The sequence below is a fragment of the Amborella trichopoda genome, chromosome 8 (genome assembly GCF_054954075.1).
Source record: "Amborella trichopoda isolate Santa Cruz 75 chromosome 8, AtrichopodaSantaCruz75HAP2 v2.0, whole genome shotgun sequence".
NCBI classification, from domain to species: domain Eukaryota; kingdom Viridiplantae; phylum Streptophyta; class Magnoliopsida; order Amborellales; family Amborellaceae; genus Amborella; species Amborella trichopoda.
The window spans coordinates 44,086,991-44,203,389 of NC_142343.1; the positions used below are offsets into that span (position 1 = coordinate 44,086,991).

Genomic DNA, 116,399 nt, shown 5'->3' on the forward strand with positions numbered 1-116,399 from the left:
CTGATCAAATTACCCCCCTCGTTTTTCAAGGGTATTTTAATCATTTTATAGTTTGAGAAATGTTTTTTAATTGTATGCCCTATTTTATAGTCACACATCTAAATTTTCATTATGATCCAATTTCTAGAAACAATATTACAATTTACATAGTGATATATATTTTGAACCATATGATAAAGATTCAATGGCTGGGATTCCACGTATATTATTATTCATTATAGCTATTAAGTGTTCAGAAGGTTTATTCTTATATATATGAAAAATACTACAAAACGCCTATAGGCGAAAATGAACAGTGATTTCGCCTATCCTCATCACTATCCAAACTTCATTCCACAGTCACAGTTGTCCGGTAGTATTTCAATTTTCATTTCTTTTTACTAATCAGAATGATCTGAAATTTGAAGCGCGTGTATATCTTAATGAGACGCACCTCATAAAAACATAAAAAAAATAATTTGAAAAATATAAATTGACCAAAATACCCCCATAATTTTTTGGGGGTATTTTGGTCTATTTATAAATATGAATTTTTTTTTTCATATTTCTATTCGGTGCGCCTCACTAAAATATACACAAGTTTTAATTTTTCAAGTTATTTGGATTTGTAGAAAAAAAATAAAAATAAAAATACCACTAAACAACTATGACCTTGCAATGAACTTTGGACGATGATGATGGTAGGCGAAATTACTGTTCATTTTTGCTTATAGGCGTTGGGAAGGCTTAGATATGAGTTTGTCTAGAGGTAACAACCCCTCAAAATATAAAGGTTCAAGTTAGAAGGGGTTGTGATGGGTATATTTATCAAAACAATCATTATTTTTTATTAAAAAATTATTTCAATAAATAACTTTACCATTAAACAAGGGCAATTTTGAAATTTTTATAAAAATACAATAGCATTTTAGAAGTTGATATCCTCAAACTTTATTTGTAGAGTGCCCTTGTCTTTTAGTTAAAATTTCAATTTTACCCCTTATGGAGATAACAAAAGTACCATTTGTCTTGCAGCAATATTACAAAATTGCCCTCACAAAAGTAACTTTTTTTTAAAAAAATAGACTACATAATTAATAAATCCACCTTTCGCAACTCTTTATATCTTGAACCTTTGTAATTTGAACGGTAGTGAAGTTTAGAATATATATATATATATATATATATATATGTGTTTGTGTGTGTGTGTGTATGTGTATGTGTGTGCACTTAATAAAAATATACAAAAAAAAATTCATGAAAAAACAAATTGATCAAAATACCCCTAAAATTTTTTGGGGGTATTTTGATCAATTTATTTCATATAAAATGGGATTTTGATATTTTTTTATAGATTTGATTATTTTTTATGAACACAAGTTCCAAATTTCAGATCGTTTCGATTTGTAGCAAAAAAATGAAAAATGAAACACTATCGGACAATCGCGGTCGTGCGATGAACTTTGGACGGTGATGAGGGTAGGCAAAATCACTGTTTATTTTTCGCCTATAGGCATTTTGTAATATCTTCATATATATATATATATATATGTAATGTTGCAACCTTAAAATGTAGGATTACATATGCACCTCAAAAATCCATTGAAAAAGGTTATTTTAATATTAAAAAAACTTCTAAATTGATCATCTCAACACCAAAATGTAAAAAAAGAAGAAGGATTTTGAGTCCTATAAATAGTGCATCCTGCAATACATTATGTAAACCATTCAGTTTCAATATTTTCATATGTGTATAGATCTACTTGATTTTAACTATTTTTAGACTTTAAAATTTTATAATTAGATATAAGAATAGATTTTGAGATAATCCTATAAATTTTTTCACCAAAATTACATGTTATTATAAAATTTGGAGGTGCGCCTTAATTGGGTTGTTTAAGGTTGCAACCTTATAGAAACCTCACCCATATATATATATATATATATATATATATATATATATATATATATATATATATATATATATATATATATATATATATATATATATATATATACTATTTACTTTTTGTACAAGAATGTCATAATCATTCATGTCTATTAGATTTCAAAATAGGTGATCTTAAGAGTGCCATTAGGAATTAGGCACAAGGTTTCAAAAATAAAAATAAAAACTCAGACTTTGTGATTCACCCCAAGCCATTCAATTTGACATTAATGAGTGAGAATAGTTATGACTTCCTTGTACAAAAAGTATATGGTTATGAACACATAATAACTATAGATGATTATTCTACATCCACAACACTAAAAAATAGGGTAATTATCACAAATATACCTATATTTTAGCTTAATTGAAAAAAAAAAACCCAACCATCAAAAACCTTGTCTACACGATTTTTCTTCATTTTCAGGTGTTTTTGGATGAAAATGACCCTCACGGTAGTTGTTTTGACCGTAATTCATATTAAGTTTTACGAAAATTAAAATACCATAATAACTTGAATTAGTATTACAGTACTTTAAATACCGTAATAGATAATTTTTTCTTTACGGTATTTCCATTTTATACGATAGTATATCATGTTTCCATTTTATATAGTACTTTAATTACTGTAATATTTAACTTTGTTTTATACGGTACTTTTAATCTCATGTACCATCCTTATCTCTGTTTCATCCCCAGCCGCCCCTAAACTTTATCTCTTTCTTTCACGCCACTTTTTTCTCTTCTTTCTCTCTCAAATCTCTCCCTCTCACTCGTAAAACCCCTCTCTCTCTCCCAAGTATCATCAATCTCTCATCTCCCTCATTGGTCGAGAGGGAAGCCACACATGGTGTTTAGTTACGGTATAAAGAATGTTGTAAAGAAAATATTATTATTTTAATTACCGTAATACTACTTAAAGTTATTACGGCATTTTAATTACTGTAAAATTTAATATGAATTAATTACCATAAAACTTAATACGAATTACGGTAAAACGACTACCGTGAATGTCATTTTCGTCCAAAAAAAACCCGAAAATGAAAAAAAATGATGTAGACGATGTTTTTGAAAGTTGTGGTTTTTTTTCCAATTAAGCTAAAATATAAGTATATTTGCGGTAATTACCCTAAAAACTAATAGGTGAATTCGTAGAGGGGTGTGACCGAAGTTTTGGAAAATGTGTTCGATTTAGAAGACAAAAATCGATACCCATTTTCTAGTCCCCTCTGTTTTTTTTGACAGGACATTTTCTCGTCCCCTAGAGAGAGAGTGGGGAATTGTTTCTGAAAGTAATGGTGGTTCAGTACAGGGAACAAACAAAATTGAGAGAAAGAGCGAGAAAAATTGCATGTTCGTGTGAGAGAGAAAGAGATGCATACCGCAATTGGTGTAAAGGTAATGTAGAGAGAGAGAGAGAGAAGTGACCGGTCACAATCTCTGAAAGGGGCTTGGCATCGGGAGAGAGCTTCTGCGTCAGTTGTGGAATGGAATGTGAAGGGGAAGAGAGAGCTTCATGTTCGCCAAATGTTAACATGAGATCTAACAAACGCTCCTCGTCTTACGTACATGCACAAAAACGCCTTCTTCTCCCAAACAAACCCCTCAGTTCCACTTAGGCGGCCTTTGGATTAGAAATCAAGCAGCAACCATGGGAATACCGATAGAAGGCCATGGTGTTTCCTTTTCTTTATGGCCAGGCCTTGGTCTTTGGGCAGCCGTAATTCACCAATTTGGATTGATTTTTGTAATGTTTGATCCGGGTCATCGATCTGTTTTTTAAATCATTGGTTTACAATGATTCATTTAATGTAACAACTGCAATTTTATGGATTTTCGACAGGCGAGCAGGTCTAGCTCAAATTCATATTTTTGGGCCCAGAACAGGCATTGGCCCAACTACATCAATTTGCGTTGGAGTTGGACTTGGTGGGCTAGTGGCATCCATCCCTGTATACTGTCACCTTGGATTTAAAAGTTTACATGTCTATCAACTCGACTATGGAGATTATAAAAAAAAATGAAATTTAAACAATTAAAAAATTTCTATATTGCACTTGTCTTTTTGAACCATTCATTTCTATTCTTCAAAGATCGTGAGCCAAACGGAATTTCCAAAAATCAACGATGTTTTAGGGTCATAATTCCCTTAAAACCTTGGGTGACTGGGTGGTAGGTTAACTCACCGCAAATCTTTTCCTCTAGTAATGTGAATGCCAATAAGTGCAATACATCACACCGTCATTATCGTCAAAGCTTTTTTCAATTATTTGGGTTTGATTACACGTATCCTAATATTTCATTTTGCTCTATTATGAGTAATATATCAAACAATATGCTCTAAAAAATGGACGGTGATATTATTCTTTTCTCCTGCCATTTTAAAAAATTATTGGAGAATGCATAGTATGCATGCTTACGATCTATAGCAGTACATCTAACTTGGAATTGAGATGGTTTAATACACTCTCATGGATGAGTTGAGGGGTTTCTATGCCATTCCAACAAATGTTTGGGCCTTCAATTTAGCTACATTAATTGGCTAAAAATTATGTGGGGGCTGGTGAAATACGAGGATCACCCTTGATCTCACCCATTATAGCGACGCGCGTACTGAAAATCCGAATGGTGTCTAATAAGGGGTGAGCATGCTATGTTATTGTAGGAGCATGGTGTACATCTACTCTTCATTTAGAAGACCTTGGAGGGATTTTTTTCAATCTGAATTTATGGGAAGTACTCACTAGATGATTATTCTAAAAAAAAAACAAATAATTAAATTTTAAGTTTTCTAACACTTAGATCTCACCTCTAAAAATTGGACAGTCTCTAGTTAATCTTAAATATTATTATTTTTTATTGGATCTATAGGTTGAAGAGGTTGTATTCCCAAAATTTGAGGTCCTAAAATTAATCCTAGATAGGGTTTTACCCTAGGGAGTACATTATATCCCCAATAACACACAATATCTTTTGGCAATAATAAAACTACTTACCTGTAATACAACGTTACTATTATTCCCATCCATCAAATTTAGAAGTGGGAGTTGGAGATGTACTGTTGATCAAACTCAAAGTCTAGAAAGAATTTTCTTGAACTTTTCGGCCTCTCAAAGCTCATGGCTAAGAGCAATTGTGACTTTCTTGTACCAAGATACATGGTATTATAAAATACAGTCCTTTAAAAATTCATGACTAGCCCGCCCTTGGCCAAGCCTTGTATTTTTTTATTATGTTTGTTTTCTTTAATTTTAATTTGTCTTGGCTCAATCTGAACCATATCATGGCTGGGGTGGCGACCTATCTAAAGGTTAAGGCTAGACCTAAGCCAGAACCTTTTTTAGCCAGTCCAAACCATGTTAGTCTTGGTTAAGGCTGGCCCTTTGAGGACTTGGGCTGGTCCAAACTGCCCTATATTGGGTTTGGAACCTTGAACTAGTAACGCTAGTATTATAATTTTTATAATCTAGCCACTTCAATTATTTGAGCTAAACGACATAAATATAAATTTAAATAGCATATGCTTGCTCTAAATTCCAAGCCCAAAATATTTTTTGCATAAAATATCACACTCTAACTATAGAACTTAGGCCAAATGTATTTTTTATCAACTTAAATCACAAAAAATGTCCCCACTTGTTCCGAGTCCTAAACCGAGAACTAGAATGTTTTATATATTATATGTTTAGAATGTAGCTAGGGAGCTGACTGGTGGGCCAAAATCAATTACTCATTTTTTCCAGGTTACAAACTTGGAACAAGGCAAATTTGAGTATTTATTAAAAAAATTACGTAGTAACCCAATAAGTGAAACAATTTTTTAGAAATAGTCATTTTGTTAGTAAATTTGTTGATTTAACAACCTATTGGTTTTCGTTTAAAAAACAACCTACTGATTCTAATTTTCTGAGATGGCACTTTAGTGGCATTTTCCCAAAAACCAATACAAATAAAAAACTACCATGACTACAAATGTTAGAAAATAAATAAAAAAATCATGCATATTTGAGACTTTGTACCACCCACCCTTTTGCTAAGAAAGCAAGAGGATTCTCATTTGCCACAAGACTTCTAGACTCTAAACATTCAAATTGGAGCCCACATTCAAATAGTGCCGAGAAATGTAGTTTGATTTACTGGAAATCTTTGTGATCGCTTTAAATATATTTTCATATTTAATTATAAAATTTAAATCTTTAAAAATAGTGTAGATCCAGCAAATCTACGAAAACTTGAAAATCTTGAAAATTGATGGTCTAAAATGCATTGCAAGATGTACTATTTCCAAAATCCGAAGCTTAGTATTGTTGCACAAAGTTTTTCAACTTTCATTTCAGATCTTCGAGGTTTGATATTGGTTTTTGTTGTTTTGTTTTCTCACTAACATCAATTTTGGAGGTATGAAGTTGATGTCAATGACATTTTGTTAGAAATTGTTGGTTTTTGTTTTAAATATCCAGTTCGGACATCAACTTTAGACCTTCAAGGTCTAAAGTTGATGTTTGAGATCTTTGGCTTTTAATGCACATCATTTTCAGATCTTCAAGTTCAAAGTGAGGGCAATTTTGGATAACAAAATATTATGATGGCAAAATAAAGCTTTCAAATATAAATTTTATAAGGGAAATTTATCAAAATAATCATAAGATACGAACTATTTAATATTTTACCTATGTTTTTTATTTTATTTTAAAAATATATCAAAAGATGCATGATCATGATATGGAATAGTTGCAAATGGGTAAAATACTAGTCGTTTATATCTCATAGGTCGTTTAATAAATTTATTCTTTATAATGACAGTAATTCAGGGGATTATCAACAATGAAAAAGAGTATATAAGTCTATAGAGTTCAGAAATTCATAAATAAAACTAACAAAAAAGCATAGGCTGACGTTCGTATAAGATATCTAGCTTATTAACTTTATGATTGCTTGAAGTCCACGTTCAACCCTGATTATAAAATTCCTAATTCTAAAAACATTGCATATCAGCAAATCAATAAACACTTGAAAATCTAAGAAATAGACGGTCTAAATAGCTCGTTACAATATATACTAATTTAGAACTTGAAATTATTTTTTACTTTTTATCACTAGGTCGAGATGATCATTAGGAAGTTTTTTCGACTCTATAACACTATTTTCTACTGATTTTTTGAAATTCAATTAGAAGGTTGCAACCTTATATAAACTTTTGCTAAAAAGAATATGTGTAGCTTCTTAAAGCCTACATTTTATGAATATAAAGTAAATTCTTGTTCGGAAAGCACTTTGGGCAACAAAAATCTCTATGATAATATAAATGATAATATAAATCTTGCGGATCAGTGAATGCTTATTTTTATGGTGAAATGGTAGGTGAGCTTGAAATAATTTTTTTTTTTTTACAACGATAATGGTAAAGCTCGAGATCATTGATTTGAAGGCTTTCGGATGCCAAGCTGCAATTTTTTTTGGGTGCGGTTTGAAGTGAGGTTTTAATGCTATTTTCCAAAACAAAATGGGTGGAGATCCCACGTGTGCTCCATATATTTAACTCTTGCATTAGTCTCGTGGAGAAAATAGATAGATGGATAGCCTCATCAAATCGCAGGCTTTCTTTCCCCTCTCTCTCTAAAATTGCATATCGTGATAAACACACTCACTCTCTCTCTCTCTCTCTCTCTCTAAAGAAGCAACAGGATGATAGAACAACCTGCTGAGAGGAATTCGTGAGGAGATAGAGAGGGAGAGGGAGAGGGAGAGGGAGAGCTCATAAACCATGGCTACCCACTGTATTCCTAATACCCACGCTACTAAATTTCCATTACTGTTACTGTTTTCTTCAACAAAGAGTCCTATGCTTTGTTCTAAGTCAGCTCAACTGAGATGCTTGCGAATTTACAGTTCCATTAACAAGAGAAGTTTGAGGGGTTCTTTGGCCAGTCACGAGAGTAATTTCTCTCTGCAAAGGTCTGTTCAGCAGTTTTGTCGTGTAAGTATTATTAGCACCATTTTTTATTTTTATTTTTTGCAGTTTGGGTTTCTTCAATATGCTTATATTTATGTTTTTTTCCCCTTTATTTCGGGGTGATTATTACCTTGGTGGGTTTCCATTTTATCATCTTCTGGTGATTAAGTAATTCCAAGGATTGATTTTTTTTTTCGCCACATCCCCTTAATGGGTTTATGCCCATCTTTTTTTTTTTTTTTGACCAAATTAAGATGCATTTCGCACCCTTTTCCATTGAATTTCGATCCGAATTTGGCTAAAAGGGAAAAAGAGGAAATCAGCTGACATTTCTATTAAAAAATTCGATTGTTTGGATATTCTGAAATCTGAACCAATATTATTGTTATTTATTAGGACTGAAGTGAGTTTTACATGAGAAATTCCAGTTCCTATCTTTTAGAAAAAAAACTACATGCAGATTAACTGTTATTTTACTCTTCTATGATTCTGTTATGTAGAAGCTTGGCTTTATATCATTAATGATTTAGTAATCTGATGATTTTAATGGTCATTTCTTTGCTGCTAGCCCCAAGTTTTTTTTAATTGTTATTAGTTTTCATTGATAAATAAAAAATTAAAAACCACATACCAATTGTATCTTTTGAGAAGTATAATTTTTTTTTTTTTTGAAGTTCTTTTGAGAAGTATAATTACCTAAGAATCTGTGGTTATATGTATATGCCAGGGCAGCATAAGAGTTAGGCAAACAAGCAACTGTGTCAATGAGTACTAACCGGTGTTTTAAAACAAGGGCTCGGTTCGGAACTCACTGTCTTAGACATGTACTGTAGAACCTAAGATTGAAGAAATATTGTAAGACTTTAACAAGGAGTCCAAAAAGAGTGCAATTTCAATATCTTGGGTTGATAAATCAATGAAAATGGAGAGATTGATGAAGATGGCCCACATAGAATTAGAGTTGAATGGGCAAAGTGGAGATGTGCAACTGGAGTTTTATGTGATTGCCGCATATCATTGACGTTAAAGGGGAAGATCTATAGGACATCTATGAGACCAGCTTTGCTTTATGGGGCGGAATATTGAACTGTCACGAAACAACCCATAGTTTGAGCATAGTTGAGATGAGGATGTTGAGATCAATGTGTGGCAAGACAAGAAGGGATAAAATTCGCAATGAATACATTCGGGAGACTTAGGTGTGGCTTCAATAGGCAACAAGAAGAGAGAAAATAGACTTAGGTGGGTTAGCCATGTGCATCGCAGACTTAGTAGAACTCCTGTTAAGCGGTGAAGTTGGTTCAAGTTGAAGGCTCAAAAAAGGCAAAGGTTAGGCCAAAAGGACACGGTTGGAAGTAGTGAGAAATGATTTGGGGACTTATAGCCTCATTGAAGGTATAGCCCTTGATAGAGTAGAATGATAGACTACGATTCGTATAGCAGAGCCTAAATAGTGAGGAAAAGGATCTGATGATGATGATCCTTTCATTCTTCCTCCTATCTAGTTATCTGCTTACTCAAATGCCGAAAATATTAATTAGCAAGTAGATGAATAGAACAAAGTCTGAAGTTTGACTGTGTGCAATTTATATATGTGGGATGTAGATTGTGGCCAATAAAAGTGAAAAAGTTACCACATTGCTAATGACAAAACATGCATCTTTGAGTAAATAGCTGCTAGAGATGCCATTGTCTTCAAAAATATAAAACTAGATTTGAAAGTTAGCATTGGCCATTTATTTCCTAATATTAACCATATGTTTATGTTCTTTGGCACATCTCAAAGCTTTGGGTTGTTTAACTTATGCATCTCTTTTCTAGCATGATTTTTCCATTCTTGGTTCTTTATGGCAAGATCTACAACTCACTTTTTTTTTTTTCCTGCTGCTTTTTGGGCCATTTTATAGGATGTGAAGATTACCTACTTAATGGATGACATCGCTAATAGAAGTTCCTATCTATTTGTACTGGGTATGAGGTCCCAGACTATTTGTTCCCCATCAGTCACCATGGAGAACCCAAGTGGGTTTTTTTAATATAGCAATTTCTGATGGATCCTAGGTTTTTCGTACTTTAGTTGGTCTTGAATGAGCTTACTCTAGTGTTCATCTTTGTGGTTCAAATTAGTAATGAGTCATAACTTAATTTAATAGGTAGAGAGGAGGTATAGTTTTACATGGTGACATTTTCAGTTGAGGTACCAAACCGACGATACATAGCTTAATTGCTCACTAATGTTAGTAGTGACTATCACTAAAGAAAAAACAACTAATGGCAAATGGTGCCAGAGGTATGGAATTTGGTTTATTGAACTTAACAAGTAATACATATCATGCAAATGACTTTTCTGAATGTGTGTTTTACATTTCCCATTGAATTTATCGGAAGAGAATCCTTCTGAACAATGCTGTCATCGAAATTGTATTCTAAGAAATTCAGCCATCTCCTGTACTGTTTTGCCCTCTTTGTCCTTGCTATCCTCCCCTGGGATTTTATCCATTATCCATGCTCACTAATGTTAGTAGTGACTATCACTAAAGAAAAAACAACTAATGGCAAATGGTGCCAGAGGTATGGAATTTGGTTTATTGAACAAGTAATACATATCATGCAAATGACATTTCTGAATGTGTGTTTTACATTTCCCATTGAATTTATCGGAAGAGAATCCTTCTGAACAATGCTGTCATCGAAATTGCATTCTAAGAAATTCAGCCATCTCCTGTACTGTTTTGCCCTCTTTGTCCTTGCTATCCTCCCCTGGGATTTTATCCATTATCCATTCTTCCAAAATAGTAGTCACCCTAAAATTTGTTTTCTTGATTTGGAAAATTGGTTGCTCCAGCCGGTTTTATTCTACCAAATGTGATACTTGTTGCTAATTTATATTTATTATACTTGGTTGCTGTGGAGGAAGGCAGATATTTGGAGGAAGGCACATATTTGGAGGAAAGAGAAAGCCACCTTATTTATTTCCAAAGATCAACGACGGTAATTAGCAGCCACTCAGTTTCTCAGAATTCCAGATCAAAATGCTATACTTTTTCTATATTTAGACACTTATTTTGTCCTTACACAGCATGCCAGTTTAATTGGTAATGCCAGCTTGATCTGCACACTTGAAAGAATTTAAATATGATCTTAAAGCACTTATTAATACCCTACTTTAAGAGAAATACTTGGAAGGATTTTATTTTTTCAATTGCAACACCCACTAATCCCTCACACTAGGAGGACTGCCCTGAACTATTTTGAAATCATGCGAGTTTTTCGTGTCATATTTTGGTGGAAGTGACTAAAATTCCCTGAAGGCAAATAGAGGATTGGCAAAAAACCAGGGGTAGTTTTCTTGCACCACCTTTTATCTGAACTCAAAAGAGTTTGAGGTTTTACCAATTCCCTGTCAATGTTGTTGTTGTTAGAAGGTTAAACTTAAAAAAATTTCAAGCGCTTTTGGCCCAAAAGATTGAATCCTTGTAGATTTCCTTTTCTTCCTTGGGTAGTGACCTGGATTCAACCTTCCATTAAGCTAGGTGACTGAAACCCACGGAGAGAGATAGAGAGAGCTAGTAGTAGCATTTGCGTTTTATTTGATGATTATGAAATTTCCTTTGCATTGCAGATTTGATATGGGGATTGCCTTTGGACAGTGACTTAAAAAATCTTAATATTTCATACCCATCGATATGTGCTCTGTCCTCTGGCATAACAGCTTGGTTGTGTGGTGTTCAAGTTGCACATGCGGCAGAAGGAGAGTCTATGAATATGGTTTATGAGATTGGGGAGCTCTTTGAACTTGGTATTCAACTATCTTACTTGCTGTTCCTCTTAGGATTCCTTGGACTTGGAAGTTTCTTCGTTGTCAGACAAATCTTAGTTCGCAGAGAGCTTGACCTCTCTGCTAAGGAGCTACAGGTACTTGTGTCCTCTCTCTCTCTCTCTCTCATGCACACAAACATTAGGCAGCTATCTACTTGCCCGACTATCACAATGAAAGAGTGAAATGATCAATTTTCTTCTTCAATCCTTCCAGAAAAATGATATTCTATGACCTCAATGAGACATGTCCTCTATGCAATAGGCTTATCTGTTTAGTTGCTTCTCCTTTCACTTTTCAATTTGTTTTGCTTGACTTATGCATTCCTTCTTCCTATTCTCAACTCCCTTTCAAATTGTACGCATTTTCATGTTATTCTTTTTGTGTGAATTGCATCATTGCTTGTAGTGGGTGCCTATTCACTTCTAATTGTATACATTTTTCTTTTTTTATTTTTGGTAGTGGGTGCGTATTCACTTCTCAATATGTGCGTTGGGGGTTGCCCAGCAGGTGGGGGGTGGGGGGTGGGAGGGAGGGATGGATGGGGAGAGTGAATAATGTTTTTTTCATCAATTGCTTATGTTTTCTTTGCGAGGTGACTTGTGTGCGTGCATTGTGTGCATATTCTTTTTCTTTCTTTTTTTTTTTTTGTTTTTTTTGGGATGGGGGGGGGGGGGGGAGAAGGGGTTTGGGGGTGACAGAGTGTGTGTGTTTTCCACGTTCATGTATATGTATTATGTGTAAGGTTAATACAATATTTATTCTCTTCTTTTTCTTTTGCACACGCACTTGCACTAAGGATTTGGTTGCCCTGGGATGGATTGTTACACCCCATTTTTGGGGGGCCTTAGGGGCATTTGTTTGGACCCAAATTTTGCACATGGACTCTATTGGACGCAGTGAACAGGATCATGAAAACTTTCAGGAAAAAACCCCAAAAATGGTTTTTTTTAAGACAGAGGAAATGCAGTGAATTATGTGCCTTCCATTTTAGAAAAGAAAAAATAATTTGTTTGATCCTAAATTTAATCGATTGTCTCATCATCACCAGATGAACAATTCTTACTTTTTAAGAAACACAGATATTGAGTTTCCTGGATTTGACCATTAAAAAATGGACAATTTGTGTTCACTTTCGTGCAGGATACTTTTAGGCACTTCTAGTGTGTGAATTATTTTTTCTCTTAAGCTTGGTCACTAGGATGAGTAGGGTATATCCAAAAAATTTGGTGTCTAAGGACCCCACTAGGGTTTTGAACTAGTGCGGACATTGTAGCGGTCTGCCTTTGGTTGGACCAAATCCTTTTCCTGCACACACACATGTGTACAGATATATCCATAAATTTTTGAGCATGCATGCTCACAAGCACGAGCATGCGTGTGCATGCACACATTCAGAGAGAGAGAGAAAGAGAGAGAGAGTCTTGTATGTATGTGCATGTACCTCTCATTATGAGAGAGAGAGAGAGAGAGTCTTGTATGTATGTGCATATACCTCTCATTATGAGAGAGAGAGAGAGAGAGTCTTGTATGTATGTGCATGTACCTCTCATTATGAGAGAGAGAGAGAGAGAGTCTTGTATGTATGTGCATATACCTCTCATTATGAGAGAGAGAGAGAGTCTTGTATGTATGTGCATATACCTCTCATTACGAGAGAGAGCGAGAGAGAGAGAGAGAGAGTCTTGTATGTATGTGCATATACCTCTCATTATGTTTCCAATATCTTGCTTTTCTTGGTTAACATGGTGTTGGTACAAGGATATCCCAGTTTATTGAAAAATTTGAAAATACTCACTCCTTGTTTGGGTATTTCAGGAGCAAGTAAGAAGTGGAGATGCAAGTGCCACTGAGTACTTTGAGCTTGGTGCGGTGATGTTGAGGAGGAAGTTCTATCCTGCTGCTACCAAATATTTACAACTGGCAATTGGGAAATGGGATGGGGACCAGCAGGATCTTGCGCAGGTAATTTTCCCAATATTCATATTATCATTTTCCACTTTGAGTCTTAATGTTTAATGTTTTTGAATGGTTATGTTTTTGAAATTCTTGTATTATTTTTCTTGTCTTCAAACGTTTGAAAGATAGATCACTTTTCTTTTCTTTCTTTTTTTTTTTTGGGTCAAATGCGTGATTCTCTGGCAAGGCACATGGGCACAACTACTTTTGTGTTCCATTGTAATAAACAATATGATCTCTCTCTCTCTCTCTCTCTCTCTCTCTCACGCACACACAAAGCAAAAGAAGAAACAATTTATTTGAATTAGCCTTTTCATGTGAATCTGAACAGTCAGCTTTAAGGCCCCTTTTTGACTTTTTCTGTTTCTTTTAGTGGGTGGAAACTCTCTTTCAAGCTGTAAAGCATATTAATATCATGTTAGGAATTTGAGAACATAAATTTTTTTAAGGTTTCATTATAGGTACAAATGGTTAAAGTTACTCTTGTACATTTTATGAATGTGAGTGCAAATGTTTTGTTGATGGTTGGATGTGTCTTACTGTTTAACTGATGAATGTAAATGGTCCTTTTGCCTTTTTTATTTGGGATGAGTAAGCAAGTGTTTAGGCCCAAGACCATAATGACACCCATCACAATAATGTTATGACACTTATTTCCATTTATTTCTTTCTTTCAAAAGAAGGAATCATCTCCCTATAGCATTGAATTAGTTTTTTTCACTGATTCTTGGTTAAATTTTAACCAAAGAAATTTGATAAAACAAAGCGTGCCGGTCAACCCTGTGCGCCCAGGGTGGAACACACACACACATACATACCATATTGGGTCAGGTATATGCTTGACCTGACCCGGTGACCTGGACCCAGATTTGAATCGACTCAGGTATGTTTTTGCTGGACCCAGGATTTGGACCCTAGTCTGATGGTCAACCCGACCCGACCTGATTATCTAATGAATATGAAAATAGGAAAAAAAAAATTACCATTAAAAAAATCAATGATTTCTTGAAACCATGATTGTTTGGATCATGGGTCAGGTGCACAATGCCCTCGGTGTGAGCTATGTGAGAGATGGGAAGCTGGACAAAGGCATCGTTGAATTCGAGAAGGCAGTGAAGCTTCAACCTGGTTATGTCACAGCCTGGAATAACCTGGGAGATGCCTACGAAAAAAGGAAGGATTTGAGGGCAGCCTTAAAATCATATGAAGAAGCCCTCCTCTTTGATCCCAACAACAAGGTGGCAAGGCCACGACGTGATGCTCTAAGGGACAGGGTCAAGCTTTACAAGGGAGTGCCTTTAAAATCAGAGGAGCGGTAATCTCTCTTTCTTGTTTTTGTTCCTGAGATCTTCTCTCTCTTGTTTTTTGTTCTTCAGATCAATGTTGTTTTTGGTTCTTAATGAAATAAAATTTTTTGTTATATTTTTATTTTCTCCAACAGTTAGTGTACGACTCTTAATAAAGCAGAATGGTAGATCAGAATTCATATTGTTGATTCCAATTAGTTGAAAAAAAGCTTAACGATGGTGATTTCTTGTTAACTTTTTTATCTTTGGTTGATTCAACCAACCATGTGGAAAACATTCTTTATTGAAGAGAGAGAGAGAGAGAGAGAGAGAGAGAGATCATTTTCCTACTAGATGAAATGCATAGAAGCACTTACAAATTTTAGAATAAAAAAATTAGAGGGATTGATATTGGAGGTTATACTAATTAAAATGATGCATACATAATAATTTATTATGTTTAAAGTAGAAGAGTATTATTGAAGTTTGTCAAATGCTACAAAGAGGATTATTGAAGTATGTCAAATGTTGCAGAGTATTGTGTCAAAATATTGTTACAAATAATTCTACCGTAAATCTGGAGATATTGCAAGTTGTATCCCAATGAGCAATTGGACTTTATACTGTGAGACTTATTATTTTCGTATATATAAGTCATAATCAACCCTAGATATGAACTCAAGCTCCTTAGAAGTTATGTATTGATAAGGCTAGAAGTTTTTCTTTGAGATTTTGTGCAGGGGAATGATACAATCCCAGCGATCTGATTTCATCTCTGATGGCCAATTGTGATCGTTATTATTTGATAAAAGGAAACGAGTCTTATGGTATGGGATGTTAAGTATTCTTTAGGGGTGGCAATGGTCCCAGACCCGACTCAGGACCCAATGGGAAGACTCGATTTAGGTTTGGGTACTGATCCAAAAATTGGACCTGGCTGGTCGGGTTCGGGTCCAAATCTTGGACCCAAACATTATTCAGGTCCGGGTCCAAAGCTTGGACCCAAACAATATTCGGATTCGGGTCCCATATTATATTTTTGGGTTTCAATTTGTGAAATATATTTAAATATAGAAGAGATTACAAAACTCCTATGGGAGAAAATGAACAGTATTTTCGTCCATAGGTTCGGGGCCATCCGATTTTTTGGACGGTGTAGATTAAAAATTGTCATCGACATAGCATTTTTTTGGCGGTCCATCATAGATACAGCATGTCCATGACATGATTTTTTTCACGTAAAATTGACGTAAAAAATATACGGGGACCACCACGTCTCCCATAAGTCCGTGGCGGTTTTCAGGCAAAACCATGTTCGTGACGAGGGTGAAACACTGTAGCAATTCGTCTAGGCGTTTTTAAGATTTTTTTTTTAAATATATTTAAAAATATAAATATTTTGATTTTTGGGTTGGGTCTTATCACTGTAGCAATTCGCTACTTTGGGGACTGAAAATCATAGAGGAGACTAGTATGGGAAATATAATAGAGATTGAAGGGGACTCAACGGATGCTATTAAATAGTATAATACGGAGCAGAAAGTACCATGGAATTTGAAGACCGTTTGGTTTGAAGTAAGAGCTACGTGTGCAGGATCAACATCGACTGTTTGTCATATTTATAAAGACTAACTATAACTTGCAATTAATCCTTTATAGGAAAATGGTTTAATACGGCTGCAACTATATCAAAATGGTTTAATACGGCTGCAACTATATTAAAATGAGTAAAGCTTCACTTTACAATTCACTAAGAATTGTAGTTTTAGTGTCGACAAACCTTCAAAACGATCATCTTGGCATGGGCATTATGGTTGTGATAAAAATTTAAGATTTCAAGCCTTAAAAATAGTGTAGATTGTAATATATTATCTAGACCATCTATTTTACCCTAAAAATGAGTATTCACGGAACCATAAAGATCTGTATTATGTTTTTAGCTTTAAATTTCATGGTTGATGCTGGAAATTGATTTTAGAACCGTCAAGGAGATTTTTGATGCCCAAAGTGAGTTTTGGATGAAGATTTAACGTGAGGTTTTACTTTGTTTTTATATAACCTAGGCCTTATAGGAACCGCATCCTAATTTATAAGGAAAGAGGTTAAAATAATGAATGGGGCTTTATAGAAAGAAAGTAAAGTTGCACCTCAAATTTCACTAAAGATTGTAGTTCGACATAGGAAAATCTTCAAATTGATCATTTCGACCTTCACTATTATGGATATGGAAAAAAAAAAAAAAAATCAAATAATATATATTTTAACAACTTATCTAGACCATCCATTTTTCAAATGTCCATAGATCTACGAGAACTGAAGTGTCATGTGGTGAGGCTTTTCATTTTTTCATAAAGCTTGGACCTGATAGCAAATGAAGAGAGAAAAAGCTGGTATCCGAAATAGGGAGGTGCTATTTTTGTTTACAAATAGAGAGAGGAATCAAAAGCTAATGCGACTATTGAGGCTTGTGGTTCAAAAGACATTATTTGTTTCCATGATGTATAGTAGCTTTTGTCCAATTCTTTTTGTACTTCAAATGTGGAACTATTAAAGAAAATTAGGTGTTCGACATTCAAGAGAGAGAGGGGGAAAGAGTGTGTGTAGTTAACAATGTTAGAAAGTGCGACTCGGACCGAGTAATCGGTCCTGGCCCGAGCCGATTACTCACGGCCGATTAGTGCTGGGTACTGTACCAACAAAACAAAGGTTAAAAAATATAAAAAAATTTCAAAAATACAGGACATGTATGTTTAAAGTAAGATTAAGCAAAACAGGTCAAAATGATGTTAAAAAAGTGGTAATAAAATATATTATTAACAACTCAACTCATAACTGAGGGTATTTTTGAAATATTTTATAAATATGGGAAATTGAAAAGATAAGTATTTACAATTTCTAATCTTTGTCCAAAACACACACACACATATATATATATATATATATATATAGAAAAAATTTATATAGAGTCAAGGCTCTAAACAATCAAATTAGAGCCCACCTCAAAATAGAAGAGGTTGTTTTGATGCCCAAATATCGTCAAATTGATTATCTCGACATCAAGAAGCATGGACATGAGAAAAAAAAATAGATTTCAAGTTTTGGAAATAGTGCATCTTGTGTCACATTTTTAGACGGTCAATTTTCAAGTTTTTTTAGATCAGCTCGATCTACACTTTTTTAGAGTTTTAAATTTATAACTAAAGATGAAAATATATTTTAAGGTTATCACAAAGATTTTCATAATTGAAACCACATTTCTGGACACTAGTTGAAGGTAGGTTCTAATTTGATTGTTTAGAGCCGCGGCTCTATACAAACGGCACCATTAAAAAAAGCCATATCCTAAATGAGTTTCAAGATTATTACTTTTTATAAACTCCCTAGAGTTGGACACCCCACTGGGACTCGGCAAGGCCACCGGAGGGCAAGTAACTCAGCGGAGCAGAGTAGTTTCTACTCGGCCGGCCGATTTTTCATTCACTGGTTATTGATGAGCGAGGAATCTGGAAGCAATTTTTCATTGTCGTTGTGGAAAATTTGTGGAATTGAAGAGAGAGAGAGAGTGTGTGTAGTGGCCACAATGAGTCAAGGAATGTACTCGGAAAAGTCCCCCTAAATTGCCTATATATATATATCCAACCATTACATAGCATTTTATTTTCAAGAAGTTAGGAATCCAGTAACATCAAACACCCCACTTTGATAGTGCTCTCCATGTCCAAACGCGGGGTTGACGCCTCCCAAGTCTTCCCTCTAATTGGCTTCACACCTTCCTTATCTCTCTCTCGCTCTCTAGATTTATAGGGCCTTTCTTTACTTTTTTTTTTTTTGTTTTTTTCTCCTTCTCAAAAGATACTATGAAGACTTCCTTCTCCCTTTCTCTCTCTAGACTTATGATTGCTAAATATGCCTAGATCTCTATATATATTTGTGCCTCGGATACTCTCTTTAGATGGAGACTTTCAACTCTCTCCTTTATGTTTTGAGTTGAGAAATTCTCCAAAGAAGTGTAAGGGGAGTAAAGTTTCTTTCATTAGGAATCACAAATCCCTTATTCATGTGGTTTTTTATGGGAAAAATATCTTCTTACACCCTCTTTTTAAATTTTATTTTTTTTAATATTGAAAAATAAGAGAGAGGTTTGGGAATTAATACGCGAAGAGAGAGAAAAAGGGGTTTAAAAATGAATACAAAAAAAATATATTTTAAACTTTTGTTTGGCCTAAAAAGATGAAGTAACTTTGGTTTAGGGGTTTAGAAGAAATAATACATATGATCTCTAGACTGTATGATATATTTTGAAACTTTAGGTCTGTTGATAAACGAAATTTAAGAGGGTGTATAGAGATATTATCAGATATTAAAAAAAAAAGATATTTTTTTGAAAAATATTCTTTTAAAATTAAAAAAATGAGAGGTTTGGAGAGAAATACGGGAAGAGAGAGAAAGTTTTTTGAAAGGAATAGAAGAAATGATGTCTTTTGAACTTTTGTTTGGGCTAAAAAGATGGGTTAAGTTGATCTACGCGATTAGAAAATATAATACATGGAATCTTGATGCCGCAAGATATGTTTTGGAATCTTATGTCTGTTGAGAAATGTAACTTAAAAAAAGATTGAAAGCGATATTTTCCCTATTTGAAGAATCAAATTTTTCCATTTGATAGTTTTTTAATATAGAGAAATTTTTTTTTGACACGGGTCCAAACCCTTTAGAAAATATCAAAGAGCCAAAAGACACCAATTAACACCAGAGGGTTTATTTTTTTCTATTTTCATCTCATTTGGGTAACAAGTCCAAAAATATTTTTTAAAAATACCTAAAATGACCTTTCCAAAGTAAAAAAAAAGAAAGGAAAATGGTTTGGTAGGGCTACAAACTTACTAAAATAAATAAAACCTCATCTCAGAGCTTATCAAAAATTATAATTCAAGTGTTGAAAAACATTTAAATCGATCATCTCAGCTTGAATATTACAGTTATAAAAAAATTAGGATTTCAAATCTAAAGATAGAGTATATTGCAACAAATCATCAAGAACTTCATTTCCCCTAAAAACAAGTGTTAATAAATATGCAAGATCTATATCATTTTGTGAGCCATCATGAAGATTTTCGATGCCCAAAATACTTTTCAAATGGGGATTTGAGGTGAGAGTTTATTTTATTTCATAAAACCTAAGCTCTATAGAAGCTTCATCCAAAAAGAAAACCCCCTAATGAAATGGTGATGGTAAATTCTCTACTATTTTCTTGTAAGAGGGCTAGTTCCCTTCGCTATGGCTGGCTGGCCCAGCTCAACCAAGTTGGCTCATCGTATAACTAGGGGCGCAGAGCTTCGAGGCCATGATTGGGCCTGCCCAGCCCAGCATTCTGTTTTTTATTTTTATTATTTTTATTCTTTCTAATCCAACCCAGATTTTTTTTAGCCCAATCTAAACTGGGCAGACCTGAGCCAACCCTAAAACTAAAGCTGTTGCGGACTAGGGTAAGGGCTGGCCCTAATTGCCAGCCTTAAATGGCAATTTCCTCTAATTTAATTAGAATGGTGGGACCGCGGTTCACCAATGTGTTGTGATATATGTGGATGCTTGCTGTAAAAGATCCCACAGACGTCACTTTCAGTTTCTCGCAATCTTTTGCATACGTCACCATGGTTGACAAACAATGTCTCCAAACCGACGGTCCTGATTGAGGACCGATCCAAATAGATCCTTGGAGAGAAATCTGAACCGTCGCAGGTCACATGGCATGTTGTGGCCTAAATTAAATGTTGAAGAGGAAGGAAGTTCATTCATAAGATAAGAGGGAAATGATCATCAACACCGTCCATCTTATGCTTTAGGAAGTTCGTTTTGATTTTTCAAAGATCATTAACCTGTATTATTTTTGGAGCTTTAAATCCAGGGATGTATTTGTAGTGATTTTAGATGTTTTTCAGGTCTCAAATCTCTTAAAAGGGTGCTATAGAGCCCATTCTCTAAACAATCAAAATGAAGAATACCTTCAAATAGTATCGAGAAATGTGATTTCAATATTAAATATCTTTGTGATAGCTTTAAAATATATTTTCATATTTAATTAAAAAACATAAGCTTCAAAAATAATGTAGATCAAACAGATCTATAAAAATTTGAAAATTTTTAAAATTGACATCCAAAAAATCATTACAAGATGTACTATTTCCAAAACTTGAAATCCGCTTTTTTCTTGTATCTATGCATCTTCAATTTGAGGATATTTAGGCACCAAAATAACCTCTTTTAGTGAAGCGTTTAAGGTGGGTTCTAATTTGTTTGTTTAGAGCCTTGGCTCTGTATAAGCTTTTTCCCTCTTAAAAATGGGTGAGGTTTGGGTCAACCTTAAACAATCATGATAAGGTGCACCTCACAATCTTGTTAAAAGATGTATTTTTTATGCCAAAATTCTCTTCATGGCCTAAAAATCCATGTTTCACCTCTATTATGAAATTGAAAGTTAAAAAAATGGTTCAGATCTAGTAGATCTATGAACACTTGAAAATCATAAAAATGAACGGTCCAAATAATGTGTTACAAGATATACTATTTCTATGACTTAAATTTTGGTTTTTCTTTCATAGTCAATCATATGGAGTCAAGATGATCAATTGGAGAATTTTTTGGTGACAAAACAGCATTCTTCAATGGGTTTTTGAGGTGCATCTTACTTCTACAATATAAGGTTGATACCTTGTATACGATACCAAGTCATGAATAAGGTTGATAGTTTGACTATGTCTTTTCACCATGTTTATAGGTAGGCTAATTCTCTTCCTCACGATCTTGCCAAAAAGGAGGCCTTGCTTCTATTTTAATTTGAGATGATGTAAATCTTTTGTAATCCCTCTTTTAGGAATACAATTTTGATAACATTTGTCAAAAAAAAAAAAGAAAATGTTGACACCTTGTAGAAATTTTTTCTTTGAGAATTGGGATGGACACATGAGTTACTAGATTCATCAAAGAGAAAGGTACGTTAACATTATACTATTGACGTAAGGCGCATCTAAAAAATCCTCTAGAAGAGAGCATTCAATTTGACCTCGAGATGTGTGGATGGAAAAAAAAAAAAGATTTTCAAATTCTAAAAATAATACATATTGTAACTAGTTATCTAGACCATCTATATTTAAGATTTTCAAGTGTTATATATCTACTTGATCTCTGTATTATTTTTAAAATTTTAAATTTCATAACTAGAGATAAAATAGATTGGAAAGTCATCATAAGATTTTCGACATTAGAACTACATCTTCAAATAAATTTTAGAAATGCGCCTTACTTCTATGGTATAAGGAGGGAGCCTTATACAAACTTCACCCTTCCATTTTTGAAAGACCCTTGTGATGACTTGAAAATCTATTTCTGTCATTGATTACAAATGTGAAGTACATAATACATATTTGGGAACCTTTGAAACAGACGGTCTAAAACAACACGTTACAAATAAATGCCAATTTCAGGGCTCTATGTCCACTTCTTCTTGGATCTATGATTCTCAAGGTCAAGATAATCGATTTGCAAATTTTGTGACCTAGACAATGCATTTTTGTGAAATTATTGGAGCAATTTCGGAAATGGGATTGAAGTCATGGAAGTAGCATCACCTAAGCCTCAACTACTGGTTTAAGTTTCATCCTCACTAACGCATTTGAAAACCACCCAACTATTTGTAAAATGAGTGGGGGCTTGTATTCCCATTCATCTACCCAAAAAAAATGAGGGGCAATTCCTGAAGCTAAATTATTGGAAAATATAATTCCCCATTAAGTGATGTTTTATAATGTAGTGTTGCTTGCCTGATTGCATTTGAACAGCTCACATGCAATATTCTCTAAGAAAACAATAATAGCAAAACAATTAAGATAACATTGACAAAGGAAATAAATGCGAAATAAATAGGAAAAATCTTAAATATTGGACTTTCCCCACCTCTCTTTCTCTCTAATCTCCTCCGGTTAGAAAATAAATAATACAAAAAGAAAAAAAAAAGAAGAAGGATGATTAGAATAACCTTGTTATCTGGCGATAAGTGATGTGAGGGATGTTGTTAGTGCTTCTTTCCCCATTCCCTTACGTCAGCCATGTTGGTTAGCCTCTCTCTCTAGGCCGGTTAAGCGCCTCTTGGGAGAGAGAGAAACTCTTTTTATCTCTCTCTACATGATCATAAAAAAGAAAAGTTTTCTATGTTATCTCTACAACACAAAAGTTCTATCTTCTCCCTATCATCCAGCTATCTATTTTTTATCTAGAGAGCCACTCATCCTTTGATCTTAGATCCGATGTCTTAAAGTATTTTATTTTTATTTTTTTTAATACAATTTTTCTGAATATGAAATTTGGTGCATGTCATTTTTTCATTGGAACGCACCTATAAAAAATATTAAAAATAAATTTTTTTATAAAAATAATGACCAAAATACCCCTTGGAAATTTCAAGGGTATTTTGGTCATTTTATTTTATTGAAAATATTTTTTTTATATTTTTCATTAGTGCAAGTTTAATAGAGGAATGAACGTCCGAAATTTGATATCAAATTAGTTTATAGAAAAAAAAAATTAAAAATAAAACAGTGTAGAGACGTGACATTGTGACTGGGACAATCTCAACCCTCTATTAAAAAATGGACGGTTGGATAAGGGGAAGGATATAACTTCTATATTGTAGGGGAAATATAAAAAGCTTTCCCATCACAAAAGGATACGGTTTACATGCACAAAAGGATACGGTTTACATGCGGCCAGCTCGCATATTGTAGAAATGCAATCTTGGTAATAAAATTTTAGAGAATATATAATATTTAATATAGAGATCATGAATATGAAAAATAAAAAAAAATTAAAAACTGAAAATTATAATTAGGTCTGCCTTAGTTTGATTATCTAGAGCCCTCGCACTTGAATAAACTTTTTCAATAGTCTTTTGTATGCTACGTAGGAGTACAATGTATACAAATAATTATTTAGGAGTATGTTTTTTCGGAACTAATTTATATAAGCTTGTGACTTTATACTATAGAATTAAGGTACACATAAAAAATCATGTAGAAAATAATGTTTTGAAGTTGGAAAATTTTTCCATTGGTCATCTCAACTTCAAATATGTATGTATATAAAGAAAAAAAGAATTTCAAGTCCTAAAAATAATGTATCTTGTAACAAATTATCTTGAATATATATTTTTCAAGATTTTCAAGAATTTATAGATAAGATCCATCTACACCTGTTGTAAAATTTAAAATTCATGATCAAGGTTGAACATGGATTTTCAAGCACTATTGTAAGGTTTTAAACACTATAACTACATCTTCTAACAAAATTTAAAGGTGTGTGTTACTTACATGAAATCGTGTGGGCACTTCATACAAACTTCACTATTTTTTTTGTATGAAATTTTGACATTAGCTTCATAATCATTAGATGATTACCTTAGGATTTGGATTTTGAGTTCTTCAACACTTAAATCTTGCCCTCCAAAAATCAAAATCAATTTGAGACATCATTCATAGAAAATACCATCCCAAATCATGTTATGTTGAGGTTAGTCGTGATGTGAAGGTTTTCAACCTTTGGGGGTCCATAAATACTTCTAAATTGAGTTCTTCCTGAGGGAGTAATGGACAATATGGTCCCGTGAGAGCATAGACCAAAAATACCCTATGGAGTAAAATAAAACCTTTTCACAAATCGGCATCTTTCTATTTTTTCCCATCTTATGATTTTGCTACTAACAATGTAAATGAAGAAAGATACTAACTTCACTGTGTGCATATTCTTTACAAAAAGGTGAAACTATTACAAATATACCATGTCATTTTCTACCCATTTTTGTACATTTATTGTGACAGTAATACACATTTTTGTGCATTTATTGTGGAGAGAGATTTGTAACTCATCATTAGAGAGGGTTTTGATGCCGGAAAACTTGTTCTGACCCTAAAAAACCTTTAAATTAGTTATAGAAAGAAAAAGATTCATGAGTCCTAAAGGCAGTATATCTTATAATACATTATTTGGACTTTTTATTCTCAACGTTTCTAGTGTATATAGATCTACCTGAACTGCATCAATTTTAAGGATTTTAGTGTATATAGATCTATTTGAAGTGCATCATTTTTGTGCTTTCAGTTTCGTAATTAAGGATAAAAATAGATCTTCGGGTCCTCATAGAAATTTCCAACAATGAAACTCTGTCTTCCCATAGGGTCTAGAGGCCCACCTTAGTTTGATTGTTAAGGTTCTTGTATGAATCATAATTATTAAGACAAGACTTGAGTGGTGGTTTGATTGGTCAGACTGCTTTGCCGGTCAAGTTCAATAAAAGTACTCAAAACTAGTGTTTAAAATGCTTTTGGCCGGTCTGTTGATCGGCTATAACCGGTTTGGCCAAATAAAGAGGACAATATATTTTTAAACTATTATTTATATTCTCATTAGTAGTAAAATCGATTTCAATTGGATTAAACCCATCACTTTGTTGGCCGGTCTGATCGAGCCTCGTCTATTCTATCTCATTGTTTTATGATCTGCAATTGATTAAGTCATATAATACGCTTGTGCATAGGACATCTACAAACATACTTCTCCCTCATTCCATACCGGGGAAAAGTTTATATAGAGCCGAGGCTCTAAACAATCAAATTAGAGTGTACATCAAAAAGTTGATCAGAATAGGTTGTTTTGATGATCAAATATTCTCAAATTGATCATCTCGACATCAAGATGCATGGACATAAGAAAAAAATGGATTTAAAGTTTTAGAAATAGTCTATTTTGTATCACATTTTTGGACTATCAATTTTTATGGTTTTTTAAGTTTTCCTAGATCTGTTGATCAACACTATTTTTTAAGCTTTAAAATTTATAAATAAAAATAAAAATATATGTTAAGGCTATCACAAAGATTTTCAGTATTTAAACTACATTTTTCGATACTATTTGAAGGTAGGCTCTAATTTGATTGTTCAAAGCCTAGACTCTGTACAAACCGCACCCCGCTTCAACGCCTTACATCACGTTTATTTGTAATTAATAAATAAGCTATAAATAATACAAAGAACTTTCACTAATTCTGCAACCTCTTCCCACTCATGTATTAAAAGCAAACAATAATCAATTATTAAGTTTATAGCTATTCTTTAAACAATTATGTATTTTTAAGTTTTTTTATGAACAATTAATAGGTGAGATTAAAGGCGAAGCTACAAGATATATCTATAGCTTCTAAGCTTTGCCATATTTTGTTTTCCAAAAATACCTTTTTTGTCCTAGTTATAGCCCAACACTTCATCAATACCTTTGTTTTCTTCTTAAGAACATAAAAATGAGGGTGCCAACTAAATATTGGAACAAGTGATTTAAAAAACGGATGGGTGACCTGGATTGGGGCATCCTAAAATTCGGTTTGGTTTAGTGAATTGGCGATCCAGATCGCTTTTTTACTGGATAGAAGAAACAGTGAACCCAACAAAAACACATGTGAAAAAACAACAAATAGCCAAAAACCAATTTGGATCGGTGACTTCACAGTTTGGATCGTTATCTAGATCGTTGTTTTACTGTAAAGAACTGCTCGTTCCCTTTTAGACCCGATTGTTTTCTTATATATACATAGAACCAAAGCAACATGATTGATTTCTAAATCAGACCGAACGATTCTATATCAACCCAGTATTTTTTAAATCACTAATTGGAACTAAATAGTGAATATTAGTCATTAATAAAAGTATACCTCTCTCTCCCCCCTATCCCTCTCTATCTCTCTCTTTCTAACAATACAACTGGAGAAAAGAAAGGAAGAATAAAGGGCAATATAAAAAGCTTTTTTTTCTCTTTTTCTCTTTTTCTCTCTATTGTGTGTAGGAATGAGAATAACAAAAAAAACGTAATAATATAATTGCAAAATTACAAAGGTTTGAAAGACAAGATTCATGAGGGTAGCGGAATGCCACAATGTGACATCTAAAATTTTATTCTCCAGTATCTCAAGTTAACATTCCAAAAGAAATAGAATATTATACGCCTTTACCGCTCGTATGCAAAAATGTATGCACAAAAAAAATAAAAAATCAAGTATTTGCCGACTATATTTATATTAGTTCAAAGCTTTAGAATCCACAACCAGGAGTGTAAATAAAAATTTCAAGCCAAGAAATCTTTACATCAATTGAGTTTCTAGCTTTAAAATAGGATTTCTTTCAAGCTTTAGAATCCATAATCAAGTTGCAATGTTAACCAAATGAGTAAAGCCTCGCATCATAATTCATTGAAAATTACAACTCAAGCAGTGAAAAACCTTTACATCAATTATCTCAGCTTGAAAATTATGGTTGTGAAAGAAAATAAAGATTTTAACTTTAAAAATAGTGTGTAACAATAAACAAATTATTTAGACTGTTTATTTTGCTTTAAAACTAGGTGTTTATATATCCATGACATTTGTACATTTTTTTAATATCAAATTTTTTTGTCGGTGTTGGATATTGATTTTAGAACTGCCATAGATATTTCTGTTGCCAAAAGTGCTTTCTAAATGAGAATTTGAAATGAGATTTTATTTTGTTTTCATGAAGGTAGACTTTATAAAAACTTTAGCCAATAAATTTTGTCAAAAAAAGAAAAGAAAAAAGGTGAGCATTGGGGGAATTAATGATATTGTGGAGGTTAGAGAAAAGGCAAAACCAAATGCATAGTACACTATTACCCTACTTTCTCTCTCTAAAAAGAAAGTAAACTAGTAAAGTATTTATATCTTTCTCTCTCTAATGAATAGTAAAGTATTTTTCCATCTTCTCTGATAAAGTGGACTCCATAAATAATGACCATTAAAGGCGGAGGCCACCTCATCGCTAGTTGCACTCCGATCCCGTCCCCTTCGAAACCGCGTCCGAGGGTTTTCAGGTAGGCAGCCTGTCTTCCATTTCTCTCTCTCTCTAAAAAAATCCTTAGCAATGCTGTCTTTTCACTGAGTTGTCTTCAAAATGGCGTGAAATACCTTGAATTTATGGGGTTTCATCCATTTAATGCTGCTTAAACCAGTCTAAAGCAGCTGAAGAGCTTCAAAAGCTGGGTCTTTTGGCTATCTCTGGTGCTTTTATGGTGGAGTTTGTGAAGATCCCAGTTCTCTGGATTTCAGGAGTTGATTGTGCTTGAAGCAGTGTGAATCACTCTGAGCAGTTGAAAATCCAGCTTCAAAGTTTGATTCAGAATCTGTTTTCGAGGGTTTTCGAGAAAATTTTGATTATCTGGGCTTTGTTGACTCAGTTTGGACCAGTTTGAAGCTCTTGATTCGGTTGAAAGGTCTCTTAGTTTTGCTATTTCTGGTAATTTTTTTAGGGGAGTGGAGAAAAATCTGGTCTTAAGCTTTGGAGGAAGGGGATAACAGGTAATTATCAGTTTAACAGCTAGATTTTGAGTTGATAGGTGATCAATCCTTTTCATTTTGTGTTAAAAGGTTTGTTTGATGGCCAGATATTGATTAATCTTGGTATTTGTAGTTCATTGCTTGGAGAAGAGCTGGTTGACTGTTTGATATCATAAATCAAAGCAGCGACTGATCCTTTGATTTGGAGATCTAGGGTTATTATAGACTGAAGGGGTGGCTAATGGTTTGTATTGTATGTTGAATTCTGGTTTTCTATGTGAAATATTGGTTGATTCAAGTTGGCAAAAGGCTTAATTGCAATTGATCCTTCGATCTCAGGGTTTCAGGGCTTCATTGAATGCAGAAAGAAGTTTTGATCTTTGTGATTCTTAGTTGAGCTGATATTTCTGTATTTGAAATGCCACTACCTGGTTTTGGAGAAGAAAAAGAAATTCATCATTTTGGTAACCTATTGGACCTTTGTTTTCTCTGATACCATACCCATCTCAACCAAATTACGAAAACATTTACTCAGTTACAGCACAATTCCAAAAGGTCTCAATGTCTTCTCCAAAGAGAAAATCCATGCTCTCTACCCTTTACTTCTCTCTACTAATTGTTGTCTCCCTCTCTTTCTTCCTTTTTTGTCTCACTAGTGCTGCCTCTGATTCGTTCATCCCAAAAGATGTCATCCTGTTAGATTGTGGCACAGACAGTGACTCGAATGATGCCGATAACCGCCATTGGACTGGCGATGCGAATTCGAGATTCGCCCCCGCTTCCCAAAACACCCTTCCTGTCCAAGCTTCCAATCAAGACACATCTCTCCCCTCTAAAACCCCTTACATGACTGCCCGTATTTTCAACTCCAATTTTACCTACACCTTTCCAGTTACACCTGGTCGACATTGGGTTAGGCTTTACTTCTATCCATCGGATTATAAACCACATAATTCCACTGCTGCTCTCTTCTCTGTCACCTCTGGTCCTTTCTCTCTCCTCCACAACTTTAGTGCCTCAGCTGCTGCCCTCTCTGGAAATTTGGCCTATATAATTCGTGAATTCTCACTCAATGCCACTGATACTTCCCTTAATCTCACCTTCTCACGCATGCTCGATGTTTCAGGATCATATGCCTTCATTAATGGCATTGAGATCTTCTCTATGCCTGTTGATCTCTTGAGTGTTGTTGCCCCTTTTATAACTACCCCTCAGAGTCTCCCTGTAGCCAGCCCCTTTGATTCTCTCCAAACTATGTATCGGCTCAATGTGGGTGGACAGTACATATCACCCAATCAAGACTCAAACTTGTCTCGAATTTGGTACGACGACACTCCTTATATATATGGGGCAGCTTATGGTGTAACTTTTGATAAGGATCCGAATGTGACCATCAATTACACATCAATCACCCCTGCTTATATTGCTCCAGTTGATGTGTATGCCTCAGCTCGAGCCATGGGACCCATTTGGGAGGTCAATTTGAATTTTAATTTAACTTGGATTTTTCCTGTAGACCCAGGTTTTTATTATGTGGTTAGGCTCCATTTTTGCGAGATTCAATCAGAGATTACCGTCGTAAACCAGAGAGTCTTTGAGATATTCTTGAATAACCAGACAGCCGAGAAGATGGCCGATGTGATAGCATGGTCACATGGCCTTGGAATTCCAGTCTATAAAGACTACATAGTCTATGTACCAAATCAGGAAACAAGTAATAGTCAAACTGATTTATGGGTAGCCTTGCGCCCATACACTAAGTCAGGGTCTGAGTGGTATAATTCTATATTGAATGGCCTCGAGATCTTCAAGAGAAATGACAGTAATGGTAACCTCGCTGGTTCGAACCCTAATCTACCACCCTTCGTTGCCCTTGCCCCTTCCACTCCAAACAGCTCGAAAACAACAGATTCAAGAAGCAGGGGGGCCATCATTGGTGGGGCCTCTGCCGGTGTAGCGGTCTTTCTGCTAATTCTTGGGGGGTTGTGCTGCTTTTGTTGTGGGAGAAGGACAAAGGGAAGCCAAGGTGGTAGTGAGAGTGGCCCTTCGGGCTGGCTTCCACTCTCTCTCTACTCTCACTCTGGAAATAGCAAGGCCTCAACTGTGTCAGGAAAGAGCGGAACAGGAAGCCATGTTTCCTCCCTCCCTGCTAATCTATGTCGCCACTTCACTTTTGCTGAGATAAAGGAAGCAACGAACAATTTCGATGAGTCTTTGCTATTGGGTGTTGGTGGGTTTGGTAAGGTTTACAAAGGAGATGTTGACAATGGCACAAAGGTGGCCATTAAGAGAGGAAACCCACTATCTGAACAAGGTGTCCACGAGTTCCAAACTGAGATCGAGATGCTCTCGAAACTAAGGCATAGGCACCTGGTTTCACTGATTGGCTATTGTGAAGAAGACTGTGAAATGATTCTTGTCTATGATTACATGGCTCACGGGACTCTGAGGGAGCACTTGTACAAATCAGGTAAGCCCCCGTTGAGTTGGAGGCAAAGGCTCGAGATATGTATCGGGGCGGCACGGGGATTGCACTATCTGCACACCGGTGCAAAGCATACAATTATACACAGAGATGTGAAGACTACAAATATTTTACTTGATGAAAAATGGGTGGCTAAGGTTTCAGATTTTGGGCTTTCAAAGACTGGGCCTGCAGTTGATCGAACTCATGTGAGTACAGTGGTGAAGGGGAGTTTCGGGTATTTGGACCCTGAATATTTTAGGAGGCAGCAACTTACAGAGAAAAGTGATGTCTATTCATTTGGGGTGGTGCTCTTTGAGGTGCTTTGTGCACGGCCTGCACTCAACCCGACACTTCCTAAAGAACAGGTATCTGTCCTATGTTTTCCACTAGTATTTTCTGTGTGTGCGAGAGAGAGAGAGAGAGAGAGAGAGAGAGAGAGAGGAAAATAGGAGAATATAATGAGGTAAACTGTGGGGTTGTTTGTACTTTTCACTTGTTTTGGACTTCTGATAGCACAGGCTTAGTAAGCCTAGTTTAAGCATGGTTTCTAATTTGGGAACTGGGTTTGATTATTCTGAATTAATTACCAAAATAGAAGTAACTGGCCTTAACTGCTTACAGATGTACTACTGGTTTTCCAAATTAAGAGAACAGGAACAAAACGGATCCCCATTCCCTTTTACAAATGGCCAAAGCCTTACCCCCCACCCCAACCGAAACTCTCTCTCTATCTTGAGCTGCATAACCATTGCTCTCTCTCTCTCTCTCTCTCTCTCTCTCTCTCACACACACTCCTTAACATGTATGGGTTATAAACATAATCTCTCTCTCTGTCTCCCTCACACACACCATACGCATACATGCACAAAAACACACGAACATATTTGTTTGGGTTGTAGACATAATCTCTCTCTCTCCCTCACTCACACACACACACCATACGCATCCATGCACAGAAACACACGAACATATTTGTTTGGGTTGTAGACATAATCTGTCTTTCTCTCTCACACACATTTGTTTGGGTCATAAACTCTCTCACACACCCACGCAAACACGCACTTATGGATTTATTTGGACAATCTCTCCCTCCCCCCCTTCCTCCCTCCTCCCTCGCTCCCCACATACACACAGTTTCAGGAAGAAATCCCAGTGCTAAACTCTCTATCATTCTTTACCCATCCTTTCAGGTGAGCCTAGCTGAATGGGCCCTTCACTGCCAGAAAAAAGGCGTGCTTGAGCAAATCATGGACCCATACCTTCGAGGAAAGATTGCTCCTGAGTGCTTCAAAAAGTTCGCTGAAACAGCCGAGAAATGTGTCGGAGATCAAGGCATAGACCGACCTGCAATGGGCGACGTTCTTTGGAATCTCGAATTTGCGCTCCAGCTTCAAGAGAGCTCTGAAGAGGATATTGTTGCTGATACTACACAAATTGAAAATGATGAGGAGGCCCCTCTGACGATGAAGGGCAAAGATGGACAAGGAGTGTTCGATGATACTACCACGACAACGAGTACAGGGATCAGCATGGGGGGTCGGAGCCTTGCAAGTGATGACTCAGATGGGCTCACACCGAGCGCGGTTTTCTCTCAGCTTATCAACCCCAAGGGGCGCTGATGACGTATACATCTCTCTCTATTCTACGTGTATTTCTTATATGATTTGTATTGTCATGGATATCTTTTGTTGGAGAATTGGGTTATGAGAGGTTCGTTATTTACCTTGCCAGGGATGAGTTGGATGGCTTCTCTTCTACTGCAATCTCCTCTCGGCTCATCAAACCCCAATGGGTGCTGAGCCATGAGCTCTTCTTCTTCGGATCCACCTGAGTGATGATTCGTTTTATTTTCTGTATGTTTATTTCTCTCTCTAATTTGCATTATTCTTATTGTTTGAATTGGTATGGCATCTATTATGCTGGAGAATTGGTTTTTTCTCTCTCTGATTTACATGTATTATTATTACTATTATTCTTTCTACTTGGTATGGCTCGTGTGTGTGGGAGAAAGAGAGAGAGATGCCTGTGTCCACTATGAGGAGAGAGCTCTCTCTGTGCAGAGCAGTATGGAATGATTGGCTGCCCCCCACTCTCTCTGTGTATGGAAATTGCATTATCTTTTAGTTGAAGAATAAAAGTGGTTGATGTCTTACTAGTAATAACTAAAAGTCATATGATCGTTGGTTAATTTGTTATCATCTGTTCCGCAGCTCTTGGACAAGTATCTCTAATACTTACTGGGGTGCGGTTTGTATGGAGCGTAGGCTCTAAACAATCAAATTAGAGCCTACCTTAAAATAGTGTCGAGAAATGTGGTTTCAATATTGGAAATCTTTGTGATAGTCTTAAAATATATTTTCATCTTTATTTATAAATTTTTAAAGCTTCGAAAATAGTGTTGATTGACAAATCTATGAAAACTTGAAACTTGAAAATTTTGAAAATTGGCCGTCGAAAATATACTATTTTCAAAACTTGAAATCCATTTTTTTCTCATGTCCAAGATGCAGAGATGATCAATTTGAGGATATTAGGGCATCAAAACAATCTCTCCTAGTGAAATTTTTGGGGTAGGCTCTAATTCGATTGTTTAGAGCCTTGGCTCTATATAAACTTTTCCCATACTTTATTTAAAAGGTGCCCTTTGTATAGGGCCGAGGCTCTAAACAATCAAATTAGAGTTTACTTTCAAATAGTACCGAGAAATGTGGTTTCAAAACTAGTAATTTTTGTGATAGCTTTAAAATGTATTTTTATCTTTAATTAAAAAATTTAAAGCTTAAAAAGTAGTATAGATCAGTCAGATCTATGAAATCTTAAAAATTGATGGTCCAAAAATGTGCTATAAGCTACACTATTTTCAAAACTTGAATTCCGTTTTCTTATCATGTCCATGTATTTTGATGTCGAGATGATCAATTTGAGTATATTTGGGTATCAAAATAACCTCTTTCGGTGAAATTCTTTTGGAGGGCGTTAACTTGATTGTTTAGAGCCTAGGCTCCATGTAAACTTTTTCGGGTGCACTGACCTCCAATAAAGTTTAGTTTATTTAAATATATAAGGAGACCGTTTTGGTACAAGAGGGCGCAATTATTTTTTTCTTATAGATTTTGAATGGGCTAGACTCAAAAGTTTTTTCTTTTTATTAAATCTATAACTTAGTACATCCAATTTAACATTTAATAGTTAGAAGTAATTGTAACCTCAATTGTAAAAATAAAAAATAAACTACTTCATAGTTCATAGCAATATTCAAAAAATTGATTCGGCCAAGCTACTCGGGACCTGATTGAGATGATTTAATCAGGCGAGTCCGAGTAACTCGATCGAGTCCAACTCTCTTTTACAAAAATAAAATGGAGAAAAAACGTTGTTATAGGTTTTTGAGTTGGAATCGAACTTGGAAAAAAAAGTGATAAGCGTCGGAATCGAATTTGGAACTCAGAAAAATAGATATTTAGAACTATTAAAATTAAAAAAGGATTTTAGAACTAATAAAAAAAATGATGTCTTTAAAAAGTGAGGAATCGAACTTTGGAACTCAAAAACACAGTAGAAATACCCAATAAAATATTCAAGCACAGCTGAAATAAAGTTGACGTGATAATATATTTGACGGTTAAAATTTTTTGTACATCCTACTCAGCTAAAACTAGGGACGAAGTTTATAGCTTGCAATTCCAAATTTTAATGCCGCGCTTGATTGGTGGAAGACCGGATTTGAGTGGGCGCATCTTCCACCAAGTGTTTACGAGTGATGAGATTCTGCACTCCTATAGGAATATTCTTCATTTATTATCTCGTGCAAAGCTCAATTTGGAACTATTTGTTGGACCTTAGATTATAGGATATAACCTCTCCAACCCTTTGAATAATATCGAACTAAATAAATAAATTCCACCCTGTTTATTATTGAAGAGATTGTCAATTTTCAATATACTCCCATGGGAGCATACCGTATACCTACTCCTTTGGGCAGACGATTAACTTGAGATGATTTTTTTTAATTTTAAAATTTGGGAACCAACTAAAATTCACTAGATTGTATTCAAGATAAACAATTTGGATTTGAGTTTTCTACCACGCACTATTTTTTTCATGACCATAGAGAATGCAATTTGAGATTTATTTTATTTTATTAAGCATAGCATATATGGGTTAAAGAGGTTACATCCAAAATTTTTAGGTACTAAAAATATTCCTTGATTAGGTCTTGCCCAAGAATTAAATAGACAATGCGCTCTTAGGAGCATGAAATCTTTTAGCTTTAATTATATCTAGATGGTGGTTTTAAAGTGGATGAAAATCTTAGGCAAGAAACTCTCCCATGTAGGCTCTTTACTTTGAGGGAGTAACAGTCATGGGCGGAGACTGACTAAAAGCTCTAGGAAAGCGAAATTTTAACATAGACAACTAATGTGTACACCAGATAAATGCCCGTTCATTCCACATAATGCTTCATCTCCGCAATCTCTATTAACAGACGGTGGCTGCCCTGCCTGTGCATCATAGGCATAATTTATATCGCACGCAAGCAAGCACAAAGTTGTGATCCACATGAAGCTCACTGCCAAAGTCTCCTAATTACATACGCAAAAATAAAGTCTCTTAGTCACAAAGACTAAAACAACCCAACAACATCAACCACTTCTACAAAATGTTTGGCTGAGAGCATGTTCCCTGTCTAATGCCAGTTTCCTTATGCATCATCCCTCTCAAATACCTGAAAACAATACAACACAATGCTCTTTTACTTTGTACCACTACAAAGACAACGAGAAAAGAACAGTGAGGGGGTGGAGGCCTAGAAATTCAATGATATACATACAATTCTTACCAAAATTATTATGCAGCATCTGAGAGAGTACACTTGGGTACAGAGTCCACTAGAGCAATTATCTTCTTTTCAAGCTCAGGTTTGTTTGCACCCACCAATTTTTCTATTTGTTTCCCAGCTTTGAAGAAGATGAATGTTGGGGTTGCTTGAATGTCCCATGACGAACTCAGTTCCTGCGTGATGATATAACATTGGTTATAAAGTAGATAAACAAGAATAAAAAGGCACACACTGAGTGCACTGGATCTATTCATTTTAAAAGAGAAGATTGGGCTTTATTTGGTTGATTATGTTGGCACGAGAGAGAAAGAGAGTTTGTAGCCCCCTAGGCCTGGATGGTCAGGGTGTTGGAGCCAGGACACAATGTCAAAGGTTTCATTCCTGCCTCGAAAACGAGAGAGAGAGAGAGAGAGAGAGAGAGAGAGAGAGAGAGAGAGAGAGAGAGAGAGAGAGAGAGAGAGAGAGATTTTTTGTTTTTTTTGTTTTTTTTTTTGGGGAGGGGGGGGGTTCATGGACCGGTTCACTATCTCAAGCCATCAACTTCCCTAGCATTGTTGGTGAGCATCTCTAATGTTAAGGGAGGCAGGACAAGAAAGGTAGAAAAATTGACAAAGGCCTTCGGGATCAGAAGACTCAAAACAAAATCCTCAGTGCGATCAAAAGGCTATAAAAGCACCGAAAACATTCTAGGAGAATGAAGCACACAGGGATATTGATAGGCAAAGCTCACAAGTAACCACAAAAAAAGAGGTGTAAAAGTTAGGAATTCTTACGCTCATTTCATCCACGTCTATCATCAGGTAAACCAAGTTGGGATATCTCTCAGAAAGCTCCCCATAAAAGGGTGCGATTACTCTACAAGGACCACACCAAGAAGCACTAAAATTTGCTACAAGCTGCACAAAAGGAAAAGTAAACAGAGGTTCAAACATAAACTAAACATCCATTTTATACAACAAAAAGGTGCCTCAGTCAAATACACAAAAAAATTTCATAAAAAGCTAGATGGAAAACCTCATAGAGAATAATAGGAAACCTACAAAGCACAATGCATATTAATTTCATAAACATTGACAATGTGATCTTGCCACACTCTAAGATGAGGAAAAGGCAACCTAGAAAGAAGCAGAAATTAATGGATCTTCTATTCTGCTTTAAAGTTTCAGAAGTCTATAGAACTTTACTGGCTGTTTGCCAGCCTCATAACTTCACGACCTCTTTCTTTTGAGATAGTCAACAACTTTGTAACATTTTCTTTTTATACATTAGAAAGAAATGAACACACATGCAAACACACACATACACACATATACATACATTCAACTTAATTTCATTGATGGGGATATAAAAGGGTATATACATCAGGTGAAACAAAAGGAAGATGTATACACAGAGATCAATCAGACAAGGAACCTGCAAAAAAGGGATCTCCATGAACACTCAATCTAGCCAGGACAACAGCCCAAATTCACAAATGTGTGTTCATGTGGTGTGTGCATATGTGTGTGTGTGTTCATGTGCTGTGGGAAAGATAACTATGTATTTGTGGAATCATACAATTGCGAGACTTGTGAAAGTCAATAAATTTATCACTGGATGGATTTACTGAGACAGCATACATTTGCAGGAAAACAGTTGAAACTAAACAGGGGGGACTCAGTAAAGTCTTCGTAGAAGTGGCAGGCAACTAGTATGCTTTTACCAACAACATCATCACCTATTAAAAAAAAGATGAGTAGCTGAAATTACAACCCATATCGACATTAGGTGACCCAGACATGCATTTTTTTATAAACCATTATACAATAGCAATTGTGTGTGTGCATGTATTTGTGTGAGTGTGTGTGTGTGTGTGTGTGAGAGAGAGAGACAGAGAGAGAGAGAGAGAGAGAGCATGAGCCCAGGATTTAGTGACCCTCAAAAGCTTGATTCAGGGATTTGGCCCCAGATAACAATCTGAAAGATTTTCTTAGTTCACAACTGACTTTGAGACCAAATATATTTGGCCCTTCAGAGCATGCCTCACTGTAACCCACCCAAAAATTGGTCCATTTGAACACCCCATAGTGTGGTGGTTTACTGCTGCTTCAAGGAGACTCCTCTAGAGGCTAGCGGTCGGACCTGATTTTTCTTCTCGCAGACGGCGAGAAAAATCCTCTCTCAAACAACCATGGAGGGTCCACACGCGTTGCACGCGTGCTCTCCTACGTGTGCATAGGAACCAACAAAGAGAGAGAGATTTTACGACAGGGGTGCGTTTAAACGCTTACCTCGTCGTTTTGGGGTTCGGGACACACCCGGGCAGTCTGCCCTCTTAGAACAATTACGAAGCCCTCCGGCTATCTGCCAAAGCAGTTTGGACATGGACTCTCTTCAAGCTTTTTTCAGTTCGTTGCTTCGTTCTCTCATGTTGGAAACTGCAATATGGACTCGGTTGTACTCCTCTATACGGGTTCACTCGAACAAGGGCTGGTTGACAAAAAGAAGGGATAAGGGGGAAAGGTGATAAGGATTCCCTTATCTACGCAAACGTTATACGCTCAGGTGGTCAGAGCAATCGAAGGATTAGAACTCTCTTGACTTATCGGCTTAGGAAGACTCCTCCCGAATGACTGAGGGAGAGAGCATATGCGCCTCTCACAACTCAACTCGACTGTACGGAGATGAAGTTAAAGCGATGATCGGAAGGTTGGAATCCTTGGGTTGACTCTGAAAGGTATTAGGTCAAGCATATGTCGGGTAGCAGGGCGCTATACGGTACCGCAGGTTTGCTACGTCTACACTGGAGATGCGAGGGGGAGAAATGAGGCCGTGCGTTCTCCACTGGCATGGGTTACTGCGCAGTGTAAGTAACAAGTGAAGAGAGAGAAGAAAGAAAGAAAAGGGGGAGAGGGAATGGAGCCACGTGGCTAGCAAGGGCCAGGGGTAGTTTCTCTCTCTGAAAAGTTTTCTCTCTTGGTGCTAGATCCAAGGGTTAGGAGCAAAAAGACAAGTAGAAACGAGCTTAATGCCTCTATTTCATTAATGAATGATCCGGCTTTTTTATAATTGACCTAGGCTTATATTTATAGAGGATCCACAAAACAGGGGTGGATACTTGAAACTAAGCCTAATTACAATTAAAAGAAATTATAATAAAATCCTGATTTTAGGAATAAAGACCAAAATACCCCTTAAACCTTTTGTGCTAATGACAAAACCATCCCTCTCTGAGGGGCCTTTCGTCATTGCCAAATCTTCAAAGCGTTTTCGGATGGTGATGGCGGTGTTTGAGACGATCAATCATCGTAGTCTTGATGTTTGTTTGATCCTTAAAAGTTTGATGTCTTTTGATCATCTTGAGGTGGACTTTTTCCTGAGCGGTGGAAACCTGGCTAGATCGTGAACATTTTTGGCCGTCATTGCAACGCGATCTATGGTGTTTCGAGTCTTTATTTTGATTGCAAATTAAAGAAGAGACTTCCATAGACGTTTTGCACCAATTTTTATCTGTTTTAGTCTTTGTTTGAAGTACTTTCTGATTTCAGGAGTTTACCGAAAAAGGGATTCCAGCAAACAGGTGATCTTATTTTCTTCATCCTTGGAATTTATAATTTATCCGACCTTAGATTGAATGCAACAGTTCTACCAGTTTGTAGCCCTTCATGATACGGTCTCATCGGACTTGTTTTTATGATGATCCGATGTACAGATCTCGAGTTTATTGCTTCACAAAGTTCGAGAAGTCCTTTCTTAAAAAAAGCTCTGATTTCCATGGTTTCGAGCTCATCTTCGCTCTAGAAAAACCTTGATTCTGGGTCATGTCACAGCGCATGCCATATGTCATAATGACTAGGTCGTCGAGACCTATCTTGTGTCCGAATTTGAGCTCGTTCTGACTTCAATCGAATAACGTGTGGGTGTTTGGAGGTCATCCCGAGAGGTGAAGATCACGGCCTCCATGATTGGGGACTGGTTTTGTGAGGCCCCACCGCAATAGTATACGACTTTACTAGTTTGAGGTAATTTGGGCCCAGAATGGTCCTGGGAGGTCCAATTGACCCCAAAATTGGTCCCTAGGGGTTTTTCGACGTTCTGAATGCAATGACAGTGGTCTGGTACCGTTTTGAAGCCCTAGCTCAGGGTTGTAGTTGTAAGGTCTCTTTGTGGTGTGATGGTTCTTTTTCCAAGGTTGCCTAGTGTTAGGCTTATTCTGCAGTGTTCTTTTGGTCTGGCGGTATCTTGAGTACCAGCAGAACTAGGTTGTCACTGGCTCTCTTCTTATTTGCATCAGTGATGTAGGTACGTCAAAAATGACGTACAACAGTTAGATTGAAAGACTACCAATATTTTGTGAGATATTGACAACCTTATTCCAATTCCAACAGATCTGGCTCTAATTCTGAGATTTATCGGGAAACATTCCCGACTAGTTTAAATTCTAGGCCAATCAAAGGGGAGATTGCAATAGGCATTAGTCCCATAAACTCTCCAACTAGATATATTCATAATTTCCTATGATTCTAGGATCATAAAAAAGATAATGTCCAAGAAATTGTCAGTTTGGTATCTTTTTTAGGGTATATTTGACACCTTATCAATTTGATTTCCTTTTATTGTTTTTTGATAAGTTATAGTTTCACAAATCAAACTTGCCAATATATATATATATATATATATATATATATATATATATATATATATATATATATATATATATATGAAAAAGCTAACAATAGCTGGGTAGCTATAATGAATAGTAATATAGGTGGAATCCTAACCGTCAGATCTTCATCGAGTGGTTCAAAATACATATCACTATTTTAATTTTAATTTTTTTCTATAAATCTGATTAAGATGAAATTATGGGTGTATATACCTAACACTATTGTGCACCATATAAAAATATAAAAAAAAAATTTTCAATAATTAAAATAACCAAATTACCCCCGTCATTTTTCAGGGATTTCGATCATTTTATATTTTGAAAAATAGTTTTTAATTGCGTGCCCTATTTTTTAGTATACAGGTCTAAAATTTCATTATGATCCAATTTCTAGAAAAAAGATTAAAATTCATATAGTGATATGCATTCTAACCACATGATGAAGATCTGACGGCTGAGATTCCACCTATATTATTATTTATTATAGCTGCCCAGCTATTGTAAGGTTTATATATATATATATATATATATATATATATATATATATATGTGTGTGTGTGTGTGTGTGTGTGTGTGTGTGTGTGTGTGTAGTGTCACTTTACAGTTTGATCTTTTATTATTTGAGAAAAATTAATACAGTTTGATTTGATCTTGGTGATGGAGAATAATTTGGGCCCACAAGAAAGAGAAGACTAACCAATTGATGCTACCAACTATCTCATTTGACTAAATCCCTTTCCATTTCCTAATCCTACACTGCTACTTTACAACTGATATCCTGCATAAAAAATAAACATCCTTTATGAGCAACCTGGTTACTTCATCCAAGGATGTTGGTTAGAAGTTTTGGTTTGGAAAGTACATCAAGTTCCTTGCTTACAAAACATGCAGTGCTAAATTCTAATGCATGCCTACTTAAATAATCAAACAAATATAGAAGCAATGTATAAATTTGAATTAGATAACTTTCAGAAGAATTTCATAATCAGTTGTTGCTACTGTAGAAATGCAGACAAAATCTTTGAAATATTTGGTGAGTTTCAACTGCAAAACATCAAAGGGCAGAGATAAAGCAACTCACAATCTTGTCATTCGAGGATGCCTCTGATATCTTTGCATCCCAACTTTCTCTACCAGTAATCACATGCACATTCCCGATATTTGCAGTAATCTTTTCGCCAGGTTCATCTTCATGTCTAGAACCCTATAAAAGATGAAGAAAATAAAAGGAAAGCCAATAAGAATAATGTCATGAACACCAACTAATAAGAGCTCTGACTAGTTCGATATTTGAATATATAGCTTAATTGAAATTTCCATAATCTCTGTGAGCAATGCTGGCTGCTGACTGAAGAAAGACCAGCAGTCTAGAATGAGATGATCATAAACACCCATTTATTTGAAAATTACTCATTAAAGGAAAAGCACACGAACAGGGACCAGTAATCTAGATTGCCATTGGCTTTGCTTCCGCTAAATAATATGGTGTTGGCCTCTAGGCCGAAGCAAAAGGGAAATAGGAAATCCATTTGCCAGTTCTTTAGTATTTTCCAGAGAAAGAAAGCTGCTTCAGCCAAAATTCTTGAATAGGCCTTCTTCATTTTAATTGTTTTAATCCATGTTAACTATAGTTCTGAGGGCAAGTATAGGCCAAAAGGTAATTTACGCTCACAAAATTTTGTAGGGGTTTAACAAGAGGAAAACTCTCTTTTTATATAGAAAGATATTTTCTTTTTCTTTAATTCCATGTTTTTTAATAAATGACAATACTTTTTCTGAATTAACAACAACAGAGAAACAAAATCCAAGGAGGCAAAAACTTGTCATGCTTCCAAGTCCACTCCATTATTTGCTATCAGCAAGTGCAATTAGTTTCTGAGCTTCGTCCAAAAAGTGAAAGCTGATGCAATGGTCAGTGAGAAGCCCAATGAAATGTCAGAAGATATTTTTTCAATGATAATCATTGGTATGAATTGATGTGCTCCTTGGTGATTTCTTTGAGCATTAAGGTAGAATGAAAACATAGAAAGTTCAATAGCATCTTGGTTAGTGGAGCAATGTCGGAAGGAATTGTTAATAAACAGAAAAAATATATCTACAAAATAAGAGCAAATTATGAATGATGCTTTTCAACAAATAAAAATGTAGATAGTTCAAACTTCAAAGTTGTGTGTTAGATGCTGAAATAATTCGTGATAGAGGACACAAATAAAGAATTAGTGAAGATAGAGAAATGATGTAAATGTACATAGTAACACGCGAGACCTCAATAAGTATTTCAGTTCTAAGAACAATGCCCACACATATGCCACTTATATCACTGATAATGGTGCCTTCAAATCTTCAGAACAAGATCATTCAAATAAAATACATACGAACCAGTATGTTACTAAACTAGCTGGTAGTAAATAAGAAATAATACCTTGGGAATACAATTGCCCATTTTTTATGTCCACTTCAACTTTAAAATGGAGGTTACAAAACTATGGCCCTGAAAACATAGATTTTTATCAGAGTATATCTCGACAGATATATCAGCAAAAAACACGTTGCTGTAGCAAATAAGTAACAATGAACCATTAGACATGCAAGAGCTTCAAGTGGACCACATAACAATAATTAAATGCATAAACTGGCCAAAATAAGTAGCAAGAAGCATGGTGCACATGCATTGTGTTCACAGAAGAACCTTACATGAAAGGCAGGGTAAATATATGGTTCTTTAAGCCCATCAAGCAAAATATATAAATAGATCATGATACACCAAATTGCCAGAAAAACTCTTTCATGGCTTATTCATCAGGAAAATGTGAAAGCTCAACCTAAGGGAGGAGAGGGATACTAGTAAATTAATCTCAAACTAGTCAGTTACATTTAGTTACATGATAAGCAATGATACTAAAAAATAGTGATATAACCAAGCAGATTGTCAGCAACACAAGTGCAAAAGTTAAAATTTTGAGGCCTGAATACATTTTAAAGAATAAAATAGAAATGAGATGTAAAATGAGTGAAGGTAAACATCAAACAGGCTATCATGGATAAATGCAAACTACCCAAAACTTGCTTTTCTAATTTCTATAATTTAAGGTTCTATGGGCACTAAAACCTAGACATTAGTATGCTATAGATGACAGATGTATCACAGAAATGAAAAATGAAAGATCCTGTGACTTACAATGATTGTACAAATTACAAAATATAAACTAGCCAAGCTAGTTTTAATGGAATACTTTCCCTAAATTGATGCTGTTAAAACATGCAACATTCACATTTGAAAAAGCATACGATCCATTAAAATATGAAATCAAGAGAAGCAAAGAAATGGGGAAATAAAAAATAAAAAATTTGGCTCAACAGAAAGCCATGAGTTCAAACTTCAAAGTGACTTTAATTTCACAATACTATGAAATTAGGTTATGTATCCATTAATCAAAATATAATCAATCATGTTAATTGTTTAAAACTCAATTTTTAAGAAATAAATACGGACCCAATAATACAGAAAAAGAACAAAAAAAAAAAAATTTGAAATTAAGAGTATTCCTCATTAGAGAGATGGAGAAAGAGACGACCAATGATCAATAAAACAAAATAGACACCATGAAATTAAGAGTGTTGGCAAGGTGGGGGGGGGAGGCAGAGAGAGAGAGACCTACCTAAGAGTGAAAATAAAGAAAAAAGGGAACATGAAATTAAGAGAATTGATCGAGAGAGAGAGACAGCCTGTCAACAAAGGAAAAACAGGTAATCATGGAATATTTAATAGAAATAAGAAAGAGATAGACTGAAAGTAAAGGAAAAACAAGCAATCATGAAATTAAGAGAATTAACAGAGAGAAAGTAAGAGAGAGAGAGAGAGAGGCCGAAAGTAAAGGAAAACAAGTCCATGAAATTGAGAGAATTAACAGAGAGAGAGAGAGTCACCTATCAATCAAGAGAGGACATTCAGCACCAAATGCCACTGATAAATCAACAGAAACCTAGAGCCCGAAGCCTAGGCCACCATATTCCAAACCCTAAAATTGCCAAAACTCATGTGAAAATAATCACAAAAAACAGAAACAAAAACAAAGAAAGCTTGGAGCGAGAAAAAAAAAAAAAAGGTTATATGGAAAAATGTAAGTAACAAATGCTTTTCTGTTTTAAGCCGAAAACATGAAGGCAACATGAAAAAACGTGGGAAATTTGGGGGCCCTGTAAAATGGAAATTAACCAGGAAATGAGGGCATAGGGGAATTACCTGTTTCAAGTTACCGGAAAACCCAACTTAATTTGGGGATTTCTATGTTTTTCAAGTTGGAAAAAATTTATATAAGGTGTCAACCGTATACTGTACGAGTGTGGTGCACCTAAAAACCCACAAGTGAGGTGCACCTAAAAAACCTACTAGAGAATGTCTTTCTTATGCTTGAAAACCCTGAAATCGATCATCTCAACCTCGTGATTCATAGACATGAAAAAATGGGGATTTCTAGTCCTAACAATAGTTCATCTTCTAACACATTATCTATACCATCCATTTTCAAGATTTCTAAGTATTTATATATCTGCTTGATTGTCACAGTTTCTAGAAATTTAAATTTCATAATTGGGGAGACAATAATAGATTTTCAATCATTATAAGGTCTTGCGACACCGAAAATGCATTTTCAGTATAGTTTTGATGTGCTCCTTACTTCAATAGTATAAGGTTATACAAACGTCACCCTTCAAAGGAAAAATTTTATGTAAGGTATCAACCTTATATTGTAAGGGTAAGGTGCACCTAAAAAACCCACTAGATAAAGTCTTTCACATGCTGAAAAACCCTCAAATCAATCATCTCGACCTCGGGATTCATCTTTTTTTAATGTGCTAAACAAATAGCAATCTAGTTCTAAAAATAGTTCATCTTCTATATTATCTGGACCATCCATTTTTAAGATTTTCAAGTGTCTATAGATCTACTGGATCCTCACAAATTATATAATTTTAAATTTCATAATTGGGGGCAATAATAAATTTTCATATCATCGTAAGGCTTTGCGGCACCGAAACTGCATTGTCGGCATAGTTTTGAGATGCACACTGCATTGTCGGCATAGTTTTGAGGTGCACCTTACTTCAATAGTGGAAGGCGATGTTGGTAGATTCGCTTCGGAGTCTTTGTCAGTCTTATGAGAAAATTTAAGTAATTTGGTGCTTCGGCCAATTCGGGAGAAGACTTCGGATTTTAAAAAAAAATTAATATAAATTAATATAAATAAATAAATTATATATATATAATTATAATATAAATAAATAAATCAATATAAATAAATAAATTTTATATATATATATATATATATATATATATATATGAAAAAATATTTGGTGAGCCAGCTCGCCTATAGAAAACCTGTGAGCCAAACGGCTCAGATCAATTCATGAGCAATAGACAATTGTTGGCGAGTTGTCGTTTTCAAAATTTGAAAACCCTTTTGTTAGAGCATCCTGACAACACCAAAGAGGAAGCTCTCTCTCTAGTGCGAAATCCTCTCTCTCCCTCTCTTTCTCTACTACGAGCATCAACAACCCAACAAGCTACGAAACCTCTCTCTCTCTATTGTGAAACCCTCTCTCTCCCTCTCTCTCTTTATTGCGAGCATCAACAACCCAACAAAGCACTGCAAAAACTATATCTCTCTCATCTCACGCTCTCTCCTTCGCGCTCTCTCATCTTAGTGGAACTCCTCTGCCGAACCCATCTCTCTCATCTCAGTAAAACTCCTCTACTGAAACCCCTTTCTCTCAACTCAGTAAAACTCCTTCACGCTGAAGAGGCTCTCTCTCTCTCTCTCTCTCTCTCTCTCTCTCTCTTTGCAGAGCTCAACGAGACAAGGCTCTCTTTCTCTCTCTCATTGGGCAACAAGACAACGAAAGCATAACACCACTTTCTCTCTCCATAGAGCACAACAAAGGTATGGATGAATACCAAATTGGTTTCATTTTATGACTTCACATATTATGGCTTTTTCTTCATTACTTTTAGGGATTTCAATTTAGAGCTTTTTTTTTTTTTACTTCACATAATAGCTTTGTATCAATGGACACTTAGAAACATAAACAATGATCGCCTAGAAACATTGTGGATACTTTTGTAACACCAGAATATGGAATTGATGTTGTTCCGTCCCTTCCCTATCCCATCCCTAACCTCCCTCCACCCCCTTCCCGTACCCCCTCCCTCCAAATTTCTATGTATGTGCTTGTGTGGATAACCCGTGGGTTTTTTCTACAATTTTGTATGCGTCCTATTGCTAGCACAATGACCATTTGCTTGTTAGTTTATTAAAATATTCAAAATTTGTTAATGAAAAGGGTTTGGTAAGTAGAAGCTGGAATCAAGATTGAAAATCTCATTTTGAAATCTTAAATGAAAAAGTTTTGAGTACTATGTAATTGAAAATACTTTGTTTGGTTAATCTATCTGGAATTCTAGGGATTTTGGAAACTATGTTTAGTATAAGCTGTAATTTTACCAACTTTGAAGTATGTAAATTGGTTTATATTACTATTCAATGAAGTTTGTTAATGAGATTGATATTTGTCAAGAGCACATATCTCAGTCAGAAGACCTACTTGGAAGGACTTCTTTCAATCTAAAATTTTAGGAATTGCACTACTAGATGATTATTAAAAAATAAAATAATTGAAATTTTAGTATTCTAACACTTCTCATCATCTAAAAATTGGATAGTCTCTATTCAACCTTGATGCATTAATTTTTTATGTGCATGGAGCATACAATTAGGAATTTTTATTATTGAGCTTAATCTATGGGTTGAAGATGTTAAATCCTCAAAATTTTTGGGGCCCTAAAATTAATTTTAGGTGAGGTTTTTCGCCGATGGAGTAAATACACATTATCTTATGGAACAGAATGTGCTGAATGAAATATATTTTGGCATGTGTTAAAGGAAAAAGTCTATGTAAAGAAGAAGCCCTAAACAATCAAATTAAGGGGCCCTTCCAAAATCCACCTTGTTTCGATGCTCAAAAATCCTCAAATTGATCAAATAGACCTCAAGATGCTCTGTTAAGTGATTGAATTTTTTTTCATTAGGTTTGTTTCCTTTCAATCATGAAGCTTTTTGGTTTGTTAATGGTTCAATTAGGGTGGAATTGTTGTTGCTCTGTGAAGTCATAATTTGGAGATTTATTTTTAAATAAATTGTCAAATGGCATCCATTGATGTTGCTCTGTTAAGTGATTGAATTTTTTTTATTTGGTTTGTTTCCTTTCAATCATGAAGCTTTTTGGTTGGTTAATGGTTTAAACATGGTGGAATTGATGTTGCAAGATAATAGAAATGAAAATTGTAAAATCATTTTTTAAAAAATATGTGAAGTGTTGAAGTCATTAATTGACAAAGATTTTGTAATTTGTGTAGGGTAATTTTAGCACCTGAGATGGACCTCACCATTTCAAAAAGTGTGGCATCTCCCACATGGTCAGAGAATGACAATATGGGGAATCCTATAGAGTCCACGAAGCAAGATCCATTGCTTGCAACCCCGCCCCCCAATAAGTACACAAATCTTGAAAATGGGGAACATGTGTTGTCATCCAAGGCGTTTGAAATAGAGAGACCCCGCATAGGAATGAAATTCAGTGATGAAAATGATGTATATGAATTTTATAAGGCTTTTGCACTGGTGGAAGGGTTTGGTATCAGAAAGGGAAGTACTCACACGAATAAGGATGGAAAGAGAATTGATAGGGAATATAAATGTTCTAAAGAAGGATTCCGCATGGTGAAACAAGTGCAACCTAGAAAAATTGTCCCTGAGACATGGTGTGGATGTGATGCGAATATGTGCATAAGCACAAATGCCAACAATGAGTGGGTTGTCACAAAGTTTGTTAAGGATCACAATCACTTACTTGTATCTCCACATAAAGCTCGACTCATCCGATCACACTGAACAATATCGGACGTGACAAAGACAATGATAAACTCCAAGAGCTCTGCTTTGGTAAAATCTCGAAATATCTATGATGTCTTTTTAGAGCAGGCTGGAGGGATTGATAATCTCCTTTGCTTACAAAGAGACATTGAAAACCAATTAGGAATCAAGAGAATAAAATTCAAAGGGGAAGATGGAAATCGTGCGATGGAATGGTTAATCGATATGAAGAGATCCCATGCATCTTTTTTCTAGTGAAATTAGATGAAGAAGATCACATTGTCAGCCTACTATGGGTAGCTGTTATGTCAAGGGTGTTCTACCATCACTTCTCGGATATAGTCGCCTTTGATACCACATATAAAACAAATGCTTTTGGCATGCCCTTTGCTCCCATACTTTGAGTGAATCACCACCTTAGCACAACATTTTTTGGGTTTGCCCCTATATTTGATGAGAAAGTGGAGTCTTTGGTATGGGTATTTGAAAATTGGCTAGAAGCAATTGGTGGATGTCAACCCAGAGTAGTTATCACCGATCAGGATCTTGCCATGACCACTGCAATGAGACAAGTTATGAATAAAGACAGATATCATTATTGTAAGTGGCACATACTTTCAAAGGTCAAAGAAAAATTGTGTCATGTCATGTGAATGAGTCCATATTGCTCAGAAATATTCAAAAACTGTATAATAAGCCAAACTGAGGAAGACTTTGAGTCAAAATGGAAATATCTTACTGAGAAATACGATCTTCTAGGAATGAATGGCTTAATAGATTGTACATATGTTGAAAGCAATGGATTGATGCATACATGGCAGATGCATTCACGACAGGTATGTCATTGATTCAGATAAGCGAAGAAATTAATGAGCACTTCAAAATGTATGTGACTTCCAATACAAGCTTGTGCACATTGTTGGAAACTACTATAAAAGTGCATGATAAAAAACTTCTTAAGATGAGAGAAAATAACTTAAAAAACATGACATCTAAGCCTTTTATGAGGACCACGTTTGACATCGAGGCTCACGATTCGAAGATATATACACACAAAGTTATGAAGTTGTTTGGATAAGAAGTTGTAGAAAGCGCCAATTACATGAGTGAAATTATTGAAGACAATAGCACAGTTGCAAGCTTTGAAGATATACACACAAAGTTATGAAGTTGTTTGGATAAGAAGTTGCAGAAAGCGCCAATTACATGAGTGAAATGATTGAAGACAGTGGCACAATTGCAATATTTAAGGTATCAAAACGTGAAAGTGTGCAGTTTACAAAGGGAGTGGACATGACAAAATGAATTGTCCATCTCTTGCATGTTTCAAGTATGAATGAACGATTGCTCCATTTTTTGTACTCTATGTGATTTTAATATGAATTATTTAAATATAAATATTTGAAATGGGTTTTCTTCGTTTAAGTTAAATGTAAATATAAGATACACGGACGGGTCATGTGAGAATGTCGAACATGCTGAGTAATGGTAATAATTTTTTGAGAAGCATTGTGGTACTTCTATCCGTGCTTGTATTACTTACTGATGGTCGTACAGTTGCAGACACCGATTGATGGATGACTTCACATTTCACTTGATGTTTCCAAGTCATAAAACAATGTCTGCACTAGCTCCGATGAGTTTACCTTGTTTCATGGTCATGTCCATCCACAATAGATGGTGGTGATGGTAGAATAGGCTATCATGTAGTGAGAAGAATATTTTAATTATTTGTAAACTTAATAACACACCTTTTGGAGGGTGTTCCTTTTGGAGCCATTTGACATATTTTTCTCGTATGGGACCATGTATCTTTTACTTTTTATGGATGTTTTCGAACTTTAGCAGTGTGAAATTGGTTTGTTTTAATCAGTAGTGCAAAATTAGTTTGTGGTGTGTTCATTGTTTGTATTGATTTGTTATCTTGGAGCTCTCTCGTTATCTTGGGATAGTGCTTGATTGGGTTTGGAATTTTTGACAGATTTTGTATGATATACGGCTTGAAAAACCAAAAATATGGCAACAGAGCCCAATTGGGTTTGGAATTTATGACAAGTTTTGTATGATATATGGCTTAAAAAACAAAAAATATGGCAGTAGTGCCTAATCGAGTTTGGAATTTACGATAGGTATTTCACAAAGGCATTCTTTTAACATGCGGGTACTTAGCATGGTATTCAAGGGGCATTCTTTTACCAGGGGCATTCTTTTAACATGTAAGTACCTAGCATGTTACTCACGGGTTTATTATGGTAATTTTGCACAAATGTATTTAAAGGGATATACATTTCTCGAGTTGTTTAAATTCTCAAATTAACACTCGGGACCAGCTCTAAGTCAATCAAATAAGTGGCCACATGATAATATCTATTGTCCATATGTCACTCCCTATATATCATTTCACCAGCATGAGCTTGCACAAACAAGTGTGTGTTGTCCAACATGTGAATGATAAATTTTTTAGAAGCGGGAAATGATGCATTTAGAGTCGCAATAAATTGAGCCATTGGAACACCACTACAAACCAACACCAGAAACAAATTACATATATATGCATAAAAGTTTTGTGATACCTGACCACTATAATGAAATATAAGTCTTTGTTTTACTATAAGAATAGAAGCGTCTCAATGAAGGCTGAAATATATAAGACTACATAGAAATTTGCAACACAATTTGAAGAGAAATGACTGAAAACACAAGGGTTCACATGCAACTATAAGAAAGAATGGCATGCTTTCACATGGCCGAATTTCAGCTTTTATAGCACATTTTTTTTATAGCCCTCAATAAATGGCACAATCGCCCCAAAGCAGATCCAAATCTGGTCGAAGCAGCCCGAAGTGTCTCGAATCTGACTGAAGCTACAACACCAAGCTTCGCTTTGCTTCAGTCTATGCTTTAAATCCAAAGGATTCAGCCTCTTCAGTTGAAGCGAAACGAATTTGATAACATTGGTGTAAGGTTGACACCCTATACAAATCTCACCCAACTTTCAAATCATACATGAAATTTTACACTAAAATTCCTTATAATTATGTACGTCCAGTTTCTCTTAGAAAGAGTAGCCCTAACCGTGACAAAAGTCTTATTCCATAACAAGTAGCCCCAATAAACACAATCATTTCTTTTTCAGTATTGTGTACCACAATACCATTTACTTTTGATATAAAGATATTACAATTACTTACAACCATACGATGTGAAACCTCGTAGCTTAGGTGTATTACAAAGTTCAATAAAAGTTATTTTGAAGTTTGAACTTGGTCAATAGAATAAAATACATTCATCCATTTTCGCATCTAATGGTCAAGATTAATTGTGACCATCTTGTACTAAAGGTAAATGGTCTCATTGAATACTTTTCTTTTTATAGATCTGCTTGATTTTAACCATTTTTGAAATTTAAAAATTTCTAATTAGGTATAAAATCAATTTTAAGACAATAATAAGAAGTTTTTACAACAAAATTACATGTTATGATAAAATTTTAAGGTGCGCCTTAATTGGAATGTTTAAGGTTGCAACCTTATAGAAACCACACCCTTTTTTAAATATTATAACTAGAACTATATAGTTAAGAAAAAGTTTATATAAGGACAAGGCCCTAAACAATCCATGTAAAAATTCACCAAAAGAGGTTGTTTTAATGCCCAAAAACTCTCAAATTGGTAATCTCAACCTCAAGATATACAGACATAGAAAAAAAAAGGATTTCAAGCCCTAGAAACAATGTATCTTGTAATGCATTTTTTTTACCGTCAATTTTTCAGATTCTTAAATGTTCATAAATTTGCTTGATCTATACTATTTTTGAATATTTAAAGTTTACAGATAGAGATAGAAACTAAATTTTCAGGCCATCACAATGATTTTGAGTATTGTAACTACATCTTTCGATACCATTTGAAGGCACGCCTTATTTTGATGGTTTAGGGCCTCGGCTTTACACAAACCATACCCATATAATTATTATTTATTTTATTAAATATTATTTAAATAATAAATTGGACGGGAATAGTGTTCATGTCAAGTATTTGAACCTATAACAGATCTGCTGGGAATAATTTGAACCCATACCCAGACCTGGAGCAGGTCCCGGTCCATTACCAACCTACCCTCAAGCGTCGACATCATGTGGATGCCATACCATCGCAACGTAGGGCACATTTCACTTTCTGTACTCCGCATAATTTCATCGAGTCACTGAAAATTCCATATAAATTCGCGGGAGGATAGATGACTATATAACGAGACACACCCGGCCAGGAGACAATTTTAGCGCAGTTCATTTTTTCCTTTTGCGATCATTTTTGGATGGCATTTGTCTGCCAGTTTTCTTCTTCCAAGCCTTTCACCTCTTGTCCTCTAACCCTAACTGGTCATGTTTTAAAAGAAGTTTTCTATAGGGTTTCTCCATGGAGAAGCTTAAACCCTAGGGTTCCTAGAGTTTCGATGGCCACTGAGGCGGCTTCTTTGACGGCAAAAGAAGGAGTAGGCAATTCATTAGGGTTTTTAAGGAGACAGGACTTCCCTATTCTTAACCAGGTATTTTCAGTAGATTTCTCGAGTTTATTTGGACTGGTAACTAATCTGATTTGTATTCTTTGATGATTATCAGTTGCTCTCTTCTTGCCATGGAATTAGGCGTTTGATAATTAGTGGGTTTTGGAGCATGGTTTGTTTATACATGCGTCTCTTCTTTGGTGATATTATCTGAAATAACAGTATCATCAGGAAAGTTTGTTTTTCTTTTTTTTCAGTCATGTGGTGAAATTTTTCTATGTTTTTTATGGGATAAGATTGTAGAAATTCGATATGGACAGAATAGATTTGTACTGGAGATTGGAAGAAGGGAATGCAAGAACGTAGGCTGATATTGCTAGAACTTTAAATGAGAACAAGGCTAGTAGTGTGCTGCCATGTTTTTTGTCGCAGTTGTAAAACAACCCTTTACCTCTCCGCCCCTTCCTCTCGGTCCGGTTTAACTGTGTGACAAGCATTGCTTTTTAGTATTCTGCTTTTTAGTGTCGCAGGTGTATTTGTGGGTGCAATCTCGGGGTTGGAGGCTTCAACTATTGTTATTGGGTTAGTATTTTATATTCTTGTAGATGCGCCAATCCAATTGAGTCCAAAAGATTTGTTAGAATGGGCATCACATTTATTCATTTAGTGCACTGATAAAACTAAGTAGTGAAAATAGACTCCTTTGATCCAGTTATTCATTGGCTCTTGGCTGGCTTCTTCAATTGTGTTTGATAAGTTTGATACTCAAGAACCCACTTTGTTTGCTGGATCTTAGTGAGTGGTTTCCTCACCAAATTGGCTAGGACCAAAGTGAAGGCAACAAAATCTTGCTATGTCAGACTTACTCCACATTTTTCGAAGCCACTGATACCACTGCACAGCATCACCCTCCAAATGGAAAGAAGCGAAGTTCACGTTTTGATCCTCGGCAAGCTGGTTGAAGGTGAAGAATTATTGTGCTTGGTATTTCAACTTGTAGGGCCCTCATTATCAATCTGTGGAAATTTAATCCTCGCAGAACGAAAAATAAAAAGGTTGACAGCTGCTATTGCGGTGCATGGCAGTCCCATTGGAGGGCTTGATTGCTCATGCAATGGATGGATGTCCCTTAGGAGGGGCTTGAGCAGTGAACCTCCTTTTGCACTTTCTTTTAGAGAGATAGATAGTTCATCATACTTTTGATCCATAAATGCAATTAAGGAATGAATATTACTCATGGTGTGTGACTGTGCAGCCTCATTCTCTTTAATGATTTACTTTATTTCTTGTTCCATCTTCTTCATTTCTGGAACTCGAGAACTGTCAGCCATGAGAAATCATGTTGATCCCCAACTCAACCTGGAAGGTTGTTCTGTATAAATTTCTGTAGACTAAATAGATCTATATTAGGAATTGAAAGAAAGGAATGCAAGAGCGCAGGCTCATATAGCTAATTTTTTAAATAAGAAAAGAACGAACAATAAGAACAATGCAATGTCTCTCTTCGAGGGGGAACTCCTCCAACTTTCGTCTTTGAGGGGAAACTCTTCCCTTTACAATGCTACAATACGAAATCTGATATTCTTCCCTTCATGTTTACCCCCTATTTGTAATCCCATTACCCATTATAGCTATTTCAATCTTACCCCTAGACAACTAAACCCATAACCAATTGTGTCCCCTTCCTCCCTCTCTGCCTCTCTCTTTCATCCTGGTAATTAAAACTATATCCTACACTAAGAACCATTCCAAAGTCTATACTATCTTCCACATAATAAAATTTTAGGAATTTGAAGAATTATTTGTATGGGTGTTTTTATGCAAGGTTTATTATCATTTGCTGGAAAACAGTTTCATCTGGAAGTTTAGAATTGCCTTTCATTAATAAGTAATTATATTTAATTAATCATTACTTATTGGTATGTTCTGCATCATTGGGATAAAGTGTTGGAATATGGCAGGAATTTGGACATTATCTATTCATAAGTGCACTTCTAAGCATAATGGGTTGTAGATTTGTCAGAGAAAAGAGATGCAGTTATAAGGAAATTTTAAACCCCATATCCATAAATTCCAGTAGCAGATAGATTTTCAATTGTGTATTTGAGAGGGGAAGAAAGTTCACGCTCTAAATAAATTTGGAAAAAATGGAATATAGTCTGTCAATATCCCTCTGATCATAAATAGACTCCTTTGACATATTTCACCTGGAACTTCTCTGGGATTCAGTTCTATATGTTGTTGATATTAGCTTGAATCTTTTTATTTAAATCATTGATGATGTAGCAATTTTTGCAGAGGGAGAGCACATATATTTGAGTGAGCACATATATTTGCAACTATTTAACTTCTACCATTATGTCCGTGGTTTTTGACACATGTTGATACATGAGGGACACAGCTTCTGTCTCAAAAATTAGAAACAGACACATGCATGTAGGGTCTGCATGCACTGACAACCAAGATATCGATGGTTGTTGGCATGTATTGACACATGAAGGATCTGATAATAAAGATACTTTTGCTTAATTTTTTACTTTGGAATGTCACTAGAAAAGTACTTAATGACACACTTCCCCTTCCGTGAAATGAACAAGTGATGTATGGTTGTATCGTTCTTGAAAGGCCAATAATGGAATTGGTGTTCCTGATACTCGTATCGTATTAGACACTAGGTCATGTATCCATGCCATTGTAGCATAAGCGTGCAGGTATATTCACGTAGAAATCTGTACCGTCTAGGCATCTAACAATACCTGCTACTTGCTTTTCTTATGCAGCGGAATAGTTTGGTTCATGGTTACTCCTGTGGTAAGTCAAGCCTCTAATGCTTTATCTTTTTGTTTGCATCTTGGCAGTAAGGAGTGTGATTTGCACGACTTATTTAGAGCAATGGTATTTCTGGGTGCCCTTCTAGATGGTTTAGGCTTTATTGTGGCATTGGAATTGTCTTCTGGCTAACATGCTATTAGAAAAAGTCCTTTCAAAATTGAATCTGATTTTGACGTGTGCTTTGATTTAGTATGGTTATTTTGCTGATACTAGTTCAATCATCACATATTAAAGGTAAGTTGGTTGAATACAATTTACAGGAGGTGAATGGTTCAAGACTGGTGTATTTGGACAATGCTGCAACATCTCAGAAGCCATCACTTGTTTTGGACTGTTTACGAAATTACTATGAGAGCTTCAACTCCAATGTACATCGAGGAATTCATCACTTGAGGTATCTAAAGATAACATTTAATGTCTTCCTTTCTGCCTGCTCACTTTTTATATAGGTTTGTGTGGAATTTGTTTCTTTGGATCGTGGGGTTCTTTATGATCTTTTATGCTATGCATGGTTTATAATGGCTTTGGATTAATGGCAAAATCAAACTGGATGTTTACTTGTGGGGTTGAACTTTCATCTATGCAGGGAAATGTTTAATTTGTTAATTTCAGTTTTTCTTAATATCCCTTTATATGTCATTCAATTTATGTTGAAATTTGAATTAACTTATTTGAATTAACTTATTCTCATTTTTATCATCCTGATAGTTCTTTTATTGATAGTAATTGCTTTTAGCCCTAGGATTTTTTAAATTCGAGCTTAACATCTATAACTTAGTTTTATTTTAATTTTCGATAGTGGGTATGAATGCAACGAGGTTATGGTTATCTTTTAAAGTCATAATCTATGCATATGTGAATGGTTTTGTGGTAGGTGAACAATTTCTACTATAGTCTAATTTTGATGATAAATTGATGAAATTGCACCTATTGTTAATTAAATATCTTGAAAACTGTTGTATGGCTTTGGATATACTCTTTTTTTTCCTTATATTTTTATATTTTCATCATTAAGAAAAAGACCCATAGGCTTCCCCATGTCAGCCGAAACATTTGACTATTTTCTTCCTTTGACAACAGTTTTTAAGAAAACTTATGGTACATACGTGTAAGGATTCAATCGATATCTGGACCCAATTTTTTGATGAAAGAAAAAAAAAAAATGAACAACAAAGAAACTCAATCAAGTTCATATCATAATGTCACAGGGGACCTTTTGGATGGAAATTAATTCTATCTAGAGTTTATTACTCTATCCAAAATTAGTATATTCTTTATAACACTATTTTGTTGTTTGGTAGGTATTATTACATACACAAGTCTATATGCATGTTTGTATTATTTGTTGTAATGTTGTATTGATGAGTGAACTTGACACAAGTTCTTTCTTTGTCCCGTGAAGTTGAAATGAGAACCCATATCTCTGAGTTTTAGAGCATCCTCTACCCTGCCTTCGTTGAATAAAAAAACTACCTATCTGTGTACCCACCACGTGTACAATATGTCCCATATAATTAATGGCTCAGAATCTTGAAAAATAAGCTTGTGTGAACATGAGTATCTTGGAGCAGTGCCTAGGAAATACCCAAAACCCAGATTTTAGGGCCAGTTTGGATGTCAAATAAAAAAACCTTCACATTGAAAAAAATCGTAAGTTTTTTCATCCTTAATTAAGAAACATTGCCATCTTTTTTTATTATTATGTTGGGCTGTTTGGATGGAGTTAACATACTTAAAGCAAAGTCGCATTCTACCCTTCCAAAATTCTCTTGCCAATCCAAAAAGTTTTCTTGTGTCAAAAAATTTGTTTCCATACAATAAGCAAACCTGCAACCCGAGCTTCTCCATATTCATGAAGAGAAGGGGTTTCCCATGGGTGTGGTATGAGAGAAAAGACTTGCCTTTTGTAGAGAGAGAAAGCGCCTTGGCCTTACAAAAACGTCGCTTAGGGCTGCCATGGATGGGGCTTGAGCTTCTCTGGTTTTTTGCTACCCGAGCTTTTCCTTATTCATGAAGAGAAGGGGCTTCCCATGGGTGCGGTATGAGAGAAAAGACTTGCCTAAAAAGAGAAAGGGCATTGGCTTTACAAAGATGCCGCCTCGGGCTGCCATGGATGAGGCTTGAGCTTCTTTGGTTTTTTGCAACTCGAGCTTCTCCTTATTCATGAAGAGAAGGGGTTTCTCATGGGTGTGATATGGGTTTTTTGCAAACCGAGCTTCTCCTTATTCATGAAGAGAAGGGGTTTCCCATGGGTGTGATATGAGAGAAAAGGCTTGCCTTTTGTAGAGAGAGAAAGGGCCTTGGCTTTACAAAGACGCTGCCTAGGGCTGCCATGGATGGGGCTTAAGCTTCTCTGGTTTTTCTAGAGAGAAAAAATGAAAATGCTCTATATATTCAGAGAGAGTAGATTTGGGGTTTCTAAGGTTTCATGGAGTTGTTAGGTCACGGGTTGAAGTTTGCACGGGGGTGAGAGAGCTGCAATTTCATAAAAAAAAAATTCAAGTCTTACTTGAATTTTTTTATACGGTAACCTTTGCCTTGACACTGCAGTATTTTTTATTTCAATCTAAAAATCTAACAAAATCCTGAGGTTATCCAAATGGTTCAAATTTGTTTCACAAGATTTTTTAATTGCAATCCGAAAATATTGCAATTTTGGGTACATCCAAACTGGCACTTAGCAATTTTACAAGCTTGTGAGTCCAAACAATTGAAATGTAAAATCTGGATTCCATCCAGATGCTATCCAAACAGCACATACCCAAAACCAGGTTTAAATCACCCAGTCTTATACTTGGCTTTTAGATAAAACGCAACGTATTTTATTTTTTTACTCCTAGCTTAATACCCCCCTAGCGATTTAAGCCTCCTTATCGAGTTCTGTGTCCTCAGATTCAGGCGATCGAACTCTAATAAAATATATTTGTATCCATTTTTAAATCTCATCAAGCTAATGAAACACCATATCATCTGATGCAAGTTCATAACTAGGTTGAAAACTAGCCACACCCACCATTCTCATTTTGCCCTCTCTCTGTATCTATGCTCGAATTCAAGCAACCAAAACTCCACACGTCTACCCTTAGAGAAATTCAAAACTTTAGCAGCTAAATCAAACATCTCAATCTCTCATTTTCCTCCACTAAAATCTTCCGCCACAAAATCAAAATCACTCTAATTCATTATATTTGAAGGTTTATTGCTATCCTCTGTTTCTTGGTCTTGTTGAGACCTCGCCGTTGCGATATTGTACTTTTTAGGGATTTGACAAATTCTTTGGACCCTGACCCCAGGGGAACGGGTTTTCCACCATGAAAGCTCTGGTAAGTCTTTTATTTCCTTTGAGTGGGCCGTCTTGGAATGGGTCTTAATTCGAGCAAAGAACCTCTGAAATCGCTTTCTGTGCTCTTATGGCCTGAACTCTTTTGAGGAGAAATTTCGGTGGGGGTTTAGGCTGTGTTATAGAAAAAAAAACAACTAGGCTCTGGGATCAAGCTATGTTTCCAACTCGACAATTACTCGTGGTTTCAGTTGGGTCTTTAATCCAAACCTCTGAAATTGCTGGTTTCTTCTCATGTCCTGAACTTTTCTGAGGAGAAATTGGGTGGGGGTTTCAGGCCTTGTTATTGCAAGAAAAACAACCAGGTTCTGGGATCAAGCCATGTTTCCAACTCAATAATTATTCCTTCCCAGTCTATGATAGAACTGAATTGATGGGGCAAAGTTAAAGAGGGCTCTTTTGCCATTGTTTTAGGGTGTGAAACCTTGGGCTCTGGTTTTGTGGGTTTGACGAGTAAGAGGAAAAGAACATCTGTTTGGTGGACTACATGGGCAAAGCTCCAAGATATGGCTCTGAAATTTCGTTTTCACTTTGAGATTGTGTATTTCTGAAAAGAAAACCAGACTAAAACAGAGAAATCTATCAAGAATAGTGGAGTTTTTCACCTTTATTTTGAAGGTTTTGGTCATAGAATGACGGGGATTTAGAGAGAACCTTTCCTTGGGTTCAATGAAAGAAGTGGGCCTTTTTCGATCATTCCCCATTAAATTGGAGTGTTGTTACTTGGTAATAAGAATACATACCTTTTTTTGGTGGTGTAAACTCATATGGGAACTCACTTAAAGGCTTATTTTCAAGTTCTTTGTAGGCACACAACCGAACAAAATATAGATTCTTTGGATTACCAGTGCTTATCAAGAGTAATATTGTACATCCATACACACCCTAGATGTACATACATATATGTACGGCGGTATGTGTATCAAGGGATGAAGAGATTACACTCACTAGATTATGCTGCAGACTCATATCTTACCAGGGACCCAGCTATTTATATAAGGAACACAAACTTCCTTTGCGACCACATTAAGATTGAAATATGATATCGTATGTAAGCTAATGTGCATGTGACAAAAAATTGAGCTAAAATCTCTCGAAATCGAGCTACAATCTCTGCCAGTGCTTGGTAATACTCATTTAAAAAATACAGCGTTTTTGTAATAATTAGAGTGCGGTGTGGTCTATCTATAATGTTTTTTCCTACTTATAGTCATATTGAAATAAATCTGAATTTTGTAGTTATGGAAGTAGTTTTTTGTAAAGCTATTTATACTGCTTTTTTCTGTTTTTTCATGTATGTGTTCTGGCACTTATTATCCTTGATGAAGGTAGTGCTAAAGCCACAGATGAATATGAGCTAGCTAGGCAAAAAGTAGCAACATTTATCAATGCATCGGAATCGAGGGAAATTGTATTTACTCGAAATGCTACCGAGGCAATTAATCTAGTGGCTTATTCATGGGGTCTTTCGAACCTTAAATCTGGAGATGAGGTATGGAATCACTAGTGCTTTTCTTGTGGGTCATCTCATTTTTATGCCCTTCTGTGAATAGATTAGATAGCTAGCTTCTCTAGACTGACAAATTGGCTCCATCTCAGTTGGTGAATCTTCAAAAAAATAATGCTCTCTTCTGTTGCATAATTGTCACCTATAGTCCCCAACTTCTACTGTAGTTGGTCACCTGTTGCCTCACTGAACCACCTACCCAAGCATGAACTGAATTTGTGAAGCAAACTGCAACTTGTATTGATATTACCTTGGATTTATAATATAAGCTGCATCTTGTGATCCGTAAGTTGTAAAAATGCTACAAAATCATTCCCAAAAGTATAGAAAAGTAGAACCACGAACCAAACAAATATTCTCTTCACTTATCTATATGGAATTAGGAGTGGGTAATGTGGTACTGAATTTCATGGCTATCTAACTATAATATTTAAGTGTCTGACTAAGTGGTTACGCACTCAATTCCTTAAGTGGACTCTGTTGCAGATTTTACTTACTATAGCTGAGCATCACAGCGCTATAGTTCCTTGGCAATTTGTAGCTCAAAAGACTGGAGCAGTCTTGAAGTTTGTGACTTTGACAGAAGAAGAAGTGCCAGATGTGGAACAATTGAAATCATTAATTTTGAAGAAGACAAAGATTGTGGTCTTACATCATGTCTCAAATGCACTTGGTAAAATTAGTGACCCAGATCATTTTTTCAAAAATTATATTCTTTGTGATTTTACTTATGCAGCCAGACGTTTTGGCATTTTATTTCTTACTTGACCTAAATGAATGCATAGATGACATAAAGTTCTGTTGAAATGCGAGATTTCTAGCCCAGTTAAATTCAAAGTCATGTTATATGAAACATTTCCTTTATTGATTTACATTATGTTGGAATCATTACCTTTTGTTAATAGTGTTTATTTGTTAAAATATTGATTCCTTTTAAGAACTGAATGCGAATTAACCCTACAGAAAACCAGATTCGAATTAAATTTTACCAAAAAAAAAAAAACTTTTCGAATTAGATGAGCAAGAACTTTCAATTCATTGCACAAGTTGAAATTCTATTGCAGATGATTCAAAATCATAGTTGACAAACTTGTAGTGGACTGAAATTGTACATCTCTAGTGACTTAACTTCCTTTGAAATATATGAAGTTATTAACTAATCCTTTGATGGAAATGCCTATTAAATTATTTATTTTATTTTACTTGTTGATGAGTACATATGGTTGGTAGAAATGGATCCCGAGATGCATGTTGTGGCTCCGCCACCCTGACCATGAAAGTATCCAACTGTATGATGTATACTACAATTATTTTTCAGGTTCTTTTCTTGCCATTGGCGACATTGTGCAATGGGCACATGATGTGGGAGCCAAAGTGCTCGTTGATGCTTGTCAAAGTGTTCCTCATTTACCGGTTAATGTACAGGAATTAGATGCTGATTTCCTAGTTGCCTCCTCTCACAAGGTCAGATTCATCATCACTCGCCTTCTCTGCTTGAGGTTTTCAATATCTCTATTTTTGTTTTTCTGGTGTAACTTCTGTTATCGTGGGGCCTTTCGTCAATAACGTAGAGGGCGTTTTGCTTGGAGATTTTAAAAAGGCTATAGAGTTATACAATGTTTGCTTGCTCCAACTGAGTAATAAACTTCTCTCAGATGTGTGGGCCTACAGGCATCGGATTCTTGTATGGTAAAAGTAAGCTCCTGTCTTCAATGCCTCCTTTCTTGGGTATGCTCTCTCTCTCTCTCTCTCTCTCTCTCTCTTATCTTTCTATTTCTCATGTGCTCTCAGCCACATCTACTACTCGGTTGTGTGCACATTCACAGAAAAACACATGTCCTTGTGCATTTGTATTGCCTTAATTGCTGCTAGATACAAAGTTTTGGTCTTTTTGGGTTGATGGTAGGCAGTTTAAGGGGATGACTAGTTGTTTAGGGTCTTGGAGGGGATAGTCTTGGTTCCTTAATTTTAATCCACTTTTTGTGTTATATGTTTTTACTATTTTACGTATTTATTTCTTGCATTGGGCGACAACAAGTCTTGTTCATCGAAAGGAAAAATATCAAAATTTATGCTATCATAAGTTTATTTTAAATTTATATATTTTAACTACTTTAGTTATCTCTTTCTTAGATGGGATAATAGCAACTCTCATTCATCGATAGGAAAATAATCAGAATTTATTATATTGTTAAGGCTATGGCTACTTTCTAGCATTCAAGGCATAGAAATGCAGAAAGCACTACATATACCACTGCTTTTTGGTATATGGTGGCCTGATGACATCTAATGTCCATGCATATTGACGGAGAATGGGAGATTGAAATGCATCCTCGCAAACATCTGTCATTGGGAACTGCAGTGAATCTTGATAGCTCCTCATCAGGATCGGACAGTGGATGCACCTGTTGTGTATCATAGGGCATGGACCAGTCTTGTATGATATAACTATCCTTAGAAAGAAGGATAATCACTTGTTAAAGACAAGAGCTTGTGCCATCTTAAGTTTGAAATTCTTTTAATTTTAGAAGCGCATGTTGTATTTTGAGTTAGGCCACATTTGATATGGATTGGCCAAGGCATATTATGAGCTTCAAAGCTGTATGGTGGGACAAGTGCTGCTTTATCTTTTATAGATGGGCAGTTTATTGGGTTTCCTTGTGACTAAGCTGTTTGGTACTATATTTCAGGTGGCGGTGAGATGATTGCTGATGTGTTTCTAGATCACTCTACATATGCAGAACCTCCTTCTAGGTTAGAGATCTTCTGTTAGTTGTCACACCTTAAACACACACATAGTGACGATGTTTTCTTTTATTATACTTTCTCTCTTTCTCTTTCTCAGGTTAACAATAATATTCTGGAAAAAGCAAGGCTTTCTCAATAGAAGCAGTTTCTGATCTTAATCGAGTTTGCCTTGGGTAGTTCAACTATCTTACATAAAGAACTAAGAAGTGGTGCCATAGAAAAAGCTCTTCCTCTCTTTCAACTTTTCAAATAAGGACAAAGTTTATGCAAGGCACCAACTTTCTACTGTAGAAGTGAGGTGCATCTTAAAAACCTAACGGAAAAAAATGTTCCAATGCTAGAAAACTTTTCCATCAATCATCTTGACTTCAAGATATTTCAAGTCCTAAAAATAGTGCATATCGTTATATATCACTTGGACTGTCCATTTTGATGATTTTTAAGTAGTTATAGATCTGCTCAATCCAAACTATTTTTGGGACTTCAAATTTCATAATTAAGGGTGGAAATAGATGTTTAAGCCATTGCAAGACTTTTTGGCACCGAAACTGTTGCTTTCGATACGATTTGGAGGTGGGCGTTACTTTGATTGTTCAACGTTGAGGCCCTACAAAAACCTCATCCTATATATATGATTTTCTTCCTTTTCTTTGTGACAGGTTTGAGGCCGGAACTCCTGCAATTGGGGAAGCCATAGGGCTGGGGGCAGCTGTTGACTATCTGTCGGGCATTGGCATGCAAAATATTCATGAGTATGGGGTATGTTGTCCCTTTTTCCTACGGTCTATGGTTTCTTTTTCATAATCCTAGAAAGAAAATGCAGTACTGAGATTCTTCAAACAATCCATAATATCTCTTTTCCCGCCACCCCCACCAAAAAAAAAAAGAACAAAAGAAAGAGGCTTCAAAAGAAATTTAGTGGTGAGATCTTTTAAGCGCCAAGAATCTATCTCTCTTCCTCTCACGCACACACATACACACACACTCATATTGATGACGTTGTTTTGTTTTCAGTTGGAGCTGGGAGTTTATCTATATGACAGCCTCCAAGCACTCCCTAATGTGCGCATCTATGGTCCTGCTCCTTCAGAAACTGTCAAGCGTGCACCTCTTTGTGCATTCAATGTAGAAAATATTCATCCCACTGACATTGCCACTTTTCTGGATCAACAGGTACAATTTGAGTTACCCTCTAGACATTTGTCATAATAACACATCTCATCTTATTTACCAACTAGGTCAGTTTTCATAAACTCAGTTAGTCTGACTCATACTCGCCAGAGTTCTTGGACTCGGCAGCCTGTATGCTGAGCCTTACTGGTTCACAAGGTTTACCAACTAGGTCAGTGTTCATAAACTCAGTTAGTCTGACTCATACTCGCCGGAGTTACTCGGACTCGGCAGCCTGTTTGCTGAGCCTTGCTGGTTCATGAGGTTTTATTGTTAGTATTTTAAAGACTTGTCTGAGTCTCTGACAGGTTCAGTTGAGGTGAGTTGCTTAAATTGATCTTGGGACTGTAGTGAGTCCCAACCCGAGTCCTCATACTTGGTGAATTGGTTATCATCATCCTGAAAAAGAACAATATTGTTCACAATGTGAAAAATAAACAGGTTTATCTTGCATTTTTCTGATTTAGCTATATGGCTTTTCTTTTATTGAATGTTTTGGACAATATTTGCGATTCTAGAAAGTGAACTAAGGTCCCATTCTTCTCCTTGGATCTTTAGGTTTTTTAGAGTTTCAAAATCTACATTTGACAACCCTTTAGATTCATATACATGAAATTAATTAGTGACCCCCTCACTACTGCTCCAGTATGCTAGCAAGCTGTGATTGCCACCTGTAGGTGCAAAGCGCGTGTGCCCCTGCATGAGAGAGAGAGGGAGAGAGATATGTTGGGATAGCAAAACAGCTACATGCATTATTAAGTAGGCACTTTTGTCATTATTGTGGTTGTGTGCGTATGCATGCCTGCGTATTGCAATGTATGCATGCGTGGGTGTTTATCTAAATGTTTGTATGCGGATGTTTTTGTATGTGTCAGAAATGTTATGCATGTATTTATGTATGTAGTTTCCTTTTACATTTTTTTTTGTTTTTCCCAGCATGGAGCCGCCATATGCTCCAGGTCATGTAAGCATGTGCTTTCCCTTTAAAACCTTTTTACCTGTTCCCACCATGGAGTGGCCATAGGGTCTGGCCATGTGCTCCAGGCAATGTATGCATGTATGCATATGCACTCCCAAGTACTTTCTTTTGAAGTCTTTTTGCCTTCTCCATCAGGGAGTAGCCATCCGGTCTGGTGTGTATATATATATATATATAAAAAAAGATGGGATTAACCTACTAACTCATGTGAATATATGAGCCCAACGGCTCAGATTGAAACTGGGCCGATCTGACGATCACATATGTCCGATAGTTATTGAATTTTATTGTTTTCTCTACAAATCTAAATTACTTGAAATTTTAGGTATGTGTTCTTCTCATTAAGGCGCACCTAATAAAAACATAAAAAAAATTATTCGTGAAAAACAAAATGATCAAAATACTCCCGAAGCTTTTCGGGGGTATTTTGGTCAATTTATTTCGTATAAAATATTTTTTTGATGTTTTTTGAAGATTTAACTATTTTTTATAAACACACTGTTAAAATTTCAAGTGATTTGGATTTGTAAAATAAAAATAAAAATTCAAACACTACCAGGCATCCGTGATCGTCAGATCGGTCCAGATTCAATCTAGGACGTTGGGCTCATATGTTCATATCAGCTAGGGAAATGATGGGATTAGCCCACTAGCTCATATGTATATATGAGCCCAACGTCTTAGATTGAATCTGAGTCGATCTGACGATCATAGATGCTTGATAGTGCTTGAATTTTTATTTTTATTTTTACAAATCCAAATCGCTTGAAATTTTAGATGTATCTTCATAAAAAATAGGTGAATCTTCGAAAAATATCAAAAACACATTTTACATGAAATAAATTGAGCAAAATACCCTTAAAATGTTTCGGGGGTATTTTGGTGATTTTGTTTTTCAGGAATAATTTTTTTATATTTTTATTAGGTGTCTTGATGAGAAAAACGCACGCTTAAAATTTGAAGTGATTTGGATTTGTAGAAAAAAAATTAAAATTAAAAAAATAAAATGAGGTCATGACCGTCAGATCGGCTCAGATTCAATCTGGGCCGTTGGGTTCATATGTTCATATGAGTGGGCTAATCCCAGCTTTTTCTATATATATATATATATATATATATATATATATGGAAAATGATCCAATGAGTCAGTGGGCTCACAAGAAAAATTGAGCCCAACGGCCCAGATTGAATCTGGGCAATTTGATGATCACGGATGTTCGGTAGTGTTTGAATTTTAATTTCTTTTTTACAAATCCAAATCACTTGAAATTTTAGACGTGTGTTTTTCTCATCAAGCGGTACTTAATAAAAATAGAAAGAAAATCCGCAAAAAATAAATTGACCAGAATACCTTTAAAACTTTACCGGGGTATTTTGGTCAATGTTTTGCATGTAAAATATTTTTTATATATTTTTCAAAGATTCACCTATTTTTGATGAACACGTCTAAAATTTCAAGTGATTCGCATTTGTAGAAAAAAATGAAAATTCAAGCACTATCCGGCATTCGTGATCGTCAGATTGGCTAAGGGCTCATTTTTTCCTATGAGCTCACCGGATCATTTTTCATATATATATATATATATATATATATATATATATAAGAATATCGCTCTGAAATTTAGTTACACAATGTATATTAGTTAATAATTCTTTTTTGACGGTAGAATAATTCTTTTGAGTAGGATTCCAAGCTTTGGAAGTAAAACGAATGAGTTGTTCTTGAGAATCAATTTGTTGGTTTAACATTCCTCCTAAACCGAGTTCAGAGGCATCACATTCAACTATTTTGAACGCAGTAGGATTAGGTAAAGTTAAACAAGGTAATTCTTTAGCTTTTAGTTTGAGTCTTTGAACTGCATTAGTATGAAGATCCGTCCAAGGTGGAGGGTTCTAATAGAAAAGAAAGAGAGAATAGCAGAGAAAAGTAAGTGAGGAATGTTGAAGAAGGACTTCTGATGTGGCTGTGAGGTTTTCTTGTTCTCTGCTTTCAACTTGAGTGGAGATGGGGTTTTATAGATGGAGCCATATGTCGATGGCTGCCAGGTGGACGAAGATGCGCCTCTGAGAGGATGGTGATATGATGGAAGATGCCTTTGTAGATAAGGAAGACTGCTTTTGTGGCTAAGGAAGTCTCAGTAGTGTCGGTGATGAAGGCTTGGTAGAATGGGATGCCATGTGGCAGTAAAACAACAGCGGTCGGTGAGAATCTTGCTTTATTATAAAAAGACAATCATGGTACTATTTATTGAGGACACGTGGACGCCTTGATGTTCGAAGAGGAAGGAATTGATTTGACTAATATTTAGTCATATCAAAAAAGGAATCTAATTATTGTGCCTGGGGTTACTTTTACTTGCTTTATACTGTGTAGGAGTCTTATCAAGTGAAGGAATCTTGCTTTTCACTATTTAAGAGTCATATCGGGTCTGCTTTATCAGGTCTGCTTTATGGATAATTGGGATATTTTTCTAGATAAGGAGAATATTTTCTTGTACTTAATGGGCTTGGGCTTAAGAATATGGTTTTTGACTGAAATCCTCCAGTAAGGGATTACCGGATTGGACCATTTCTTCTGATGCCGTCAGTACTGTAGAGGGTTTAGCAAATATTTCAAAGAGTTGTTTTTCTAATTCTGCAAGAGTAGGATTAAGATAAGCTTGTTTCATTTGCTTAATATAAGAAGATAAAGTATGTAGGTCAATAATATTGGGTGCAGTATTATGAGCAGAAGTATTATATATCTCAGAGGATGGAGGAATCCTTTTGAGAGGAAAAGAACGTGGGTCCGTGCTAAATATTTTCCACCATTTGATTTTAATTTTCCCAAGACGGGGAATATATGTATAATTATTAGAATGATTTTCGGAAATAGCATACTGCCATTTGCAGATCCAGGGTATTTGATATATAGACATGAAATAAAGATGGTAGTCTATCAAATCTGTACATGTATTATGTTCAGAGAATCTATTTTGGAAGGCTTGAAAAGTGTCTGGCAGTATTTGGGTAGAAGATCCCCAAATAAGGAACCAATGGCGGAAGCAGTTAGGAAATCTTTCAAGTATAGGCATTTTGAACTGGATTTATCAAGAATGAGTATTATTAGGATTCTGGTATAAAAAGACTTTATGCCGAGCTTCAATAAATTCAGCATACCGAAAATATTTATATTGGTATTCAGTATTTAATAATTTTTTCCTTTGAGTAGGGTTGTTACCCGAATCCTCATAGGTAAGTAATTTTTTGATCTGTAGCTTAGAGTAAGCATACAGATTTGTATTTGTTTGAAAGAAGTGAACAATAGAAACTGATCCTGTTTCTATTAAAACTTACTTACCACTCACGGGTTTTAATACCATTGATCAGGTTTAAATGGTTTTGAAAATAAAAGGGAGCTAATTATATGGGTCAATATGAATGTGTTTGTCATCTATGGTAATATCAGCTAGGAAAACATTATCTATGTAAGCAGATTTGGATACTGAGGAGGAATCTATTAAAAAACAAATATTAAATAATACAAGACAATGGACTGCCAAAAATGAACAAAACCAAGATGTCCTTTATACAGAAAGTGATGCAGTCAATACACTAATTTATACTATTACTCTCCATTTTATAGGAAATACTGTTGTCTTAGCATCTAGATTCGAAGATCTTTTATCTAATTTAAGATGTCCGACTCTATCCCATTATAAATGGTATAAAGATGTATTCTTTTCCCGTTTATTACCAAGAGAAGATAGCCAGCTTGAACACTGGAAAGAAAAATTCATAGCTGGATTACCTTATTTATTCGCTGAGAAGGTAAAAGAACGTCTTAAAAATAAAAATAGTGGTATAATAAATTATTTTAAATATATGTTAGGAGAATTATCTGCTGAAATATGTGCTGAAGGATTAGCATTATGCACAGATATGAAACTAAAGAAACAACTTGATAAACAAAAAATGAATGGTAGAAAAGAATTAGGTGATTTTTGTGAATAATTTGGTTACCACATAGAAAAAGATAAAATTCATAAATCTCATAAAAAAATACATAGATCTAACCAAAAAGAAAAATATCATTCTAAGAAATACAAACATAGAGAGAAAAGAGATAAATTTATCAAAAGATTTGCTCCCAAATATTCTGCCTTTAAGAAAAAGGGCAAAAGAAAATTGCCTGTCTGTTATAAATTTGGTAAAATTGGCCATTATAAAAGCCAATGTAAAGTCAAAAATAAAATCAAAACTCTTATATTAGATGAATCCTTAAGAAATAATCTATTTGACCTAGTACAAATATATAATTCCTCTACTAGTTCTGATATCTACTATAATGAAAAGAATCAGTCAACTTGAAGCTATTCATAAAGAACCCACTATTGGTAAACTCAAAACAGAGGTGAATAATATTAAAATTGAAGTATCCCAATTAAAAAATAGGATACAAATTTTAGAATTACCAAATAACATTTCGGATGTAGTAATTGAAAATGATGATATTGAATTTGATAATTTAGTCCATACTTATAATCTTAAGAATAAACTTGAATCTTCAGGAGTCAAAATCAAGGAAGATGATACTACTTCCTTAAATTTACTTAATAAAGTGATTACTAAAAAATGGTTTGTATTAGTCAAAATCGTAGTCAATAATGAGTATGACTTCCAATATTTAGTTTTAATAGACTCGGGAGCAGATTTAAACTGTCTCAATGAAGGATTAGTTCCTGTTAAATATTTTGATCAAACAACTCAAATTTTAAACACTGTTGATGGTAGTAGATTATATATTAAATATAAATTATCAAATACTATGATCTGTAATAATGGACATTGTTTTTCAACCCTTTTTATCATGGTTAAAGGATTAAATCAAGTTGTTATCCTTGGTGTACCCTTTCTGACCTTACTTTATCCCATGACAATTACTCATACAGGAATAGAAACACAAATAAACAATACTACAATCCAATTTGAATTAGTAGATAAACCTAAAATCAAATAAATCAATACTGTCAAAATAATTATTAAACAAAAGGAACATTTTCTATGTTCTTTACAAACAGAAATCAAACATAAAATAATATGTGAAAAATTACAAAACTCTGAATTAATGCAGAAAATACAGCCCCTTAAAACATTAATTGAAAAAGAAATATGTAGTGATTTACTGAATGCATTCTGGAATAGGAAACAACATATTATTAGTTTACCTTATGAGCCTGATTTTGATGAAAAAGAAAATACCAACAAAGGCTAGACCAATTCAAATGAACAGTGAATTATTATAAACATGCAAAATTGAAATAGATGACTTAATCCAAAAACAACTAATAAGACCTAGTCAATCCTCTTGGAGTTGTTCAGCGTTTTATGTAAATAAGAATGCTGAAAAAGAAAGAGGAGTTTCTCGACTAGTTATAAATTATAAAACTCTTAATAAAGTTTTATAATGGATTAGATATCCAATTCCTAATAAAAAAGATTTATTAGACAGACTTGTCAATGCAATCATTTTTTCTAAATTTGATATGAAATCAGGTTTTTGGCAAATACAAATTAAAGAAGAAGATAAATATAAAACAACATTTAATGTACCATTTGGCCAATTCGAATGGAATGTGATGCCTTTTGGTCTAAAAAATGCTCCATCTGAATTTCAAAAGATAATGAATGATGTATTCAATCCTTATCATAAATTTATGATAGTCTACATTGATGATGTCTTAATATTTTCGGATTCTATTGATCAACATTTTAAACATCTTAACACTTTTATCAATACAGTGAAACATGCTGGGTTAGTTGTTTCTGTTAAAAAAATTAATTTATTTCAAACCAAACTAAGATTTTTAGGACATAATATTAACCAAAGCACTATCATTCCCATTGATCGATCTATTGTCTTCGCTGATAAATTCCCTGATAAAATCCTAGATAAAATCGAACTTCAACGATTTCTAGGATGTTTAAACTATATTAGTTACTTCTATAAAAATCTTGCTCTTGATGCTAAACCTTTATATGATAGACTAAAAAAGAATCCTTCACCTTGGACGGATCTTCATACTAATGCAGTTCAAATACTCAAACTAAAAGCTAAAGAATTTCCTTGTTTAACTTTACCTAATCCTACTGTGTTCAAAATAATTGAATGTGATACCTCTGAACTCGGTTTAAGAGGAATATTAAAACAACAAATTGATTCTCAAGAACAACTCATTCGCTTTACTTCCGAAGCTTGGAATCCTACTCAAAAGAATTATTCCACTGTCAAAAAAGAATTATTAGCTATTATATATTGTGTAACTAAATTTCAGAGTGATATTCTTAACCAACACTTTTTAATACGCACTGATTGCAAAGCTGCAAAAGATATTCTGCAAAAAGATGTTCATAATCTTGTTTCCAAACAAATTTTTACCCGCTGGCAAGCCATTTTATCTGCTTTTGACTTTTCCATTGAACATCTTCATGGTACCTCTAACTCTTTGCCTGATTTTCTTACCCGTGAATTTTTGCAGGGGGGGTCGTACATTACACCTCTTCCACCTGAAAAGCCACTCCCTTACGGATATACATTACCACTCTTCCACCTGAAGAGCCACTCCTTTACGGATTACAACTTTTTCATCTAGATATGAATATGAATACTAATACATAACGCCAATGGACTTAGTTCCTTTTAATTCATCTGAGCCTCTTATGCTCAGCCAATTTTTTTTACCATTACAACCAATGTCTCCACTAAGATCCACCAATGTACCAGAATATTTTATTCAAAGTCCAAAACATAATACACCAAGTCCTGCTTTGTCTCCAGCACAAAACCCAAATAAGCAAACCTCCTCAGTGTCCAAATCTGCTTACATAGATAATGCTTTCCTAGCTGATATTACCATAGATGACAAACACATTCATATTGACCCACATAAATTAGCTCCCCTTTATCTTCAAAACCATTTAAACCCGATCAATGGTATCAAAACCCGTGAGTGGTATGAATCAGTTTTAATGGAAACAGGATCAGTTTCTATTGTTCACTTCTTTCAAGGAAATACAAATCTGTATGTTTACTCTAAGCTACAGATCAAAAAATTACTTACCTATGAGGATTAGGGTAACAACCCTACTCAGGGAAAAAATTATGAATGAACAAAAATTATCAACAAAAATAGGTGAATTTGGTATTATTTTTTTCCTTGAGTAGGGTTGTTACCCCGATCCTATTTTTGTTGAACACATGCCTAAAATTTCAAGTGAATTGGATTTGTAGAAAAAAAATTAAATTAAAAAATTATTGAACATCCGTGATCGTCAAATCGGCCCATATTCAATTTGAGCTATTGGGCTCATTTTTTTTTTTGAGCTCACTTGCTCATAGAATCAATTTCCTATATATATATATATATATATATATATATATATATATATAGCGTTTTGTTAAGCTATACCGTCTAGACCCTTAAACTGCTCAACATTTTAGACATTTAGATACTCTTATCTTATAGTATAGTAATTTTTTGTTTAGGGTATTTTAAGTAATTAGTCAAGGGTAAACTAGAAATTATTAATAGAATCAAAAGCATTTATTAACAATAGTGGACAATGATATCATCGATATGGTGTGTTACATCACCCACAAGATGCATTAATTGTTTTTTACTACTAATAAAATACCACTATTTTTTTTAACAAAAATATCGATTCTACCATTCTAAATGATAAAAAATGCCCTTATTTGAAAAATTTTGTATTACAGTTCAAGGGTATTTTTGTATCAAAAAATGTTGAGTACTTTAAAGGTGGTGGTGTAGCCTAACAAAATCCACATATATATATATATATATATATATATATATATATATATATATATATATATATATCATATACCACCCTGTAAGATATTTTTGTTTGTATGTACGTATGCATACGACATACATACATGCATTTAGCTTGCTTGAAAATAGTTTTGCCTTTTCCCAATGTGGAGGGGCCATCTGGTCTATTTATGTATGTATATGTGTGTATGCATATACTTCCCTTGAATTTTTTTTTTTCCCCTCTCCCGAGCATGGAGTGGCCATCTGGTCTCACTTATATGTGTATGCATTCATGATATTTATTGTATATTTGACTTTTCCTAACATGGATTGGCCACATGCATGCATGTACTTCCGTTTCAAATCTTTACGCCTTTTCCGATAGACAGAACTTGTGTATGTAAGCATGAATGCGTGTATTTCCCTTTGAACTATTTTTGCCATTCTCATGTATGGTGTGGTCATCTGATCAAATAGGCGCATGTATGTATGCGTGCACGTGTGTACTTCCCTTTAAACTTTTTTTTTTGCAGTTCTTCGGGGTGGAGTTCTATCTGATCCATTATATGTATATATGTTGTATGTATCTACTTGCCTGAAGATATTTTTGCCTTTTTCCAGCATGGAGTGGCGATCCGGTCCGGGCACCATTGTGCACAGCCGCTTCACAGATTCTTGGGGGTCAATGCAAGTGCCCGTGCGAGCCTTCACTTTTATAACACCAAAGACGATGTGGATCGTTTTATCCATGCACTCAAGGACACCATCTCTTTCTTCAATTCTTTTCAGTGACGTGCCGCTTCCTATTCTCATGTCTGTTTTTACTCTCATTTTTACGGGGGTTCATATTGTAGTAGTAGGGTTTTTTTTTAAAAAAAATTTATTTGTTGTAGTAGTAGTAGTAGTTGTGCGTGTTTTCTTCTTTGTTTTCCCAAATATTAAGCCATGGTAAACTGCTTTGTGCTTTACATTTTTTTTGCTTTTTTTGTGTAGTATTAGTTTTCTTGTTTTCTTTATATTCCTTTTTTTGCTAATTTATAAACCTTGGTAAGATCCTTTGTGAAATGACTATATGTGTGTATATGAAAATGACGTGCAATTTTTAATCGAAATAAATGGTGCTAAATGCAAATGGCAATGGCTTTGTATGGTTCTCTCTCAGGCTATGGGCATTTGGGAAGATTACCTCTGCCAAAAAATAAATTTTAATAGAGGGCAGGAGTATTTTTTGCCAAGAGATTTCTACATGGTTGGGTGCATGTTAATGGTTTAATGCGTGCATGCACGTGCATGTGTGCCTGCATGTGCGGGAATGAATATAGGGTTCTAACTCATTCATAGCTATAGTGTGAGCCGAGCTCCGAACTTGATAGCTAGAGGGATTGTTTTGGGTATCTTTGATTTGAAAAATAAATAAGCAATAACAGATTTTGAGTTTTTGAAGACCTAGATTTACCATACCCTAACCGGTTTGCATTAATTGAAAGAGGCATTCGTTTGCCCAATTGTGTGTTTTTTTTTTTAAAATTATTTTGAGTGAATTTGTTTTGTTTTTATTTAATTTTCATCAAGGTTTAAAAAAACAGATCGGTTACTCAGTCCATCCAAAAAACTAGTCCAATTCGGTAGATCGGCGATTTGGCTGAGTGAATGGGCCAATAAAAATTAAAAAATTAGAGTTAAAAAAAGAAAAGAAAAGGTAGAGCTGGTTCTGGGTCATTCCAGGAACCACTCGGTTCTCCATATTTCGGCAGAACCTGGCTGGCCCCTCTTGGTCCCAGATGAACCCTGATTCTTGTGGATGAGATTTAAATAAGAGCAAAAGTTGGGGTCTGGGGTCTACAGGCCTCTCTCTCTCGCTCTCTCTCTCTCTCTCTCTCTCACTCTCTCTTGAGGCTTGTTGGGCTTCTTCAGTGCTTATGCAACTGCAAAAATACACAGAAATGGTGGAATCTATAACTCATGGAGCCATTTCCTCTATTATGTCAAACCCGTCACTTATTCTCTCTGCAACCTCTCTCTCTCTCTCTCTCTCTCTCGCTCTCTCTTTCAAATGGTTTATTTTGCATTGAGATGAGTTTATGGCTGAGTAATATTGACGAGGGGAGGCACTTTTTCCACCATTTTTGTCCTAAATCCTTCTCTAATAACATATTCTGTTGCAAAGCCACTCTGTTCAGGAGCTCGCCATTTTTCAACCACAAAACATGCCCTAATCTCTCCATTTACAGGGGCTTTGCTTCCAATGCTCAGCAACAGAAAAATATATGGATTTTCAAAATCGGATCCAACGGAGCTCTGCAACATAAAATGAGGCTTTGGCTTTACGCTATGAAGGAAGAGGGTTTCATAGTAGTGAATTTTTGTAGCTTTGTTTGCATTGAGAATCCAAAAGAGGAGGTGGCAAGGCATCGTTTATTCTTGCAGGCTCTTGTTGATATCATCTTAATTCATTTTAAAGATTTGTGTTGATTGAAGTAGCTGTCGATAAATTGATTTATATGATTGTGTGCTATTTCAGTTACATTATTATTAGTGCTTTTTATCTTCTTCTGTTGTTTCTATTTATTCTAAACTTGTGAATTAACTTTGTATGTTGCAAATTGTGAGCTCGGTCTCTGTGAATATGGAAGTAAATTTGGATCCGGATCCTATATATAATTTGGATTTTTATCTGAATCTGGATATTCAAGGTTCGATCTGATCTAGATCTATTTGGATTCGGATTTGGATCTAGGCCCAATTCCGGAAAATTCTTACCCTTAGGGATGTGTACTTTGCCCCAATATAGGAAAAATCAGGTGGTTCAAAGTCTAATTGCCTGGTTAAATCGAAACCAACCATTGGCTGGTTATGGTTTTGGTGAACCAACCAGGTATTTTTAAAAAAAATTAAAAAAATATACAAAATCCAAAAAAATAAGGGATTTTATTTGGAATGTATTTTAAATTTTTTTTATCATTTTGGCAAAGATTTGAAAATGTTTTGGCATTTTTTCATCTTTTTTGAAAATTTTTAAAAATATCCCTAAGCACAATTGATTCTTTAAATTATATATATATTTTTTTATTAATTTTCAACTTCATTTTGAATGTGTTTTGTTTAATCATTCTTTAAATATACTTTTCATATTTTATTATATTTTTTTAGCACTTTGTTGACTGCCAAGACTTGCCTAGTTATGCTGGTTGAACCGACCTATTTATTGGTTATGTCGGTTGAACCGCTTTTGGGGTCATGTGTGATTCACCCCGGTTCAATATTTTCTACAGTAATGAGATATGTGAAAAGGGGAAGGGAAGAGTAAGAGAGGAGAGTATCGTGTAGGAAGAAAAAGAGACATATTTTAAGTAATCACATTAGACAACTCTTGGACTTAAGACTTAAGATAGAACAAAGGAATTCACTACAAATAGGGATAAAGACTTATATGGATAGTCCTCACAAAATTAGAGAAACTTGGTTAGTTGTCTAGTGGGACTAAGAGAGAGAGAGAGAGAGAGCATCGAAAGGAAATGAGCGTAGGGTTCTCGAGAACCCATCACTTGTGGTACCGCGAATCACAAATGCTGAAATTTCACTAAAGATCGTATACATGATTGATCAAATGCAAAGTAGACGAATATAACTATAAATTCAATGCGAGAATTAAAACAAACATAAAAATCATACCACAACAGCACATAATTTACGTGGTTCACTTCATAGGGTTACATCTACGGTCTAAGCAATTAGAAATCCATTATCACAATAAAGATTACAGTTTTGGGTTACAAGATATATACCTCTCAAAACATCGGTAAAAAATCATCACCGATATCCCCTTCTAAACTCGCTCTCTTGATTGAGCAACACCGTTGATCAATACCTTCTTTTCCATCACAATACTGCTATTGAAAAGATAACATCGACAACAACCGAGAGAATTTCTATCTCTAAAAGTGTAAGCCTTAGCCAACCCAAAACTCATGGGAATACCGCCTCTCTCAAAGGCTATGTCTCTCTCTCTTGGAGACCCATTTTCATATTGGAGATCCACTCCCATAACCTCCAAAGGGTGACCCTCAAAAGGATGGGTATTATGTCTTCTTTCACTCTCCTATAAATATATCACTTTTTTGTTTCCATTTTTTATTTTTCATAATACCCTTAATCTTTGGAAGAAAATATGAGTATAGTGATTTGGTTGTCACCAAACCCAACAAGCTCCACCTTGATAGAAAAATCACTACAATTGCCTTGGCAACCTTCATTGAATAGATTTTTTGATTTTTTCTCACTTGTCTCCATCGTAGAATTTTCACAAATATTTTGTCTTCATATTTCTCCACCTCAAACCATGTATCCATCAAACTCCATTGTTCATCGTTTTCTTAATGCAAGCCTTAGCCCCATACACACCTTATGCTTTTATACCAATTGTAGGGTTCTTGGGGGAACCTTGCTTGCGGAATCGGGAATACAAATATCGGGATCGTACCTAAGATCGTATACTCAATTGGCTAAATGCGAAGTAGATGAATGCAAATATAAATCGAGTGCCAGAAATAAAGCAAACATAAAAAAACACTTCACAACAACACACGATTTACGTGGTTCACTTTGTAAGGCTACATCCACGGCCTCGGCAATTATAAATCTAATATCACAATGAAGATTACAGTTTTGGGTTACAAGAGATATGCCTCTTTCAAAACATCGGTAAAAAACCATCATCGATCTTCTCTTCTAAACCCACTCTCGATTGAGCAACACCGTCAATCAACACTTTCTTTCCCACCGCAATACTGCTATCGGAATGATAACCTCGAGAGCAACCGAAAGACTTTATCTATTTAGAAGTAAAACCCTAGCCAATCCAAAACTCATGAGAATACCGCCTCTCTCTCAAAGGCCATGTCGCTCTTTCTTGGAAGCCCATCTTTATATTGGAGATTCATTCCCATAACCCTCCTAATGGGAGACCCTAAAAAGGATAGGCATTATGTCTTCTTTGATTCCCTTATATAGATTTCACTTTCTTGCTTTCCAAGAAAATTACATTTTGTTTTACAATAATACCCTTTATCTTTTAGAAGAAAATATGAGTATGGAGATTTAGCTATCGCCAAACCCAACAAATGAGTAGTGTAGGAAAAATTTGGCGGTTTAAATTCTAACCACCCGATTAGCTTAGTTAAATCGGAACCAGCCACTGAACTGGTCATATATTTAAAAAAAAATATAAAAAATATGCAAATCTTAAAAAATAAGGGATTTTGTTTGGAATGTATTTTTAAATGTTTTTGTTGTTTTAATCATTTTGGCAAAGATTTGAAACTGTTTTTGGCATTTTTCCATCTTTTTTAAAAATTATAAAAATACCCCTGAGTACAAATTGATTCTTTAAAGTCTATATTTTCATTAATTTTCTACTACATTTGGATGTGTTTTGTTTAATCATTGTTTAAATATATTTTTATATTTTATTAGATTTTATTATATATTTTATTATATTTTTTTAATACTTTTTTTACCGCCCGGGGTTTGTCCGATTAGACGGTTGAGCCGACCGATTTACCGGTTAGGCCAGTTGAATTGCATCCAACCCATGTCCAATAACGGTTTCAGTTCGATTTTTCCTGCTCATGCCCCAAAAGAAATCAAAAAATTTGAAATAATGAAGGGACCAACCTAATTGTATTTTAGTTATTTTACTTTTTAGAAATTATTTTTTATGTATTTTTTTAGATATGTAATAGTGAGGCGTTCATGCAATCAAAATTACAGCTCAATATGATACTGAAGGAAAATCAAAATCAAAATCAAAATTCAAAGTATGATGAAATCTCAATATTCCAAATTGTAGCGTATGACCAAAGCCCTCTCTGGTGCTTGATTCATGAGCGTTTGGAAGTATGATGTATATGTAGATAAGGCGACAACCTGAATTAACGCTAAAGTGATCTACACAATTCAATATATATATGGGAATGTATTATCGATATCATAGAAGTTGGCTGTGATGCGGTAACAAGTTATAAGTGAATACTAAAAAAACAACAAAAAAAGGTTGCGGTATGTTGTTTCTTGATCGTTTAATATTATGTCTCATAAAATATGGCTTGTTTCTCAGCTGTCCTGTAGAACTTCTCATTCAATGCTTTTGATATGCGGTGATTAGAAATTCTTGATGCAAATCTCTATTTTGCTCACTTAGCTCTAATTGTATACACAATATCGTCCTCGATCTTTTTCATTCTTCTAGATTATCGATCCAACATATAAAAAGCAATTTCTTTTAAGTATTTTTTGGCCATGAGTTGTTAGCAACAAGCCGGAGCGACGTAAGGAGTGAAGATGCGGTAGCATGTCCAAGCTACTACGAAGTCAAGCAGGCGTGTGAGAGGCTTTCTAGCTTTCTATAGAGCTACTTGAAACGAACTTACAAGCCTAAAAGAAAGGGTTTGAGGGCTTTGGTTTCATCCGGCCTCTAAAGCTCACTCAACGTTTTTCTTGTCCCGTCTTTCATCGCAGGAAAAGTCTCCATTTTTATATAAACTTCAATCTTAACTACTTCTTTATTTCTACTCTTATTATTACTAAATTTAAGTGAAGTAATGTAGGATTTCATAAGCGATTACATGCCATTTTAATAGTGACTTCAATATCCTTAGTTTTTTTTTACACGATGATGATGTGCCATGAGTGAAATATTGTATGGAATATATAAATGGAAAAGTGTACGGTGAGTCAGCTGATTCACCTGTAGATGTGTGGGCCCCCATAACAATCCATCTTAAGTTAGCTATTATGATAATACGTTGTCCAAATAGAGAAGCAATACAAGCCCCTATGTGGACGAAAGGACTTCTTGCCAAGAGCCAATGCTTCCAAACATCTTCCCAAGTTTTTTTTGGATGATGCTTGCAAAAAGAGGAGAGCAACGCACCACCATCGAAAACAAACAAAAGGAGAGCAACGCCCCACTATGGAAAGCACCGCGAGGGAAAGTGACGGTGCTTGCCAAAAAAAAGGGATACCTTGCAATCGAGAAACTGACGACGCTTGTCAAAACGAAGCAAAGAACAAGAGAGAAATAGGTACGGCGGCTTCAACACGTTTCATGATTATGGACGAAACCCACAAGACATGGACCATGATCAAGAGAGATGAAGCAATCCCCAATAAGCAATAGATTGTTGCTGATAGATCGGCATGCTTTGATACCATGCAGAATTTGCCATAAAGAGAAATAGAGACGAGAGACAGAGAGAAAAATCAACAAGATATATATGCGGTTCGGCAATAGTGCCTACATCCAACAGAGGGTAAACTACTATCTTATTTATAGGGATTATTCTGGTTTATCAGATATTTATAGAGTTACAACTCTTGTTTTTTAAAAAATAAATCTCATTACAATTGGAATCCCATAAAATAATAAACTCAATATTTGGCTGCTCTAATTGTAAACAATGCAACATGTCACTGCAATTTGATTCATGGAGAAAGTCACTCCAGTTTGATTCATGGAGAAAATGATTGAATTACATTACAGGATAAATACTGAATCATCAAGTATATGTTATGCTTGGGAATGCTTCTCGCATGTTAGACTTGCAAGTTAACTTATATGAACACAAGCAGCGGCAGGCACTAAATTAGGATGAGGAAGAAGGAGTAAATTGCAATGGAGGAAACAATAATTCCAAATTATTGTCATACTTATCTATATAACTAATAGAATTAAGGTGTGATTTGTATGAAGTTGAAGCCCTAAACAATCAAAATAAGGCATACCTTCCAAAATAGCACCGAAAGATGTTTTTTTAGTACTGAAAATCTTTGTGATGGTTTGAAAATTTATTTTTGTCTCTAATTTTAAAATTTAAAGCTTAAAAGAAAGTGTAGATCAAGCAAATCTATGAACACTTGAAAATTAACGGTCCAAAAAATGTATTAACAAATGTACTATTTCTAAGATTTGAAATCCATTTTTTCTCACATCTTGAGGTCAGGATGATCAATTTGAGGATTTTTTGACATTGAAACAACTTCTTCTGGTGAATTTTTGAGGTGCGCCTTAATTATATTGTTTTGGGCCTCACCGTTATATAAACTTCTTCCATATAATTATGTGTAAGGGGAGAAATAGAGAAACAGGTGGGGGTTACTCGTGTGAAATTAGTAACATGAATTTGTAACAAACTAAATTCAGCATTAAAAAAGAAAAGAAGCCTATTGTACGTTACGGAGTTCTTGTAACATACCAAATATCAACTACTCAAACCCTTTTAAGTAATCAAAATGAAGCTTGTTTTTTTTTTTTTTGGGGTAATTGCGTGGGGAAGACAGGGCCTACCCGATCAAAATGAGGCTTTCAACACATAAACTACCGCACTTCAAAGCTCCATTCAAAAAACAAGGATTACTCCAATGTGACTGATGGGTTTCCAACAGCCACCATCTAATGGTTATCGATCTTTAGATCTACGAACAGGCATTATGTATGTGCCTTTTATTCTGATGTACCGATGTGAGTATGTGAAGTACAAAGTGCACCATGAAATGCCCTTGCTCCATTGCACATAAAAGCGATTGCAGGCTCATGACACTCTTTGCTTGCTCCACACATACACCCACAATTTCATATTTATTCTATAAAAATAAACATGAGAGTGCTCACACATATACATACTCAATCCTCACTCTCTTATCGAGAGTAGCACTAAATCCCACACCTTACTCTCTCAACTGTATTTAAACATTTTGAGATACAATGAAGTATTTTTTTCAAAACCAAATTAGTAACATATTGGGGAGGCTCATTTCATGGAAGTTTGGAATCATGAAAAAAAACCATGATATCATTATCATCAGTAACCTTGTAACAAAGGAACATGGTACCCTTCCAAAGCACGTTGTGGTTCCCTCATGGGATTTATGGGGTTTTATTTCAACCCTCTGAACTGCATTTTCAAGGTATTGGGAGATTTCACAGAAAGCAATTGGTATGCCATGTTAAACTCAGGCACTGGGAAATGGAAACGGATTGCAGAACTGAGAGGGCCGAACTGTGTGGGAGAGTTTTTCACTTGCGTGTGCGGCATTCGTGTTTGGATTCGACATGGAGGGAGAAAAATGGGAATATTCATCTTGCCTAAGGAAGCCACGAGAAACTGATGCACAAGGCCATTTGAATTAATGGAATAGGAAGTGGGAGAAATCTATCACAGGGCCTATGAAACTGATCGAGAATGGAAGAAATCTATCACCGTGCCTATGAATTGGAGATTTGGATCTCAAGCTGTTTCTGAATTGGATATCATCCCACATTGTTGTTCTCTCTTTCTTCCTCTACTTTATCGGGGCATTCTCGAACCTTTTTTTATGTTACGATAGCCATAGGAGAAGGGAACTGTAGTTGGCTATTCAACAGGGGTGGCCAAGAATCGTGGGTTAAAGTTCCTCCATTTACACCAACACTCCTCTGCTGTAATTACTCGGACAGGTAACGATCATTCCGATTTCATTTTTTGACATTGTGTTCTTAGATATAATCCTTTTTGTATCTCTGGTTGCCCGAATTATTACATATCACACACCTTCTAGTCGGTCCATAGACTTCTGGCAATTTTGTGAGATATTGTAAAGCAACCAGAGGTTTTCAGTCACGATTTCAGAAGTACTCAACTTTAAAAGCAAACCACCAATCCTCATAAACCCCGTTTCGGATGGAAACACAGACCTTATACTTGTTTTGCAATGGAATTGGGGGCTTTGTACCTGAACCTGAGAACTGCCCCTGTCCTCCATGTGCAAGTGAATATATGTCAAAAACTGGTTAGCTGACAGCATTGATATGCCTTTTTGTTTTGTTTTCCTGCGCATGCTGTTTGATTATGCTGCTTTCTTAGTTATCAAGATCAGGGCAATTCACTTGTGATTTTCAACTGGTTACAGGGTTTTAGTGTTGTAATTCTCATTTTTTTTTTTATAAGATTTTGGTTTAAATGTATGTTGTTGGAAATTAATGTTGAAATTGTTTGTGTTGCTACGTCAAAATTAAGTACATGTATGCTTCTTTTACTCTTTTCAATAGATAATCAATGATTTTTATGTGAACTAAGCTTTAAGGTGGAGGTTTCAGGAAATCATTATAAATGCTGGAAATTTTCAAGGAAAAAAAAAAAAGGAAATTGGTTTGATTGGGCTGTGGCCCCATCAAAATAAGTAAAGCCTCACCTCAAAACTCGTCCAAAATTATAATTCAAGCATTGTAACACCTTTATATCGACCATCTCGGTTTGAACATTATGGTTATGAAAAAAAAAAGAGAATTTCAAACTCTAAAAATAGTGTTTGCCAATCAATAGGCTCTTGCTACACTTTTCTTATAAGTTCACATGAAAGTGTTCAGTCATTTTACACACTTTCTAAACTCCAATTATACGATAATTCAGTCTTAAACTTAGAAGTGTATACATCCTCTCCATATTTTTTTTAGTCTTGAATTCTAAAACCCTAGAGCATACTATCCCAATACATTATAGGACATATTCAACCATAGTCAACCTACATACCACGGTCCAACCTAGAATATTCCCAGACAATGCAACAGATCCTATTTTAGGAAGCTATAGATTCTAAATATAATATTTTTAAGAAACCAGATATTCTTAGAAATCCAAAATATTTGAACTTAAGAAACTAAATATTCCCTAGATGTTCTCTTTATGAAGGCTAATATTCCTAAATCGTAATATAGGCAGCTCAATAGTTCAAAATCTCGCCATTTGATACCTGTATCCTAGATTTGGCAGCTCTATAATCTAAATGGAAGAAAATTGTAGATAAACGAGCTTATAAAACATCCAAATTCGATTAAATCATCACCAATGGACTCAACATGACCTTTACAACAACCTTGTGAAAGTCCAGAAAGGAAATATTTCTTAGCAGATCACTTCTTCCAGCTTTCCGTATTCATTTTTTATTTATTTATTGTTATTTATCTTTATTTTATTTAATTAGTATTTGTATTCTATTCAATTAATCTTTATCCCTATTTATTCATGTTTTCCTGCTTTCTTTTATTTCTTTCGTATTTATTTTTCCTATTCCTTTTAGTTTTGATTTCTCTTAAATTATACTTTATGTGGGTTGGGGAGTCGCAAGTAGATTTCCATGTATCATATAATGGTCCTACAGTAATTATACAAGCCGTCTATTTTCATGAGATGCTTAGATCTAGACACTGGAAGGATTTTTATTTTTTCAAAGTTTTTAGATGACTTTATTAATATTAGATAAACAATGTTTAAAAAAAATAAAAAAGTAGTTTATAAATGTCTAGATCTTGAAATTTGTCAAACGGATGGTCCAAATGCATTAATGGATGTAGACTCATCTTGACCATATCTAACAGGTAAATTGAAATTTATTATTTTGGGGATTGATTGTTGGGATGAAGAAAGTGGTGCAAATTCTTAAGGTGGATTTACTAACTATGCCATTTCTTTTGTAAAAAAAGTTACTTTTCGTTGTTTATGTATGTGTGAATTTCACTACAAGACAATTAGTATTTTTATCATCTTTATAAGGTGTAAAGTTAAAAATTTTACTAAAATATAAGGATATTTCATAAATAAAAGTTCAGGTCACTAAAATATAAAAATGTTATTCTACTTTTATTGAAATTTTAAATTTATTCTTACTTAATAATTAAATTATATATAAAAATAATTTATCATTGGACATTTTCTTCCTATTTATGTGGACCTATTAAAATAATTTATCATTGTATATTTTCCTATTTATGTGTACCTATTAAAATAATTTAGTATTATATATTGTATATTTTCCTATTTATATTTATAATAAAAAAATATTTTTCATTCATCAAAGTACCAAACTTGACATGACCCGGAAGGGTCTAGGTCCAATGACCTGAACCGAACACATGTTTGGGTCTAGGTAGGACCCCATTTACTCGGGCGTGATGTAAATTACTAAACCGGCACCCAATTACAGTGATTTTTATCATAGAAAAATATATGTTAGGAACTTTTCAAGTCTTGTTGGGAGACTTTTAAAAGCAAAAGTTTATATAGGGAAGCAACCTTATAATGTAGAACTACGGATGCACTTCAAAAATCCATCAGAAAAGGTAGTTTTAATATTGAAAAACACTATGATTGATCATCTCGATATCGAGATGTATAACCATAAAATATAAAAAGATTTTAAATCTAAAAAATAGTGCATTTTACAACATATTATCTACACCGTCCATTTTCATATCTCTATAGATCTACTTGATTTTAACCATTTTTTAAATTTAAATTTTTTTAATTAAATATAAAAATAAATTTTAAAATAATCGTAAAAACATTTGATATATACCATAATAAAATTTGATGGTGCACTATACCTCTCTACACCTACGGATGCATCGGTATGCCAACAGCACCTTTTTTAAAATACATGATCTATGCGTAACAAGCTTTTTTCTTTTTTACGTGTCCTTTATTAGATTGTGCCACGTGGCCAGTACATCAACCCTTGGCCCACTGCCATTACTGAAAACACAAGGGCATGGGAGAATGTCTCCGTATGTTTGGAGATAAGAATGGACTCCTTTTCCTTGGGTATTAAATGAAATTATTTTTATTGAGATCTCAGTGGCCAAATCTAGTGAGGCGTGTGAACCCATACAAAATGGCTTACAATGAAGTACCAAAGCGGACACTAAATGAGAAGTTCATGTGGCAAAGAGGACTCAGCCTCCTCCGACTTAGGGAGCGTTTGAGTCGGGGTCCGCCATTATCCGACCCCGCCATTCACGGCGGTGTCGGATGTCCTTTGCCGAATGCAATTTTTTATTTGCCAATCGGCTGCCGTCGATCTTGGCATGAGTCCTCGGAGGGCAGGACTGGGGTACACCTAGTACCAACCCTACTTTTGCGCTAGATGGCTTTGTCCAATGGGGTTTCAGGCTGGGTTAGTTGATTTTATTTATTTTTATATGAGTTTATAAATACAGAGAAAGTAAAGATGTGTAAGTGTTCGGTACTGATGCAGCATTTCACCAGAAGTTCTTATCGTGTATCGTGTTAATGTACCCTAGTGTAATTCCTTGGGGGTGGGTGCAGAGCATACCATTTCAAGAAAGACTCCATTGGTTAGATAGAGAAGGTTGCCAAGGTTTCATGATATGATATGCTGCCCGACCTATTCCAATTCATATGCTGCCCGACCTATTCCAATTCGAACAGCTCTGACTCGTGAGGATCACTGGAGTACTTCATATGAAACTTGCTATATCAATTAAATCAAAGAACTTTTTTCTATAATCAAATTGCTCATCCAATGAGCTTTTTCAATGCCCTGAAGACGACTCATACCTCCACACTCTTTAGCATGAGATTTTGAGTATGATATATTAACCATTTCACTATCAAGACTTCTTAAAAGTGAATCTGGTTAAGTTGGGACCCATAGCCCAAGCCCTTGGCTCAAACTCAAAGCTTAGATCTATGGCTCAATCCTTGTTTTTGGGCCGAATTTAATTGTTCTAACGTTATCAGGATCGGACTGACAACCGAATCAGCTAGGGGTTTGATCCAATCAAAACGGTTCTAGAAACAAGGACAGAAAAATAGAGAAATAGTTCAAATTATAAAAGAGATTAAATAACTATGTCTAATTTCATTTAGCTGGTTGAACCGGTTAAAACTAGTTGGTCTGACTGGCTAAAACTAATCAAACATCTATTTTTAACAATTTTCAACCATACCTGATTTTTACCTTGAACTAGACCAGTCAAGGCACCGGTCAGCAGTCTAACCTGTCGGACCACCAATTCAGTTCAGTCTTGATAATTATGACCCAAGTTGTTCTGGGCAGGGCCAACTCAGCTAGTTCGGTCACTCAACCCATTGCCACCCTACTTACAACTAGGGGGACCATCGGGTCGGGTCAGGCTGGACCTAGACCAGAACCCGACTACTATTTGGGTACAGGTTTTGGACTCGGGCCCAACCTTTTAGGTCCAAATTTTGGACCCATACCTTGACTCGAGGTCGGGTCTACCTGCCTGGTCCGAGGTCTAGTCGGGTCCGTTGCTACCCACTGAGACACATGGGCTATGACTAAATAACCGATAAAATGGCCGGTTCAACGAGCCTAACCAAACAATTCTTGGCCAGTCTAAAAAAAATGTTAAAAAAGAATAACAAATAAAAAAATCTAAAAAAAATATACGAAATATATTTAAAGCATGATTAAACAATGTATATCCAAATGAAGTTGAAAATTACTGAAATTTTTTTTCAAAAAAGCGATTTATGCCCAAGGGTATTTTTGAATTTTTTTTTTAAACAGATGGGAAAATATAAAAATAAGTATCCATGACCAAAACAATTTCCAATATTTAACAAAATGATAAAAAATATTTTAAAAAAATACATTACAAATAACTCTCTTAATTTTAGGATTATATATATATATACCCGGCCATATCACCTAAACCGGTCAAAACCAGAATCGGCCCATGCCCGGTTCCGATATAAGTGGCTGGTTCCGAGTTGACAGGCCGTGTTTGCAAATACTGTATTAAACGGTATCGAAGTGGAAATATTTTGAAAAAAAATTCTTCCACACAATTTGCTTTCATTTTCCCTTTCTCCCAATGGTGATTAACACACTGCTAATGGTCTCATATCATGTCTAAAAGTTCTTTTCCATTGTGATTAACCATGCTCACTACCAATGATTCAGACCATGCCTAAAAATAATTATCCAACTCCCATTATCTTTCACTGATAGGAATGTTCAACCACTTCGTCATGCTTACAGAAGAATGGGCCCTCAATGCCTGTCATGCTTCCACTTTTAAAGTTTAGAAGCTCCAAAGGCCATGAGGGAGAAACGGATAGCCACCAATAATAACCACTAGAAATAGGAGGGAAATATTTTTCAAGGTTAATAAATCTGCATTCCAAATCTTGTCGCAAAATGTAATTGTAGGCAATAAATAATTTTAACCTCGACAATCATGGATCTGGAAATTACGGATTTCAATACCTGAATACCTAACTATAGTCAATCATGTTACATAGTTTTTGGAAAGTTCATCTCACATGTTCATGGATCTGCCATATTTGGAGTTTTGAATTTCACAATGAGGGGCGAAAATGGATTTGAAATTGTCATAAAGTTTTCCATTTTGGAAATATTGTGAATTTGTAGCCTTTCAAAAACTCTATCTATAACAATATATAACGGACTTGGTTTTGGAGCGAGGCTTGACATACCATCCAATGCAATTAGATAGATCTCATGGTTCACACAGTTAGATAGATCTCATGGTTCACACAGTAACACTTGCCACTCATAAAATTGCCACCAGTTTTATTGGTCGGAAAAAGTCTATAAGGATAAGGCCTTAAACAATCAAATTAAAGTGCACATCAAAAATCCACTCAACAAGTATGGATATATGGAAAAATGGATTTCAAGTCTTAAAAATAATAGATCTTGTACTGTATTTTCTGGACCGTCAATTTTCAATATTTTAAATTGTTTATAAATCAACTTCATCTACACTATTTTTGAAGCTTTAAATCTTATAATTAGAGATGAAAAATTTTCAGGCCATTACAAAAATTTTTATTACTTGAAACAATATCTTTGAACACCATTTGAAAGTGCGCCTTACTTTAATTGTTTAGAGCCTCAGCCTTTTACAAACTATTGTTTAGAGCCTCAGCCTTCCACAAACCATACCCTTAGTTGTTTAATAATTGAAAAAGGCAAGACTCCAAAGATATTTCCACCAAAACAGTTTTTTAATATATTTAAACAACCAAGAGCTTAGCATAGGGCGGCCTTAAACTTGTGGCCCAAATCTCTCCAGAAATCTGGAATTTATTATTTTTACCTTGACAATTATGGATTTGAAAAGTCTTAAAAATATTTTTATCTTGCAAGATATTTACTAGATCCTTCACTTTTATGCTACACTATTTTTGAAATTACAAGTTTCAAAATAAATATAAAAATAAGTTTTCAAAATCAACATAAAAATAAGTTTTCAAGCCATTACATACATTTCTTATACCAAAACTACATTTTCTAATGGGTTTTCAAGGCGAGATTTTACTCCTCATGCTAACCACACCATCAAACAAATATGCCCTTCCCTTTTTATCTGTCTAGCTCAAGAGGTCACACAAGTAAGATAACAACCAACAATAATAATAACATTCAACATATGAAAAGTAAACGACCAACAATAATTATAACATTCAACACATGAGAAGTACACAAAATAAAATGCAATTTTCCACCAAAAACATCTCATTAATCTTGATTATATAAGGTCGACACATTAAAATATAGAATCAAAGTGAATCTTAAAAATTCCTTGAAAAAATTGTTTTGATATTAGAGAAACACCTAATTGATTATCTTGACAACGAGAAGTATAAATGTAGAAAAAATAAATATTTTCAAATTTAAAAAACAATACATCTTACATTATTTGGGCCATCTATTTTCCATATTTTGAGACATTTATAGATGTGCTTGATTTGAACTATTTTTGGAGTTTAAAATGTTATATTTAGATATAAAGTAGATTCTTGCTCAATCCTAAAAATTTCCGACACTAAAATTTCATCTTATTACAAAGTTTGACGATTTACCATTGCAACCTTATACAAACCACACCCTAAACAAATATCTTTCTCGATTTATATATCAAGATTAACAAAGATAGCCAGCAACAATAATAACATTCAATATTATTAAAAGAACAAAATATAAAAGGCATTTTCCACAGCAAAATCTCACTAATCATGCTTAAACAAATCTCTCTCTTTTTTTTCTCTCTCTATTTGTATATCAAGATTGCCCCTCTTTCTTGAGTCATTTTTTTAAGGATAAATTACAAAAAAAGAGAGAAAAAGGCAAGCAGCGTTGGATAAAAAATTGGGTAAAGCCCTACCCCACTCCTGAGGCGGCGCCGACAGAAAACGACAAAAATGGAAAAAAAAACAATAAATCGGAAATAAATCGGAAAAAGTCGGGAAAATATTAAAACGTGACAGAAAAAAAACCCGTAAGGGGGTCAACGTGCTAAAACTCGCCGATATCGACAAAAAAATCATCCCATCCGAGTTCGCCAAAATCATCGGCGAATTCGCTCCCGTTCCCGCCAAAACTGACGGCGTTACTAACGCCGTCCAAGGCCAGGGCCCCTATGCCGAAGGGGTCGATAACGCCGTCACCCAAACCCAGACACTCCATGCCTTCTCCCCCCCACTGCCGGGGCGGCGTGAGGTACTCGCCGTTCAATAGGACGGAAGTGGGCGAGGATACAGACCGAAAACCGCCATTATCCAACGGAAAGCGGTTGGGGCTCCCCTGGAGTTTAACAGAAACTGGCTTGTTCTGGTTTTCCGTCCGCTTGCAGAAGTTTGTGACCGCCTTATGCCCATTAAGTCTAACGGCCGCAGCGTCATAAACGGCGGCCGCTTCCTCCGCCGTGTCGTACGTGCCGAGCCACACGCGTACACGACGGAAGGGATCTCGAATCTCCGCCGCCCATCTTCCCCATTGCCGCCTCCTCACTCCCCTAAAAGCGGTTCTCCGCCCAACTTCGCCGGTTTTCCTCCCATTTTCTCTCCCTAATGCGGTTTTCCGCATGTGTGGCCATCCAGCTTCTCGCCCGGCGGCGGTTTTCCGTCGGTTTTCTCGTCCAGTCCCTCTATTTTGCGGTAGAGTTTCTCCGTCTAAGGCGGTTTTCTGGCTGTCTTCAGGCCGCACTGCGGTTTCGTGGTTGGATTCGTGCCGATTCAAGGCGGTTTCAAGTCGGTCAATCGGGGACCGTTGGATGGTGATCTCGTGGACGTGGCGCTTGACACGTGTCCTCCGAAAAGAGAGCAGGTGGTCTTCGTCCTCGTCACTCGAGGAATCCGTTGCGTCCGTATCGGTGAAGACGACTCTAACGACTTTAAGCTTCTCGGTGGAGAGTCTGCCGGGATCTCTGTTTTTTATTGGGAAACAGTGACCGGAAAATGTTTTTCGGCAAGTGACCTTGTGCTCGGAGTACTTAATGGTCGCCATTGATTTGCTGGTTATAACAAATGGTTGGATTTGCAAAAATTCGATCTTCTTCTCGTTACTGTGACCTCACTTACTGCAGAACATAAGGAAAATAATCAGTTATCAGACTGAGATTTAAGGAGAAAGGAAACCAAGATAGAGTTTATTTCAAGCATTAATAGAGCTTTTCCATTTCAAAGTCATGCCATGCTTGGGTTTGAGAGAAAACGAATTTGCATGAGAGTATTTCAAGCAAAAACTAGTAAGATTGAGCAGTTTTATTCGGCTAGAATCTCTCCAGAAACCACCGGAATTTCTCCAAAAAATGGGCTTTGAAGGGGTAAAATATTAAAAAATCTAAAACATTTCTCACTCTAACAGAACACCGATGAGACGGTAGAAAGAGCCCAGGAAATGACCTAGAAGAGAAAGAGAATAGAAATAGCATGGAGAAAGCACTAGAAGCAGCAAGCTCGTGGCTTGTGATTGAAGCTCAATCTCATGTGCCTACCTGATCAGAGAAAAAAGCTTTTTTTCTCTCTCTCACTCTCTAGACTTTTTTAGCCTTCGCTTTCTCTGGCTCTCGGCTCCTCCTTTTGCAGGCCACAAAGCTTGCTTTTACTGGGACTCAAAGCTTTCTCTTCTTTTGAACCTTAGAAGCTTCTGATATAAGGCGTACACTGCAGGGGATCTCGAGAACGTTTATGGGGGAAATAAAGAAACATTCCTCTCTCTCTCTCTCTCTAAACAACCCTACGACCTTCTCTCTCTAACAAATTGACTTTCTCTCTCCTCACTCGTTTTTCACTCTCTAACAAGTGTATTAAAATTTCACTCCATAAACACCATCTCTGTTCTCTCTTCCCTCTCCACCAGGTGGTGATCTCTCTCTCACTTTTTTTCAGAATGTTGCTCTCTCTCTCTCTCTAGCCACTGTATCTCTCTATGATGGAATAGCTATTTGCTCCCTCTCGAGAAACTCGTGTCTGTATCTCTATTTTGGGAATGTTGCCAGGCTCCTCTATCTCATTATCTCCCTCTAAAAAGCCGTTGAACTCTGGTGAACGACCTGCTTTCTCTCTCTAAACACAGAGAATTGTTGTGTGCTTTCTCTCTTTAAAAACTCGTGTTCAGGGAATGTTGCCAGAGCTTCTCTCTCTCTCTTTCTAAGAAGCCGCATCACTGTTGAGGGGGAGGGGAGAGAGAGAGAGACTTTCTCTCTCCATCACGGGAAGATTCGATGCTTTTGCTCTGTGATTTTAAGAAGGTGAAATGGTGGGAGGGACGAAGGCATGAGCATATTTATACTGCACGCCCCCAAAATGGTTCATTTTTTAATATCAAATGAAAAAGAATAGTAATATTGAATGGGTCAAATTTCTTAATTTTTTAATATCAAATAAAAAAGGAACATAATATTGCCACCCATAATTCTTGTGCTCCACCCAACCAAAATTGTCAATACTCGAGATTCTTTGGATGGCTCGAGGGGGCCCACAAGTACTCTTCAGTCTTGACAATCAGTTGAAAAGTGATTTTTATGCTCCCGCAGGATCAAAATGTACATGCAGAAACCTACCCTTTTTTCTTTTTTCTTTTTTTCAAATGTCATCCACGAAAAGAAAAAAAAAAAAAGGAGAAAAACAAGCAAAGGGCAACGAGAGGGAGAGTGTAAAGTAGAGAAAAAGAAAGACAAGGGGATGCCCATAATTTGAGTATATAAGCTACTCAGCTTTGGGGGCCAAATTTAAGAAAAAAAATGTTTTCCCCAAATATTATGTTTTAACCTTAAATGGAGTTTAGACAATCAAATTTTAGATGTTCAATAACTTCTTAGTTTAAATACACTTGGTTTGTGATTCTAATCCAAAAAAATTATAAGAAAATCTTCATAACAGATTATGTTCCCCCAAGGGAGCTAGTGCACAATTTGCTCAGGCATGTGCATCATATATGTGCCGGATCTTTTGAAATAGGACGGGTACAATTATAATCGGTGCCGCCATCGTTGCTAATTGGTTTTTCATAAATTAAAATAAAATAAAATAAATTATAGGAATAATAGTTTCAAAATATTAAATAAAAAATTATTTATTCTTGTTTAATTGGTTCAATAGGTTAAAAACAACTAGTCTCGCCGTTCAAAACCAGTTAAGCTTGACTGAGACCTTTAATAAAGGTCAGTGTTTTAAAACATTGGATCAGGAAAGATGGACCACCCACCGATTCCTCTATGGATAACATGAATAAGATAAATCAGCAATGCGGCAAAATTAAGAAAAGGTAAAATAAAAAAACTAGCAAACCATTTCTCTTTTTTGCTTTGATGATTTAAGAAGAAGAAAAAAAAAAAAAGAAGATAGATTTTCCATGAGATGGTTCCTTTATCGTATCAAGGATTGAATCGCCTTTATTTTATTTTATTTTACAATGACCGAATCTCCTAATTTTGACAAATAAATTGGGACATTCTGCACCGATCACCAATACAAATCTGCAATTTTCAAATCACTGATAAAAAAAAAAATGCTTGATTAACAAGAATTTACGTCCTATCCACTGAAGTGTATAAAAAAACAAAGGGCAAGATTAAAAAAAGGCCATTTAAATCTTGAAATATTGATATGATGATTCTAAAGTGGATCACAAAATAGTAGTTCTTTTGCCCAAGGGAATAAATATACATTTTAGTTCCTTTAGTGCAAATTAAAGAAAATAGTTATAGTGAGCCCAAAGAAAGAGAAAAAAAAAAAAAGGACCCCAGTTGAAATAAAATTGAAGTTCTAAAATTTGAGAAAAGAAATACATATATTATGTAGAGAAAAACAGATCATAGTTGCGGGATCACAAAACACTATTTCGTCCCTTGCATGATTTTTTGATAGGTACTAAGTGGTCGGTCACATGATCGTGGGACCCTTGAATGCCACGTGTACGAATTCCCCAAGGCTGCCTGTGCTGCCACTCGTGACTCGGGCAACGATGGAGGGCCCAGATCCACTAACCCAAAAACCCCATACTATTATTCCGAAATTACATATATATCCGCGTGTGAAAATAAGTAATAAATAACCCATTTTATATAGAATACAATGCTATAAACGGAAAACTATATGATAAGACCATCTATATTTGGGTGCGGTTTGTATAGCGCCTAGGATCTAAACAATCAAATCAGAGCCTACCTTCAAATACTATCGAGAAATATGGTTTTACCATTAAAAATTTTTGTGATAGCCCTAAAATGTCTTTTCAACTTTATTTATAAAGTTTAAAGCTTAAAAAATAGCTTAGATCGACAGATCTATGAAAACTTGAAAATCTTGAAAATTGACGATCTAAAAATACGTTATAAAATACACTATTTCCAAAACTTGAGATCCATTTTTTTCTCATATCCATGCATCTTGATGTCGACATGATCAATTTGAAGATATTTGGGCATCAAAACAACTACTTCTAGTGAACTTTTTGAGGTAGGCTCAAATTTGATTGTTTAGAGCCTCGGCTCTATATAAACTTTTTCCTTTATATTTAGGAAAGGTATATATATATTGAAAATATTTATAGGAAGTATATACAAAGAGACCATTTATTTTTACTACAAGGAGGTCACACTTATCATTAACCCTTAGATTTGAAATTAAGTGGTTGAGGATACGTCATTCTTTAAGCACATAGTCCAAAACAAATTTTCTTGAATATTGGGTCTCTCTTTCATATATTGCATTTCACATCCGATAGCTAAAACTGAATGTGACAGCTTTTACTAAAAATAAATAGTTTCATAGCATACAATGTCGTATATTTAATACAAATAAGTCATAATCACCTCAAACTATTAAAAACAAAATTGGCTTAGTTAGAAGTACACAAATCGTGTTATGTAACATGCTCTTAGCCGTCTAATTTTACATCTGGCGTCTAAGAGTCACTACGACCTTGTACCAAAAATAAAAGGTTGTGCAGTATACAATCTATATAAAAAATATGAAATTGACCGATTACAAGTGTTTAGTCCATCGCTATTGAAGTCCAAAAAGATTTTTCTCAAACTCTGATCATACTTTAGTGGTTTGATTTCACATGTGATGGCTAAAAGTAATTGTGACTTTGTACCAAAATAAATATAAATAAAAAAATATTATAGTATACAGGTAGGAGTGGCAACATGTCGGGTCGGGTCGGGTCGGGTCCCCAAAAAATGATATGGGACCCAGACCTGGACCCAGACTCAGACCCGCTAGATCCGATTTTGGAACTCATACCCATACCCAGATTGGATATACCCCTCAAATCCCGAGTCGGGTCAAGGTCCATTGCCACCTCTATATGCAGCCCCATTAGAAATAAGGTTTTTTATCAAATTAGTTGGAAGAACCATGACTCCACGACTTACATTAAATTTACTTGAAGTCTTGTTCTTTCCAATTCCATGCAAGGAAACTTCTTCTCAATAGTGATCCATCTGCCTAGTTGCCTAGTGAAGTCAAATTTAGTTGGAAAAATTATGACTTTCATTGAAGTTTACAAACCCAATGACAGGTGCGAATGAAATTTACTATAAATTTTGTATTTTGGCCATTTTGAATCCACATTGAATGGGAATATGTGGAATGGCAATAACACAAGTGAATGTAGTCGTTTGCTTTTGGTCTCCAACAATTGGACAAAATATGCTTGAATTTAGAAATCCATAATACCTTTGAATTCGAATATCATTTGAGAAAGGACACTTCACCATACTCAACAAAAAATCTGTTTAAGACGTGTTTTTTTCAAAACTATTTTCAACTTCTAAAAACATTTTAAAAGGTATAAATTTCAAAACTATTAATAGAAACATGATCTTTTAAAAAAAGGGTGCAGTTTGTATAGAGCCTAGGCTGTAAACAATTTAGAGCTTCTCTTCAAATAGTATCCAGAAATGTGGTTTCATTACTGGAAATCTTTGTGATAGCCTTAAAATATATTTTCATCTTTTATTTATAAATTTTTAAGCTTCAAAAATAGTGTAGATTGACAGATCTATGAAAATTTGAAATTTTTGAAAATTGACGGTCCAAAAATACTTTACAAAATAAACTATTTCCAAAACTTGAAATCCATTTTTTTCTCATGTCTATGCATCTTGAAGTCGAGATAATCAATTTGAGAATATTTGAGCATCAAAACATCCTCTTCTAGAGAAATTTTTGAGGTAGGTTCTAATTTGATTATTTAGAGTCTCGGCTTATATAAATTTTTCCCTTAAGAAAATAATATATTTCCTATTTTACCATTTTATAGAAACGTACAGAGAAAAAAAATAGCATTATTTTATCGTTAATAGTGCAAAATGGCACACCAGGATTCGTGTAGCTAACCTCAATTAATTTTAAACAAACTACAATAATGATGATTTTTGTCCAAAAAAACAAAAAAAAGTTGTAATTCATTGAGATATAAGGTATAAAGATTGGTCTATTAATCGATTACTTGCATTAAAGACTTAGTTATTTGCTTTTCTTTAGACATATACACACAAATATGCATATATACTCTTAATTTGTTTAAGCTGTTTTTAGCCAAATCTGAACCTCTCCAATTCAATTCTTTTCCAGCACTATATTTTTTTCTTAAACTTTTGGCTCTGTTTTTTTTTAACAAAACCCAAATTAATGTTGTTACAAGTATGGCTAGTATTTTAGAAAGGAAAAAGTTTATATAAGGTTGCAATCTTACCTCTATAGCTATAGATACACCTAAAAAATCTATAGAAAAAGGTAGTTTTAATGTTGAAAAACCTTTTGATTGATTATCTCGACATCGAGATGTATGACCATGAAAAATGAAAAGATTTTAAGTCTTACAAATAGTGCATTTTACAACATATTATCTACACCGTCCATTTTCAAGATTTTCATATGTTTATAGATCTGCTTGATTTTAACCATTTTTGAAATTTAAAATTTTATAATTAGATATAAAATTAGATTTGGAGATAATCCTAATAACATTTTACATCAAAATTATATACCATCATAAAATTTGAAGGTGCACCTTACCTCTACAGCTATAGATACATCCGTATGCCAACTGCACCCTTTTAGAAAATCAAGATGACTCCGAATTGCCAGTGTTGTTTTCTAGTAGGCGGTTGGCGATCTGGCTCTAGGGAGCCTTGAATCGCTTGATTCCTCGACAGTTCATTCTTTAGTTTCTATCGTACCAATATGACGATCCAGTGCAGGTTTGATCTCCATACTTAGATCGGTTTCCCTAGCTATTTAAGGTCTGATTTCATTTTTTAAAACTAGTGATTTAATAATCGTCAATCCAGATCAATAATCGCTGATCTGGATCAAGAATCTTCATTCATCATCTCTATTCCTGATTGGCATCAAATGATTGGCCCTTTATATGTAAGGACCTTATCTCATTTAGCAAAGAGTGTGTTTCTTTATTTGTTACTAATTAAAACGTCAAAGAAAAACCGAGAGGCGGATCGATGTATTTTTATTTCTTTTTTTCTTTTTTCTCTATTGTCGATTCGCCAAATCCAACGTGGATCGAAATCGGTCGGTGTGTATTTTAAAGCGCTATTATAAAAGGTGCACTCGAAAGACACTAAAGTTGAGAAATTTATCAAAATACACATAAGACATTATTGCTTAATATTTAACTCAGTTACAATTATTTGAGCTCATGATCATATGTATTTTAAAATTAAATAAAAATATGGAAAAAAAAGTAGAAGATTGTGGTTTGTATAGAGCCTAGGTTCTAAACAATCAAATTAAAGCCTGCCTTCAAATAGTATCGAGAAATGTGGTTTCAATATTGAAAATCTTTATGAAATACTTAAAATATATTTTCATCTTTGTTTATAAATTTTTAACCTTAAAAAATAGTGTAGATCAACAAATTTATAAAAACTCGAAAATATTGAAAATTGACGGTCCAAAAATATTTTACAAAATACATTATTTCCAAAACTTGAGATTCATTTTTTTCTCATGTTCATGCATCTTGATGTTGAGATGATCAATTTTAAGGGTATTTTGGGCATCAAAACAACCTCTTCTAGTGAAATTTTGAGGTAGGCAATTATTTGATTGTTTACAGCCTCGGCTCTATATAAACTTTTCCCAATGTGAAATGATTGAATATTTTGATAAATTTCCCACTAAATTTTTTGTGGGGAATTTTGAGAAGTACATTGCTGTAAATATTCCATTGCATAAAGGGTAGTATAGTAAATTGTTCACAGATGATGATTTGGGGTTGATCTGTCCCGCGCATCACGCTTACGGGACACGTAGCACAGCGTGCACGTTGGGGGTAAATCTCCATCGTTTATTATTCGCACTCTAGGGAAACAGAAGGTCAGGATTAAACACCTAGGACCACCAGCTACTCAAATGGGGTGGCGACCGAAAGTATAGTCAAACCGACCAGCCAATCAGAAGACCAACAAACATGTTTTTTTTTTTTTTTTACCTTGTTTTTTTTTTTGTGGGTTTTCTTCATTTTATGTTATATTTGAAGTAGTAATTTATTTTTCCTTTTTAAAATGTCTTTCTATGGTAAAAAAAAAAAGATCCGAGCGACCTGAATCGCCTGAATCCTCTCAGATCCAAGGGCCCGGTTCTGCTCTGGGTTATCAAGAATTGAGCGACTGAAGTTAGCTGCTCATTCCACTTCTAGAGTCAGTATTTCAAAACACACAGATCCAATTTGGAAATCATCAATCGGGATTGAGGCTTCTTGGACCAGTCGATTTGCAATTAGTCAAAGAATGGGTTGAATTGCTAGTCTGGATTGGTGACTCGCCAATCTCGACTGGTTTCTTGGATGACTAGTTCACCCAACCGATCCGATCCAATGGCGAAAAGTGCATCATCCTCAATTGGAACTTGAGTATTAGGTGCATAATTGCTGAGCCAACTCGAGAATCACCGATCGACAATTTCATCAAATGTTGAGTTGACATCTGACTCATCTTCTTAAAACATTACTTCTTTTTTTAAAAAAGATTGTATGCAATGAGACCATTTATTTTTCGTATAAAGAGGGTACAATTACTTACAACCATTGCGATGTGAATTCTAAAAGCCTAGGTATGTCACGAAATTTGAAAAAATTTCTTTTGAACTTTGAGCTTGGTCAATTAAATAAATGCAGCCACCTAATTTCACATCCAATGGTCAAGAATAATTGTGACCACCTTATTATATTTTTTTTTCTTTTTTTTTAATTTGTGCTTGTTTTTTGTGAATTTTACGTTTATTTACGCCACGAGATCTCCATGCACGTGCTATTGTTGGCTTTTTATCTTTTTTGCCCACGAATATGTCCTCATGTTTCTCTTTTTCCCTCATTTAAAACTGATTTATGACTCTTTTAGTGCAGATGTGGCTTCTAGGATACAATTAATGGAGTAGCCAAAAGATTTTGTGCTCCTGCAGGAGCACATCGTCTATAAACTCCCTCAAGTAAAATCCTCTTATATTTTGAGGACCTAAATATTTGGGATGTGATCTCCTCGACCTAGCCATCAACTTAATATATATATATATATATATATATATATATATATATATATATATATGAAGTAACATTTTAAATTGAACATGAACGTTTTTTTTATAGTTAGATCTAAATGTTTTGGAACTCGAAATGCAATTATTTGTGTTTATTCTAAGTCGAACCGAACTCTCATAATTGAAAAAACATTTCAAATAAAATTATTACCTTTTGAATTATGAACAGAGCTATAAAAATAAAGAATGGCGTTTTTTTCTTCTTTTTTTGAAAAAATATATTTATTTAAACACAAAATAATATGCTGACTATTTGTCGCTGAGCCTTTTGTAATGTCATTATTATCCGTTGTGTTGTTTATGTGCCAAAAAGTTGATGGCTTGAACACCAAGCAAGCAGGTAAGGGTAGTTGTTCAATAATTCATAAACCTTTGCTTGTGTCCAAAGCTAGAGACCGTTTCTATCCACATCATAATTAATCAATTAATCAAATCTATTCAAGTGCTAGTTAATCAGCATTTATTAAAATTATCACTTAAGTATTGATTAATGGAGCATGCAACCAATCACCATACGCCACTGGAACCAAGTTATAACTACATAGAAGATGGGAAAATTTATTAAAATATACTTGAGAGAGAGGAACTATTTAGTAATTTACCTATTTTTTGTTAAAAAATCCCGTCAAAACACACATGATCGTGGAATATTTGAAAACGAGCAAAATATTATATACTTTATGTTTTTGGTGCATTTCATTAATTTTTCCAAAAAAATGACGGCTAAGTCACAGTACATGATCATATAGAAACAATAGAAATAATTTTAAGGACACTGTTTCTATGCGGCCAACCCGCATATTGCAGAAATGCGGGTTTGGTAATAAATATATTTTTTAAACATAATTTGATCCTAATTTTTAAAGAGTATATGATATTTAACATGGAGATCATGAATAAAAAAAAAAAAAAAATGAAGATTAGAAATAATAATTATATTAAAAAACATTTAGACCGTTGGTTACACTTGTTTTTAGAAGGACCACCTATTTGCATCTATCTTTAAGATGGATGCTTTATACCTTTAGACCGTATATTATAGAAATGCAGTCCAGCCCGCATGAAACAATTTTTCTTTCAAAAAACTATCAAAGCATTGAATACACTTGGATATGAATCTTGGAAAATAAATCAATGATGCTTTTGCAAGTGAAATTTTTTCAAGGCCTTAGTATGGATCCTTACCACAATTCGAATGCACAGTTCATATTCCAGAGGTGAACAGAGTATGTGTATTTTTCCTCCAAATGGACTCAACATTCAAGTAGCAAATGCTACACAAGAAATAAATGGCAATGACTAGCTTTGCTCTAAAAATGCTCTCTCTCTCTCTCTCTCTCTCTCTCTCTCTCTCTCTCTCTCTCTCTCTTTTCAGGGAAACGCACACATTGGAATGCCATATTCCAGTGTAGTCATAATGTGAGTAACAAATCCATGACTTTCTCTCCCTCTCTCTCTTGCAGTAATGATACTACTCTCACTCATATGATTGGAATAACATATCCAAAACTTATCTCTCCCTCTTTTTTAAGGGTGAGGTTTGAATACGGTGAAATCCTTAAACAATCACGGTAAGGTACACTTCAAAATCTCATTATAAGATTTATTTTAGGTGTCAAACTCTTATGAGCACCTTAAAATGTTTTTTTCATCTCTATTATGAAATTGAAAGCTCTAAAAATAGTGTAGATCTAACAAATCTATGACCCTCAAATAACTTGATAATGGATGGTCTAGATTATGTATTAGACAATATACTATTATTAATACTTAAAATTAATCTTTTCTTTCATATTCATATATATCGAATTGGAAGATTTTCTAATAACAAATCAATATTTTCCTCTACGTTTTGAGTTGCACCTTATTTGTACAATATAAGGTTGACACCTTTTTTAATTGAGCACTTTTTTTTTTTATATTGATCACTTTTTTTTTTTTTATTGAACACTTTTTCTTTTTTTTTTTTTATTGAGCACTTTTTTTTTTGTTTTTTCCAACTAATATAAGGTTGACACCTTATATAAACTTTTTCCCTCTTTTAATTGAAAAAGTTTCTATATTTCTCATGTATGAAAGATATACTGCCCCCAACCAACCATCCAATTTTGATCAAGACCGTTTGATCTTAAATAAAATGCATCAACTTATTTCATTTTTACTTTTTTTCTACAAATTATATAAACATGAAATTTGATACATATGATCGTCTCAATAGAGCACATCTAAAAAAAAATATTAAAAAATACTTTGGATAAAATAAAATGACCAAATTACCCCAAAAATTTTTAGGACATTTTGATCACTTTATTTTATTGAATTTTTTTTTTCATTTTTTTACAAATGAGAGTTTCAGAGAGAAGTGGATGCCCAAATTTTAGTATTAAACCATTTTATAAAATAAAATAAAAATAAAAATAAAATAATGTAGACACATGACATTAAGATTGAGGCCATCTCAAATATCCATTCAGAATGGACGTTTGGATAGGGAAAGTATAAAAGCTCAAACGTTAGAGGGCGTACATAAAGCTCGCCCAGCGAGTATTAGTAAGGTAGCCCAGTGAGTATCAGTATCGTATCCAAATTTTCTCTTGCACACATTGGAGTACAATATTTCAAATCCTCGCATTGCAATGCAACATTCCTGTCTCTCTCCTTGGAGTAAGTATTACAAAACCCGCCAAGGCAGTGTGCTTCATTAATGTCCCATGTTCATTATCGAGTACCATATTTCAAATCCTCTCCTTGCAATCGTGCCAGACTCTCTCTCTCTCTCTCTCTCTCTCTGGAGCACCATGTTACATACTGGCATATCCTAGCTGTGCCCCTTCACATTTCAAATCCTCATTGCATCCCTCTCCCCCTTGCAGTGTCAATTAAATGAGAAATTTATTGAATTAATCACCCTACCCAGATTCTTTGATTGAATTTAAAGATACCAAGATACCAGGTATAATTGCAAATGGGGTGGAAAATACTTCCATCTCTTACAGGTATCTTAATAAATTCCTCTATTCAAACCCATCTTTCAAATAAATTCCTCTATTCAAATCCATCGCTCAATAAATTCTTTTATTCAAATCCATCCCCCCACCCCCCTCTCTCTCTCTCTCACACACACACACAGCCACCAATGGGAAGCAACATAGCGCATGATGTAAACAGTCAGAGAAAACGGAAGGTTTTCATACTGAAGCGAAAAACGAGAAACAACCCGAAAATGAAAAAGCACCCACAAGTACATAACTTTGCTATCCAGCCACCGTATCAAAAGCATCCATTCTCTTTCCTTTTACTCTTTTTCTGCGTGGGGTCTTTACGGAAAATCAGAAAGTAACAAGAAACACACCAATGTCCTTCACCATACTAATGGAAACCACCATCTTTTCCCCAGATTCTTCTTTTACTAAATTTATCAGTTTTCATGCTTATTTTTTACCCCATGGCATACTTCTGAGTCCAGCTCCTCGCAGTTGTCTCGTACTTGTTGCGGTCAGTCTTGTACATATGCGCAATCTCAGGCACAAGAGGGTCATCTGGGTTCGGGTCGGTAAGCAGAGAACAGATGGAGAGCAAAACCTGTGTAAGCCATGTTTCCATTGACCAAAAAAGGGTCAACCACAACTCAGCTAAAATGAAAAAGCAAACAAAATGTAAACCAACTAGGGCTTCACAACAATGTACATTTGTGCATGTGCGTACGTGAGAATTTCAACATTTGTGCATGTGCGTACGTGAGTCTACGTCGTTGCATCTTGATGTACAAAATTTCAACATTTCATGGAAAGACAAGTACGTGATACTTATAATGTGTATACCTATGTGTGTCATACTTATAAATTCAACTCATTACAAGTATAGGGTACATGCATTACATTATTGGAAAAGTAAAGTTCATATAAGGATGCAACTTTATTTGTAGAAATAAGGCTGCATTAATTTTAGACCATCCACTTTGTTTAAACGGTGTAGATTTAACGTTGTTCTTAATGATATGCCCCTTTTTTTATAGCCTCAGAAGAAAGTCACATCTACACCTTCAACTAAAATGAGTGTTGTAGAGCATCGCATCCTTATACAAACCACACCATCACATATAACTATGTTTACCATATGGAAAAGTCTACCATGAGACCATTTATATCCGGTACAAGGTGGTCACAATTAATCTTAACTATTGTATGTGAAGTTGGATAGCTGTATTGATTCCATTGACAAAACTCAAAGCTCAAAAGAAATTTTCTTGAACTTTGTGATACACCCAAGCTACCAGATTTCACATCGGATGGTTGTAAGTAATAGTGATCTCCTTGTGCCGAAGGTAAATGGTCTCATTGTGCATCACTTCGTTGTGATTTAATATAAATTCAACTCCAAATTTAACATAAGTCACCATACACTTCTGCATTATTTTATCCAACATCCAATATACTCCATGGTCCTAATTCCATGGGCAGGGGCACAATAGATTACTGCAGTGGTTAAAACTCAACAGTCGGAATTGAGAACCACACAAGTCATATATATATATATATATATATGAGTCCATCTTTTTAATCACGGCACTCTAATGCCATAGTTTTCAAGGGAGCTTGGGAATGAGAATTAGTTGGGAGTGGTAGGTTAGAATGATGTCCATTTGGAAATCGGATCCAATAACGATTGGGAAATTTACAAGGGCTAATTACCCATTGCATATCCCTCACCATGTACTTTCTTGCACATAACTCAAATTCCCACAATAAACCAAGTGTACATGTAGTTCGCATTTCAGGTAATTTAATTGTGCCCTTGTGTTAACAAAAAACACATCATCATCAATATCAACTCATAACCATTGGAGCTCAAATTGGTCAAGCTCAGTGTGCCACAAACAACTATAACCAAAACAAGCATGACTGAAACATCCAATAAATAAGTACTTCTGATCAGTTTCAAAGTAGCTTATATGTGCAAATAGATTAAACAAGTCAAAAAAATCAGCATTCACATAATGACACCAAAAGAAATTCGGAAAGTTATTCAAAGTGGACCAAACCTTGGAGATGGTGAGAGCAGGGCTCCACTGTTCTTTTAAGATGTCAAGGCAAATGCTTCCGTTGCTGTTAATGTTTGGATGGAAAACCTTGGTCCTAAAAGCAACCTAGATAATTGAAAAAACAAAAACATAATAAATATTTCGACTTGTATGAATGCGTCAGCCAAAACAATGAAGATTTTAAGGCACATGAATTACGGAAACATAGTCTTATTGTATGACTACAAGAAAGTAGGGTTTCGGCACGTCCAGGAACCCCATTCTAGTAAGTCCTCCAAAAATCATCATGGACATGTATCATGGATTTTGGATCCAAAATTTTACAGATTTGTCATCACGTCCACCACGATCATGAATATGCAAAAAAGAAATGAATTTTGAGCCTCTAAAAATTATCCATTTCTGGACCATTCATCTCAATTCTTCAAAGATCATCAGATCTGCACTATTTTTGGGACTACAAATTCAAGGATCTGAGTTGGAAATGGATTTCGAGTAACTTTGAGTGTTTTTGCATCCTAAACCCCTTGAAAGCCAGGGCAGACAAAGAGTCCGCGGACTCACCAAAGAACTTCTACGAAAAGAAAAACATCTAAAGCTCTAATTATAGTAAGAAATGCATGAGAAACAACACAGGTTACAAACTAACTCAATATCCAGAATTCGTTCTTTCATCTAAGGAGAACCATTTACTTCATCTAAAAGAATCCATAACCATAGAAAGATTAAGTTGTGGTTTCAAAACCTGGAGTCAGTCCCAATTATTTCAGTTAGAACTGAAAGTGGAAATGGCCAGCATGGACACAGGATTGGATCATGGAAACAAATATCTACTGCCAAAAATATCACATATCTCATGCTGTTACCAAGCCTCCAAAGATAATCATGCTCCACTATCTTACCACATTCAAAGATCTCTTGAACTTTAAGGGTCCTCATGGTGATCCCACAGAAAGCTACCTTGATTAGTTAAGAGTCCTCTTTTTGCTAGTGAAATACACGAGTGACTTATTGTAATATTGTTTGGAACTCCAATAAGTTTTAAGAGCCCAAAGTCCTTGTCAAACAAATCATAGAAAATTTTGGGGAGTTTGGAATTATTACTCCAGCTCTCTCCCCACAAAGATCCAGAAGAGATCCGATAAGTCGTAACTGCAAAAGAACCCATATAAAGGACGACAAATATAACCCCTTTTCTTCTTAAATATCAGATAAAAATATAACCTCTCTTCCTTTCCCAAGTGGCCACTTTGGACACACTGGCCACATATTAGACACATGATGCTTCTAGAGTCAATACTCCAAATGAAAATTGCAGACCCTTCGAAAAATTAAAACCAAATAGAGACACTAAAAAAAATGACCAGCCCTCAAACCCCAAACTTATCAGAAAAGAAAACAGACAAAAGGGATACTATTGCATGTGCATAAAGCAAGTCTCGAACTCATTTTATTTGCAGGTCGCAACTTTATTTGACAGCATGGAAGCATACCTTCTAATTGAATCTCTCTCTCTCTCGTGTAAGTGTGCAATCATAAGAACAAACGGAAAGATGTCGAGAACACTGAGAAATTATTAGTTGCAAAGACCAAGACCACGAGCAAGAATATGAACAAATAGCCATTTTGAAAAGGATTCAATCATGAAAACACAAAAAAATTAAAAAATTAAAAAATTAAAAAAACAAACAGACAAACAAACAAAAAAAGGCAGAAAATTCAATCAAACTGGGAAAGATAAGTCACAGAACAAAACTATGAAAGTACTGCAGTCATAAGAACAAAAAGGGCAAATATGTAGAGGACAAGCATCAGCAAGTCCACAGAATCTTTCAAACAAGAGCAAAATATTTGACCATACAGGGAAAGTTCACTAAACCTAGAGAAGTTGACCAAAAGAATCTACCAATGTTATCTTAGGAGGAATGACAGTGGACAGATGTCATTGCCATCTGACAACATGACCTAATGGGCATACTGCTGTTTCTCCATCACTGTTCATCATTTCATCGGTCAAATAAGGATCCATCAATCGATCCATAGTCCATAGGACTATTTATGTACTTCCCTGTTTAAAGAAGATAAATGACGCAAGCTCGAACCAAAAAACTCCAGTAAATAGAGGAAACATTTTACCTTAGGTGGCTTGAAGGGATAATCTGGAGGGAAATGAATGGTAACAAGAAATACACCCCCTGCGTACGGACTATCCTGGGGCCCCATTATAGTTGCTTGCCAGTGGAACATATCTTCAGCAACAGGACCTGCAGAAAGCAGCAAGGAAATTTTACTGCAGTCCTTTTGCAGGGTAAAAATGCTGATGAATACAATGGCAATAAAATCAACACACAAAATCAAGTTGAAAGAAAGGCTGCAGTACTCAAAAAGACGAATCTGAAGGAGAAGTGTTCTATAGAATGGATTATGAGACCCATAGTCCATTTTGTCGTAACCATCCATTTAAATGATGGAAGGACACTGATATACCAAATCAAGGAGGAGGAGGACAAGACATGAGACAATCATGGGTCTCCCTCTCCACATGCATAGCGATCAATTCAATCATCATTACCCAATTGATTATATCCTTTCCAAACCATAGGATGATACCACATGAATAGAAACACTTCCAAAGTGCAAACTCAGGTCTTGATGATTATAAACTAATGCTCAAAATTGAAAAAAGTAGATCAATCCATGCTAACAATTTAGAAGCAATCAAATCTCCTGACATGTTTCAAAAATAAACCTTCTCCCTGAAGATATACACGTTCGCAATAACAACTAAATCGAAAAGTAAAAACAAATGCTCATCATAACCATCTAAAAGCACCTCCAGACTGATACTTAAATAACAATAGATCCCTCCAAAACAATTCTAAAATAATAATAGTTCACAAACACAAAAGGTGAGAAAACTAAGTGTTATGTAATCCTACATATACTTATATAACCCATTTTAAGCACCAACCACAAAATGAAGCAACCCATCTTTCAAGGGGTAGTTTGGCGGTGGGGTTTGAACTTAGTGTTGCGATAGTCAAGGTCTTATCAAATCAAGCCCAAACCCAAATCCTAATGAAACAGCTATTATAAAATTATTAATAAAAGAAGTGAAACTACATTGCCAAAACACCCTGGCCAAAAGAACCTTACTTCTACAAAATTTTCCAAAAAGGAAACCTTTGCTGCTCCCTCAGATGAAATATAAGGGCAATGCTTCACATAGAAAATAAAAATAAAAAAATTCAGCCAATGTCAAAGACAAACCTGTCATCTTTATTGTCCTGTCCACATACCACATTACATGGATTCTTCAACAGTCATGTACCCCTGTGGAGCCTCACCGACAAAGGTACAGGTATATGTTTGGCTGCTTTGGCAGGAGGCTTCAAGGTTAAGAATCCTAAGCTTAGTGAATCCAAACACAACCATGATTCTCCTGAAAACATGTCAGATTCCTATCCTTTGACATGATTCTTCTCGAGATGTGATGGATCCGCCAGGATTCTTCATGGTCAAGAATCCAAGAAAAGGATTCTTCATTAACCTAAAGACTGTGAATCCAACATATCTGGTTTGTCCTCATGACAAGTCGGATTCTTCTCCCTAGTAAATCCCACAATAAAACCCATAAACATGAAAGGGTACACACAACATACCAAAATTCTCAATATTTTAAAGATATCAATTATCACTTTTTCTCTTCCTCTCTCTATCCTGTAATTTCTGAAAAATCACTCTCCCTCAATGTTTCATTTTAAAGCTTCAACAGAAAAATAACAGAAACCCAAATGTTTCATTTTAAAGCTTCAACCTCTCTGTCCTACACAACACCTTGGAATAATAAGGTAAACCCCAAAAGGGATTCCAAAAAAGAGAAGTTGTTGCTTAAGCTAAGCATTCGATAACAGAATAGTAAAAATTCATTTTTGTGCTTGGCTACTTTCATTCAATACCAAGCACCACATTTAATTCCCTTATTGCTAATTTAAAAATGAGTACCACTTGTTTTGCTAAGCCTTAAAAAACAAAAATAGAAATTTCTTTTGACGTTATGCATTCAACAACGAGCACCACACTTTCCTCTTTTCCAATGAATTAAAAAATGAGAACTTGCTGTGAATTCAGAAACTAGATCCACATGCTTCATGTGCGTGTCTAGACAGAGCGAGTACACAACCATGTCCTTGAAGAATCCAACACCCCATATACGTGTCTAGCCCTGACACTCATGGTCATATCCATGCAAAAGGTCTTTAAGTGCCAGTCTTAATGCAATCTTTTCCAACCAAATGATACAAAAACTTACGCTCTCCATCCCAGAATGAAACATTATAGGGTCTAAGGTGAACTACCCGCAACCCCCTCACGTCAAAATTCAGTAAAAGAAAACAAAAATCTCCATCTCTGAACCAGGTTCCACCTCGAGTAGGCTTGACCCATTGAATAACTTATATGAGCGTTCAATCTATATTTACGTACATACTCCCCACAACATCCACTAGTCACAGACAACTAAGCAAATTGTCTTATCCAGGAGCATGGGGTTTTCAGTTGCCCGTATAGCAGACCTTACGTCCATGCAGGATAACACCATATAAGAAAATGCTCCAACCACGTTAGATGTGTAACATGAAATGTAAATTTCCAACTGATGTAACATGTGCAAGGAATCTGAGGACTCTGAAGACCACCTCTCCATCCATTACCTGGCAGCCAGTACCCTATGGTCCTGGGCGATCAAGAACTCAATTAGTGTCTGGATTGATACAAGGATGGAGCCTTCTTCCTCTTCCCAAGCGAGGTAAAACTATTTCAAATTCTCCTTATCAATTTGTCGAAACATTTGGAAGGAAAGCAACAACCAAATTTTATCTATCATGGTTCCTCTTTAAACACATGAAAGACAACATATGAAGAATGGCTACTCATAGCAACTACTTTGCACAGATTTCAAGGGTCATAAAGCAACGGACCAATCAAGTAGATGGAGGAATGTAGTTCTATTCCCATCAGTCTATACAAGCCTATAAGGAATGACATCAACTAGATCATCCATGGGCCCCCTGAAGTTAAATTTTGAATGATGCTGGGCAAATATGGGTACTCTAGTCATAGAGGGGCTCTTTCTGGATCATTGAAGAAGAAAATATTGACATCTTCTGATTTTCTCAGCCACTAGGTTTCTCTGTTTCTAACATAGAGCAAAGTGTTAGAATGGTGGCACAACAAGTTTGGTCCCCACTATTGGAAAAAGGAAAAACTCAGTGTGATGAGATGGGCCCCAAAAGTGTCACCTGCCCTTGAATAGTCACGGATGTTGCGAGTATGCCTTTTAAGATCTATGCAGACCTCATGATTTCCTTTTTGTGCATACCTCGGGAAGCAATTTGGAGGCTGTCTTGCCGATTAGGGGGTTTCTCAGGACTAAATCCTAATTGTCTCAAGCCAATTTTCTGAAGATATGGCCTCTCATCATCACTGTTGTCCTTATAACCACACCTATTATGTCAGAATGTAACGTTATATTACTTACTAAATTTGTCTGTGTTGATAAATCAAATAATAGATGGTAAAATCAGTGTGAAAACCAATGAATTACAAGTTGTGGAATATTATTCCCGTCAGACTTAAATCTATAATTAGATATATGAAAGCTTCAAACAGTTTTACCACTTTAATATCCGATGAAAACAAGAAAGATTTTATTTTCCAAAGAAAAAAGAAAGATCTAAAACTAAGGTGTCTGCTCCAGATTTTTCTCCTCTTTACCCATCACACAATTAGATCATTCATTCCTTGTCCTCCCTTTCCTCTGTTACCATCCTTTTCCATACTACAACCAATCTTCTATCAAAAAAGAATTGGGTCCGCACAAACAGTAATGCCAAACAAAACCACTCATTTCCCCTTATGAATTCAGGCAAATAACCACACACAAATTGGTCACCACAAGTACGGATGCCCAATATCTCAACCACCATCCTTTATCAAGAAAAACCAAGTCATTTCTGTAATCTCCATAACCAAAATCCTCAAGAAAAATCATTAAATCGTCTAATCCAGCAAGAATGTGCCCATCTCTGGACAAGCTATGAAAATTTCGCACAGCATGCAAAATATTATTTTCTACATCCATTGCATGATGATGTCATTTGAGGCCTCAAAACTCACGTCATAAATATATACATAAGATCAAAAATAAAAAAGCAACATGCAGGAGATTAAGAGATTGAATACCCTGAGGGCCACTACCAGTTTAAAAGTTTCTCAGAATGAGAGAGAAAAGGAGGAGAAGGGAAAGGGGGAGAGGCAGGGAAGCCTTTAGTTTCCAAGAAAGTGTTGACTCTAAAAACCTATTTGGAAGCACCACATGAGCAACAGCAGAGTTCTTTGTTTAACAACTTCACCTCATTTCAATGCACCGAATCATCATGTGCCAAGGTGCTAGTTTATTGCAGGTGGGTGGGTAGGCTATTACATGCACCTGACATACCCAAAACAAACCCCGACTCCCCAGAGAGAGCATAAGTGAAGATCACAAGCCAAGAAACTAGTTCTTCCATATCCAAAAAAGAAATTATTCATAAAATCAATTCAAGCAAAGACAATTGCCAGTAACCGCAACTCTGCCTCAACAGGCAAATAATAAACCTACATCCATGATTTAAAAATTGGGGTCCTACATGAAATCATTATTTTTCTCACTGAAATAGACTCAACAAGGTTGATTGTCAAAATAGATCTCAGAAAAAGGATCAATTGAAGCCAAATAAAGAAAAAACTCACTCAAAGAAAAAACAGTATTGTACATTTCCATGGACTTGGCAACAACTACTGATGATAAAACTCATATATGTAAAGCAACATTCATTTTACAAGACAAACAGATGAAAAAAACCAAGCAAATATTAATGCCTTGGTTAGTATTGCATTTTTTAAGAGAGGGATCAGAATTACAAAATGACACTGACTCAAATATTTCAATAATAAACTCAACTGAAGAGATGATATGTTAGTCATTAGCATTTCTAGGAAGAATACAAAAAATCAGCGACACTAGAATATAGTAACTTGAACTGCACATTACATATGGTGGACATGTATGCCATGATAATCATCAATAATACAGAAGATCGAGTGCAGTTATAAATTAATGCACCTGCACTGCATGAGGTCGGGGGATCCTTTTGGAGATCCTTGAGTTCCTTCAAAATACGCTTCGATGCCATTGAAAGAGCTGGATATAAATTGGAAAAATCAAAAAAAAATTCAGAGTACAGAATAAAGACAATGCCATACAACAAGACTACAAGAATTCTCAATAATTAAACCAAATTGAAACACATGACATAGTTAAGAAGAAAACAAAATGACCAATAACCGTACTCAACCAAATGAATAACCAAAACACAAGAAAAAATGTACAAAAAAAGACTCGAACAGTAATCGAGTACATGAATGATGAACTACAATTCAAATAAATAATAATGAAAAAGTCAAACATCTGAATGATTTTAGCTAAAATCAAAACCATGATTTTGCAAAAAGGACCATTTCAGATACCATAAAAACCCAAGGCAGAGTATGTAAACACAATAAAAGAGATAATAACGCAGAATAACAACAATAGCAACAAAATGAATCCATAAACAATAGTCACAGGCAGAATAAGCGCCCATGGTCACAGTATAAAAAAGGTAAGTCCACCCAAATGTTACAGAAAACGTAAACAAAACAGAAACAACCCAGAAAATTGAAGTCAGAAAGAGAAGGAGATACAAAGAGAGAGATGGACCTAGGTTTTCAAACCAGATCAAACCCAAATTAGCAATTAGAGCACTCTGTAGTTTCAAAATCAAATGCCTGATATAGGATTCAACACAACAGGAAAACACTACATTCCACCCAATGCTATGAAGGTTAAACGCCTAAATGACAGTTAAGATAACAGAGAAACCCTGAACTTATCCACAAGACAAATAAATCCCACTAGTCCCATATCAGATGATAGTCCGACAAATTGAATAACCACACAAGAAGAAACCCTAACTTCTTTCAAACAAAACGTACATGTGAAGGCAGGAATATATACCAAATCGCAAACTAAGGTAAAACAGCCATATCTTTTCCTTCCTTTTACCACAAAAGGAAATCCCAAAAAGCATAAAACTAGAAAAGGAGACTAATACAACACGATCAAACCAGTAAACCAATATTTCTCCCGTACACTGAAACCCTGATTCAAACCCTAAATACAACAACAAAAAGGCAGGAAGACCGTAGCTCTACAAACATGAAGAGCACAGAGAGAGAGAGAGAGAGATAGAGAGAGAATCTACGGAGAAAAATATCAACAAAAAGCACGAAAAGCCTGCAATGGAAATACTGCAAGAAAGGGGGGAGAAATGCAGCCCTGACCTTTCTAGAGAGAGAAGCAGGACGTAAAGGCGAAGGGATCCAATTTCAGAGAGAGAAAACGGGGTGGGTTCTTTAGAGAGAGAAAATTCTTGTGGTCTCGGCAAAAATGGAGCGAGGCGAGACCTCCACCAAATCCAAGAGCAAACCCCCCCTTCCGATCCCACAAATTCGCAGGGCCTGTAAAAATACGCTCTCCTGGTCTTTTATAGTCGAATAATGACTATCTTTCCCCTAGTCTTTTTCCCAAAAGACGTAACCATTCTTATCGATTCGTGGTCTACAAATGTCCAGCTCTTTGTAGAAATACCAAGTTGGCCCCGGCTAGGTGGTCCCCTGCGTGAGGCCTACGATGTGGTCCTGCGCCCAATACATATCGAGCTTTCTTTTTTTTCTTTTTTTTTTTTCTTTTTTTTTTTTAATCCTCAAATTTTTGGTATTAACTTTCTCAAAAATTTCTAACAACAAAAATAATGAAAATAGTGATGTTGAATTTGATCTCTCATGACTGTGTGTTTATCCTTGTGTCTTGAAAATGCAGTGGCCTAGATTGAGAATCACCAATTTGGAATAGAAATTGATGTGTTTTTTTGTCAGAACCGATTGGCCATTCAAATGGACTCTCTTGGTTCCATCAAGGAACTTGACAAGTCTGTCAAGAAATCGGGTGATTTGTATTAAATTACTAACTGAATCACCAAGTTGCCACACATTATATTTTTTTGCTATTTTTTATTTTTATGGATTGATTATCACACCATAGAATTGGTATGCCAATACAGATCGAATTTCAGAAAAGTCGATTCATCTGGCTGGTCCAGGTTTTCAAACACTATATGTAGACGCCGTTGGGCCTTTCGCCATCCGGTAGGCTTTATGCTTTGAGCAGTATGACAAGGCCTGCAATCCCGTCTAGGAAGAATGGTTCACTCGGTTTTAAGGAAAGGCGAGTTCACCAAGTCAATCCAGGTTTTAATGACATTGCCCACGAGCTGGAACCATGCCACCGGCTTTCTATTTCAATCAGCATGGCAAGGCCTTTGGGCCACTCGAATTCTTGGCATGGCCACAAAAAAATATTTCCATTTATGTTTTAGTTATTGAAATTTGTTATGTATTAATTTGTATTAAATTTTATACTCCAAATGGGTCAAGCTCTGACACCATATTATAATTCAACCCAGTACTGGCCCTATCCCACACAATTTTGGGTTGGGCTCTGGGCCAAAGCTAGCCTGGACTATTAGCAGCCCTATTGATGGATGGTTTATAGTACAAGGTTTTTTTTTTTTTTTCAATTTTTCAAGTTTAAGAAGTCGCGTCTTTTTTTTGGGTTTTGAATCTTGCAATTGATGGTAAGTGTAGCAAGACTGCTGCATGTCATCTTTGCCGCTTTGAAGCTAATTCGCCACTTTAAAAAAAACAAAAAAAAAAATGTATATATATATATATATATATATATGAAAGAAAAATCTAACTTTGTTATCCAAGTCAATAAATAGTTTTTTAATATTATATTTTACACTCAAGTCTATATATATATATATATATATCGAAAAAAAATCTAACTTTGTTATCCAAGTCGATAAATAGTTTCTTGAAATTATATTTTACGCTCAAGTCTCCCCTTTTTGAGATAGTACAAGTTGAATTTTATCTTTTTTATTTGTATAAAATAAATGTGCTTATTATCTTTTTATTTTTTATAAAATAAACATGCTTATTTTGAAATTTTGATAATAAAAATATATTTTCTGTTGATTTCTATTGTTAGTTTTTGTATTCTTTGGCTTAATTGGACCGACGATTGGGATTCAGTTTTAAGGGCTCTTGTTTTTATTGAAAAGTTTGAGCCCTCGAATTTTACTAAGAATAAGATTGAAAGATAGAGCTAGATGGATGGATTTCACATTTTTTCTCGGTTTGTATTAGCGGTTTTTCTCATCAACTATACAATCAATAAAAGAATATAAGGGATAATGATGATGTATTACTTTTGCATTATATTTTTTAATGCAATATTAATTTGGCATTATAATGGGCATATCAAATATCTTATGTTTGATTACCAGGAAATACCAAAGATACCACACTTTTGATATCTTAGGTAGAAAATCCAAACAAATGGAGAGATTGAGGAAAATGTCACACATAAAATTAGAGCTGGGTGGGAAGAGAAATTGAGAAAGATATCACACACAAAATTAGAGCTGGATAGGAGGAGCGGAAATGTACAATCGAAATTTTATGTGATTGCCGCATACCATGAAGTTGAAGGGCAAATTCTATAGGACAGTTGTGAGACCAACTTTGTTTTATGGGGTAAAATGTTGAGTGGTTAAAAAACAATATACCCATAAAACAAATGTAACAGAGATGATGATGTTCAGATGGATGTGTGACAAGACAATAAAAGATAGAATTCAAAATTAATCTATTCGAACAAATTTAGGTGTGGCACCAATAGAAGTTAAGATGAGAGAGAACAGATTTAGGTGGGCTAGCCATATGTGGCGCAAACCCAGCACAATACCTGTTAAGAAGTATGAGTTAGTTCAAGTGAAAGGTTCTAGTGATAAAATATATCGAGACTTATGGCCTCATTGAGGGTATGACCCTTAATATAGTAGAATGGCGGTCCACGATTCATGTAGTCAACCCCAATTAATTAGAAAAAAGCTATGATGATGATGATGAAATGTCTTGTGTCTTATAGCGGTACTTTGAGTTTTATTTATTTTTTAGCTGGATGAGTCAGGTTTTTACCTTTGTAATGGTTTTCAGCATTTCATTTGAATATATAAATTCCATATGAGAAATATATCATAACACCTATAAGAGATGAGCTATTCAATGTTTTTTCCCATTTGCAAATATTATCGTTCAAGCTATTGTGTTTTTTATGGGTATTTTGAAATTAAATTAAACGATACGGATAAAGTACCAATTTATATTTAGGTAATTTGATAAATTTCCCAATTCTAAATACGAAGGTATAACTGCTTTTATAAAAATCATGACCATCAGATAAGAATTTGAATATCTTCACAATATATTCAATCTATGCACAAGGTTGAAAAACTAGCTCTTCCTGCATCTTTGTTATTAGATACATTACCCTTATTGCTACCGGTGATAGTGATTGAAAACTTG

General features: G+C 35.2%; 6 protein-coding genes across 19 annotated transcripts; 3 read left to right on the forward strand and 3 right to left on the reverse strand.

Moving 5' to 3' along the window:
• Nucleotides 1–7,564: 7,564 nt before the first annotated feature.
• On the forward strand, nt 7,565–15,197 carry LOC18432382 (Tetratricopeptide repeat (TPR)-like superfamily protein). 3 transcript variants are annotated; one of them, XM_088873988.1, is made up of 5 exons: nt 7,565–7,904; nt 10,802–10,871; nt 11,503–11,795; nt 13,516–13,662; nt 14,694–15,197. In XM_088873988.1, exons 1-5 carry the CDS (start codon nt 7,692–7,694, stop codon nt 14,973–14,975), a joined length of 1,005 nt encoding a protein of 334 aa, XP_088730114.1. In that variant the 5' UTR covers nt 7,565–7,691; the 3' UTR covers nt 14,976–15,197. The 3 variants fall into 3 exon arrangements, with proteins under 3 accessions (XP_088730114.1, XP_088730115.1, XP_088730117.1); XM_088873989.1 differs by having other exon boundaries at nt 7,565–7,882; nt 10,798–10,871; XM_088873991.1 differs by lacking the exons at nt 10,802–10,871; nt 11,503–11,795.
• Nucleotides 15,198–27,799: 12,602 nt separating this feature from the next.
• LOC18432383 (receptor-like protein kinase FERONIA) lies at nt 27,800–32,772 on the forward strand. 3 transcript variants are annotated; one of them, XM_020666081.2, is made up of 5 exons: nt 27,800–27,861; nt 28,297–28,345; nt 28,458–31,156; nt 31,982–32,414; nt 32,523–32,772. In XM_020666081.2, exons 3-4 carry the CDS (start codon nt 28,886–28,888, stop codon nt 32,408–32,410), a joined length of 2,700 nt encoding a protein of 899 aa, XP_020521740.1. In that variant the 5' UTR covers nt 27,800–27,861; nt 28,297–28,345; nt 28,458–28,885; the 3' UTR covers nt 32,411–32,414; nt 32,523–32,772. The 3 variants fall into 3 exon arrangements, with proteins under 3 accessions (XP_020521740.1, XP_088730118.1, XP_020521739.1); XM_088873992.1 differs by having other exon boundaries at nt 27,800–28,345; XM_020666080.2 differs by having other exon boundaries at nt 28,297–31,156.
• A 2,441-nt stretch (nt 32,773–35,213) lies between these two features.
• On the reverse strand, nt 35,214–44,664 carry TH9 (thioredoxin H-type 9). 3 transcript variants are annotated; one of them, XM_088873993.1, is made up of 7 exons: nt 44,204–44,359; nt 43,936–44,002; nt 42,699–42,767; nt 41,358–41,480; nt 36,405–36,527; nt 35,632–35,804; nt 35,214–35,517 (listed from the first exon to the last, which is right to left on the reverse strand). In XM_088873993.1, the coding sequence occupies exons 3-6, from the start codon at nt 42,717–42,719 to the stop codon at nt 35,640–35,642; spliced, it is 432 nt and encodes a 143-aa protein (XP_088730119.1). In that variant the 5' UTR covers nt 42,720–42,767; nt 43,936–44,002; nt 44,204–44,359; the 3' UTR covers nt 35,214–35,517; nt 35,632–35,639. The 3 variants fall into 3 exon arrangements, with proteins under 3 accessions (XP_088730119.1, XP_088730120.1, XP_006842555.1); XM_088873994.1 differs by lacking the exons at nt 43,936–44,002; nt 44,204–44,359 and adding an exon at nt 44,520–44,664; XM_006842492.4 differs by lacking the exon at nt 43,936–44,002.
• A 7,823-nt stretch (nt 44,665–52,487) lies between these two features.
• On the forward strand, nt 52,488–74,222 carry CPNIFS (chloroplastic NIFS-like cysteine desulfurase). 8 transcript variants are annotated; one of them, XM_088873997.1, is made up of 12 exons: nt 52,488–52,755; nt 53,244–53,295; nt 53,510–53,677; nt 55,806–55,939; nt 60,218–60,377; nt 60,879–61,065; nt 61,711–61,856; nt 62,048–62,120; nt 63,083–63,146; nt 63,800–63,899; nt 64,155–64,313; nt 73,728–74,222. In XM_088873997.1, exons 8-12 carry the CDS (start codon nt 62,048–62,050, stop codon nt 73,896–73,898), a joined length of 567 nt encoding a protein of 188 aa, XP_088730123.1. In that variant the 5' UTR covers nt 52,488–52,755; nt 53,244–53,295; nt 53,510–53,677; nt 55,806–55,939; nt 60,218–60,377; nt 60,879–61,065; nt 61,711–61,856; the 3' UTR covers nt 73,899–74,222. The 8 variants fall into 8 exon arrangements, 5 of the variants coding, with proteins under 5 accessions (XP_088730123.1, XP_088730125.1, XP_088730124.1 ...); XM_088873999.1 differs by having other exon boundaries at nt 62,064–62,120; XM_088873998.1 differs by having other exon boundaries at nt 53,538–53,677.
• Nucleotides 74,223–89,870: 15,648 nt separating this feature from the next.
• On the reverse strand, nt 89,871–92,523 carry LOC18432386 (pathogenesis-related genes transcriptional activator PTI6). Its single transcript, XM_006842494.4, has 2 exons — nt 91,711–92,523; nt 89,871–91,293 (listed from the first exon to the last, which is right to left on the reverse strand). Exon 2 carries the CDS (start codon nt 91,218–91,220, stop codon nt 90,231–90,233), a length of 990 nt encoding a protein of 329 aa, XP_006842557.1. The 5' UTR covers nt 91,221–91,293; nt 91,711–92,523; the 3' UTR covers nt 89,871–90,230.
• A 10,432-nt stretch (nt 92,524–102,955) lies between these two features.
• On the reverse strand, nt 102,956–113,427 carry LOC18432387 (ubiquitin-conjugating enzyme E2 10). Its single transcript, XM_006842495.4, has 5 exons — nt 113,250–113,427; nt 111,991–112,068; nt 106,962–107,089; nt 104,826–104,930; nt 102,956–103,366 (listed from the first exon to the last, which is right to left on the reverse strand). Exons 2-5 carry the CDS (start codon nt 112,058–112,060, stop codon nt 103,223–103,225), a joined length of 447 nt encoding a protein of 148 aa, XP_006842558.1. The 5' UTR covers nt 112,061–112,068; nt 113,250–113,427; the 3' UTR covers nt 102,956–103,222.
• Between the last annotated feature and the right edge of the window lie 2,972 nt (nt 113,428–116,399).

Excerpts from the sequence above, each read along its gene's own strand:
- TH9 (XM_088873994.1), bottom strand. The coding sequence starts at position 42,719 with ATGGGCAATTGTATTCCCAAG. Across the intron at positions 41,481-42,698 it reads TGGGCAATTGTATTCCCAAG|GGTTCTAGACATGAAGATGA; the intron begins GTATTATTTCTT and ends CATCTTTTATAG. Across the intron at positions 36,528-41,357 it reads CATCCTCGAATGACAAGATT|CTTGTAGCAAATTTTAGTGC; the intron begins GTGAGTTGCTTT and ends CCTTTTGTGCAG.
- LOC18432386 (XM_006842494.4), bottom strand. The coding sequence starts at position 91,220 with ATGGCGACCATTAAGTACTCCGAGCACAAGGTCACTTGCCGAAAAACA.
- CPNIFS (XM_006842493.4), top strand. The coding sequence starts at position 52,525 with ATGGCATTTGTCTGCCAGTTTTCTTCTTCCAAGCCTTTCACCTCTTGT. Across the intron at positions 61,066-61,710 it reads TCATGTCTCAAATGCACTTG|GTTCTTTTCTTGCCATTGGC; the intron begins GTAAAATTAGTG and ends ATTATTTTTCAG. Across the intron at positions 63,900-64,154 it reads AAAATATTCATGAGTATGGG|TTGGAGCTGGGAGTTTATCT; the intron begins GTATGTTGTCCC and ends TTTTGTTTTCAG.
- LOC18432382 (XM_088873988.1), top strand. The coding sequence starts at position 7,692 with ATGGCTACCCACTGTATTCCTAATACCCACGCTACTAAATTTCCATTA. Across the intron at positions 7,905-10,801 it reads CTGTTCAGCAGTTTTGTCGT|ATATTTGGAGGAAGGCACAT; the intron begins GTAAGTATTATT and ends GGAGGAAGGCAG. Across the intron at positions 10,872-11,502 it reads ATTTCCAAAGATCAACGACG|ATTTGATATGGGGATTGCCT; the intron begins GTAATTAGCAGC and ends TTTGCATTGCAG.
- LOC18432387 (XM_006842495.4), bottom strand. The coding sequence starts at position 112,060 with ATGGCATCGAAGCGTATTTTGAAGGAACTCAAGGATCTCCAAAAGGAT. Across the intron at positions 107,090-111,990 it reads CCCGACCTCATGCAGTGCAG|GTCCTGTTGCTGAAGATATG; the intron begins GTGCATTAATTT and ends TGCTTTCTGCAG. Across the intron at positions 104,931-106,961 it reads ATCCCTTCAAGCCACCTAAG|GTTGCTTTTAGGACCAAGGT; the intron begins GTAAAATGTTTC and ends TCAATTATCTAG.
- LOC18432383 (XM_088873992.1), top strand. The coding sequence starts at position 28,886 with ATGTCTTCTCCAAAGAGAAAATCCATGCTCTCTACCCTTTACTTCTCT. Across the intron at positions 31,157-31,981 it reads CGACACTTCCTAAAGAACAG|GTGAGCCTAGCTGAATGGGC; the intron begins GTATCTGTCCTA and ends CCATCCTTTCAG.